The sequence below is a fragment of the Mobula hypostoma genome, chromosome 8, assembly GCF_963921235.1.
Source record: "Mobula hypostoma chromosome 8, sMobHyp1.1, whole genome shotgun sequence".
In the NCBI taxonomy this organism is placed as follows: domain Eukaryota; kingdom Metazoa; phylum Chordata; class Chondrichthyes; order Myliobatiformes; family Myliobatidae; genus Mobula; species Mobula hypostoma.
In genome coordinates this window covers 119,231,435-119,375,613 of record NC_086104.1, presented here as the reverse complement: position 1 = coordinate 119,375,613, position 144,179 = coordinate 119,231,435, and the positions used below count along the sequence as shown (strand labels likewise).

At 44.0% G+C, this 144,179-nt stretch overlaps 2 protein-coding genes across 6 annotated transcripts; both read right to left on the bottom strand.

The window, feature by feature from the left end:
- Positions 1–40,710: 40,710 nt before the first annotated feature.
- On the bottom strand, positions 40,711–103,903 carry LOC134350224 (nectin-1-like). 3 transcript variants are annotated; one of them, XM_063055231.1, is made up of 8 exons: positions 103,803–103,903; positions 71,058–71,405; positions 60,386–60,679; positions 58,702–58,819; positions 57,555–57,724; positions 53,599–53,712; positions 47,206–47,240; positions 40,711–41,157 (listed from the first exon to the last, which is right to left on the bottom strand). In XM_063055231.1, exons 1-8 carry the CDS (start codon positions 103,804–103,806, stop codon positions 41,038–41,040), a joined length of 1,203 nt encoding a protein of 400 aa, XP_062911301.1. In that variant the 5' UTR covers positions 103,807–103,903; the 3' UTR covers positions 40,711–41,037. The 3 variants fall into 3 exon arrangements, with proteins under 3 accessions (XP_062911301.1, XP_062911300.1, XP_062911302.1); XM_063055230.1 differs by lacking the exon at positions 103,803–103,903 and adding an exon at positions 72,832–73,051; XM_063055232.1 differs by lacking the exon at positions 103,803–103,903 and adding an exon at positions 72,686–72,812.
- Positions 103,904–104,301: 398 nt separating this feature from the next.
- Positions 104,302–117,388, bottom strand: LOC134350223 (uncharacterized). Of its 3 annotated transcripts, none has more exons than XM_063055226.1 (8): positions 116,766–117,388; positions 111,478–111,822; positions 109,686–109,793; positions 109,119–109,138; positions 108,851–108,922; positions 105,526–105,567; positions 105,365–105,421; positions 104,302–104,694 (listed from the first exon to the last, which is right to left on the bottom strand). In XM_063055226.1, the coding sequence occupies exons 1-7, from the start codon at positions 116,848–116,850 to the stop codon at positions 105,374–105,376; spliced, it is 720 nt and encodes a 239-aa protein (XP_062911296.1). In that variant the 5' UTR covers positions 116,851–117,388; the 3' UTR covers positions 104,302–104,694; positions 105,365–105,373. The 3 variants fall into 3 exon arrangements, with proteins under 3 accessions (XP_062911296.1, XP_062911298.1, XP_062911299.1); XM_063055228.1 differs by having other exon boundaries at positions 109,686–109,790; XM_063055229.1 differs by lacking the exon at positions 108,851–108,922.
- Positions 117,389–144,179: the final 26,791 nt, after the last annotated feature.

Sequence of the window (144,179 nt, the reverse complement as noted above, 5' to 3'; positions counted from 1 at the left end):
GAGTTCCATAGAAGTAAAAGTAATTGTCTTAACATCAACGATGTAACGTAATATTTTTTTAAAAAACTGGCTAAATTGTAATCAAAAGAACTCAAGAAGTTTTGCATCTGTCTGACAGCCAGAGCAACACACAAAGCATGACGGAAGAAAGCAACAGGTTTGGCAACATCTACGGAAAGGGTCCGTGGAACGACATCGACGCTTTAGGCCGAGACGCTCTTTCAGGACAGGATAGGTAGAATGAAAAGTAAAACAGAGAGGAGACTGAATACGATGTGGCAGGTTTAAGGTGAATCCAAGTGAAAGGGACGGGGAGAGGTTGGAGGATGGGGAATAAATTGAGGAGCTGTGAAGTGATAGATAGAGGAGTTAACTGTCTCAAGAAGATGAAATCTATTTAGAGAGAACAATGGACAATGGAACTAAGAGAAAGATAAGGGCAACTAGAGGAAGATGATGGGTGGGTGAGGAGAAGAAAAGAAATGACAGAGTAGGCAAAAGGGAAAATGGAAAAAAAATGAAGAGTGTGGCTTAGAGATTATCCGAAGCTACATAAACCGATGTTCATCATAAAAAAGTAGGACTTTAAGCTACACACATCAAAGTTGCTGGTGAACGCAGCAGGCCAGGCAGCATCTCTAGGAAGAGGTACAGTCGCCGTTTCAGGCCGAGACCCTTCTTCAAGACTAACTGAAGGAAGAGTTAGTAAGAGATTTGAAAGTGGGAGGGGGAGGGGGAGATCCAAAATGATAGGAGAAGACAGGAGGGGGAGGGATGGAGCCAAGAACTGGACAGGTGATAAGCAAAGGGGATGTGAGAGGATCATGGGACAGGAGGCCCAGGGACAAAGACAAAGGCGTTGGGGGGGGGGGAACCCAGAGGATAGGCAAGGGGTATAGTCAGAGGGACAGAGGGAGAAAAAGGAGATGGAGAGAAAGAATGCGTGTATAAAAATAAATAACGGATGGGGTACAAGGGGGTGGTAGGGCATTAGCGGAAGTTAGAGAAGTCGATGTTCATGCCATCAGGTTGGAGGCTACCCAGACGGAATATAAGGTGTTGTTCCTCCAACCTGAGTGTGGCCACTGGGAGATCCTGCTTTCTCTGGCGGACAGAGGGTAGGTGTTCAGCAAAGCGGTCTCCCAGTCTGCTCGGGTCTCGCCAATATATAGAAGACAACATCGGGAGCACCGGACGCAGTATATCACCCCAGCCGACTCACAGGTGAAGTGTTGCCTCACCTGGAAGGACTGTCTGGGGCCCTGAATGGTGGTAAGGGAGGAAGGGTAAGGGCATGTGTAGCACTTGCTCCGCTTACAATGATAAGTGCCAGGAGGGAGATCAGTGGGGAGGGATGGGAGGGGGGGTGGGAACGAATGGACAAGGGAGTCGCGTAGGGAGCGATCCCTGCGGAAAGCAGAGGTGGGGGGAGGGAAAGATGTGTTTAGTGGTGGTGAAGCCACACTCAGGTTGGAGGAACAACACCTTATATTCCGTCTGGGTAGCCTCCAACCTGATTGCATGAACATCGACTTCTCTAACTTCCGCTAATGCCCCACTTCCCCCTCGTACCCCATCCGTTATTTATTTTTATACACGCATTCTTTCTCTCCATCTCCTTTTTCTCCCTCTATCCCTCTGACTATACCATTTGCCCATCCTCTGGGTCCCAACCCCCTTTGTCTTTCTCCCTGGGCCTCCTGTCCCATGATCCTCTCATATCCCTTTTGCCTATCACCTGTCCAGCGCTTGACTCCATCCCTCCCCCTCCTGTCTTCCCCTATCATTGTGGATCTCCCCCTCCCCCTCCCACTTTCAAATCTCTTACTAACTCTTCTTTCAGTTAGTCCTGACGAAGGGTCTCGGCCTGAAACGTCGACTGTACCTCTTCCTAGAGATGCTGCCTGGCCTGCTGCGTTCACCAACAACTTTGATGTGTGTAGCTTGAATTTCCAGCATCTGCAGAATTCCTGTTGTTTAGGACATTAAGCTTCTGGCTCGTGGACATGTTCCAAGCCTACATTTGTCATACTCCCCGAATTGCCCTTCAACTGCATTATCAACTACATTGGTGCTGCTTTCCGCTTCCAATGAACTCCACAATCCACCCTCCCAGGAAATGTAATTGGTTCATTCCTGACACCAATTCTACTTACACTCAAAGCTATCTTGATTATGATTGTTCAAACCCAACATTTGTAGAAATGCTAAACACTGTTTTCATTTCCTCCGTCTCCACTGCATCTGTTCTCAAGAAGAAGCTTTCCATTATAGACCTTCTAAACTGTCTGTTTTGTTTTCAATGACGACTATTCAGATGTCCTCAAGCGCATCTTCTCCACTTCCCGATATATTCCCCCAATCTATCCTTCCGTCGTCATAACAGGTATAGCATTCCCCTTGTCCGCACCTATCACCTGACTAGCCTCCGCATCAACCATAACATTCTACGTATCTTAGGCTACATTCACCGAATTCTACCACTATGCATTTATTTTCCCCCCAGCTTCTCCTTTTCCCAACTCAGTCTACTTTCCGTAAGGATCTGTCAGGGTGTTGGAGCAGGGATCCAATCGCAGACCCCGTACTGTGCACACAGTGATATTAATTGAATAAAAAACCCCGAGGTACAAAGCAAGTCGGCGTCCAGACAGAGATTGAAACATCCAGAGAAATCCAAAAACCAGAATCGGGAAACAGGCAGAGTCGATATTGAGATGGACAGGGTGCAGATATGAATGCTGGAAAGGCTCAGGAAAATTCACTAGCACAACCTGGCAACAAATAGGTGAAAACACAGGACTGATATACACTGAGCAATACACAGAGAGGCAGATGATAGGTGGAGCACAGTCAGGCACAGGTGGCAGCAATACAGGTAATAATGAGAAGCAGATGAGAGATGGAGTACTCCAGTAATATAGGGGCCGGAGTAGAGCAAGAGCACGTGGCAATACAAAATCACAGGCTGACAGCTAGGGGGAAACACACAAAAAGACAAAGTTCAGCTGGAGGTACTGACAGGATCACTCTGTACATCATCCCTGGTCAACTAGTCCCTCACCTTAGATTCCCTCCCTTCAAGCGAGACGGGTGCTACTAATGTCCTTGCACCTCCGACCTCACCACCATTTACGACCACAATCAGTGCTTGAAGTTGATGCGAAACTTCGCCTGTGTGCCTCACGAAGCCATGTATCTTATCCAGTGCTCAGAGTGCGGCTTGCTCTGATTCAACGAAACATGACGCAAAATAGCGATGGCTTAGTCAACTGCAAAATCAGCATCTCCCAACGGCTACCCATTTCCATTAGAATTAAGAATCGTGTACAACCTGTTCACCAATAGTCCAGTCTATTTTATGATGCGGACCAACTTAGGAGTAACACCTCATATTCCATTTGAATAGCCTTCAACCTGACGGCGCATTTTCTCTAATTTCCGATCATGTATACTCCTCCCTTGTCCCTTCTTTTATGATTCTCCATTCCCTTTTCGCTCTCCTCACATGATTAGCGCCTCCGTCTGATTCCCAATCACTTCATTTTCTTTCATGGTCCACTGTCCTCTCAGATCAGAGTCCTTTCTCTTCAGCCATGAACTTCTTACATCCATCATTCCTGTGCTTCTTATTACATCCCGCTATTCCTGTCACGTTGTTACATCCATCACGTACCAGATTGTCTTCATTCCAATTCCTATACTCTGGATTCTGCGACCTTTCTTTCCTTTGCCGATGAAGGATCTCGGCCCGAAAGATTGACTGTTTTCACTGCTTAAGGTGTTGCCTGTTCCTCCAGCATTTCCTGTGTGTGGAATCAAAGAACAAGGGGTGAAGCGCTCTCTCCAGCTGTTGTATTCATGCATAGCACGGAGGGAGATTATTATAATAGCTGTCGGGCAGAACTCTGAGCCACAGAAGATCTCTGAAGGATTTCTTCAGCTAAGGCCATATGGGATAAGACGATAATAGGTCCTAATGGAGGTGCAGAAATTATGCACGGATCGATTGATGTTCGACTCTGCTCGCTACCCTGACTCGTCCACTGTGTGTCCTTCTGTTTGTACTATAATTCTAATTATATATATGTCTAATTGCAGAGTTTCCTTTCAAGGACGAAGTACCTTCGACCAGAAATGTTAACAGAGGCTGGATGACCCGCTGATGTTCGTGTTCTTGTTTTACTTCTTTGTAATCGGTGTTCTTCTTCATCTCTAATATCAGTCGAGGAGAGCAGCTATGTGGAAACACTGATAACGCTAGAATGCCCTCTGATATAATCAAATATCTGTCCATTTGCGCATATCCACCGTTCTACGTCTTCCATATCGTATTAAATATCAAAGTCCTGGAATTTCATTGTCATTCAGTACATCTTCTGGGTTCCGACTTAAAAGAGATGCAGTCTGTCCTAAGATACTGAGAAAACTGGCTGACAATCACTTTCTAAAGACGAGTGTGCGTGTGTGTGTGGTGTATGCGTCTGTTTGTTTCTTTGTGTGTGTATGCACGTGTTTATGTATCACTGGGAAGGAGTGACGTAGATTAGTGGTGGTCGGGATAATATAAATTTAACCTTACTGCAATATGAGTGACTGAACTCAATTAATGTTTTATGTGTTAGAAAGAAAGTATGTGTTTTAACTGGCAATTTGTAAGAGCTGTTGCAAACATGTTTACCTGTGATTTTCAGTGCAGTACGTACTTGGTGAATTCGGTAACCTTGATATATGAATTGGCAGGAGTCAAAAATATTCAATTGAAATAAATGCAAGTGAGAAACGACGCAAAGCTGTAACGTTTTAGCATGAGAATTATCCCTAAGAGAGCACTTCGTGTTCTGCAGTAACTTGTTTGTTCATCTAACCGTAAATGACTTAAGAGGTCAGATATGTTGCTGTCTCATGCCTTATATAAATTGAAAGCATTTGTGCTGAATCGTCTCAAGTTTCCTGCTGATAGCATGGACTGGAGACCGCGAGCAGTTCGTGGTCAATCACACAAATGGGGCATATCCCAATCACTTCTTCAGAGAGCATTTTCTTCTTATTCATTGCGGCAACAGGAGTTACGGGTAATGTGCATTAACATTTAAAAAAACTGTATTTTTGATTCATTTCTTCATTAGTTGCTTTTAGTGCACATCCGGTTATTTTCAGCAGTCTAAGAATGCAGTTTCGAGAACCTTCTACTTCTGAGCTCCTTTGCATGTTATGCAATAGTCAACCTTTATCTAACCAAAGAATTAATACTGCATTATTTTCTGTGTTGTATGATTGTGCGGATCACAGTGAATGTATGTTTCACATCATTGCAGTTTCCATTTTGTAAAATTTATAGGTCCCGTTTTATGCATCGTGTTTCTGATAAATATCCAGCTTTCGCAGCGCCAGTTTAGTTTTCAATACTTTTACAATGGTATACTGTACTTCATCTGCTTTCCTGTATGTAGTTATTGCTTACTTTTTTAACCTTCACTAACATAGTATGTGGCTTCTGAAACAATAACAAATGTCCAAGATTGCCTGCAGACACTGACTTACATGTTTTTTATAATACTTCGGCATGTCACTGGAAATTAATTTAACAAATGGCCACACATTTTAATATTCAAAACTGGACTTGACGTACAACAATTTTTAATACTTTCTTGTTTGGTAAATAAAGATTACCGTAGTGGCGTTGCTGTTAACTCCTTGACACCAACTTGAACTAGGCAATGTGCATGACATCTGATGGGAACAGCATTTCGGTTCTGTTCACTCCGTTCATTACCTTTCAAGGGAAATCGGTGAGACTTGGAAGAGTGTGAAAAAAAACAGTAACCTATTCATAGATGTTTCATCACTAAACAAATGTTATCACGACAACATGCGCTTGTGAATACTGTGCAGATATTAAATGTATCAATTGAACCGCATGAGGGAACGATAGGGAATTTTAGCAAGAGCAGATCCGAATAGAGGAAGGGGCTGTAACATAAAAAAAGATAGAAAAAATATTCGTCAAAGAGAGAAATATTCACTGGAACTGAGCGGTCTTGTCATACTCGCTATGAGTGCACCTCCTCTTATAATTCAATCTACTTTCAGGGCCGACACTGTTGAGTGAACAGAAACTTGTATTATTTACACGACCTAAGTTCCCTGTAGCACTGAACCATTTTCCTGTGTAGTATTCTGAGTGCTATGTTGGCAAAGTCTATTAGATAGCATGATTGTCTTGATGGATTGACCCTATCGGCCATGACTTCGGTCCGTGATTCCGACCGTCAGAAACAGCATGCATACCAGAGAAAGTAAAACAATTGTTAATACGCGGATCACCTGTCCTGATGCCAGATGTGGAGTCGGGTACTGATTGTTAATAACAAGATGAAGAATATGGAAGTTTAACGATTTCGAAACTATGACCGGTGTCAGAACATTTTAACTCACTTATGTGCATGTATGCAAATCTGTGACACAATTTGACTAACCCCACCCCACTTCTACGGACAAACTAAAGCACGTACAAAACCAGAAGGTGATTTAGAAAATCAGAGAATCAGACAACATCTGTGCAGCGAAATGAACAGTTGACGTTTCTGGGTCGAGACCCAACAGCTGCCCCGCCGAGTCGCTTCAGCATCCTGTGTGTCTAGACCGATTCTAGTGTCTGCTGTTCCGTGAATATACCACGGGCAAAGTCCGTTAAATGTTCCTAAATACTTGCTCCTTCAGCTTCCTCGTTGTCTTCCGACTACTTCAACATACAGCAGCCTCGATACGAATCAACAAATAGTAAAACTCATGTCAGCGAGGAAAAGAATATCTGCAACGAGGAAGGTTTGTGAAAAAAAAACATGACGATTCAGCAGGCAGTGTAAAAAATGTAAATATTCCGACTTCTGAACAGTAGAAACTGAGTGCTGAGTGTCTAAGGAGTGAATCACAAATGCTAGCGTTCTGTTATGAAAATAATTCGATAAGCCGATAACCATAGGAAATGTGAATATTGAAAAAAAGATGTTACCATTCAGTTACTTAGGACATCGGCGAGACCATCCCCCCTCCGTGCAACCATTCTTTCAGCCTCTGTGTGTCGCCATTGGTGCAGCGAGCCATCTGGAATATACTCTTCGAGCACCTCTCCTCAAACCTCCTTCAGAAATACTGCAAGTTCCCTGTGCCTTTCCTAAATGTCCTTCGCATTTTATGCACCAGTTCCCCCACTCTCTCTCCCTTTCTCTCGCTCACTCGCTCTCTCTCCCTCTCGTTCTCTCGTTTTTGATAACCAATACAAGCTTTACATATTTGTTCCAAATCACTGCCCTTTCGGGCAAAAAATATGCGTTTTTTGTCTTTCAAACAGCAGCATGCCCGTGAAGTTTCCTCAGAATCAGTGAATCCTGTTTTGTTCCGGGCTCACACCAATTATTTCTCCATGTCTTTTTCAATCCTTTAACAGTCAATTTGGTAGCGATCATGACCTTTCCCGAGGAAAGTGCGGTCTCTCCAAATGCATCACTCACTACCTGGTCGGAATGCCTGCAGCTGATCTCATGGTTGTAATCACTGACTTCATATTAAAGTGGATTCCTGGGGTGTATTTCCAAGGTTCATTTTTGTTCATTACTCCAGTGTGCCGAATCATTTACTACCATGATTTTCGCATCCACTGCGGTCTCTATGTGGTTGACAGTCGCATTCATCTTTGACCGATTTGTAACTCTCTGTTGGGACAAGCTGAAAACAAAATATTGCACCGAGAGAACGGCGACATTGGTTATAGGGACAATGAGTGTCCTGGGCTGCTTAGAGAGTGTTCCCTGGTACTTTACCAATGCTCCTGGAAAAATAATTAACAATTTTCCCTGGCGCTGTGTCAGGAAACCAAGCTTCTACAAATCAGCTGTCTGAGCTGCATTTGAACTATTCCACCGCATTTTCATCCCCTGTGTCCCGTTCGTTCTGGTTTTGATGCTCATTGTTCTGACGGACTAACGGATTGCAGCATCCATTAGAGTCCGCAGGAGTCTACGGAGCTACAACAGCGTTGCGACTGACAAGGATACGGAGATGGAGAACCGAAAGAAATCCATCGTTTTACTCTTCAGTATAACCGGTAGTTTCATATTGCTGTGGGCAACACAGTTTGTCTTTTATATTCATCAGAGAATTACAGCGAATTATTATTATTCTTCCACTGACCTATCTTTCATCATAGAAAGCACAGCAGGGAAGCTTCAGCTTCTCAGCACCTTCACCAGTACGTGTATTTATGTCTTGACGCAGAGCAAATTCAGAGATGAACTGAAAAGCACTGTCAAATACCTATTCAACTTAATTACTAGATTCATTCAAATAATAAAAACGTAATCTTGTTGATTACAAGTCTAATTTCCTTTTCAGCTCGTTCACCTCACCATTGTCTGTTTCTCTCTTTTCCTGTCTTACTTGCAGAGTGGCATATAATCGCTGAAAACATAATGCGTGGAAAATGAGGCATAAGATGAACACACTCTGCTTTCAAATGCATCAGAGAAGCATCTGAGCCAAGTATTTAATATTGATCTATTTCCTGCATGCTGACTTAACCATCAGTTCAGTTTCTTCCTGAAGACTAATAGTAGATTCACCCTGTAGAAAGCTTTCCTGTGTCGTCATCGTAAAAAAACTTAATTCTCAGACGAGAGCTCCTGGTATAAATTAGAAAGTGCTACTGTGTATAGATTAGACATAACTGATGTATTTATTATTAAAGACCTACAGTAACTACACGATATGTCAATGAGGATGTTGGTGCGGCACTGGTAAAAAGGAAAAGAAACAATCACCTGCTGAAATAATGTGTTGCTGGGACAGAATGAAGAAAACAGCCTCAAAGACCTGCCAGACAAATGCTTAAACACGAGGAATTCTGCAGATGCTGGAAATTCCAGCAACACACATCAAAGTTGCTGGTGAACGCAGCAGGCCAGGCAGCATCTCCAGGAAGAGGTACAGTCGACGTTTCGGGCCGAGTCCCTTCGTCAGGACTAACTGAAGGAAGTGCTAGTAAGAGATTTGAAAGTGGGAGGGGGGGGGAAGATCCAAAATGATAAGAGAAGACAGGAGGGGGTGGGATGGAGCCAAGAGCTGGCCGGGTGATTGGCAAAAGGGATATGAGAAGATCATGGGACAGGAGGCCCAGGGAGAAGGAAAAGGGGAAGTGGGGAAAGCCCAGAGGATGGGCAAGGGGTATAGTCAGAGGGACAGAGGGAGAAAAAGAGGAGAGAGAGAGAAAGAAAGAATGTGTGTATATAAATAAATAACGGATGGGGTGCAAGGGGGAGGTGGGACGTTAGCGGAAGTTAGAGAAGTCAATGGTCAAGACAAATGTTGTTGCGCATAGAATATGAAAGAGTGTTGCAGAGGTACAGTCGCTTTTGCCCACAATGCTGTATCGAACAAATTAAATTAGTAAGCAAATGGTCAATAAACTAATTCCTTCTGCCTGCACATTGAATTCCCTTACATCCACGTACCAATCCAAACGTCTCCTATAAGTCCTTAATGCTACTGTCTCTTCCACCATCCGAGCAGCACATTCCAGGCACCCACCACTCTTTGTGTAAAAAAAAACTCCCACTTATGTCTTCTTTGAAATTACTCCCTCTGACTTTAAATGTATGCGCTCTGATATTTCAACATTTCAACACTGAGAACAAGATAACGATTCTTCCCTATCTATGCCTCTTATAATCCTATAAATCTTTATCAGATCTAAAGACATTGAAACGCTAAATATATTTGAGATTTAAATGCATATTAAACATCGAAAGCAATCTGTAATCAATAAGGGACAATAGTATATTTGCATAAAGTGAATGTGGGATCTGTACAGAAATGACGGTTTCCACTTGACGTGTACTTAAAGCGGGAAGGCTTCCTAGTGCTAAACGGTGAGGTTCAAGATAAAGGAAGATGGGAAGCTCAGTGCCAGTACACTTAGCGGAGAGGTTGTGGAGACGCATATTGTTACGACCATAAACAAAGCCAAGAATCAAAAGGCTGAGTTGTGTATATTTCAATGCAAGAAGTATCGTAGGAAGGGCGGGTGAGCTGAGTGAGGCCCTGAACCAGAATGGCTTTCAAAAGCAGTTTAACATTAAAGACAGTATCCGGAATCTTGAATCTTCCACGAACCAGATGTAACAAATGGATGGGCTAATAATAATAAAAACAAAGTTGGAGGAATTCAAATTTGCGTTCGAAAAACTTGAGAAGTAAAAGTGAGTGGGAGGTTCCCAATGTGAAGAAAATAAAATAATAGAGCTGATCGAAATCAGCTGGGCTTCATAGCTGCAAAGTGCATTACATCACAGAACAGGCATTTAGGCCATGCTGTTGTTCTGCACGGTCCGAACACACCAACACCACCATCCAATTGCTTTTAGAGTCATAGAGTCATAGAAAAGTACAGCACGGAAACGGGCCCATCGGCCCATCTACTCCATTCCGAACCTTTTAAACGGTCTACTCCCATCTGCTTACAATAGGACCATGAACTTCCATACACCTGCCATCTATGTACCTATACAGACTTCAGTTAAGTGTTGGAATCGAGCTCGCATTCACCTCTCACAACCCTGTATGTGAAGCCGTTTCTGCTCATGTTCCCCTAAAGCTTTCACCTTTCACCTTTAACTGTCACGGGGACCGTGACATCTGCAATCTGGTTCACGGTCCGGTCCGTGAATTCCGTATTCCGGCTATTCCTTTTTTCCATTGTTCCTTTGGGTTCCTTAATTGAAGCAACTGATTCTTGTTTCGGGCTGGCAACGTAAATAGCTCCGGGGTCCAGTGATTCCATGCTGAACCGTACTCGTCAGCAACCTCACCAGCATCCTCGCCGGAACTGGTGAGTCAAGTTAACCTGCTGGAGTGAGTCAAGAACCGGTCTCTGGGGCCTAATGGAGAGCTCGCCGCTACTTGGAGCCAATTTATGCCAAGATAAAAGAACTGTCTACTATTGTGTGGTTTTATCTCTTCGTGTCCTCATCTCCACTGGGTAGGTTCGGCCGTTTGCCACTACCCTGGGGGGGGGGAACGGTCTCAGTGTTTTGTGCCCTCTGTCTAAGAAAAGTCCCGGCTCTATGTCCTGTGTGCAAGGAGGAGCCCCGGCTCAGTGTGCTGTGTCCTGTGTCTAAGACAAGTCTGAGCCTAGTCCAAGTCAAGAGTCAAGTTCCAAGTCAAAATCGAGAGCCAAGTTCAATGTCAAGTCCGAGCCAATTCTGAGCCAACTCCGAGTCTAGTCCAAGCCAAGTCCGAGTCCGAGCCAAGACCCAAGTCTATACCCAGGGACCGAGTCCCTGCCGAGACCCGAGTCCCGAATCATGACCCGAGTTCCCTGGCAAGTTCAAGTCCCAAGTCCAAGTCTAGGTTTTCCGGGTTGTTGCTCTTCGTCTACCTTCGTGTTATCATTTTGTCCTTGCTTCTTGGCTTCCCTAGCATTCTTAATAAACATAGTGTTACATACCTCAAGGAGATCTTGTGACTTTCTTGTGAAAATGATGTAATGGTCTTCTGGAGGCCACCTGATTAATTTTCCCGCCGATGTGAGGTCACGTGATGTCATGTTCACCACGAGTATAAAAGGGTAGACCTCTGGTGACGCAGATAGTTTTTTTAGCTAAAACGTTAGTCAGGGTCTCTGTTCCGTTGCGTGTTTGTTTTGTGACGCAGTTTCATTTTTACAACGGAGTTTTACGTCCTATTGTAAGGTTCAATATTGCTGGACTGGCAGTTTACTCAATTTCTGCCAGGTTTGTTGATGCACCTTTTCAGTAGTATTGGAGAGTGAAGAATTTATCAAAGTGCAGGATAAGAACGTTTAAGAGAAGTCGGTAATGTTCAGCAGTTTACAAAGGATCGACCTTATTGGGTCTTCCTTGAAGAAGTAGCGACCTGCATCGTAGATAACTCCTGCCAAAAGAGAAAGGAAATTCATGCAAGGTTTGCTGTCTAGAAATAAAGGTCAGTTGTTTTAAGCCGTTTATTTCCTTCATCGTGGATCCTTTGGACGAAACCAGCAGGAAAGTAGCGTCTATGAAGAAATCCTTCTCCAGAGAAGTCTCTCCCAATTGAATATATAAATCTGTTGGACTTTCGAATTTACTTCTTTAAGAACTGTATTTGACTTTACCGCTTTAAGAAATGTTTTCGCATTTATCGCTTTAAGAACCAGTACCGAGAGACGGTTTGTTGAACGGCCGCATAGCGTTTAATTTCCGGTTAAGGTTTTCGTTTGTTTTTTTTTATTGTTTATCAGTGTGTAATAAATGTCTGCCCTCAATCTTCTATTTTCCAAGGACCAAGTTCCAAATTTATTTTTCTTTCTTTGTACTCTTTCAAATTTATTTACATCTTTACCGTAGGTAGTTGACCTACACTGCACACAATACTCCAAATTAGGCATCACCGGCGTCTTATACAACTTCAACATAACATCCCATCTCCTATACTCAATATGTTGATTTGTGAAGGCCAATGGACCAAAAGCTTTCTTTGCATTACCTACCTGTGACGCCACTTTCAAAGAATCTTGTGGCTGTGGTTTTAGATCCCTTTGTTCTATAGCACTCCCCAGTACCCCACTGTTCACTGTGTAGTCCTGCCTGTTTGCTGCTACGGAAGTTGAACACCTTGCATTAAATTAGGTTGCCATTTTCAGCCCATTTATTCAGCTTGTCCAGAACCCGCAGGGAACACTGATAGTGTTCTTTGCCGTCAATTTAGCGCCCAATCATGGTGTCATCTGCAAATTTGTTGATACAGTTAACCACATTATCATTCAGATCGTTGATATGAATGACAAACTTTAAGGGACCCAGCACCAATCGCTGTTGCATTATAATAGACACAGGCCTCCAGTCAGAGAGGCTACCATCTGCATCCACACTATGGCTTCTTCCACAAAGCCAATGCCTTATCCAGCTTAATACCTCATCTTGAATACCGAGCGACTGAACGTTCTTGACAAATTCCCCGTGCGGGACCTTGTCAAATGCCTTGCTTAAGTCCATGTAGACAACATATAATGCATTCATTTCATCGAATTTACAGGTAGTTTCCTCGAAGGAACACTGTAGGATTGGTTAACATGAACTACCACGCACGACGCCATGCTGACTATATCTAATCAGTCCATGTCTATCCAAATGCTTATGTATCTGGTCCCCTAGTATATGTTCCAATAACTTTCCCACTGCTTATGTCAGGCTCATCGGCTGATAACCTGTTGCTAAGGATGATTTAAATATCTCTTCTAGGTAGCCTAAAATTTCTGCACTTGCCTCCCACAATCATTTTGCTCATAACATACCTGTAGAATCCTTGGAATTCTCTGTCACCTTGTCTGCTAAGGCAACCTCATGTGTTCTGTTAGCCCTGCTGGTATCTTTCTTAAACGTTCTCTTGTATTTCTTATACTCTGTAGGTGCTTCATTTGTTCCTGGCTGCCTATACCTGCTGTGCACCTCCTATTTTATTCATAACCAGGGCCTAAATATCTCTAAAACTAAAGTCGCTAAACGTGTTATTTTTACTTTTTATTCTGACATTTAAGCTTTATACAATCAAATTTTCACTTTTCGAGGCCTCCCACTTAACAATTACCCCTTTGCCAGGAAACAGCCTGTTCCAGTCCTCACTTGCCAGATTATTTGATGCCATCAAAATCGACCTACCTCGAATTTAGAATCTCATCCCATGGACCAGACTTGTCTTTGTCCATATTTACTTTGAAACTAATAGTATGATGAGCAGTAGATGCAAAGATTTCCCATACACAAACCTGTGACCTGCCATGTCTCATTCCCTCATCGCAGTTTGGATGTTGCACAGTGTCTTGCTGAGACTTCCAGGTACTGATTAAGGAAACTTTCCTGAACATGTTTGACAAACAGATTCATCTAGTCCTTTTCGAAGCATGAGAATGTTTGTATATGCTGGAAATCCAAAGCAACACATCACAAAATGCTGGAGTAACTCAGCAGGTTAGGTAGCATCTATGGAAATTGATATACAGTCAGCATTTCAGGACAAAACCCTTCTTCAGGACTGACAAGGATCTTGACTCGAAAGGTTGACTGTTTACTCAATTCTATGCATACCTCCTGACGTTCTGAGATACTCCAGCATTAACTGTATGGATTATTTAGCCCTTTTAGAGTATGGGACTCTCGGAAAATAGGTGGTAGGTTCAAATCATCTCCTGTAACAACCTTATGTTTCTTGCAACAGTTAGGGATGTGTATACAAATGTGTTCCTCCAAATCCCATAGACTTTTGGGTGGTCAGTAATATATCTCCGTTAATGTGACCACCTCTTTTTTCCTTCTCACTTCTACCCATAACATCTCACTAGACTGATTATCCAATCTAATTGACTGAGCACTGTCGTGAAATTTACCATGATTGGTAACGCCACCCCTCCTGATTTAATCTCTCCCGCTCTGTGGCATCTGAAACAACGGTACCCTGGAATACTGAGCTGTATGTCCTGTCCACTCCAGGACATTAACTTTGTTGTTTTAAGCCATTCCTGTTCAGCTTGGGGCTCTTTACCTGCTGGGAAACCAATCATCTTCCAGTTTTCGTTCAGACTGCTTCAGGTTTTCCTCCAGAATTTCCTTCCATTTTGCTGCATTCATTTTACCCTCTACCTCCACAAGCCTTGCCAAGCCTGCTGCAGTGAAGCATCCGCAGAGCATGATGCAACCAACACCATGATTCCTGGGACGGTTGGTATGTTTTTAATGATGTGCTGTGTTTAGCTCAAATTTGGTTTCGTCAGAACATTCTTCCAGATGACTTCAAATTTTCCTACATATCTGCTGAGTTTTTTTTCCACCAGTGACTTCTCTTTGCCAATCCCCCACAGAGATTGGACTGGAGAAGCACCCAGGCAACGGCTGATGTAAGCATAGTCTCTCCAACAACAGCTACTAAAGTTCGTAACTCCTTTAATGTTGTCATAGGTCTCTTGCTGGCCTCCTCACTCGCGCCCTTCTTGCACAGTCACTCATTTTTAAGGATGGGCCGCTATATGCAGATGGACAGCAGAGCCATATTTAATCCATTTCTTGATGCTAGATTGATCTGTACCCCAGGTGATATTCAGTGACTTGGAAATTTTCTTAAATCGATCTCCTGACTTGTGCTTTTCAGTAACCTTTTTGCTGAGTCGCTTGGAGTGTTCTTTTGTCTTCGTGATGTAGCTTTTACCAGGATACTGACTCTCTCGCAGCTGCACCTTCCAAATACATGTGTATTCAAATGAAACACTTTGACTACACACAGATATCCATTTAACTAATTATGTGACTTCTAAAACCAATTGGCTGCCCCAGTGATGATTTGATGTGTTATGTTAAAGTGGTGAATACTTAGTAATCAGTTATTTTGTGTTTAAATATTTGTAATTAATTTGGATCATTTTGTAGAGATCTGCTTCACTTTGATACGAAAAGCAAATCTTTTTCTGGTGATCAGTGTCAGAAAAAGCAAATCAAATCCACTGTGCTTCAATTTTGTTGAACAATAAAACATGAAGACTTTCGGGTGGGGTGGGGATGAATGCTTTCTGAAAGGCACTATAAAAGCTAAAAGATGGGCATATAATAGAGCAAAGGAATAGTGGAAAGTTAGAGGCTTTGGAAGCTTTTAAAACCAAAAGAAGGCAACTAAAACGTCATCAGGAAGGAAAAGATGGAATACCAAAGTAAGCTATCTAATCATATTAAATATGATGTCAAAAGTTTCCTCTGATATATAAAAATAAAAGACAGGTGAGAGTAGATATTGGGCTCAAGTGGTTGCGAAGATTTTGAGTCGGTTGTTAAGGATGTGGTTCCAGCGTACTTGGAGGCTCGGGATAAAAGAGGCCAAAGTTAGAATGGTTTCCTTAAGGAACTGTTGGAATTATTTGAAGAAATAACAAACTGTATTGACAGATGAGAATCGGTGGTTGTTTGATTTTCAGAAGGCCTTTGATAACGTACCGTATTTGAGTCTACTTAATAAGTGAAAGCACATGATACTACGATATGACAGTAGCATACATAGACCATTGGCTGATTGGCAGTAGGCAAAAAAATGGGAAGAAAAAAAGTATTTTCCGTGTGACGGCCAGTGCTAGTGTATCTATGTTAAGGCCGCTTTCTTCTACATAAGATATTAATGATTTGGATGCCAACATTGATGTCTTTGTAGCTACGTTTCCTTACGATACAAATGCTGGTGGAGGCGCAGATAGTGTTCAGGAAGCTGGAAAGCTGCAGAAAGATCTGGAGAAATTGGGACAATGGGTAAAGATGTGGTAGATGCAACACACCGTCGGGATGTGTACGGTCATGTAGTTTGATTGAAGGAATTAAAGCGTAGACTATTTTCTAAATAGAAAGAACGTTGACACCTCCGAGATGCAAAGGGATTCTGGAATCCTACTGCAAGTTTCACCATAGTTTAATTTGGAGATTGAGTCGCTCGTAAGGAAGGCAAATGCAATGTTGGCATTCATTTAGAGAGGACTATAATATAAGAACACAAATTTAATGTTGAGGCTTTATAAAGCACTCTAGGGGTATGGAGGGTAATGGTCCGGGCGCAGACCGATGGAACAAGGCAGCTTAAATGGTTCGACAGGGGGCCTATGATTTTTTAACTCTACAACTTGAAGTCTTACTTTTCAAATTGATGTGCTGGCATTGACGAGCGTTCAGAGGAGGTTCACGAGATTGATTCCAGGAACGGAAATATTACCAGATGATCGGCTCTGGGCGGCATGTAATTATTGAAATTTAGAAGAACGAAGGGAGATCGAATTAAAACCTATGAAATGGTGAAAAGCCTCGATGGAGAGGATATGAAGAGGATGTGTCCCATGGCGCGGACGACTAGGAACAGATGGCACAGCCTCATAATAGAGGGACGTCCACTTAGAAACGAGATGAGGAGGAATTTATTCAGCCAGAGAGTGTTAAATCAATGGAGTGCATTTATACACGCGGCTGTGGAGGCCAGGTCATTGGGCGTATTTAAGTCAGAGGATGATATTTTCTTGATTATTCAGCGTATGAAAGGTTACAAGAGAAGGCAGAAGACTGGAGATGAGACAGAAATGGATCAACCATGATGAAATTGATAAGCAGACTCTATAGGCAAAATGGCCGAATTGTTCTGCGATGTCTTATGGTCTTAAGATTCTCTTAAAAGTTGCATTAGAACCCATAGAAATCACTTCCAGATGCAGCACGTTCCATAATTACACTAAATCCGAGTAATGAACTATCAATCCAGGTTCCCTTTGATTTTTTTTTACTTTCCACCCTTAAACTATGACCTGAAGTTCTATTTCCACCCAACCTTAATGAAAAAAAAACAACCTGTCTCAATTTGCCTTATCTATACCTTTCATAAATTTATATACCTCTAACAAATTTTCACTCATACTCTTTATGGGGATGTCCAAGCAGATTTAACCTTTCCTTATAAGTCAGGTCATCCAGTCCCAGAAACATCCTTGTAAAAGTCCTTTGTGTTCTTTCAAGCTTATTGACATTGTCCTCCGTCGCTCCGCCGCTGGTGAAGCATAATTGGTGCATTGTATACAGTTTAGGTCATCTACCAAGAGGAACGTTATAAATAAATTTAAAGTGTACAGAGAAAATTCGCAAGGATGGAAGACCTGAGTTACAGTATAACGAAAGATTGAATAAGTTGGGACTTTAATCTTTGGAAGGTAGAAAATTGTGAGGAGATTTGAGAGAGCTGTACAAAATTACGAGAGGTATATATACGGAAAATGCAAGCAGGCTTTTTCCACGTAGGTTAGGTAGGAATACAATTAGAGGCTATGGGATTAGGCGGAAAGGTGAAAACGTAAGTTGAAACGTCTTCTCTCGGAAGGCCATGAGAGTGTGGCACGCGCTGCCTGCGGTGCATGTGAGCACGATATCAATGTTTAAGAGAACTTTGGATAGGTACATAGATGGCAGGGGTATGGAGGGTGATGGTCCGGGTGCAGACCGATGGAACAAGGCAGGTTAAATGATTCGACAAGAGCCTGTTTATATGACCCTATGATTTTCTAACTCTAGAACTTGAGGTCCTACTTTTCAAATTCCTCCCCAGCTTCCTATATTCACTAGAGTACTTTATTCCTTTCTACGTATTTCATTGCCACCAAGCTGTACCGCGAATTCTTATCGATCAGTTTCGTGTTTTTAAATGTGTGGATCCGTTCTGAGAGTTCCCTACCGATAGCACCCGGGAAACAGCATATCATTTGGCAGTCACTTTCCCGTCACAGAATCCCTTGCCTGTTTCCTGAACTACTATTACATCTCCTTTCCTCATCGTTCTCCTCTTTTCGCTAATTTCCTTCTGAACCGCATTTTCAGGCTCTGCACCAGACACCTGGTCACTAATGGCCATGAAGCACATTCTGATCTTTGTTTATTGAAGCCGGAATATTTCCGATGACCTCTCCTTAAGCTCTCTCATATTCAGTCATTGCATGCACATGCATTAACAAATCGATAACGGCTTTGTTGTACAACTTTGAACTATAATCAGCTGTTCAAGCGTTACAGCCCCAAACCAAGACAACCGCCCTTATATTTAAACCAATCATCCGCTGTCGATACCCAGAAAGATGCACGGATTACTCCAAATGCAGTGCAGCTGCACCGGACAAAATAACGCTGTGACATTGGACAGTTAATGCTAGTGAACAGGTGACTATGCAATGACAATATCTAATATTGAACTTAAACAAGGATTTCAAACTGTGACTGCAGCTACCCGAATCCCAACAGCTGAAAGAACAGCATAGAAAGTATCTTCTATCAGCCAAGAATCTTCTCTTGAGTTATAGTAACTTCACACGCTTCATGACCCCTAACATATGGAACTTCCAGCATACTGCTAGTGTCGCCCCGTGCAGAATGATTCAAAACTCTGATTCAGATCATCTGCCATTTCCTTATCCTCCATTACTACCTCTCCTGCAATGTTTGCCAGTGGTCCGATATCCACTCTTTCCTCTCTTTTACACTTTATGTATCTGAAGAAACGTTGAATATCATGTTTAATTTTATTGTCTAACTTAGTTTTCGTTCTTCATAACTTATTTATTTGCCTTCTGTTGGTTTATTTTTAATGCCTCCCAATCCTCTAACTTCCCAGCAGCTTTTGCCCTGTTATCTGCCCGTGTTTTGGCTTTTATGATGGCTTTGACTTCTCTTGTTAGCCACGATTGTGTCATCTTGCCTTCAGAATTGTTCTTACCCTTTGGGATGTATCATCCTGTACCTGCCGAATTGCATTCATAAATTTTAGCCTTTGCCGCTCTTCCGTCATCCCTAGAAGAGTTCTCTTCCAAACAAATCTCGCCAACCCCTCTCTCATACCTCTGTAATTCCCTTTACTCCACTGTAATACTGATACATCTGACTTTAACTTCTATTTCTCAAATTTCAGGGTGAATTTGATCATATTACGATTATGTTCTCCTCAGGGTCCTTTTACCTTAAGCTCTGCAGTGAATTCTGGTTCATGCACAAAAACCAGTGCAGAATAGTTGATCTCCTAGTGTACTCAACCTCTCCTGGTATCCATTACCAAACATTTTTTCCAACTCTACCTCTATATTGAAGTACCCCATGACAATTGTGACATTGCCATTTTGGCACGCATGTTTTACCTCCCGGTGTAATTTTGTAGGCCACATCCTTACTACTGTTTGCAGAGGTGAGTCTGTACATAACTCCATCAGAATCATTTTACCCTTGCAGTTCTTAGCCTCTATTGATTGATTGAACACATTCCGACCCAATTTCACCATTTTCATTTTTTTTTACCAACAGAACACTCGCCCCCTGTGTCTTCCACGTGTCCTTTCGAATCAACGCATATCCTTAAACATTAAGTTCCGAGCTGTAATTGTCCTTCAGCCATGATTCAGTAATCTCCAATCCATGGTGGTATCCTTCCTGTAACACCGTGGATTCTTAACTTGTTTAGCAGCCTCGTGTGTGGCACCTCGACAAATGCCTTCTGAAAGTCCAAATGAACGGCATCCACTTGCTCATTTTATCTATTCTGCCCGTCATTTCTTCAAAGAATTCCAACAGATTTGTCAGGTAAGATTTCATGTTTGTTTCCGTCTATTTTATCAAATCCCTCCAAGTACCCCAAAACGTTATGCTTAACATTAGACTCTCTTAACAAACATTTAATTCACGCGAACTGGCCTATAATATCCTGTTTTTAGCTGTAAAGACTACAGTGACTTTTGTGTTTTTCCAATTCTCAAGAACAATTGTACAATCAAGTGATTGTGTGAAGATCAGGAGGGCTATAAGGGGCTCTAGCATATGAGATGAAGAAATCCAAAAGCATCTACAGACATAGTAAGAACAAAAAGATAGTAAGGGACATAACTGGTCAACTTGAAGAGTAGTCATTTATGCATGGCGCAGAAAGAGACGGGGGGGGGACCTTATTTACTTGATCGCATACAGAGTCAATAACAGTGCAGGCAATAGCGGTGAGGTTATGAATAATATATGGATTAGGGGAAGAGATGCTTGCTGTCTTGACGCAATCAAGCCCCCGGGATGGGCAAGTGTCGTCTCCGCCCTTGTGGGAGGTTATTAAAGAAATTTCTGGGACCCGAGGTCTTTCAGGAAGTTTTCTGGAAGGCTGATGCAAAAAGATTAGAGGGTGCTGCCTGTATGAATTTTCAGGGCCTTTGACATTCAGGATGATGCTCTAAATTGGATTAAACATTGGCTTCGCGGGGCAAGCAAGAGTTTGGTAGTAGTTCGATGCCTCACTCACTGAAATCCTGTGTGTCACAAGTATTGCTGCTGGGTCTAGTGCTGTTTGCCATCTGCAGTATATTAACTGTATGGACGATGATATGGGAAACTGGGTCATAGATTTGTGGATGTCACAGAGATTGGGGATATAGTGGAAAGTGATGAGGGCTACCAAAACTTGCATCGGGATCTGAGCCCACAGGAAAAATGGACTGAAACTGGCAGATGGAATTTAAGGAAACGAAATTTTATGGATGAAGGTTCGTTTCAACATTTAAGAGAAGTTTGGATAATCATATAGATATGTATAGGGGTATGACGGGTTATGGCCCTGGCGGTGTTCGATGGGACGATGCAAAATAATATTTAGGCACCGATAAGAACAGGCTTAAAGGTCTTTATCTATGCTGTAGTGCTCTATGATCCACGATGATAATTTTATAGAAAAATGTGCCAACTGTACAGAAAATACGGCAATATTTGGAGGGTCAAGCATTGTGCAGGAAAATGGATAAAGAAGTCTCAGATGTAATATGGTCAGTTCTGATGAAGGGTCACTGTTTTACTCTTTTCCAGAGATGCAGCCTGGCCAACTGATGTCCTCCGCCAATTTCTGAGTGTTGTTTAGATTTCCCAGTATCTGCAAATTTTCTCTTGCATGCAATGTAATATGGTGTCGGGAAATCGTGGTCGTTAAAAGGAATATAGGTACAAACTATTTTCTAAAATGAGAGAATATTCAACAACCAGAGGTACAAAGAGAATTGGGAGTCCTGGTGCAGGATTCACCAAGTATTATATTGCAGGTTGAGTCGGTGGTAAGGAGGTAAAATGCAATGTTAGCCATCATTTCTAGAAAGTAAAAGCAGCAATGTAATTTGAAGCTTTATAAAGCATTCAGCAGACAGTACTCAGAGCATTGTGTGAGGTTTAGCGCCCATTATATGAGTAGGATTGTGCTGGCATTAGAGAGGGTATTAAGGATGTTCATGAGAATGATTCCAGGAACGAAAGGTTTAGCCTTGAGGAGCGTTCGATAGCTTTGGGTCTGTACTCGACGAAGTTTAGAAGAATGAAGAGCAATCTTATTGAAACCTATCGAATATTGAAAGACCTGGATAGAGTGGATTTGGAGAAGATGTGTCCAGTAGTGGGTAAGCATAGGACCATTAGACACAGACTCAGAAAAGAGCGACGTCCATTTAGAGCAGAGATTAGGAGGAACATCTGTAGTTAGAGTTTGATGAATTTGTGGAATTCATGGTCACAGACGACTTTGGAGATCACATCTTGGGTATATTTAAAGAGAAGGTTGATGGATTCTTGATTGGTAAAGGAGTCAACGGTTACGGGGAGAAGACAGGAGAATGGGGTGCAGAGGCAAATAAATGTGTCATTATGGGATGGAGGAGCAGAATCCATACACTGAATAGCCTGATTCTGCTCCCGAGTCTTCTGGTCTTATGGTGTTTTGGTCTAATCACAACTAACGCCTCGACAGTCTCTTAGCGTACCTCGTTCAGAAAAAAACATAATTCATGTTTTCGGATTAACTATTTGGAAATTATCCTATGAAGAATTTTCTAAGTTCATCACAATTTAAATTACATTAAAAAAGATGGATTATCGTTGTTTACCTTTCTTTCAACAGTTTTTGACGATGAACAGAGTGACTTAAAGCTCACACACAGGGTAAACGCAGTCCGTCTTGTTTACGTCTTATGTAAGACCAAAAGCCACAGTAGCAGAATGCGGTAAATCATCTTATTTGCATCTTAAAGGAGCGTCCCTTTATTCTGAGGCTAGGCCCTCTGATTTTATACTCTCGCACAGTACGAAACATCATTTCCACGTCCACTCTAACAAGGCCTCATCATTTCCACATCCACTCTAACAAGGCCTTCTATATTCGGTGGATTTCAATAAAATCCTTCTGCGTTCTTTTAAACCCCATTCTTTTAAAGCCATCGAATGCTGATCATACATGATAGAGACGAATATAATTCCAACTTTAAAAAAATGATTAGCTACATGGGTAGAAAAGTTGCAGAGATACATAGGCAAAACGCTGCCACGGGGCAGTCACTCGGATAGACATTTTGGTAATCCCGTGCGATTGGAGCCGAATGGCCTCTTTTCGTGCAGTAAAATTGCATTACACTGTCTGTGTATTGAGGAATACGAGTTTTCCTGCTGAAGGAAAGTTATCAGAGTCATTCCGTGCAAAATAAGTAATGTGGCATGATATCGCAATGAGCAAGGTTATAGCGAATAGCACGCCCTCTCTACTTTCTCACTGAAATTGCTTATTCAGGAGATTGTTTCTTACCTACAAAGTAATAGAGCTTTGACCAGAGACCAATCCAAACATCATAACTTTGAGAGGAGGAGGGGTGAATTCAGAAAGCGAAATTTTAAGAGTATAAACCTTGTATGCTCGTGTCAGAATAAAAGATAAACATAACAAGTGCAGGGTACCTTGGTTTTCAAGATGTATTGAGGCCGTGGGTGAGATAAAAGCGAGGTGCATGGTAAGTATAAACATGTGGAAACAAATGAGGTGCTTCAGGAGTACAAGAAATGGAAAAGAATATTTAAGAACGAAATCAGGAAAGCCAAAAGAAGGCATGATATTGCTCTAGCAGACAAGGTGAAGGGAAATCCTAAGGGAATGTTAAGATAGAAGGACTGAAAGGGAAAAGGTTGGTCCTCCAGCAGACCAGAATGTTAATCCATTACTGGAGCGTAAACTGACGGGAGAGATCTCAAATGTATTCTATACTCGGGAACTGATACAGAGTTTATCGAAGTGAGCTGTTAAGATCTGGCTGGAGGGTGCTGACTCTGCTCTTCAGCACCAATTCCAGCACACAGACTGGAGCCCGTTTGCTGCCCATGCCACCACAGACTCTCAGATTAACATTAACTTATATACCAACTCTGTCTTTGAGCACATCAACAAGTGTGCAGATAGAGTGACATCACAAAAACAAATAAAATCTTTCCCCAATCAGAAATTGTGGATGAACAGAGAGGTTCGTCTCCTGCTCAAAGCGAGAGATTTGGCCTTCAGTTCTGGAGACCGGGAGGCTAACAGCTCAGCCAGAGTCAACCTGAGGAAGGGAAACTCAGGCTAAACACATATACAAACAGAGAATCGAGGAGTATTTCAACTCCTCAGACCCTGGCGCATGTGGCATGGCACACAGGTCATTACAGACTTCAAATCACCAAGTACTGTGCTCCCTTCCAGCTCTGCTTCCCTCCCTGATGAGCTCAATTACTGCTACACTCGCTTTGACCGAGAGAACAAGGAGGTCACCCTCAAAGCGGATCTCCCACCTGGTGAACTGCCTCTCTCACTTTCCACCTCTGATGTTTGCGCCACCCTGAGCAGGATGAATGTACGGAAGGCAGCTGGTCTGGATGGAATACCTGGCTGTGTGCTCAGTCTGTGCAGGGCAGTTGGCCGGGGTCTTCACTGATATTTTCAATCTGTCCCTGGCCCAGGCAGTTGTCCCCACAAGCTTCAAGATCGCCACCATCGTGCCACTGCCGAGGCATTCCACTGCCACGGGCCTGAATGACTTCCGTCCAGTTGCACTCACCCCCATCATTGCAAAGTGCTTTGAGAGACTGGTTCTATCACATCTGAAATCCTATCTTCCCACTGCCCTGCACCCCCATCAATTTGCCTATCGCACCAACAGGTCAACAGAGGATGCCATCTCCACGGCACTTCACTCTGCCCTGACCCACCTGGACAGTCCCAACTCTTACGTCAGAATGCTGTTCATTGACTTTAGTTCGGCATTCAATACTGTAATCCCCTGCAAGCTGATCGCGAAACTTCGCCAGCGTGGTATCAGCTCATCCCTCTGCAATAGGACCTTGGACTTTCTGACTAACGGACCCCAATCGGTTAAGTTAGACAACCTGTCCTCCTCCACTCTCACCCTGAACACCACCGTGCCTCAAGGCTGTGTGCTGAGCCCTCTTCTGTACTCCCTTTTCACCTATGACTGCGTTCCTGTACATGGGTCTAACTCCATAATCAAGTTCACAGATGACACCACGGTCGTTGGCCTGATCAGAGGGGAAGTGCGACGGCTTACAGGGATGAGGTCCAGCAGCTGGCCGCGTGGTGTGCCAACAACAACCTGGCCCTTAATTCCCAGAAAACCAAGGAGATAACTGTGGACTTCAGGCATGCTAGAAGCCACACTCACGTCCCCATCTACATCAACAGAGCTGTGGTGGAGCGTGTATCAAGATTCGAATTCCTTGGTGTCCACATTTCCGAGGATCTCACCTAATCCCTGAACTCCTCCATCCTGATCAAAAAGGCGCAATAGCGCCTTTATTTCCTGCGGAGCGTCAAGGACGCTCACCTCTGTCCCAGGATACTGACGGACTTTTACTGCTGTACCATTGAGAGCATACTCACCAACTGCATCTCAGTGTGGTATGGCAATTGTCCCGCATCGGACCTCAAAGCTCTCCAGCGTGTGGTGAAAACTGCCCAGCCGATTATCCACATCTAATTGCCCACCGTTGAGAACATCTACCATAAACGCTGTCTGGGAAGGGAGAAAAGCATTATCAAGGATGCATCTCACCCTAACCATGGACTTCTCACTCTCCTCCCATCCGGTAGGCGCTACAGGAGCCTCAGCTCCTGCACCAGCAGGCACAGGAAGAGCTTCTTCCCTGAGGCTGTGACCCTGCTGAACCTCACATCACAGCGCTAAGCAGTATTGCACCCATATTGTACTGTCTCAGTACTTTTGTATTTGTGTGCTGTAGCACTTACTTTTTATTCGCAGTTATTTTGTACATAACACTATACTTTGCATTTCTGGTTAGATGTTAACTGCATTTCATTGGTTTTGTATCTGTACTAAGCACAATGACAATAAAGTTGAATCTAATCTAATCTAATCTAAAGCAGCATCAACTTCATGGACCTCTTCACAGATTTTGAAGGAGGGCATGTCTGTTACTCTGAGGCAAATCAAAGCGGATAAATCCCCAGGGCCTGACAAGATGTTCCATCGGACCCAACGGAAAGCATGTGCAGAAATTACCGGGGTCCTAGCAGAGATATTTTAAAAATCCATAGTGACAGGTGAAGCAACAGAGGATTGGCAGATAGCCAATGTTGTTCGACTGATTAAGAAGGCTCTTCACAGAAACCAGGAAATTATAGGTGTTAGTTGTGGGAAAGTTAATGAATAGTATTTTAAGGGACAGAATGATTAAGTATGTAGATAGACATGGAGTGATTACGGATAGTCAGCATGGCTTCGTGCGTGATAGGTCATGTCTGAACAACCTTATAGATTTTTTACTGCAAGTTACCAATGAAGTGGATGAAAGCAAGGCAGTGGATGTTGCCTACATGAATTTGGTATTGCATTTGGTAAGGCCAGTCAAGAAGGTTCAGCTACCCAGAATTCAGGATGCGTTAGTAAATTGGATTAGGCTTTGGCTTTGGAGAGGAGCCAGAGAATGGTGCTAGAGGCCTGGAACTAGTGTACCCTAGCAGAATCGGTGCTGGATCGTTTATTGTTTGTTATCTCTATCAATGAATTGGATGATAATGTGAATAACTGGATCTGCAAATTTTGGGATATCACCAAATTTAGGAGTATGGTGGACAGTAAGGTTAAGGCTATGAAGGCTTGCAGCGGGATGTGGAGCAGCCGGTAAAAAAAAGGCTGAAAATGGCAAACGGAAGTTAATGCAGACAAGTGCTAGGATTTGCACTTCGGTAAGACCAACCACAGTAAGTCTTATACAGTGAACTGTCGGGCATTGAGGAGTGCGGTAGAACAGAGACCTGGATTACATGTGCATAAGTCGTTAAAAGTGGCTCAACAGGTAGATAGGACTGTAAAGAAAGCTTTTGACCTTCCTAAATTAATGTACTGAGTGCAAAAAATGGATGTTATGCTGAAGTTGAATCAGAAGTTTATGAGGCCTAATTTGGATTATTGTGTGCAGTTTTGGTCACCTAAAAATAGAAAAGATGCAATCAAGATTGAAAGAGTGCAGAAAAAAATTACGAATATGTTGCCGCTTCTGGAGTTCCTGAGTTGTAAGAAAGATTGAAAAGATTCGGACTGTATCCCTTAGAATGTAAAAGATTTAGAGGAGGTTTGACAGAGGAACACCAAATTATGAGGGGTATGCTTAGGGTAAATGCAAGCAGGTTTTTTCAACTGAGGTTGTGTGCGACAAGAACCAGGGGTCATGGCTTAAGAGTAAAAGGTGTAAAGTTTAAAGGGAACCTGAGGGGAAAAATCTTCACTGTCATGAGGGTCGTGAGAATGTGGAATGAGGGCATGGAAGCTCGATTTCAACGTTTAAGAGAAGTTTGGATAGGCACATGGACAGTAGAAATATCGAGGTTTATGTTTCCGATGCAGGTCTACTGGAATAGACAGTTTAAGTTGCTTCGCCGTGCACTAGATGCGCCGAAGCGCCTGATTTTGTCCTGTACCTCTCTATGACTCTCTGACTCTATCCAACCTGATAACCTCCAGCGAGAAAGATGATGGGACTGAAGCACCTTCGTCGCTGAGTGGTCCAACTCGTTTCGAGTGTCCCATGCTCACCGGAAAAGATATCACTGGCTCTTCATACTCATTGGGCCTGAATTTTGAGATTACTTCATCACAGGGCTGCAGTGATTCATAATGTTTCTCTTCAGTAGCAATTTAAAGTTGGAAATGAATGTTGACTTCATCAATAATATCTTCCTCCGGGAAAAAGAAACATTTTGTTAGACATCTAATAACGTGAAATGAGTTCAATGAATATCTCCTCCGCTGCCGACAAGAGATGATTCCAGCAGGATTTTATACTCAGTTGCAAACATGACAAAATACTGCAATCACTCTCTGGTTTACTGCCTCTGATGATTCATTGCTTGAAACTAAGGGGTTCAATGAATGTTTCAATTATAGGGCAGAGGCCTTATGTTTGCAACCTCTGTATCCAGGATCTATTTTTTTTATCTGCACTTTAAATGCTGACAGGGAATACAACAACGAATATTCAACCACGCTCATCAAACAAATGGTAAGTGTTGCACCATCTTTCTGAGTTGCCACTAATAAACAACGTCGTGTCATTGCAGGGTCTTGCTGTAGTGTGACTTCACTGATGTCGAAAGGTTGCAACTGAAGGGGATAGAGGTGAGGAAGCCAAATGGGATGTTGGCCTTCTTCAGACGGGGCAACAAGTGTAAGAACATGTCATGACTTTAAACTACACATTGGTTGGATCACACTTGGAATACTATGTGTAACTCTGGTCATCGATCTGTGGGATTGAGTTGGAGAGAGTACTGGATTCTAAGGTTACATTTCTTGGGGAACTACTGGGTAGTCTGGAGTGGGTGGAGCTGTCCTGGGTGTGTACTGATGGAGGTGTTTAATATTGTAGGAAAGCCAGATAGCATAGACTATCGCATTGTTTTACCCATAGTGTGCTTCCCTACAACAAGAGAGCACAAATTACAGTTGAGAGTTAAAGAGGCTTGGGAGTATCACAGTTGTCTCACTCAGTGTAATTGATACCTAGAACATAATCACAGAGTGGCGTGGAGGCAGATACTATCCCAGTTTCAGAGGCACGTTGTAGAATCATGCAGACCTAACGAGGGTTCGTCTGAATAGGCGCAGCTCTCGTCGTAAACGTGGTCGGCCAAAGTGCCCATTTCTGTGTTGCACTACTGTAGACTCTAACAGTAAATTAAAAATAAATACAGAATCTGCAAAAGCCGTACATTGTCTGGAAAACAGAACAGTGGAAGTGAAACCATTAGCTGCTCACAGAGTCAAAGTCAGCCTGCAAACTTCTGCTACTTCATTCCTGAGGAAATAACAGCTTCTCCTATCACATGAATCCAACTATGGTGCATTTCCCTTTCTGAAGTTTCACAAGTTTCGTTGCAAAATTACTTGAACATTAACTTTACTGTTGCAGAATCTTTAACTAAGATTTTGAGAGCATTTTTTTTAATCAATTTAAGATCCACAGAAATCAAGAAGTTGGGATATCTGAAGCTATGGCTTCAGGCAGACATTCCTATCCAGATTCGAAATCACAGATCTGACTAAAGCTTTAAACATGGAATTGAAGAAGTCCTGCACTGTTAGACATGTGACTATTCACATCAAACCACAATCATAGCACCGGCAGTTTTTAAACACCTCCCCCCCCCCAAAAAAAAACAGCAACTACTCTAAACCTACGATTAGGCAACACCTAAGCAGAAAAAAAAACAGATTTAAGGATTCTGGTCAAACACCTATTAAAACAGATGCCGTTAGAATACAAGGGCTGTTCGATTTTGCAGAGAGGATGACGTGTGGAGATTAACAAAAGAAATTCTGCAAATGCTGGAAATCTAGAGCAACGGAAATAAAATGCCGAAGGAAAACTATCCTAATGAATGGTCTTGGCCTGAAACGTCGACTGCTTATTCACTTCACAGGATGCTGCCACACCTGTTGCGTTGCTCCAGTATTTTGGGGCGTGGAACTAGCAATAGGGATCTATGCGTGGGTTGAGAATGCTAAAGTTGTCTACCAACTTCTGCCGCTGCTCAATTGATAAACAATACAAGATAGCGCTTAAAAGAAAAAGAAAACAATAAACACAAAGAGCGATGGGCAGAGAACGGAAACGAATTCTGAACTGAAAAGGAATGCTGAAATTAGCCAAGCAGCTTCTGCCCGCAGAGGAGAACGGAGTCAGTCTGCATGGATTTATTAAAATTAACATAAACAGAAGCCATATCAGTGCAGCACAGGAAGAGGCCAGGTCCACCTCGACCCACGATGCTGAACATGAGATCAGTCTTAACTAATCCCATCTGCCTGCACATGTCCTGAGCCCCTACAATCCCGTACTGTCGTTCGCGTGCCTGACTGAAGAACTCGTTAATGTTATTAAATCCCGAGAAGTGCATTCTAGGTACTTGCTAAGCTATGCAATCATCTGAAAAGTCATCCTATTCATACCCTCACTGGCGCATGACACAAGCAGCAATCTAGCGATTGATGCCTCTGTGGAGGTCCTGCTATCCAGCTTTCTACTGAGTTCCCTAAAATTTCTCATCAGGACCTCCACCGTTTTTCTGCCCATGTCATTAGTGCCAATACTTACCAGGATTTCTGGCTTCACACACTCCCCATTTACAATGTTTTGGAGCCAATGCGAGATGTCGCTGATAGAAACATAGAAAACATAGAAAAACATAGAAAACCTACAGCACAATACAAGCCCTTCGGCCCACAAAGTTGTACCGAACATGTCCCTACCTTAGAAATAACAAGGCTTACCCATAGCCCTCCATTTTTCTAAGCTCCGTGTATTTATCCAAAAGTCTCTTAAAAGACCCTATCGTATCCGCCTCCACCACCATTGCCGGCAGCCTATTCCACGAACTCACCACTCTGCGTAAAAAACTTACCCCTGACATCTCCTCTGTACCTACTCTCCAGCATATTAAACTTGCGTGCTCTGACTATCCACACGATCAATGTCTCTCATCATCTTATATACCTCTATCAGGTCTCCTCTCATCCTCAGTCGCTCCAAGGAGAGAAGGCTGAGTTTGCTCAGTCTGTTTTCATAAGGCATGTTCCCAAATCCAGGCAACATCCTTGTAAGTCTCCTCTGCACTGGTTCTATGGCTTCCACATCCTTCCTGTAATGAGGCGACCAGGACTGAGCACAGTACTCCAAGTGGGGTCTGACTAGGGTCCTACATAGCTGCAACATTATCCGTCGGCTCCTAAATTCAATTCCACGATTAATGAAGGCCAATGCACCGTACACCTTCTTAACCACAGTGTCAACCTGCGCACCTGTGTTCAGCGTCCTATGGACTCAGACCCCAAGATCCATCTGATTCTCCACACTGTCAAGGGTCTTACCATTAATCTTATATTCTGCCATCATATTTGACCTACCAAAATGAACCACCTCACACTTATCTGGCTTGAACTCCATCTGCCACTTCTCAAGCAGTTTTTGCGCCCTATCAATATCCCATTGCAAGCTCGGACAGTCCTCCACACTATCTTCAACACCCCCAACCTTTGTGTCATCATCAAATTTACTAACCCGTCCCTTCCACTTCCTCATCCAGGTTGTTTATTAAAATCTCAAAGAGTAGGTGTCCCAGAACAGACCCCTGAGGCACACCACTGGTCACTGGCCTCCATGCAGAATATGACCCGTCTACAACCACTCTTTGCCTTCTGTGGGCAAGCCAGTTCTGGATCCACAAAGCAATGTCCCTTTGGATACCAGGCCTCCTTTCTTTTTCAATAAGCCTTGCATGGGGTACCTTATCAAATGCCTTGCTAAAATCCATGTATACTACATCTACGGCTCTACCTTCATCAATGTGTTTAGTCGCATCCTCAAAGAATTCAATCAGGCTCGTAAGGCATGACCTGCCCTTGACAAAGCCATTCTGGCTATTCCTAATCATACTGTAAATCTCCACATGTTCATTCTGTCTCTCAGGATCTTCTCCATCAACTTACCAACCAGAGAAGTAAGACTCACTGGTCTATAATTTCCTGGGATATCCCTATTTCTTGAATAAAGGAACAACATCCGCAACCCTCCAATCCTCCGGAACCTCTCCTGTCCCCATTGATGATTCAAAGATCATCGCCAGAGGCTCAGCAATCTCCTCCCTCACCTTCCACAGCAGCCTGAGGTACATCTCATCCAGTTCCGGCGACTTATCCAACTTGATGCTTTCCAAAAGCTCCAGCACATCCTCTTTCTTAACATCTACATGCTCCAGCTTTTCAGTCCACTGCAAGTCATCACTATAATCACCAAGATACTTTGCCATAGTGAACACTGAAGTGAAGTATTCATTAAGTACCTCTGCTATCTCCCATTCTTTCACGTCTTGCTCCTCACATACTTGTACAATGCCTTGGAGTTTTCCTTATTCCTGCCCGCCAAGGCCTTCTCATGGCCCCTTCTGGCTCTCCTAATTTCCTTTTTAAGCTCCTTCCTGTTAGCCTTATAATCTTCTAGATCTCTAACGTTACCTAGCTCTCTGAACCTTTTGTAAGCCTTTCATTTCTTCTTGACTAGATTTATTACAGCCTTTGTACACCAAGGTTCCTGTACCCTACCATAACTTCCCTGTCTCATTGGAACATACCTATGCAGAACTCCACACAAATATCCCCTGAACATTTGCCACATGTCTTCCATACTTTTCCCTGAGAACATCTGTCCCAATTTAAGCTTCCAACTTCCTGCCTGATAGCCTCATAATTCCCCTTACTCCAATTAAACGCTTTTCTAACTTGTCTGTTCCTCTCTGCCTCCAATACTATTGTAAAGGGGATAGAATTATGATCACTGTCTCCAAAATGCTCTCCCACTGAGAGATCTGACACCTGTCCAGGTTCACTTCCCAATACCAAATCAAGTACAGTCTCCCCTCTTGTAGGCTTATCTACATATTTTGTCAAGAAACTTTCCTGAACACACTGAACAAACTCCACCCCATCTAAACCCCTTGCTCTGGGGAGATGCCAATTGATATTTGGGAAATTAAAATCTCCCATCACGAAAACACTTATTGTTACAACCTTCCAGGATCTGTTTCCCTATCTGCTCCTCGATATCCCTGTTACTATTGGGCGGCCTGTAAAAAACACCCGGTAAAGTTATTGACCCCTTCCTTTTGCTAACCTCCACCCACAGAAACTCTGTAGACAATCTCTCCATGACGTCCACCATTTTGCCTCCCTCTCTGTACTTGCTGAAACATCTAATTCTGGCACTTGAAGTAACCATTCCTGTCCCTGAGCCATCCAAGTCTCTATAATGGCCACCACATCATAGCTCTAAGTACTGATCCATGCTCTAAGCTCATCCGCTTTGTTCACCATACTCCTTGCGTTAAAATAGACACATCTCAAACCGTCCGTCTCTATCACCTACCTTTTGTCCCTCACACACTGTCTCTAAGCTTTCTCTATTTGTGAGCCAACCGCCTCTTCCCCAGTCTCTTCAGTTCGGTTCCCACCCTCTAACAATTCTAGTTTAAACTCTTCTCAGTAGCATTCGCAAACCTCTCCGCCAGGATATTGGTACCCCGGGATTCAAGTGCAACCCGTCCTTTTTGTATAGATCACACCTGTGCCAAAAGCGGACCCAATGATCCAGAAATCTGAATTCTCTCCCTGCATCAATCCCTCAGCCACACTTTTATAATCCACCTCATTCTATTCCTATACTCACTGTCGTCTGGCACAGGCAGTAATCCCGAGATTACTACCTTTGCGGTCCTGCTTCTCAACTTCTCCTAACTCCTTGTAGTCTTTTTTCAGGACCTCTTCCTTTTTCCTACTTATGTCATTCGTTCCAATATGTACCACGACCTCTGGTTGTTCTCCTTCCCACTGCAGGATATCTTGGACGCGATCTGAATCATTCCGGACCCTGGCACGTGGGAAGCAAACTATTATCCGAGTTTCTTTCCTGCGTCCACAGAATCGACTGTCTGACCCCCTAACACTACGGCCTCCCTCTTCCTTTCCCTATCCTTCTGAGCCACAGGGCCGGACTCTGTGCCAGAGGGATGGCTACTGTTGATTCCTCTGGGTAGGCTGTTCCCCCCCCCCCCAACAGTATTCAGACAGGAGTACTTATTTTTCAGGGGGACAGCCACAGGGGTACTCTGTAGTACCTGACTCTTCCCCTTCCCTCCCCTGACTGCTACCTCCTTGTCTATCTCCCGTGGCCCCGGTGTGACCACCTGCCTATAACTCCTTTCTATCACCTCCTCGCTCTCCCTGTCATCGAGTTGCATCTCCAGTTCCCTAACACAGTCCCTTAGGAGCTGCAGCTCGACACACCGGATGCAGATATGGCAGTCCATGAGGCTGGGAGACTGTAGGACTTCTCACATCTGACACCGAGCACAGAATACCGGCCTCACACACATACTACTTCTTTTCCGCGATTAACACAGGTAAATCTATCTCGCCTTGTTACCGCCTAAGCCCGTTGAGCCAAAGCCCTATCACTCTGTTACCTCTCAGTCCGCAGCCCGCTCCGAACGCTGCCCGCTAGATATGGCGGTCTTCTTTTTAAACTTTCCCCGCTATACTGGCTGATGTCATGCACCTGCGCAGTCTTGCCTCTCTTTACCCCGAGTAGTAAAAATGCCTTCACTTCGGAAATCCTTAGCCGTTCACTCGCAGCCTTCTTGCTCCAAATCAAATCTTGCCACCCTCAGGCAACATACCATCTGCGTGTCTATGTCGCATCCACAGAATCTCCATAAGACTGTAAGATATAGGAGCAAAAATAGGCCACTCGTCCCATCGTCCACTCCGCCATTCAATCATGGATTGATCCAATTCTTCCAGTCATCCCCACTCCCCTGTTTTCACCCCATAGCCTTTGATGCCCTGGCTAATCGAGAACGTATTTATTTCATCCTTAAATACACTCAATGACTTGGCCTCCACAGCCGCTCGTGGCAAAAAATTCCATTGATTTACTACCTGCTGACTAAAAAATTTCTCCGCATCTCAGTTCTAAAAGAGCGTCTTTCAATCCTGAAATCATGCCCTCTTCTCTTAGAATCCCCTACCATGAGAAATAACTTTGCCATATCTAATCTGTTCAGGACTTTTAACATTCGAAATGTTTCTATTTGATCGCCCCTCAATCTTCTGAACTCCAGGAAATACAGCCTATGAGCTGTCAGACTCCCAAGTGCATCTCTGCATTTTGAATTCTCTCCCCATCTAAATAATAGTCTGCCCATTTATTTCTTCCACCAAAGTGCATGACCATACACTTTGCAACATTGTATTTCATTTGCCACTTCTTTGCCCACTCCCGTAAACCCTCTAAGTCTCTCTGCAGGCTCTCTGTTTCTGTAACACTACCCGCTCCTCCACCTATCTTTGTATCATCGGCAAATTTAGCCAGAAATCCATTAATCACATAGTCTAAATCATTGACATACATCATAAAATGCGGCGGTCCCAGCACCGGCCCCAACTCCACTGGTAACCGGCAGCCAGGCAGAATAGGATCCTTTTATTCCCACTCTCTGTTTTCTGCCGACCAGCCAATACTCTACCCACGCAAGTAACTACCATGTAAATCTATGGGGTCTTATCTTGCGAAGCAGCCTCATGTACAGCACCTTGTCAAATGCCTTTTGAAAATCCAAGTACACCACGTCTACAGCGTCTCCTTTGTCTACCCTGCTTTGTAATTTCCTCAAATAATTGCAGTAGGTTAGTCACGCAGTATTTTCCTTTCGGAAACCATGCTGGCTTTGGCCTATCTTGTCATGTGCCTCCAACTACTCCGTAATCTCATCCCAAACAATCGATTTCAACAACTTCCCAACCACTGATGTCTGGCTAACAGGTCTATAGTTTCCTTTCTGCTGCCTCCCACTCTTCTTAAATAGCGGAGTAACATTTCCAATTTTTCAGTCATCCGGTACAATGCCAGAATCTATCGATTCTTGAAAAATCATCGTTAATGCCTCCGCAATCTCTCCAGCTGCTTCCTTCAGAACCCGAGGATGCATTCCATCAGGTCCAGGAGATTCATCCACCCTCAGACCATTAGGCTTCCTGAGCGTCTTCTCAGTCGTAATTTTCACTGTACAAACTTCACTTCCCTGACACTCTTGAATGTCTGGTATACTGCAGAGCTCTCCCAATGTGAAGACTGATGCAAAATATGCATTAAGTTCCTCTGCCATCTCTGCATCTCTCATTACAATACCTCCAGCGTCATTTTGTATTGGTTCTATATCTACCCTCGGTTCTCTTTCACCCTTTATATACTTGAAAAAGCTTCTAGTATTTTTTTTTATATTAGTCGCCAGCTGCCTCTCATAATTAATCTTATCCTTCCGAATGACCTTCTTAATTTCCTTCTGCAAGTTTTTAAAAGCTCCCCAATCCTATACCTTCCCACTCGCTCTGGCTTCCGTGTATGCCCTCTCTTTTACTTTGGCTCTGACTTCACTTGTCAGCCACGGTAGTGTTCCTCTTCCATTTGAAATTGTTTCTTATTTGGAATATATCTGTCTTGTATTTCCCTCATTTTTCACAGAAACTCCAGCCATTGCTGCTCTGCTGTCCTTCCTGAAAACGTCCCTATCCAGTCAACTTCGGCCAGTTGCCCTCTCATGCCATTGTAATTTCCTTTATACCACTGAAATACCGACATATTGTGATCACTGTTCTCTAAAGGTTCCTTAACCTTAAGCTCTTTTATCACCTCCAGATCATTGTACAACACCCAATCCAGCACACCCAATTCTCTCATTGGCTCAACAAAAGCTGTTCTAAAAATCCATCTCTTAGACATTCTGCAAATTCTCTCTCTTGAGATACAATACTGACCTGGTTTTCCCAATCCAATTTCATATTAAAATCCACAACGATTATCATGACATTGCCTTTCTGACACGTCTTTTCTATCTCCTGCTGTAATTTATAATCCACATGCCGGATGCTGTTTGGGAGGCCTGCATACAACTGCCATTAGGGTCATTTTTCCTTTACCATTTCTTAATTCAACCCCGAGACTCTACACCTTCCAATCCTATGTCATTTCTTTCCAGTGATTTAATATTATTTCTTATACACCGGACCACACCACCCCCTCTGCCTATTAACCTATCTTTCTGATATACCGTATACCCTTGGACGTTGAGCTCCAACGGCAGCCATTCTTTAGTCAAGTTTAAGAGATGACCACAACGTCATATTTGCCAATCTATAGGCTGAATTTCAATATCGTCCATTGTATTCCTTACGTTGCGTGCATTCAAATACAACACTCCTAGTCCAATCAACACACATCAAAGTTGCTGGTGAACGCAGCAGGCCAGGAAGCATCTCTAGGAAGAGGTACAGTCGACGTTTCGGGCCGAGATCCTTCGTCAGGACTAACTGAAGGAAGAGCAAATAAGAGATTTGAAAGTAGGAGGGGGAGGGGGAGATCCAAAATGATAGGAGAAGACAGGAGGGGGAGAGATGGAGCCAAGAGCTGGACAGGTGATTGGCAAAAAGGATATGAGAGGATCATGGGATAGGAGGCCCAGGGAGAAGGAAAAGGGGGAGGGGGAGGAACCCAGAGGATGGGCAAGGGGTATAGTCAGAGGGACAGAGGGAGAAAAATGAGTGAGAGAGAGAAAGAATGTGTGTATATAAATAAATAACGGATGGGGTACGAGGGGGAGGTGGGGTATTAGCGGAAGTTAGAGAAGTCAATGTTCATGCCATCAGGTTGGAGGCTACCCAGACGGAATATAAGGTGTTGTACCTTCAACCTGAGTGTGGCTTCATCTTTACAGTAGAGGAGGCCATGGATAGACATATCAGAATGGGAATGGGATGTGGAATTAAAATGTGTAGCCACTGGGAGATCCTGCTTTCTCTGGCGGACAGAACGGAGGTGTTCAGCAAAACGATCTCCCAGTCTGCATCGGGTCTCGCCAATATATAGAAGGCTACATCAGGAGCACCGGACGCAGTATATTACCCCAGCCGACTCACAGGTGAAGTGTCGCATCACCTGGAAAGACTGTCTGGGGCCCTGAATGGTGGTAAGGGAGGATGTGTAAGGGCATGTGTAGCACTTGTTCTGTTTACAAGGTTAAGTGCCAGGAGGGAGATCAGTGGGGAGGGATGGGGGGTACGAATGGACAAGGGAGTCACGTAGGGAGCGATCCCTCTGGAAAGCGGGGGCGGGGGGGCGCGGAGGGAAAGAGCTTAGTGGTGTGATCCCTTTGGAGGTGGCGGAAGTTACGGAGAATAATATGTTGGACCCAGAGGCTGGTGGGGTGGTAGGTGAGGACCAGGGGAACCCTATTCCTAGTGAGGTGACGAGAGGATGGAGTGAGAGCAGATGTGCGTGAAATGGGAGAGGTGCGTTTGAGAGCAGAGAAAATGGTGGAGGAAGGGAAGCCCCTTTCTTTAAAAAAGGAGGACATCTCCCTCGTCCTGGAATGAAAAGCCTCATCCTGAGAGCGGATGCAGTAAAGATGAAGCCACACTCAGGTTTGAGGAACAAAACCTTATATTCCGTCTGGGTAGCCTCCAACCTGATGGCATGAACCTTGACTTCTCTAACTTCCACTAATGCCCCACCTCCCCCTCGTACCCCATCCATTATTTATTTATATACACACATTCTTTCTCCCTCTCTCTCCTTTTTCTCCCTCTGTCCCTCTGACTATACCTCTTGCCCATCCTCAGGGTTTCCTCCCCACTTGTCTTTCGCCCTGGGCCTCCTGTCCCATGATCCTCTCATATCCCTTATGCCAATCACCTGTCCAGCTCTTGGCTCCATCCCTCCCCCTCCTGTCTTCTCCTATCATTTTGGATCTCCACCCCTCCCCCCGCCACACTTTCAAATCTCTTACTAACTCTTCCTTCAGTTAGTCCTGACGAAGGGACTCGGCCCGAAACGTTGACTGTACCTCTTCTTAGAGATGCTGCCTGGCCTGCTGCGTTCACCAGCAACTTTGATGTGTGTTGTTTGAATTTCCAGCATCTGCAGAATTCCTCATGTTTATACTTACAGTCCAATATTTGTTTCGTTCTGTTTTAAGTGCACCACGCCTCTATTGCCCTGTAACTCATGCCACTGGCTTTGATTCGGTCTCATCTCCTGCCTGTACTTTCTATATTCTCTGTTGCACGCTATCTTTGATTTATTTCTGTTTTCTCCCTCCTCAACCCTATCACTCCGATTCCCATCCTCCTGCCAAATTAGTTTAAACTCTTCCTAACAGCTCTATTATATGTGGCTGCTAGGATACTGGACCCCTTTGGGTTCAGTTTTAACCCGTCCTTTTTGTACAGGTCGTACCTCCCCCAGAAGAGGCCCCCGTGATCCAGGAAACTGAATTCCTGCCCCTACACCAGTCTGACAGCCACACATTAATACGCCTGATCATGCTATTCTTGCACTCGCCAGAACGTGGCACAGGCAGCAATCCTGAGATCACTACCCTAGAGGTCCTGCCTTTCAGCTTCCTAGCTAACTCCCTGAATTCTCTTTTCAGGACCTCCACCCTTTTTCCACCTGTATCATTGGTACCAACATGTACGAAGACTTCTGGCTGGTCACCCTCTCCTTTCAGAATACTCTGCACCCGGTGCGAAACATCCCGTACCCTGGGAAGAGAACATGCGAGTATCTTTGTCAGGCTGACAGAACCTCCTGTCTGTTCCCCTCACTATGAAATCCCCTGTGACTATCGCATTCCTCATCTTCCTCTTTCCCTTCTGCATCACGGAACCAGGCTCAGTGCCAGAGACCCGATCGCCGTGGATGTCCTGACAGGTCATCCCCCTCAACCGCATCGAAAACAAGATCACTCTTACTGAGGGGGATGGCCACAGGGGTGCCTTCTACTATCTGAGCTCTTTCCCTCTCTTCCCTGACCGTCACCCACTTATCTAACCCCCGCAGCCTCGGGGTGACTAATTCCCTGTAGTTCCTATCTATCTCCTGTTCACTCTCCATAATAAGCTGTAGGTCATCGAGCCGCAGCTCCAGATCCCTAAAACGGTCTCTCAGGAGCTGCACCTCGGTGTACCTGGCGCAGATGTGGCCATCTGGGAGACTGGAAGATTCCTAGGATTCCCACATCCGACACCCAGAGCAAAATACTAACCCTGACTACATGGTTGCTATTCCTCAAAAAAAAAAGCAAAGAAAAACCAAAAAGGAAATCCACTTACCGTGCCGAAGCCCCCTTTCGCCGAAGCCTGAATGAGCAAGAGCCTGCCGCTTCTGCTCTCGCCCCTGGCCTACTCCCGACAATGGCCGCTCCGCTTTTCCCTTCTGTACCTTTATTTAGTTTTCAGCTCACTTGCCGCCGCTGATAGGCTCTGCACAATGGACTAACTCCCGCGAAACTCTCGTTTTAAGTCACCGACTCTGATCTGCGAGAAACACTTCTCCACTCTCCTATCTCCTATCTCTACTGCAGTCCTCTTGTCCCGCCTTCCATTCTGAGACACAATGCCCAGATACCTGGTCGTTCCGGTTCCCACTGATCGGTCGTCCTTCCCCCACCTCTTACCACCCACCACCTTCACCGCCCGCCCCCCTCCCCCCCACGTTTCACAACTGCATCCAAATTGTTAATGTTATTCAGTGAAAAAGCCACAGGGGTGCCCTGTACTGGCTACCCATTCCCCCTTCCTCTCCTGACAACCACCCAGGTACCTGCCTTCTGTAACTTAGGGATGACTGCCTCACTGCAACTTTTATCTATCACCTTAGTTTCTCGTATCAGCAGAAGGTAATCGAATTGCAGTTCCACTTCCTTAAAACTTTCTCTGAGGAGTTGCAGCTCGGTGAAGCTGGTCTAGATGTGGATATCCGAGAGACTGGGTTTCCCAGAATTTCCACATCTCACACAAAGAACACAGCACAGCACCTGCAGCCACAGTCACTACACCAACTATGCACTACCAAACGAATAATGAAGAAGGGGAAAGCTTACTAGATACTTACCTCGCCCAAGCCTTGTGGCAAACACTCCCGATTCTAACACTGGTCCGCTCACATAATATTGTCTTATCTTGTTCCTGCTTCATTTCATTTGTCCTTGCCAATGAATTGCACCCTGATTGGACCGTTGAACAACGCCGAATGCCCGCGAATGCTCAATTTAAAACCTCTTTCATTTACTTTTATCTCTAACGGTTAACTTGCATGTTGAGGTGTTAGTAAGGAAGGCAAGTGCAATTGTTAATGGATACAACATAAATAAACCCAATTTCTGGTGGTGTCACAAAGGACAATGAGATTTATTGCTCTTAATAGAGGTAGTGCATTTCTCTCCTGTCTGCAGCTCTAAGCCCTTGAAATAAGTGATTTGTTGACAAATAAATAATAAAAACAACAATGCTAGGTTATTTCTGGGATTATGAATCTGCATAAAGACAACACAGCCCCGCTTCCAATTTGAGATAATCTGGAAAGTAATTCTGGATTTATTTCGCAGTGTCAGTCCATTTATATATTAACGAATCGCAGCAGCATAGGCGTGAGTTGCGGATGTCCGATAGTGTCCTTAGCTTTAAGCGATTGCCTCATAATAAGCAGGCCGAATCTAATCAATGCTTAAATCAGCAACAACTGTTGCTTCTTGGTTACGAGCTTCTTTGCTTGAAGAACTGGCATTGTCTACAACCTTAACGTTTAGAGTCGCTAAAACAGCAAATTCACGGTCCTGTTTAGAAAAGAAAATACATTGTGAATGCAGAGTACTGACAGTTAATGAATGAATAAATTGTTGATTAGTGTCTCGAGCATTAAATCGGCCACAATTCATGAACGATTATGAGTAACGCAGATATTTCACATTAGCCAATTTCGGTTTGTCTTTTCTACTATTAGATTAGACGGAAACAAATTTCTGAATCAAAGAAAACGTTTTATTCAATGCTCTCTAAATGAGCTGTGTTGTATTCCTTCACTGTGTCCTTTCCACTTAGCTGTGTAGAATATTTGGGCAGATTGGCAGCATTTAGGGGAAATGCTAAGTTCTTATTTTGATGGAGATATTGGAGACGCTTGAATGAATCATTCAAAATGGACATTTTCTACAAGCACAATGAGCGAACTCATCGGAATGTCATCTATTTTCAGTGAAAATATAACACATGCTCATGGCAGACGTTAACCTAGAACGAGGCTACACTCGCCTCCATGACAGGTATGCTCACCAGAGGGTTTCCGGCTAGTTGCTAACTATTCAACAGCCGCTCCGTCCTCCAACCTGGGGAAGAATTAATTCTACTCCATGTTGAAAACCATTTAAAAGAACGGCTGATGCAGATTATACAGTATTTTGGGTGGGAGATTCGAATGATCGTCGCAAAGAGTGCGTCGGTAACACCGTAATGAACGAGATAGCGCACTGCTGCAACATTGCCTCTCTGAAAGGTGGAGAGGAAGCCATGACAGATATGTCGTGACCAAACTTAGAGTTGTTTAAATGGGAAGGTCTATGATCAGGTGACGCAGGCGCAGAATAGAGGGGTGTAATTCTGGAACAGTGATGAGGAGGAATCTACGGAATTCATTGTCACAGGTAACATAGAAAATAGGTGCAGGAGTAGGCCATTCGGCCCTTCGAGCCTGCACCGCCATTTATAATGATCATGGCTGATCATCCAACTCAGAACCCCGCCCCAGCGTAGTTGTGGATTCATTGGTCAGGGCATGAAGGAATTCAGGGAGATGAGGCTGAGAGGAAAATCGGATTAGCCATGATAAAATTGCGGAGCATGCTCGCTGAGCCAAACGGCCTAATTCTGCTTATATATTATGGTTTTATGGTCTTATCTGAACAGATTGCAAATTGATACGGCATCTCAGTCCGGGTATCCATGAGGCAAAATAGGTCAATGGTTACAGCGGAATTGCAACATCATGGCCCGATATATCTCCCTTCCTACCATGACATTCAAATTAGCACTACCTACGCAGCGCCGTGGGTCACTTCCTGTACATAGAGTCAGTCTTTACATGTTATTGTTACTTTAACATTGCGTTTTAAACGATTGTGTATATATTTATAATCACTGTGTTTTGGTTAGCCATTTGTGTTAGTGTTACTTATGCTTATTCGGTTTCTACTTGCTGCATTTCAATAGATACGCGTTAACAATCATTTTTGTTGTCCTTTCGCTCGTGTACTGAAGAATGAAAATCAACCATGTTGAATCTTGATGTGTGAAAATATTAATAATTTTCACGAGTATAGCCAAGACAACCCACAACCAACGGAGCGGATATAAGCACTGCTGCCCCGTCAAGTCCAGTCGGAATAATCGACAATTGAACATTTCTATGAAAGACTAGGCTGATAGTCTTCAGGAAGGCTACACAACGATGGAGGGCCCGAACCCGTCCGTGCTCAAGAGAAAGCCGAGATACCTGCAATAGCCTTCATCCTGAAATAATGGGTACATGATCCGCCTCAGTCTCCTACAGCTGTTCCAGCATGATAGATACCTGTCTTCGGCCACTTCTATTAACACCACCCGATATCAAGAATTTTCTAAAGATAGCGGATACAGAAAGGCCTTTTGGCCCTGACAACATTCCGGCAGTGGTACTGAAGTCTTCTTCTCCGCAGCATAGTCAAGCTGTTTCAAGCGAGTCACAGTCATGACATCTACCCAACAATGGAGCATTTTTCAGGCACCCAGTGTGCACAAGAATCAGGGAACATCTATCCCAGGCAATTTCCGCCTCCTCAATCAATAGTCTATTATCGACCATTGGCAAAGTAACAGAAAGAATGATCTCAGAGCTCAGCATAGGTTTATCCATTTAGCACTTCATCTCATTGCTACATCACAGACAAGATGATGGACACCAGAGTTGAAGTGAGACTAACTGCCCTTGACATCATGGCAGATTTTGGTCGATTATGGCATCAAGTGTCTTAGTTAAACTGGTGTTAATTGGAATTAGTGTGAATTTGGTTGGAATGACACCATGCCGGAAAAAAAAGTCTTTGTGGTATTCCACATCAATTTCAGCTAAAGGACAAAGCTGCAGGAGTTTATCAGGACTGTAAACTAGGACCAGTTTTAGTCGTGAGGTCAGAAGTAGGGATGTTTACTAATATTTGATCAACGAAACATTAGTATATCCAAGTGCAGCATGACTTGCATAGTGTCCAGACTGCGCTGATGGTTGACAATAACATTCGCACCACACGTGACATCAGTGATGATGTCTAACAGAAGAAAATCCACATATTACCCCCTGATGTTCAATAGATTTACCATCACTTAATCTCCTGCTGTCAGTATCGTTTGGCTTGCCATGGACTGCAGTAGTCATATGCAAATTATCGCTACTAGAGCATGTCAGAGGCTAGGAATCCCGTGATAAGTAATTCACCTTGTAACTCCCCAAAGCATGGCTACTATCTATAAGGCTAAGGTGAAGAGTTTTATTGAATATTTTCCATTTGCCTCGAAGAGTGCAGAGACAAACGACGGGGCGGACACCAGACACCGCTACAGCGGCCCTACAAGGGGCCGCTTAAGGTGATCAGGAACAACGGGTCCACGTTCGTGCTGGACTTTGAGGGGAGAGAGGAGGTTTTCACGGTGGACCGACTCAAACCGGCCCATGTGGACTTGGTGCAGCCGGTCCAGGCTCAGGCATCGCGGCGCAGGGGCAGACCTCCCAAACAGAGGCCGATCCAGACTGTGGAGATTGGGGGATATATCGCCTGTTCTGGGGGGTGGGAAGTTATGTGGCCACCCACTTTCTAGCACATACGAACCGGCTCACGAAACAGCGCGCGCCGGCAGAGAGGCCGGCCCCAAAAAGGGCACCAGGCCATCTTCCCCAGCAGGGGGAAAATCCCGCGCGCGGAAAGGGTCTGCGATTATGCATTCCCCACAGCAGTCCCACCCAGGGAGGGCGGGAACGGGAAGGCTTTAAAAGCAGGCCGCGAAGTTTGAATAAATCTCTTTTATCGCAACTCCAACTCACCGACACCGTGTCATTATTCTAGCGCTGTGTGTAGCACATCGCTACAATTGGCATTCTATGCGACATTGCAGCATTTTTAATCGGCACCCCATCTACGTATGCAATCACTCCAGCACCGATACACAGCATCATCTAAAGGAATCATTGCATCGACGCAGTAAGAATCCAGAGCCAATACTTTCGAAACTGGCAATTGCTACCAACTAGATTGTCAAAGACATTAACAAAATGGGTGCACCAACTGGATGTTCCTTTTTAAGTCACACACCATTCTGAATTGGAAATATGAAGGACCAATGATCAAATTTGTTCATCATATACTTTTACGTGTAGTAGGAATTTACTGTAATCTGTTGGTCCGAAACTTCATGCAATAAAAACAACAACGTTCAACAATTATAAAGTATTATTAATGTCACAAATGGGTGCTGGGAACGGACCCAAATGTAAGACACAGTCACTGAAGTAAAAGTAACAGGACTTGACTAGAGTAAGGACGTGACAGGATTCAGGCAAGGAGCAGAGACAAGAGGGCAGACTTGGGCTAGGGAAAACGGAACCAGGACTAGGAACCATGGACTAGGAAACAAGGCTTGGACTCCGAGCTCGAGACTGAACAAGGACCAGGGTCTTGCCTCAGGCTCGGACTCCGGAACCAGACAAGGACATGACATGGCTTCAGGACAGCACGTGGCTGGAGACTAGAGCACTGAGCTTGGAGACAAGACAAGGCTCGGACTCTGAGCCCAAGACTGGACAAGGACCCAGAACCTGGGTCTTGCCTCGGGCTCGGCCCCAGAACCAGGCAAGGTCATGTCATGGCTTGAGGCTGGGGCTTTAGGTCTTGAGCTTGGCTTGGGATCCTTGAGGCTTGTGGTCTTGGGTCTTGAGCTTGGCTTGGGATCTTCGAGGCTTGGGTTCTTGGGTCTTGAGCTTGGCTTGGGATCCTCGAGGCATGGGGTCTTTGGTCTTGAGCTTGGCTTGGGATCCTCGAGGCTTGGGGTCTTGGGTCTTGAGCTTGGCTTGGGATCCTCGAGGCTTGGGGTCTTGGGCCTTGAGCTTGGCTTGGGATCCTCGAGGCTTGGGGTCTTGGGCCTTGAGCTTGGCTTGGGATCCTCGAGGCTTGGGGTCTTGGGCCTTGAGCTTGGCTTGGGATTCACGAGGCTTGGGTTCTTGGGTCTTGAGCTTGGCTGCAGGCTGGGGTCTTGGGACTTGAGCTTGGCTAGGGATCCTCAAAGCTTGGGTTCTTGGAGCTTGGCTTGGGATCCTCGAGGCTTGGGTTCTTTGAGCTTGGCTTGGAATCCTCGAGGCTTGGGTTCTTGGAGCTTGGCTTGGGACCCTTGAGGCTTGGGGTCTTCATCTTGAAATGTGGAGGCTGATCACTTGGAGACTGGAGCTGAGAGTCAGACTGGGAACTGAACATCAACATCGAGCCGGGACTTAATCTTCGACAATCCAGGACTCATCTTTAACACAACACAAACATGAGACAGGACAGAACATAGATATAGAGCCAGGACTTATCCTACAAAAAGCCGGGACTCAACTTCATCCCCACACCAAGGTGGGACAGGTCTCTCAGTCAGGTAATGGCAGAATGGCCGGACTTACCCAACAGAGGCAAGGACAAGACAAAACATGTCTCCCCCGCAGGGCAATGGCAAAACGTCCTGGCTTACCCCACGGAGGCGAGAACAAGAAGAGACAAACACCAAAGAACAACATACAGTTCCATCTCTGCTCGAGGGAAGCTCCGAGTCTCAGTTTGGCCAGCAACCTCAGCTGGCTACGGAAACAGCTGGATCCCTACCTAGCTTGGAGTGGCTGGCAGCCACTCAGCTGGCCCAGAAAACAGCTGAATCCAGACCGCAAAGACCACTCCAACGAGTGGCAACAAGGCTCCATGAAGCAGTGGTCCTACAACCAGGCCTAGAGATCACAAATGGTTTCACTAGCCTTCCATCAGCAGGTTGCTCCAAGGGGGACTGACGAGACAAACCAGCAGCCCACACTCAACCCTAAGGCTACTGATATTGCAAGCCCAAAGATGGGAATCAGGTGCATACAATTAACTCAAACAAGGGTCAGCTGGAAGACCCAGAGTCCCAAGTCCATGGACCAGACTGTGCACTAGAATGCGGACTTCACGGACCGGATCATGAGAATTAAGAAATAAGTTAAAAGTTAAAGTATGGATATGGAATAAAGTATACATGTATACCTAAATACCAGAATATGCTTACAATGACATCAAAAATCTAGAAAGTGTTTTAAAGTGTTTACAGTGCAATGTAGTGAAGAGGATAGTAGATAGCAGGAGTGGGGCATGTGTTGGTGAGTCCATTAACTGTATGGAGAAAGATACGTTTAAGATGGTGTTAAGATGTTGTTTACATTACCCAATAGTGTTTTTCAGAAGGAAACATCTGGAAAGGGCAGTTTGCAGGCTGAGTAGTGTCACAGTTACATATTCCTGTCCCTGCAGAGTCCCCAAGCCAAAATTGTTGAACTCCCTCCCTAACAGTATTATGGGTGCTCTCACACGTCAGGCTCTGCAGCAGTGGAAGTCATCAGTTCACGAACACCTTCTCAAAGGCAAAGAGGGATGAACAATTAATTATGGACTTATATGACAGGGCTCACACAGCGTGGCTAAGTATGAGGGCAGTGGCAAAATCAGATACCTAATTTGAAATCAGATGAAATGATTGCTCAGTTTCCGAGACCATGGTCTCAATTGTTAATGTCAACTTACGTTTGCTGGATGAACTTTTACTTCTTTTCTGGTGGCTGTGTGAAAAGAAAAGATTACAATAAGCTTTCAATCGGAGACATTCACTTTTAAACCACATCACCTCAATATCCTTAAAAGTATTGTTTCGGTTGATTTTATTTTCTCAAAAACCAATAAAATTAATCTCCAGGGGAAGTAACAATATATTGAATTGACTTTATTTCTTACGTCTTTCATATACATGGGAGTAAAAATCTTTACTTTACGCCTCCATCTAAATGTGCAATGTGCAATCATAGTAATTTATTATAAATAGAACAGTCAATGTAATATAGGTACACTCAAATCAGCGTGAATTCATCAGTCTGATGGCCTGGTGAAAGAAGCTGTACTGGAGCCTGTTGGTCCTGGCTTTTATGCTGTGGTACCGTTTCCCAGATGATAGCAGCTGGAATAGATTGTGGTTGGGGTGACACGGGTCCCCAATGATGCTACGTGCCCTTTTCACACACCTGTCCTACAAATGGCCTGAATCATGGGAAATTCGCAACTACAGATGGGCTGGGCTGTCCGCTCTACACTGCAGAGTCCTGCGATTAAGGGAGGTACAGTTCCCACACCAGGCAGTGATGCAGCCAGTCAGGATGCTCTCAATTGTGCCCTTGTAGAAAGTTCTTAGGATTTGGGTCCTATACCAAACTTCCTCAACTGTCTGAGGTGAAAGGGGTGCTGCTGTGCCTTTTTCACCACAGAGCTGGTGTGTACACATCACGTGAGGTCCTCAGTGATGTGGATACTGAGAAACTTAAAGTTGTTTACCATCTCAGCCCCAGATCCATTGATGTCAATAGGGGTTAACCTGTCTCCATTCCTCCTGTAGTCCACAACCAGCTCCTTTGTTTTTGTGACATTGAGGGAGAGGTTCTTTTCTTGATACCACTGTGTCAGAGAGATGACATCTTCCCTGTAGGCCATCTCGTTATCGTTTGAGATAAAGCCAATCAATGTAGTGTCGTCGGCAAATTTAACTAGCAGATTAGAGATGTAGGTGGCAACACAGTCATGGGTATACAGGGAGCAGACGATTACAACGAATGGAGCTGCTATCCCAGTTCGAGAATCTGCCTTGCTATCATGCCTCAAACGCCGGGTGTGTGCATGTGGAGTTTGCACGTACTTACTGCAAGCTTCTACGCTGGGCCTGGAGCTCCGGCTTTTCCCCACATACTAAAGATGCCTAGATCAGTCAGGTTTAATTGACCTTTGTAAATCCGTCCTTGAAGTAGAGTGTCAAGGTTAGAGTCTTTCATGAGAGAAGAAGAAAATGGAGAAAAACGGGCCATAAAAGAGAGGAGCAGAATTAGGCTACTCGGCCTAACGAGTCTGCTCTGCCATTCAATCATGGCTGATCCAATTCTTCCAGTCATCCCAACTCCCCTACCTTCTCCCCATACCCTTTGATGCCCTGGTTAATCAAGAACCTATCCATCTCTGCCTTAAATGCACCCAATGACTTGGCCTCCACAGCCGCTGTTAGCAACAAATTCCACAGATTTACCACCTTTTGACTAAAGTAATTTCTCAGCATCTCTGTTCTAAATGGACGTCCTTCAATCCTGAAGACGTGCACTCTTGTCCTAGGATCCCCTGCCATGAGAAATAACTTTGCCATATCTAATCTTCTCAAGCCTTTCAACATTCAGAATGTTTCTATAAGCTCCTCCACCCTCTCTCCCTCATTCTCCTGAGCTTCAGGGAATACAGCCCAAGAGCTGCCAGATGTTCCTCATACGGTAACCCTTTCGTTCCTTCTCTGAAACCTCTCTCATGTCAGTACATATTTTCTAAAATAAGGAGCCCAAAACTGCACACAACACTCCAAGTGTGGTCTCACAAGTGCCTTACTGAGTCTCAACATCACATCCTTGCTCTTAAATTCTGTACCTCTGGAAATGAATGCCAATATTGCCTTCGCTTTTTTCATCGCTGACTCAACCTGGAGGGTATCCTGCACAACAACTCCCACATCCCTTTCTATCTCTGCATTCTGAATTCTCTCTCCATCTACAAATGTAAATAATAGTCTGCTTGTTTATTTCTTCCACCAAGGTGCATGACTATACACTTTCCAACACTGTATTTCATTTGCCACTTCTTTTCCCATTCCCCTAAGCTATCTAAGTCTGCTGCAGGCTGTCTGTTTCCTCAACACTACCCGCTCTTCCACCTATCTTTGTATCATTGGCAAATTTAGCCACATATCCATTAATCAGATAGTCCAATTCATTGACATACATCGTAAAAAGCAGTGGTTCCTACATCGACCCCTGTGGAACCCCACTGGTAACCAGCAGCCAGCCAGGATAGGATCCCTTCATTCCCACTCTCTGCTTTCTGTCAATTAACCAATGTTCCACCCACGCTAACAACAGGAATTCTGCAGATGCTGAAAATTCAAGCAACACACAGCAAAGTTGCTGGTGAATGCAGCAGGCCAGGCAGCATCTCTAGGAAGAGGTACAGTCGACGTTTCAGGTCGAGACCCTTCGGCAGTACGAACTGAAGGAAGAGTTAGTAAGAGACTTGAAAGTGGGAGGGGGAGGGGGAGATCCAAAATGATAGGAGAAGGCAGGAGGGGGATGGATGGAGCCAAGAGCTGGACAGGTGATTGGCAAAGGGGATATGAGAGGATCATGGGACAGGAGGCCCAGGGAGAAAGACAAGTGGGGGGGAAACCCTGAGGATGGGCAAGGGGTATAGTCAGAGGGACAGAGGGAGAAAAAGGAGAGAAAGAGAAAGGATGTGTGTATATAAATAAATAACGGATGGGGTACGAGGGGGAGGTGGGGCATTAGCGGAAGTTAGAGAAGTCAATGTTCATGCCATCAGGTTGGAGGCTACCCAGACGGAATATAAGGTGTTGTTCCTCCAACCTGAGTGTGGCTTCAGCTTTACAGCAGAGGAGGCCGTGGATAGACATATCAGAATGGGAATGGGATGTGGAATTAAAATGTGTGGCCACTGGGAGATCCTGCTTTCTTTGGCGGACAGAGCGTAGGCGTTCAGCAAAGCAGTCTCCCAGTCTGCGTCGGGTCTCACCAATATATAGAAGGCCACATCGGGAGCACCTGTCTCTTGCAAAAATGCCATCCCCTTCTCGCAATTCCTCCGTCTTCGCCGCATCTGCTCTCAGGATGAGGCTTTTCATTCTAGGACAAGGGAGATGTCTTCCTTTTTTAAAGAAAGGTGCTTCCCTTCTTCCACCATCAGCTCTGCTCTGAAACGCATCTCCCCCATTTCACGCACATCTGCTCTCACTCCATCCTCCCGACACCCCACTAGGAATAGGGTTCCCCTGGTTCTCACCTACCACCCCACCAGCCTCCGGGTCCAACATATTATTCTCCATAACTTCCGCTACCTCCAAAGGGATCCCACCACAAAGCACATCTTTTTGTTCCCCCCAACCTCTGCTTTCCGCAGGGATCGCTCCCTACGCGACTCCCTTGTCCATTTGTTCCCCCCCCCCATCCCTCCCCACTGATCTCCCTCCTGGCACTTATCCTTGTAAGCGGAACGAGTGCTACACATGCCCTTACACTTCCTCCCTTACCACCATTTAGGGCCCCAGACAGTCCTTCCAGGTGAGGCGACAATTCACCTGTGAGTCGGCTGGGGTGATATACTGCGTCCGGTGCTCCCGATGTGGCCTTCTATATATTGGCGAGACCCAATGCAGACTGGGAGACCGCTTTGCTGAACACCTACGCTCTGTCCACCAGAGGAAGCAGGATCTCCCAGTGGCCACACATTTTAATTCCACATCCCATTCCCATTCTGACATGTCTATCCATGGCCTCCTCTACTGTAAAGATGAAGCCACACTCAGGTTGGGGGAACAACACCTGATATTTCGTCTGGGTAGCCTCCAACCTGATGGGACTTCTCTAACTTACGCTAATGCCCCACCTCCCCCTCGTACCCCATCCGTTATTTATTTATATACACACATTCTTTCTCTCACTCTCCTTTTTCTCCCTCTGTCCCTCTGACTATAGCCCTTGTCCATCCTCTGGGTTCCCCCCCCCCCACTTGTCTTTCTCCCTGGACCTCCTGTCCCATAATCCTCTCATATCCCCTTTGCCAATCACCTGTCCAGCTCTTGGCTCCATCCCTCCCCCTCCTGTCTTCTCCTATCATTTTGGATCTCTCCCTCTCCCTCCCACTTTCAAATCTCTTACGAACTCTTCCTTCAGTTAGTCCTGACGAAGGGTCTCGACCTGAAACGTCGACTGTACCTCTTCCTAGAGATGCTGCCTGGCCTGCTGCATTCACCAGCAACTTTGATGTGTGTTGTTCCACCCATGCTAGTAACTCCCCTGTAATTCCATTGGCTCTTATCCTTTGTGGCACCTTGTCTAAGACCTTCTAAAAATCCAATTACACCACATCCACTGCATCTCCTTTGTCTACCCTACTTGTAATTTTCTCAAAAAAATTGCAGTAAGTTAGTCAGGCAGTGTTTTCCTTTCAGGAAACCATGCTGGGCTTGGCCTGTCTTGTCATGTGACTCCAGGTACCCCATAATCTCATCCCTAACTACCGATTTCAACAACTTTCCAACCATTGATGTCAGGCTAACAGACCTATAATTTTCTTTCTGCTGCCTCCCACTCTTCTTAAGTAGCGGAGTAACATTTGCAATTTTCCAGGCATTCGGTACAGTGCCAGGATTTATCAATTCTTGTAAAATCATTGCTAATCCTTCCACAATCTCTCCAGCTACTTCCTTCAGAACCCGAGGATGCATTCCATCAGGTCGAGGAGAGTTATCCACCTTCAGACCATTAAACTTCCTGAGCACCTTCTCAGTTGTAATTTTCACTGCACATACTTTACTTTCCTGACACTCTTGAATGTCCAGTACACTGTAGATGTCTTCCACTGTGAATAATGTAAACAACTGGATTAGCTTTCGAGGGAACCTAGATATGATAGACCTAAATAGCTTTCCAAATAAAAAAAGACCCATTGAAAATTGAAAACAACGATGTGATTCTTTCGAGGAGTTCATTAAATTGGTCACTAGATTCGACTGTTTCATTATCGCCATTGAATGATCATTTCGCATGCTGTCTGAGGATTTCCATATCAACTGGTCAAGTAGCCAATCCCCATGTGAATTCGACTTGAGCAAACAATGATCAATGTCTTCTGCTCTAAACAGCTCAAGTGATTGGATTTTGGGATGATGCAGAATTTTGATTGACATATAATAGATATTTCCATCAAATTACATGTCCTCAGTTTTTAATATCAGAAATCCTATCGCAGCTATAACATTGGTTGGGGTTACTTTAAACCACGAGAGTGTAAGAAAGTGCAAATAGTTTCTTACACTGATGGGAGAGTGAAAACAATGACTTGAGATCTTACAGAATCTGCAAAACATTACTAATATATTTTGTAAGTCTCGGTTCGATCACATTTATAACAAACTCCAGAGGTTCTGTGATACTGGAAATGCTGAGTAATGCACACAAAATGCTGGAGGAACTCAGCAGGTCAGGCAACATCTATGGAAAGGAATAAACAGTCGAGGTTTCAGACCAAATTCCTTCAGTGGTCCTAAAGGGACTATAACCAGGAACAGCTAATTGAAATTACAAAGCTCCTTTGCCACTGTTATTTTATTTTTCAAAGTATTGCAAATGGGGGGTGGGCTAGATGTTTCCAGGTGAAGCATTGAACAAATTGGCCGAATTGTCCTCCAGTATTTTATGATGTTATAGTCTTATATTGGGACATGCGAGCAAATGCCGGAAGAAGATTTAAGAAGAACATGTTTGGTTATAAGAAATCTCAGGATGAAGGCCGTAGAGCACACTTCAGCCCCTGGCATTGAAATCTAAAACTCAATCATTTCCGCCATCAGCTGGTGTGGGGAAGAATGGAAAGAAGGACAAGGGCTAGGCCAGGGGTCCAGAGTCACATGGGAGTAGGGCTGGTGAGGTGGGAGAAGACGGACAAACCGAGAACCGAGAAAGAGAGGGCGAGAGACAGGTGTCAATGCAAAGGTGAGGTGTGGGGAGCAGAGATGTGGAGATCAGAGACGTGTAACAGAGTCAGGGGTGGGCACAGACAGGGAACAATTTAGAGAGGGATAGGGGAAAGGGATTAGTATAATTTAGCGTCATGGGTACTAATATGTTGAACTGCTAAGCTATACTGCCCTGTGTTCTAAGAAAGGGGAATGAATGGGAATATGCAGAAAGAAAGGGAAGCAGTGGGCGGGGTACATATGTGTTAAGGCTTAGTGCCTTCATGGACAGTTATCAGCGGAAAACAAAACCGAATCCCACGGGTATTCCTCCAATATTTAAAATGGTTCCCAGAACAGTTCCTGCCACTTACCACTAGTCTTCCGTCTTGTTTTCATTACCATTATGGTTATTAAGGCAACTATGAGCAGCACTGTGACCAGCGTCCCTACGACAATATAGACCAGGGTGGAAGCAAAAAGCTGACCTATAAAATGAACCGCATCAGTTTGTAAATTACCGTTATAGACAGGACAGTTTCCATTAACATCAGCATCATATATTTATACACATAGATACTTATCGATGCCTACGTCCAATAACGAGATAGAGACATACATGAGCACGCACGCGGACCCACATGCTTTTCACAAAGGTCAGTGTTCTATAACTATACACAACTGCCACACAGACGCCAGCTTCTTATAAAATCACACAAGCAATTTTCATCAGTCCCAGCATCCCAGTCAAATACCAACTTACACAGGTAGCTGTTTATATATTATCTCGAACTTCCTATCACCACGGACGATCACACAAAAAGTTTTCATCACTGATAGACATAATTTAGATCACCCCCAGCTTCCTTCTCACATTGACATATTCACACATGTAGTACAAGGTCCTCAGCAGTGCATATTTCCTCGATTAGACTATAAGATTTCAGAGCAGGAATAGATCATTTGTCTCATTGCGTCAGCTCTGGCATTTCATCATGGCTGATCTGTCCTTATCTTCCACCTTCTCCCCGGAACTGTTCATGCCCTGACTAATTAAGAATCTATCAACTCTGCCTTAAAAATACTTAATGACTTGACATCCACAATGGTCTGTGGCAATGAATTCCAGTTTCACCACTCTCCGGCTGATTTCCTTCTCTCCTCCGTTCTAAATGTATATCTCTCAATACTGAGGCTGTGTCCTCTTGGCTTAGATTACCCCATCATAAGAAACATCATCTTCATATCCATTCTATGGGGGACTTGCAACCTTCCATAGATTTCAATGCGATCCCCACTCATTCTTCTGAATTCCAGTGAGTACAGGCCCAGAGCCATACACCAGTCATTGAAAGTGGGCATGCAGGTACAGCAGGCGGTGAAAAAGGCGAACGGTATGCTGGCATTTATAGCGAGAGGATTCGAGTACAGGAGCAGGGAGGTACTACTGCAGTTGTACAAGGCCTTGGTGAGACCACACCTGGAGTATTGTGTGCAGTTTTGGTCCCCTAATCTGAGGAAAGACATCTTTGCCAGAGAGGGAGTACAAAGAAGGTTCACCAGATTGATTCCTGGGATGGCAGGTCTTTCATATGAAGAAAGACTGGATGAACTGGGCTTGTACTCGTTGGAATTTAGAAGATTGAGGGGGGATCTGATTGAAACGTATAAGATCCGAAAGGGATTGGACAGGCTAGATGCGGGAAGATTGTTCCCGATGTTGGGGAGGTCCAGAACGAGGGGTCACAGTTTGAGGATAGAGGGGAAGCCTTTTAGGACCGAGATTAGGAAAAACTTCTTCACACAGAGAGTGGTGAATCTGTGGAATTCTCTGCCACAGCAAACTGTTGAGGCCAGTTCATTAGCTATGTTTAAAAGGAAGTTAGATATGGCCCTTGTGGCTACAGGGGTCAGGGGGTATGGAGGGAAGGCTGGGTTCTGAGTTGGATGATCAGCCATGATCATAATAAATGGCGGTGCAGGCTCGAAGGGCCGAATGGTCTACTCCTGCACCTATTTTCTATGTTTCTATGTTTCTATGATAAGCTTTTCAATCCCGGAAGCATTTTCGTGAACCTCCTTTGAAATCTCTGCAATGTTAGCATATCTTTTCTTAAAGAAGGGACTCAAAACTGCTCACAATACTTTAAGTGAGGCCTCACCAGCGCTAACAGCCTTAACGTTACATCCTTGCTTTTATATTCTAATCCTCTCAAAATTATTGCTAACATTATATTTGCCTTCCTCACCACTGACTCAATCTGCAATTTAACCTTTAGAGAATCTTGCACAAGGACTCCAAAGTCCATTTGCACCCCTAATTTTTCTTTTAATTTTCTCTTGATGTAGAAAATAGTCTACGCTTCTATTTCTTCTACCGAAGAACATGATAACAGACTTCTAGACAACATATTCCATCTGCCACTTCTTTGCTCATTCTCCTAATTGGTCCAAATCCTTTTGCATCCTCTCTGCTTCCTCAACACTGCATGGTGGTCCACCAATCTTCGTATTGGCCGCAAGCTTGGCCACAAAACCATCAATGCCCTCATAATCCTTGACATATAACGTAAAGAGATGCGGTCTCAACACTGACCCCTGTCAAGCACCACTACTCACCGGCAGCCAAGCACAAAATGTTCCCTTCACTCCCATCTGTTGCCTCCTGCCAATTAGTCAGTGTTCTTTCCTGTAATACCACGGGATCTTAACTTCTCAAGTAGCCTCATCTGTGGCACCTTGTCAAGGGCCTTTTGAAAATCCAACTACACAATATCAACCAATTCTCCTTTGTACTTCCTGCTTATTAGTAATTTAATAACTTTCAATGGATTTTAGCAAGTTTTCCCTCAACGAAAGCATGCTAACTTTGGCCTATTTTATCATATGCCTCCAAGTTCCCAGGAGCCACATTCTTAACAATTGACTGCAACAAATGCCGGATGACTGAGGTCAGACTAACTGGCCTATAATTTCCTTTCATCTGCCTCTCTCCCTTCTTCAAGAGTGGAGTGAATATATATACCTAATACTCTCTCTCAGAGAGAGAGAGAGAGAGAGAGAGAGAGAGAGAGAGCTATGGTGGCTCTGACATTTGCACAGTATTATAGTTGTTAACGTGGAGCAGAAAAAAAGATTATATAAATCTGGCGGGAGCAAAGGATGTTGGAAATGGCAGGGAGTGGCACCACGAGAGGGGTGTGGTACAGGTGACAGAGAAGAATTAGCACGGGTGTTGGGGAGCTCATGCAGAAACACCGGCCAAGTTGACTTGATTCCAAACAATTGGTTTATGGTCATTACCGAATGACCCTGTGTTGCTTCCTATGCTCTCTCCTCTCTTGACCCGTTTTCCCAACCATGACTCCCCTGTCCCTGTTCCTTTCCACTTTCAGTCTATAAGAGATCCATCTCAGTATCAGTTTTATCATCACGCACATGTCATGTTTTTTTTTTTGCAGCACCAGTACAGTATAATCCATAAAGATCGTGAGGTATAGGAGCAGTATTAGACCTTTAGACCCGTCGATCCTGTTCGTTTATTTTATCAAGGCTGATCCATTTTACCTCTCAGCCCCAACCTTCTACATTACTCCCATATCCAGTCATGCCCTAACCAATCAAGAATCTACATAAAGACTTGACCTCCACAGCTGACTGCGGCAATGAATTCCATAGATTTACTAATCCCTGGTTGGAGAAATTGCTTCTCATCTCCATCCTAAAAGGGCGCCGGTCTATTCTGAGGCTGTGTCCTCTGGTCTTAGACTCTCCCACCATAGGAAATGTCCTCTCCGTGTTGACTCTATCAGGGTATTTCACCATTCGATAGGTTTCAATTAGGTAACCTCTCATCTGAATTCCAGTGAATACAGGTCGAGTACCATCAAACCGCTTTTCCTATTGCGAGCTGTTTAATCCCTGAAATATTCTCGTGAATCTCCTTTGAGCCCTCTCTAGTTTAAGCGCATCCTTTCTAAGAATAAGGGCCCAAACCTGCTCACAATACTCCAGGTGAGGCCTCACCAGTGCTTAATAAATTTTCAAAATTACACACCTTATTTTTATATTCTAGTTCTCTCGAAATGAAAGCAAACATTGCATTCGGCTTTCTCACCACTGACTCAACCTAGAAATTAACTTTTGGGACTCCATACTCCCTTAGCTCCTCATTACCTCTGTACAGTGTAACTGTCTAAAGTATCCAAGCTAAAGTATATGTCAATATGCCGTATTTTTGTGCAGTACCGTACATATCCCCTCATCTCCCATTAATATCAATGTTGTAATTAATCACAGTGAATGGTTAAGGGTAACTGCTGAGGTGTACCTGCAACTCTTGAGTCCATCTCTTTTACCACAACTGAAATTTCACTCCTTCCTTTTCCAATCACATTTGTTGCTTCACAGATCCATGTGCCATTAACAGAGTAATCGATCTGTGTTATAAACAGGTGATTATCTTTGACATGAACGGTAGGAGGCAAGAACCCGGTCGACCTGCATTAAAAGAGATAATCGTCTATTAACAACACTTCACCTCTAACAGAATATGATAGACCGAGAGAATCGCTGGTCTGTGCAGTATACAAGCTGCCCTTTGGCCAACCCATGACTTATTGTTGGACCATTGATATGAAGCGCGCGTTCGCATTGTGCCCGTATCCTTCCATGAGTGGTCAATTTTTGTTCCTGTTTAAGTTGTCTTAGGCATAAGAACCGTATCTGATTCCCCCATCGTTTCTGGCACCATGTTCTGGATATCAATCAATATGTGGAAAAGCTTCCCTGGCAAATTCCCTTTAATAATTCCTCTGTATCATCTTAAGCCTGAGCTTTCTCTTTCATGTGCCTAACAAGGAAAATCAATTGCATCTCTTTACCATTTCTGTCCATCCCATATACACTCAGTCGCTTTCGCTCTGGAGAAAACGTGACCAACCAATCAAATCCGTCCCCATAACCAATGTCCCCAATGCAGGCAACACCATAGTGAGTCCCTTCTGCAATCTCCCCAAAGCAGCCAATTGTTTTCTGTAGTCTGGCGACCTGCGCTGCAAGCATTACTTTAAGAGCTTGCTAAACAGTTACAGCAAAACCCAGCTGTTGTATGGTACATCGCAGTCTATGACGGAAACTATGTCATATGTATTCTTCAACATGTCACACACTTATGCCATTGGTAGGAAAATACAAACTTGAACCTGAAGTCATATTCATCAAATCTCTATCATTTACTGATGTAATGTCTCATTTGATCTCCAACTTTGCTCCTGTCTGCGTTAATACTAATTTCTCAACACTCTGCCAAAGTGCCATAGTTTCCTATTATGTTAAAACCTGCTAAAATTAAAATGGTTTGTTTTATGTAAAGCTTTCGCTGTGATCCAATTAATTTTAAAGCTTTTCCCCATTGATCGTAAGCATATATAATGATCATGAATTACATTAGTATGATTTAGAACAAGTCAACTTACATTGTCCAGTGGTAGCTCGTAACTGGAGGATTTGCCTTGGCAAGGCATTCCAGGCTACGGTTAGAACTCTTTACATACCAGTTGCCATTGTACCCTCTAATTGTTACTTCTGGTCGGTCTGAAGGTAAAAAAAAAAGAAGCAAAAATGATTCCCTATCAGAATTTCATGCCGCCAATTGAAACAAATAATATGCAAAATAATGCCCTATCTAGAAATTTGAATAAGATCAACTTGATCTAGAGAAAATTCCTGCTGTGGCGAATTACTCAACTTTTAACTGGAGGCAGGGATCAAGCGGAAGATATTGGAATTTATTATCAGAAAATATCGAGAGTGTTTTCAGAAAATAACATTTCCGTTGTGTTGTCGTTTCCAGGCACACAATGTAACTTCTTTGATGACTGGATTTCCTGTACATTTAGCTGAAATATGTCTTCCTTTTCCCTTAACTGAGGATCCCTCAAAGACTGTGACCACGTCTCAGAAACGTGCTGCAAGGTTTGTTCTCACACTACCAGGGGCCATTAGTCCAAACTATGATAGCCTCCGCAATCAATGGAAATTCTCCTGCAATACAATCTGATAGTGATTTAACTACTGTCATAAAAGCGACAACGCAAGTGTCTTATCCTCTGTAAATATACCTGCACACTAGGAAGTATATATTTTCTTCAGGTGCATTGCAAGGAGCTAATTATACTCAGTGGCCACTTGACTTGGTACACTTCTACACCTGCTCGTTAATGCAAATAGTTAATCAGCCAATTCTGTGGCAGCAGCTTGATGCCTAAATGCATGCAAATATTACGAACAAACACTTCTTGGGCTATTAGCCCAATACAGGTATTGATTTGAACTGACGTTTCGATGACAAGGTCTTCCATCGTCATCAAGGATGATGCCTAGGCGTGTCTAGTCCGATAGGATATATACCCCAGTCATGATATATAGCACCGGATTAGACATGTCTTGCTATCATCCCTGATGAAGAACACAAAGTTTGTCATCGACAGGTGGGTTAAAAGCGATACCTGTCCTCCAAGAAGAGTTTATTCATCATATACACCGGGAAGGCCCTGTACCTTTTTTCATGCAGATATTGTCAGGAGGTTCAATTGTTGTTCAGACCAAACAACAGAATGTGGAGGAACTGTGCCCTAAGTGACCAAGACCGTGGAATGATTGTTGGTATCTCGGAAACTGCTAATTTCCAGGGATTTTCACGCATGACTGCCTCTCGACTTTACAGAACATAGTGCGAAGGAGAAAAAAAAACACAGCATCCTGCGGGTCGCAGTTCTGTTGGGGAAAACGCCTTGTTAATGAGTGAGGTCAGAGGAGAATGGCCAGACAGGTTCGAGCTGACAGGTAAGGAACATTTACTCTAATAATCACGCGTTTCAACAGTGAAGTGCTGAAGCATATCTCTGAACCGAAAATGTGTCGTATCTTTAAGTGGACGAACATACAGAAATGCACCCAGTGGTCACTTTATAGGTACCTCATGAACGTAATAAAGTAGCCACTGAGTCTATAATGTCATTGTGGGCAATACAAGAGAAAGAACAATGTCACAGAAATACACCACCATTATACTCTTTTCACGTCTTTGATAAGTGGATATGCTTAATACTGCAGATGAAATTTTAATTATTTATTATTTTGTCAATTGGCAAGACTTACACCTAATTGACAACGCCACAGTCAAATCCATTACGTTGGTGAATGCGTTGTGCGACACAAGGCAGGTCACATTCTTCCCATCGTCCATCCTGGTTGGCATGATTCTGTACTGGCTGAGAATGGTCACCGTTCCATTTGCGTTTTCCATCCTTATAAACGTGGCGTTCCCTGGAATTCTGTCACTCCAACTTATAACTGCGGCTGGTTTCCCATTGGCTGCCGTACAGTGGGCGACTGGTGCTTCGGAGAATGAAGCAACTGCTGGGACCACTAACAACTCAGTCAAAGGTTTCACTGAGGATAGAAGAATAAAGTGATAAATCAGATTATTGTACTTACATCCACAGAGGTACAGAGAAAATAAATATTTGGTCCGCCACTAAACTGAAGATTCTTGGGAAACAGAAAAGTCTGAATGTAGATAACTCACTTGGATAAGGTAGATTACAAAAGGTAGCTGGAGAGATTGTAGGAGGATTGGTAATGATCTTTCAAGAATCACTGGATTCTGGAATGATTCCGGAAGACTAGGAAATTGCAAATGGCACTCCACTCTTCAAGAAGGGAGAGATGCAGAGGAAAGGAAATTGTAGGCCAGTTAGTCTGAACTCAGTGATTAGGAAGATGTTGGAGTCGATTGTTAAAGATGTGATTTCGGGGTACTTGGAGGCACATGATAAAAGAGGCCATAGTAAGCATGGTTTTCTCAGGGGAAAAATCTTGCTTGACAAATCTGCTGGAATTCTTTGAAAATATAACAAGCAATATAGACAAAGGAGAATCGGTTTAAATTGTATAATTGGAATTTCAGAAGGCCATTTTCAAGGTGCCACACATGAGGTGCTTAACAAGCTGAGAGATTATGGTATTACATGAATGATTCTAGCATGGATAAAGCAGTAGCTGATTGACAGGAGGCAAAGTGTGGGAATAAGCGGAGTTTTTTTCTGGTTGACTGCTGGTGACTAGAGGAGTTGTGTTTAACTATGTTGGAAGCAATTATTTTTACTGTACCTTTTATGTCACTGATTTCAATGATGGGACTAATGGCTTTGTTGCAAACCTTGCAAAGGATGTGAAACTAGGTGGAGGGGCAGGTAATTTTGAGGAAATATGGGTGGGATCTTTTGAAAGATAGACAGATTTGGAGAATGAGCAAAGAAGTGGCGTATGGAATAGAGTGCCAGGAAGTGTATGGTTATGTACTTTGGTAGAAGAAATGAAAAACAGAGAGAAAATACAAAAATCTGAAGTGCAAACGGATTTGGGAGTCCTTGTGCAAAATTCTCTAAAGGTTGATTTGTAGGTTGAGTCTGTGGTGAGGAAGGCAAATGCAATGCTAGCATTCATTTCAAGAGGGCTAGAAAATAAAAGCAAGGGTGTAATGTTGACACTGGTGTGATCTCATTTTGAGTATTATGTGCGGTTTGGGGCACTTTATCTTAGAAAGAATGTGCTGGAATTGGAAAGAGTTCCAAAGAATTTCGGGAAAATAATCCCAGGATTAAATGGCTTGCAATCGGAAGAGCGTACGATGGCTCTGGGCCGGTGTTCACTATAATTTAGAAGAATAAGGTGACCTAATTGAAGCCAATCAAATTCCGAAAGGCCTTGATAGACTGGATGTGCAAATGATATTTCCCATAGTGGGAGAGTCTACAATCAGATTGCACTGCCTCAAAATAGAGTGGCGATTTGTTAGAACAGAGATGAGGAGTAATTTCTTTAACCAGGGACTGATGAATCTGAGGAATTCATTGCCACAGGCAGCTCTGGAGACCATGTCTTTATGTGTATTGAAGGCAGAGGTTGGTAGGTTCTTTGTTGTTCAGGGCATGAAGCGATATGGGACAGGGCGGGGGGGGGGAGGAGGCAAGAGATTGAGGCCGAAAGGAAAAATCGATCATCTAGAATGAAATGGTGGAGCAGCCTCGATGGGTCGAATGACCTAATTTTACTCCTGTATCTTATAGAACATGGAGCATAGAAAACCGACAGCACAATATCGGCACTTCGGGCCACAATGCTGTGCCAAACATATGCTTACTTTAGAAATTACCTAGGTTTACCCATAGCCCTCTATTTTCCTAAGCTCTTTTTATCTATCCAGCTGTTTCTTAAAAGACCCTATCATATTCGCCTCCACCACCGTCGCCAGCAGGCCATTCCATGCACTCACCACTCTCTGCGTAAAAACTCTACCCCTGATATCTCCTCTGAACCTACTTCCAAGCACCTTAAAACTGTGCCCTCTTGTGATAGCCATTTCAGCCCTGGGAAAAACCTTCTGACTATCTACACAGTCAATGCCTCTCATCATCTTGTACACCTTTATCAAGTCACTTATAATCCTCCGTCGCTCCAAGGAGAAAAGACTGAGTTCACTCAACTTATTTTCATAAGGCATGCTCCCCAATCCAGGCAGCATCCTTGTAGATCTGCTCTGTACCCTTTCTATGGTTTCCACATCCTTCCTGTAGTGACCTGACCGGAACTGAGCACAGTACTCCAAGTAGGGTCTGACCAGGATCCTATGTAGCTGCAACATTACCTCTCGGCTCCTAAACGTATTCCCACAGTTGATGAAGGCCAATGCACCGTATGCCTTCTTAACAATAGAGTCAACCTGCACAGCAGCATTGAGTGTCTTATGGACTCGGACCTCAAGATCCCTCTGATCCTCCACACTGCCAAGAGTCTTACCATTAATACTATTTTCTGCCACCATATTTGACCTACCAAAATGAACCACCTCACACTTATCTGGGTTTAACTCCATCTGCCACTTCTCAGCCCAGTTTTGTGTCCTATTGATGTCACGCTGTAACTTCTGGCAGCCCTTCACACTAACCACAATGCCCCCAACCTTTGTATCATCAGAAAATTTACTAACCCATCTTCATTCAGGTCATTTATAAAAATCACGAAGAGAACGGGTCCCAGAACAGATCCCTGAGGCACACTACTGGTCACCAACTTCCATGCAGTATATGACCCGTCTACAATCACTCTTTGCCTTCTGTGGTGAAGCCAATTCTGGATCCACAAAGCAATGTTCTCTTGGATCCCATGCTTGCTTACTTTCTCAATAAGCCTTACATGGGTACCTCATCAAATGCCTTGCTGAAATCCATATGCACTACATCTACTGCTCTACCTTCATCACTGTGTTTAGTCACATCCTCAAAAAATTCAATCAGGCTCAATCAGGCATTTGTCAAAGCCATGCTGACTACTCCTAATTATATTATGCCTCTCCAAATATTCATAAATCCTGCCTCTTTCTCTTTTCCATCAACTTACCAACCATTGAAGTAAGATTCACTGGTCTATAATTACCTGGGCTATCTCTACTCCCTTTCTTGTATAATGGAACAACATCCACAACCCTCCACTCCTCCGGAACCTTTCCTGTCCCCATTGATGATGCAAGGATAATTGCCAGAGGCTCAGCAATCTCCTATCTCGCATCCCACAGTAGTCTGGGGTACATCTCATCCGGTCCCGGACTTGATGCTTTCCAAAAGCTCCAGTACAACCTATTTCTTAATATCTATATGCGCAAGCTTTTCAGCCCCTTGGACGTCATCCCTACAGTGGCCATGATCCTTTTCTGTAGTGAATACTGAAGCAAAATATTTATTAAGTATCTCTGCTATCTGCTCCAGTTCCATACACACTTTTCCACTGTCATACTTGATTGGTCCTATTCTTTCATGTCTTATCCTCTTGCTCTTCACATACCTTGTAGAATGCCTTGGGGTTTTCCATAATCCTGCCTGCCAAGTCCTTCTCTTGGTCCCTTCTGGCTCTCTTAATTTCATTGTTAAACTCCTTCCTGCTAGCCTTATATTCTTCTAGATCTCTATCATTACCTAGTTTTTTTTAAACCTTTCATAAGCTTTTCTTTTCTTCTTGACTAGATTTTCAGCAAGCTTTGTACACCAATGTTCCTGTACCCTACCATCCCTTCCCTGTCTCATTGAAATGTTCTATGCAGAACTCCATGCAAATATTCCTTGAACAATTGCCATATTTCTGCTATACCTTTCCCTGAGAACATCTGTTCCCAATGTATGCTTCCAAGTTCCTGCCTGATAGCCTCAAATTTCCCCTTACTCCAATTAAACACTTTCCGAACTTGTATATTTCTATCCCACTCCAATGTCAATGGTAAAGGAGGTAGAATTGTGATCACTATCTCAAAAATGTTCTCCCACTGAGAGATTTGACACCTGACCAGATTCATTTCCCAATATCAGATCATGTACAGCCTCGCCTCTTGTTGGCTTATCTCCATATTGAGTCAGGAAACATTCCTGAACACACCTAACAAACTCCATCCCATCTTAATCCATTGCTCTATGGAGATGCCAATCAGTATTTGAGAAATTAAAATCTCCCACCTCGACAACCCTGCTATTATTACACTCTTCAAGAATCTGTCTCCCTCGCTGCTCCTCCATGTCCCCGTTACTATTGGGTGGTCTATAAAAAAACACCCAATAGAGTTATTGACCCCTTCCTGATCCCAGCATCCACCCACAGAGACTCCGTATACAATCCCTCCATGACTTCCCCCTTTTCTGCAGCCGTGACTCTATCTCTGATCAGCAGCACCACGCCTTCACCTCTTTTGCCTCACTCCCTCCCTGTCCTATCTAAAACATCTAAGGCCTGACACTAACCATTTCTGCCCCTGAGCTATCCAAGTCTCTGCAAAGGCCACAACATCATAGCTCCAAATACCACGCCCTAAACTCATCCGCTTTGTTCATGATTCTCCTTGAATTAAAATGGACGCATCTCATAGAATTGGTCTGAGCGCGTCCCTTCTCTGTCACCTGCCTGTCCTCCCTCTCTCACTGTCTGCAAGCTTTTTCTATTTGTGAGCCAACCACCCCTTCCTCCATCTCTTCTGTTCGGTTCCCACCCCCTAGCAATTCCCTAGTAGCCTTAGCAAACCTCCCCGCCAGGATATAGGTCCTCCTCGGATTCGTGTAACCTGTCCTTTTTGTACATGCCCCAAAGGAGGTCCCAATGATCCAGAAATCTGAATCCCTGTCCCCTGCTCCAATCCCTCTGCCACGTATTTATCCTCCACCTCACTCTATTCCTGTACTCACTGTCACGTGGCACAGGCAGTAATCCCGATATTACTACCTTTGTGGTCCTGCTTCTCAGCTTCCTTCCTAACTCCCTGTAGTCTGTTTTCAGGACCTCCTCTCTTTTCCTACCTGTGGTCCTATCATTTTATTAATCTCACTTCCATTTTCTTGAGCCTTTTGTCAAACCAGGCAATCAAGAATGGAATTTTCTCTGTATTCTTCTCTGTAGAAACTAATAAAAAATATTGGAAAGGGAATGGAATTGCTATTTTTCATTAATGTACTTAATAAACCGATAAATACGAGTACAGTCTCTACATGAATGAATGCACCACGATTGTTAGGAACCGTATAAAACAATTCATTCAGAACAACTCTGTATTCAGAGTTCCCCAGCCACAAGATCTCAATGATCTACGAGATTCGCAAAGGCTGAGGGCCAGATCCCTGACCTGGATGACTGACACTCAGAATAAAAACCGACGCGGCAGACTCTAATAACGTAACAACGGCTGTCATTCTCCCATTTCGCTGTAAAAATGGGTAAGATATCTCTGTCTCTTGATGGTGAGAGAGCGAGAGAGAGATCCAGGGGTGTGTTGAACTGTCAGGTAAAGATTAGTTTTTGTTGGCTACAAATCATGGTCTCTCTTTGGGGGGCTTTGCTGTTGCTTAGTGGGTGGTGGCGCTGACGCCTTTTGCTGAAACGGACGTGGGGGGGGGAGGTGGAAGTTGCGTTGCGTTGATGCTTGTTGTTGCTTGCGCAGGGGAGAGGGGAGAGGAGGCTTTGGAGTTCTATCTTATTTCTGTCGTTTATTCTTTTGGAGTTCTGTTTTTCATGGATATCTGCAAAGACAAGTATTTCAGGTTGTATACTGTATACATTGAACTCTCACAGTCCTGAACACCCTGTGATTTCAGTCTTTGAGACAGAACTGAGGTACGGTGAACCCACGGAAAGCATCCGGCCAAGATGGGGTGCCTGGCCGAATACCAAAGATCTGTACCGATCAACTAGATGGAGTGTGCATGGATGTCTTTGACGTCTTGCTTCGGCAGTCTGAGATATCCGCCTGCTTTAAGCAGGCTTCGGTTATACTGCTGCCCAAAAAGAACATGGTACCCTGCCTCAATAACTATCGTCCAGTATCATTTACATCTAGTACGATGAAATGCATTGAGAGGTTGTAATGAAGCATATCTACAGCTGACTTGGATCCGCTCTAATTTTTCGACATAGCAGGCCTACAGTAGATGCCATTTCATTGGCTCTTCTCTCGACGCTGGAACAGCTGAACACCAAAGGGTATACTTCAGGAGTAACAACAACTCGGCATTCAATACCATCATCCACTCAAAACTAACCAATACGCTTCAAGACCTCGACCGCAATATCTACTTGTACAATTAAATTCTCGATCACGCATATGCAGACCCAAATCAGATTGGCAACAGCATCTCCTCACAATCTCCATTAACAGAAGTGCACCGCAGGGCTGTGTGCTTAGCCCCCTGCTCTACTCGCTTTATACTTCATGAGTGTGAAGCTAAGCACAGCTCCCATGTCATATTTAAATTTTCTGAAGACACGACTGTCGGTGAATGAATCAAACGTGGCGACGAATCAGCACATTGGAGGAAGATTGAAAATCTGGCTGAATATTGCCACAGCAGCAACCTTTCACTCGATGTCAGAAAGACCGAGAAGCTGATTATTGACTTTAGGAGGAGGAGTCCGGAGATCCATGAACGTCCTCATCTTGGGGTCAGAGATGGAGAGGGTCAGCAATTTTAAATTCCTCTGCGTTACCACTTTAGAAGATCAGCGCGAAAGTGCAATAACGCAGAAAGTATAGCAGTGCCTCTACTTCCTCAGGAGCTTGCGAAGATTCAGCACGGCATCTGAAAGTTTAACAAATTTCTATAGATGTTTGGTGGAGAGCATATTGCCTGGCTGCATCACAGCCTGATATAGAGACAACAATGCCCTTGCAATGGAAAGCCCTAAAAACGTAGTCGATACGGCCCAGTCCATCAACGCTAAAGTCCTCCCCGCCACTAAGCTCATCTACACCGAGCGCTCTTACAGGAATATACATCATCGGGGACCGCAACCACCCAGACCTCGCTCTGTTCTCGCTTCTACCATCAGGAAGAATGTATATGGGCCTCAGGGCTAACACCACCAGTTTCAGGAACAGCTGTTACCCTCAACCATAAAGCTCTTGAAGCAGAAGTGATAACTTTATTTAACTTCACTCGCCCCATCACTGAACTATTCCCAGAATCTATAGGCTCAGTTTCAACGACTCTTCATCTCATATTCTCGATGTTTATAGCTTGTTTGTTATTACTCTTTTATATATTTTCGCAGCTCAAGTTGGTAAAACCTGAGGTATGGGCATAGCCAAGCACAGTCAGCTCTCAATTACTAAGACATTTTCGGACTATTCTAATTGTTTTTAGTATTGTGGTTTTCTAAAAAATTACATAAATGGTGCTGTGTAGTCCTAACTGTTTAATGCTATTGCGTGGTGTCTTTGGGATGATATCAGTTGTAGATATCACTTTCGGAACAATATATACCCTGTTCATGGTCCAAAATTTTTCAGTTTTCTCTTTCAATTATTATTATTGCAACTGTTTTTTTTTCTCCGTTCTAGCTGGTAAAACGGGAGGTAAGGGCATAGCCAAGCCCACTCATTTCTCAAATGCTAGGAACTATCGGACTATTCCAGAGGTTTTTAGTATTGTGGCTTTCTGACGATTTGCATAGACATCGCTGTGTAGTCTTAATTATTTAATCCTATTGGGCAGTGACTTTGGGATGACACCATATGTAGATATTACAAGTGGGACAATGTATACGTTGTTCATGTTCCATAGTCTTTCAATTTCCTCTTTTAATTCAGCATATTTCAGGTGTTTTCCACTTATTGACTGACGTATTTGATGTGTGTTTGGAATTGCTGTACATAATAAGTTGTTCTTGTTTATTTTGTATTATTATATCCTGACGGTCATTATGTATTATTTCTCGTTCGTAGTTCTACAGCTTGTTTTGCTTTGTGCATGGTTTCTCCACCCTGTTGGTTGTAGTCCTTCATTGATTCTATCGAGTTTCTTGGATTTACTATGTATTCCCGCAAGAAAACTAATCTCAAGGTTGCATATGGAAATACGTACTTCGATGATAATTTTATTTTGAACTTTGAACTTTGAACATGTTCACAATTCCATTATAAACTGTGTTCATTGACTGCAGTAGGAAAATAGCCCAGCCGATTCACCAAATCTGCCATAAGTATTGGGCATCCATCTGCTCTTCTCCCAGATTCCTCGCACACCATCATCTCATCATCTGCCCACTCACTTGTCCCACGGCTGCCCTTCCACCGATTTAACACCGTGGTCAAGTACCTTTACACCATGAAGGCAACCGGAGCGCCAGCAGAAACACAAATTTCCACAGAGACAAAATGAATATATTTTTCTCTTACTTATATCCTTTACACGAGAACATCAATGCAGCGGCAAGAAGAACAATTTTAACTCATTAATTCAAAGAATGGGAAGAGAAACACTGCATTTTCTTCATCAAATACTCATAAATGCATTTAAAACAATATATATCAAACGTGGAACTATTTTACCAACATTTATGGGATATTGACATCACTAGAACGACGAGAATTTACTGCGCATCTTAATTGCTTTTGAGTAAACGACAGTCAGCTAATGACTTGAACCGGTGCAGTTGGCTGTCGAAGATTCCCCAGCAAAGACACATGTGCTTTTATATGGTCAGACCTAGTGACGTTGAGGAAGAAACAAAAAAATTACCAAGTAGGGTATATGTTAATTAGACGAGGAACGACAAAATGGACGCCATTCAGCTGATAGAAGGCGCAGGGGAACACTGGGCGTTGCTGCCTGGGGAGTAAGGGCTGTGCATTTTGTCCATCGTGAGAATGGGCATTGCACTGCTAGCAGAGGGAATAAATATTTAGGCTGTTTGATAAATTGGTGAAAGAAACGTGCTCTGTTTGAATGATGTTAGAACTGAACTCGCACAGCAGGAGATCACTCGTAACCTCTGCCTCGTGGATGGTAGAAATAGTCTAGGTTGTCAGTTGATTATTGTAACTTACCCTGCATCTAATCCGCCTATATATCCATAGTGTTTATATGGCAGGCCAAACTGAATTGCTGGTTAATGTTTACCCTCCAGAGTTTGATGGCATGGAACTCAGCTGCAGCAATTTGTATTGATTTTCCAGCGGAGTCGATTAGACTCTTTGTTGAATCTGGCAACGCAATGGGGTGAATGGTGCAAGCCTATATGTTACTGAATTGTGCCTGCATAGGGAAATTGGCTGTTGTATTGACCCGTAACAGATATTTTGCGAATGAAATGTAATACTATGCAGTTATCAGCTTACATCTCTACTTCAGATGAATCAGTAGAAGATGATCGTGTCAAGGCCATTGATCCATAGAACTCCTACAGTGATGTCTTAGTCTGACATTATAGACCAGAGCTACACCCCTGCTATTCTATATGAGGTGTAAATCCAAGTACTGGGGTATTTTCTCTCAGATTATCAGAAATCACAGAATTGGTGCAAGTGCCGCCCCACCGAGATATAAGTACAGAAAGGAATTGTCTTATCCGACTCCCAAAATGGTCTGACAGTAACAACTTCTGGCCATAACCTCCCTCATTCCCTTGGTTTTCCAATGGTCACAGTCTCTCCTTCCCCTTCCCCTTCCCCTTCCCTCAAAGAAATAACGTTACGTCTTATACCCGTTGATCCGTTATAACCTACAGCTCAGTTATAGATTCTCACTCCGGGGAAACATTCTCTTCAAGTCCAAGATCATATGTTTGTCCCAGTCACGTGACATTTTATAACAGGAGTAGTACTATAGACTATTCTAAATAGTAATAAATATGATATAATATTCCATAATTATAAACGGCAACACTTTGTTAGTTGCTCCTAATTACCGGTTGTTATGTGCTGTAATATTTTGCAAATGATGCTCCAGGACCCGTCAAAGCCTTGCAGGTTCAGAACATTGTAATCTTTCGGGAGTTACATATCGTATTCTTTTGATTTTGAAAGTTACCAACACATAGGATATTTCCCACAAGGTACTCAATTTATTCGATATTCATCCATTGAAGTCAGCTGTCAATATTCTTTTGAATCGTCCAAATGTGCTTGGTACAGTTTGGTAGCTGCGCTACCGGAAAAAGTAATGACCCTAAGTTCTCTGCCTTTCTCCAATAAACTGTAAACTGTATAGTGAGCACCCCTGTGGCATTCAGCTGAATAGTGTACAGCTACTTAGAACTATTATTCTCTCCTCGTCGATCGGCATTTGACTAAATTAATTACGTTTGCAATAGTGCATTATACTGAAAGTTTTCTCGAATGTGGGCAATGGTTGAAACTTAAAAGGAGGGAGTTAACTATTTCATTTCCCTTGACTACTTTTATTAGAACCGGAAAGAGAGAATTATAGTTCTCAGTTGTCATCTATAATTTGATTCCTACCTAGAACAGTCAGATTTGTTTTGGATTCATGCTTGCCGTTGGGAAATGTATTAACTTCGCAGTAGTAGAGGCCTTCGTCACCCAGCTGCAAGGGGTCGATGGTCAGCGTGCAGTCTGCAGGAGTGGTATTGGTCAAACTAAATCTATTCGAGCCAACGGGATAACTAGTCCCAAACTGTGGGTTGTACACAGCCAAGTTCACGTTCCCGGTCTCAGCTTTCTTCAACCACGTGATCTGCACCAAATTCAGGTTCCTGGTGTCAGAGGTAAAACAACAAGGCAGTCGGACTTCATTCCCAGCGATTCCTGTTATAAAATCCTCCACCTTAACCATCTGAATTCCGAGAACTGTGGAAAAGAGAAATTAAGGAAAGTGATTCTCAGGACAACTCAGCAACTTTTTTTTCCAAACGAACGCGAGATGACATCTGTTTATCAAGCAATTAGCCATTTGATTATCATTGGAGTTACCTAAATCGACATCACTTTTTCAGACGTACAGCACAGAAAGGAGGCCTTCAGCCCGATGCGTCCATGCCGACGAAGTTGCCCTTTTCCGACTTCATTTATTTGGCCTGAACCCCAGCAGCTGTTCGAATGCCTTAATATTATAAACTGCACTGGCCTTTGTAGCTTCCTCTGTCAACTTGCTTCATTACACCCACCACACTCTGTATGAAACAGATGTCCGTCGGGGACCCTTTATATTCTACCTCCTCACGTTAAATCTACGCTTTCCAATGTTGGACTCCACCACCAACTCCCACCCCCCACCCCCCACTCTCGGGAAAAACAAGGTGACCATCCAGCTTATCTCTGCCCCTCGTGATTTCATAAACAAATATAAGGTCTCCACCTTAGCACCTACGCTCCAGAGGGAATAGTCCCAGCCTATTCAGTCTCTCCTTATAATTGAAATCTTGGCAATATCCTGCTGAATACTTCTGCACTCTTTACAAATTAATGACATTAATGCTATACCTAGTTACCGGAACTGCACACAATATTCTCAGCAACGCCCAACATAACTACTATATCACATTCCCGAAAGATAGTTGTTCTGGCTTCTTGGATGGGGAACCTCAATGCGGGAAGTTGAAATTATTCTTCCTTTGGATTACCGTATGTGGGCCCTTTTAGGAATTTTCAGTCAATTCTTCCATAGTTAAAAGATTAGTAAGCGCGTCGCGCGTTTATAAATGCCATTGAAACATAGACGCAGGCAGCTGACGGAATCGCTCGTCGAAGTCAGGCCGACTGACTGTCGACGGCCCTGCTGAAATCATGAATAATTACAGTAAATAGTAAGAAAGTTCAGTAAGTCAGCCAACATCTGTGCGAGGAAGTGACCGATTCCACCCCCCCCCCATCCCACCACCGCCCCCCCCACACACACAACCCCGGGAACCTAGGTCTAAACGAATGCAGATCACGTCTCATTAAACCGACTTCTCTTTCAACAGATGCTCCCCGACTTCCCAAATTTTTCCATAATTTTTTGTTTATGTTCAGATTTCTTGTAGTTTTTAAAACTTCAATTTATTGACAAAATCAATGTTTTTGGAAGTGCTCGAGAATGAACCTCGGAGTCTTTGATCTGTGACACAAAAATATGAATTAGCTCATACCTAAACAGGTAGCAACCTTTAAAGCATTCAGCTCAGATCAAACGACTAAAGCAGCCGTTGTAAACAACCCTGCAGTATCCATGACAAGTAAATCCGCTCAGACGTTAAAATTAACGTGAACCGTTGTCCTGGTTTTCTAAACGTACCTCCGAGAAAAGTGAACTGAAACAATATCCAACATAACTGAAGCATTCCCGATACGATTTCAGCATTGGCAAAGAACGTTTCCTTTGAGTTGTTGAAATTAAGCTTTGAACTTCGGGCTCTAGCTGACGTTCAGTTTCTGCATCGCTCTTATTTGTGGTTACTGCTCACTTTACACAAGAAAAGTGGAATTGAACATGGTTCTTGGCGCACGACCTAACAGCCAATCATGGTGGATCTCTTAGATCCAAACAGCACTTGCAGCATTTTTATAAGTAACTGGAGTAAAGCACGGATTCCTCCTAGCCAATCGTCTGCCTACCGATTTCATTTCTTTCAACTTGCAAACATAGCTGGATTATTTTTGTTTGTTTGAATTTCAGGAAGGCAGAACGTAGAGAAACAATTTGTTTGACACATATTTACGAATGATTTTGTTCCTCCGGTGTTTTGGGAGAAAAATTCGGAAAACATTAGTTCCTTTTTCATAGGGTAATAGAGAAGTACAGCACAGAAACCGGCTCTTGGGCCCATCTAGTCCATGCTGAAACCATTTAAACTGCCTATCGACCTGCACCGGGACCCCTGCACCTGCACCTCAATACCCCTCCTATCCATGCACCTATCTAAGCTTCTCTTAAACGTTGAAATCAAGCTCTCATGCACAACTTGTGCTGGCAGCTCACTCCATGCTCTCATGGCCCTTTGAGTGAAAAAGTTTCTCCTCATCTTCCGCATAAAGTTCTCACCTTTCTCTCTTAAACCACGACCTCTGGTCCAGTCCCAGCCAACCTCGGTGGGAAAAGCCTGCTTCCTTTTCCCCATCTATACCACTCATAATTTTGTCAAATCACCTCCCAGTTTTCTATGTTTAAAGAATACATTCCTAACTTATTCAATCTTTCCTTATAACTCAGGTCCTCCAGACGTGGCAATTTTCTCTGTACTCTTTCAACCTTGTTTACATTTCCCCTGTAGGTAGTTAACCAAAACTGCACACAATACTCCAGATCAGGCCTCACCAACGCCTTATACAACTTCAATTTCTTGTATTCAATACATTGATTTCTGAAGGTCAATGTGCCAAAAGCTTTTTTTTAAACGATCCTAACTACCTGTGCTGCCATATTCAAAGAATTGTGTGCCTGTATTCCCAGATCACTTTTTTCTACCTGTTATGTACCCCATAACTGGGTTGCCAAACCAGCAGGAATGGATCACTCAGTTGGAGTCTGGATTACTAGAACTAAGAAAGTTTTATTAAAGAAGCAAACAACACAGTACTCTAATCAAAAGGATAATAAATACAACAGTTCAGCAATGATAAACACACATGTACATAGAATTAAGATAACAGGATCAATCAAGCTCTATCGTTGTCTAGGGGTAAATGATCAGTTTCAAAGTGACGCAAAGTTCAGTTCAATTTAGTTCAGTTCAGCTCGCAGTAATCGCTGCCGTGGGAGATGGACAGTGTGGGGGGAAGGAGAGAGAAAGCAAAACGAATGAATATTCAAACGGCTTGCACACACAGACATTCGCAGTCAGCTTTCGGGTGAGTCCTTTGTGATGTCATCTGAGGTCACCGACCGTGACCCCTCCGTTTCCAGATACGATCGTTTCTCTGCGGTGAACCCGGCACCCAGGCAAGGGTGGACACACACCAGGTTCCCGCCGATCGTGCCTTTCCACCCTGTGCGTCTATGGCTTGTCCTGCGACCAGCCATCCAAAAACTTCCCACCGACTTGTGAGAGGCGCACCGCTTCCAGGGTCTCGTTACTTCGGGGTGTCGTGTGTGTCCTGCCTTAGCGAACCTGTCCCTTTTTATCCTCCTGCTGGGGTATCGCCTGTCCATCACTTCAAACAGTTCAGGGTTCAAAGGGGGAGCCGATCTTGACAGCTCTCCTTCCGTTACTCTCTCCCATCCCTTCATTAACATCTCCAAATGCTGCACCATTGTTTTCCTTATCTCTCTTTCTCCTGAAGACAGGTGGCAGACCAACTGCTGATCCCACTGGTGCCAGCACAGGACAACTAACATCTTAATCTATGTGTATTCTCGTCACACTTTAAGGATTTTTACCGGGGTAAAAATTACAAACATGAATACATTATTTGATACACACAAATACACATCTTTATCAGCTATTTGGCTAATACAGCGAATTTGAAGTTGTCAACACCTGACAGACAGTCAGCCATCACATTTTCTGTTCCTTTTATATGTGTTATTAATAATCCCTTAGACCAGGCTCCAATTTAGCAAACTTCATAGTGGCCAAAAACACTGATGAATTGCGATCAATGTAACCTCTCATTGGGTTTCGTCCCGGACCACAATAACAAGGGTCGTCCCATTCCGACTTAGTTTTCTCTCGCAAGGGCTTAGTAGGAGGGGGAGGGGTAGTAACTGCAGAGTTATTGCAAAACTTCCTACAGTACCCCACCATCTCCAAGAGCCTTCTGAGGACCCTCTTGTCTGTCGGGGTTGGGATGTCAGAGATAGCCCGCACTTTAGCTTGCATCGCTGCCAGCTGCCCCTGTGTCATCGCAATTCCCAGGTAAGTGACCTTCGTGTGGCCGAAATCATTTTTTTCAAGGTTCACTATCAAGCTGGCTTCAGACAGCCATATTACATCGCCAATACACACCTCTGTGTTCGTCAGCCCTTTCGTCACCGAATTACTCATTCTATAGGGCTGTTGTTCGCTAGGCTGGCCTAGTGTAAACAACACCACCCAACGTCCCAGTTCTTTGCATCGCCTCGGGACAATCAAACACACGTGTGTGAGTCGTTTAATTACTTCTCCTAAAGAGTCGCTTTGTTCGGGGATTAAGGGAGAGACCTTATCAGCAGAGCTGGCCAAAACAATAGCCTTCTCCCATCTGGTCGATACCATACTCATCTTTTCAAAATGATTTTTTTCTCTTATCAGGGAGACCCTAGCTTCATTGATTTCCGCGCTAACACCGACTAGATTTGTTAGCATATCAAAAGCCTGTGACCGTCTCAGTTTGCGTCTGCCATGATCAATAACATCCTTCCTCCGGTGCGGCTGGTAAACCTCTTTCATGATTCCACCAACTGTTTCCTCCAGCACAGCAAAATGTCCACCGGGGGGTTCCTTGTGGGCCAGGTTAAAAATCTCATCCCCATAACTCTTTTGCACCACCCCCCATTCCTCATCTGCGGGTACGGTACTTGGTTTCCCTTTCTTCCTTAGTACTTCCTCCTCCACACAATAGCCTACTGGCTCCCTTGTTAACTCTGTGCCAGAGAGAGCTGTCTCTGCCAAAACTATCAGCCTCTCGTCTCGCTCCTGCGCCTGCACAAATTCTTTCCTGGCTAATGCTAAGTCTGTCTCAGCTCCCTCACTACCTCTTGTTTCACTACACTCCTTCTTTTCACTTTCTACCCCCTTCTCATACAAGGCTGGCAGAAACGTCCTAGCTAAATTTACTACCGCAGTCCCCTGATGAACCTGTGAGTTCATGGGCGGGGCCTCAATGCTGGCAGGCTGACCTGTTAATCTCACTGTTGGGAACACGATTCCCCCGGCGAGGTCATTACCGAGCAAGACTTCCACGCCTTTCATCGGTAATTCGGACCTCACCCCAATCGTGACTAGTCCAGAGACCAGGTTGCTTTGTAAGTGTATCTGGTGCAAAGGGATGGCCTCTGTCCCTTCCCCAATACCTCTGACCTTGACCTCCCCAGTCTGGGTCTCTGAGCTAAACTCTAACACACTCTTCGGTATTAGTGACTGACACGTTCCCGTGTCTCTCCAGATCCGCACTGGAACTGGTTTTAACCCCTCCTTCACTGACACCAATCCGGCCGAGATAAACCTCTCGCGCCCTTCCTGAACTTTGGCAGATCTGTCCTGTCCTAGCGGTTCGTTTACCAGCTCAATACAGCCAGTCAAAATCGCCGTTTTTCCTTTTCCCGTCTCCTTCTTTGGGGCAAAGCACCTGGACGCAAAGTGTCCGACTTTCCCGCAATTATAACAGACGACCCCAGGAGACTTCCTACCAGACTGCTCCCGGTCTACCTTATCCCTCTCACTAGTCCCCGGCTTATTTTCTGACTTTTCTGGCGGACTCTCCCCGCCGTCCTGACTACCCTTCTGGTAGCCTTTACTCGGGGAAAACTTCATTTTACGCGTCAACGCTTACTCATCCGCTAACTTAGCAGTTGCGGCTAACGTGGCTGCCTCTTTCTCATCTAGGTAGGGTCTCATACCTTCAGGGACACAACCTTTAAACTGCTCAATCAGGATCAGCTGTAGCAGTCTGTCATAATCCCCCCTACCCCCTTTGAGGCGCACCAACGCTCACAATATGTCTGCATCTCACGGGCAAACTCTAAATACGTGCGGTCCCACTGCTTCCTCGCATTCCGGAACCTCTGCCGGTTTGCCTCCGGGACCAACTCATAAATCCTGAGGATGGCCTCTTTCACCACCTCATACCTCTGGGCATCTTCCGCGGACAAAGCTGAGTAAGCTTGTTGGGCTTTCCCTTTCAGTACACTCTGAAGCAAAACAGCCCACATCCCTCGGCCAGTCCTGACTTGTAGCAACTTTTTCGAAATGGAGAAAGTACCGATCCACGTCGGTATCGTCAAATGGGGGAACCAGCCTAACCTCCTGGGTCGCCCGGAACCCTCCACCTTGGTTCGGCACGGGCCCCTGCTCTGCCCTTATCCTTAACTTCTCCAGCTCGAATTCCCTTTCCGTCTGTTACTCCTCTCGCTCCAACTGTCTCTCTCTCTCTCTCTCTCCTGCTTTTCTAACTCTTTCTCTTTCTCGCGCCTTTCTAATTCTCTCTCCTGCCTTTCTAACTCTCTCTCCTTCTCTTCTTGCTCCAACTGTCTGTCCCTCTCTTTCTCTTCTCGCTCCAACTGCCATACCCGGAACTCGTGCTCGAGTCTCAGTTTTTCAAGCTGCACCTGTACCGCGTCTCCAGCAGGTTTTTCAATAGACACCACCTCCAGCTCGGCTTGGGGAAACACACCTTTAGATACATAGTGCTCTATGATAGCTCTGTGTATCTCCTCTCTCCTCATTGTCGACTTCCCCTTAGCAAGATTCAACCGTTTGGCCACAGCTACCAATTCCGATTTCCTGGCATCCTCTAATGCCTCCAAGGTCGGAGCCTTTATAAATTCCTCAGCCTCCATTTCTGCTGTTTGTCTTTTCTTTCTGTCAGGAATTTTGACCCAATCAATTTACTCCGTCCCAAATTTAGCATTCAAAATCGCGGACGAGAACCCCACTTATGTTACGTACCCCGTAACTGGGTTGCCAAACCAGCAGAAATGGATCACTCAGTTGGAGTCTGGATTACTAGAACTAAGAAAGTTTTATTAAAGAAGCAAGCAACACAGTACTCTAATCAAAAGGATAATAAATGCAACAGTTCAGCAATGATAAACACACATGTACACAGAATTAAGAAAACAGGATCAATCAAGCTCAATCGTTGTCTAGGGGTAAATGACCAGTTTCAAAGTGACGCAAAGTTCAGTTCAATTTAGTTCAGTTCAGTTCGCAGTAATCGCTGCCGTGGGAGATGGACAGTGTGGGGGGAAGGAAAGAGAGAACAAAACAAATGAATATTCAAACGGCTTGCACACACAGACATTCGCAGTCAGTTTTCGGGTGAGTCCTTTGTGATGTCATCTGAGGTCACCGACCGTGACCCCTCCGTTTCCAGATACGATCGTTTCTCTGCGGTGAACCCGGCACCCAGGCAAGGGTGGACACACACCAGGTTCCCGCCGATCGTGCCTTTCCACCCTGTGCGTCTATGGCTTGTCCTGCGACCAGCCATCCAAAAACTTCCCACCGACTTGTGAGAGGCGCACCGCTTCCAGGGTCTCGTTACTTCGGGGTGTCGTGTGTGTCCTGCCTTAGTGAACCTGTCCCTTTTTATCCTCCTGCTGGGGTATCGCCTGTCCATCACTTCAAACAGTTCAGGGTTCAAAGGGGGAGCCGATCTTGACAGCTCTCCTTCCGTTACTCTCTCCCGTCCCTTCATTAACATCTCCAAATGCTGCACCATTGTTTTCCTTATCTCTCTTTCTCCTGAAGACAGGTGGCAGACCAACTGCTGATCCCACTGGTGCCAGCACAGGACAGCTAACATCTTAATCTATGTGTATTCTTGTCACATACCACACTTCTCAGAACCCGACCGTTCACCGTGTAAGACCTACCCCCGTAGGTCCTACCGAAGTGCATTACCTCGCATGTTTCTGCATTATATTCCATCTGCCATTTTTAGTCCACTTTTCCAGCTGATACAGATATCCCTGCAAGCTATGATAGTCTTCCTCAGTGTTCAGTACACCCCTAATCTTGGTGTCATCGGCAAATTTGTTGACCCAGTTAAACACCTTATCGTCCAGATCATTGATATAGATGGCAAACGAAAAGGACCCAGAACCGATCCCTGCGGCCCACCACTGGTTACAGACCTTCTGTGAAAGAGGCACCCCTCTACTACCACCCTCTCGCTTCTTCCACAAAGCCCATGACTAATCGGATTTACTTCCTCAGGTTATTTTAAGTTGATCTGACAAATATTGAAGTTGTAATAAGACAAGTAGACTAAATTCATTCGACAATTTTAAGTACATGAAATGGAGGCAGCACAGTGCCGTGGCTGGTAGAGCCTGGAACTCATCGCGGTAGAGACCGGGCCGCGAACAGTGCGTTGAGTTTCCACGTAGTTCTTCTGACTGCGCGGATTTCTCTCCGGGTGTATCAGGTTTGCCTAATGTCCGAAAGCTCTCTGTAAATTGCCCCGTGCGGGTAAGCGGAAGAGTATGACGTGGGTAGTGGGGTTGATTTTAATAAAGAAATAATATGGATTAGAGTAGGAATGATGCAGAAATGGATGGTTCGGGCGATTTGAAAGACAAAATAAGTCACAATGTTACTATTTTCCCTGCTAATATTAACACTGTTGATATACGGGCAGCGAAGAAGTTTATCTAAGTTTGTAACAGGATCTTGATCAACTGGGCTAGTCGGCAGAGGAATGGCAGGTGGAAATTTATTCAGCTGAATTATGGTGAAACAAACAGGGCTGGGCCTACACAGTAAATAGTAGGGTGCTGGAGAGCGTTGCAAAACACAGTTACCTAACAGTGGGTGTACATGGTTCCCTGAAAGCGGCGGCACATGCAATCTTTTGGCACGCTTGTGCTTTCATCAGTTATATCCGAAAATCCGGAGATGGGAGGTTGTCTTACAGTTCTTGAGGAAGTCAGAAATGCCAGGTTTGAAGTGTTGCATGTAGTGATGGTCGGCCTAAGGGAAAGATGCCATTAAACTGGGTCAATGGGCAAATTTATTTCCAGCTTATCAATTTTTTTTAAACTTTCCCCCCTTCATTTTCAACAGACGTCCTCTGGAATTTGACAGTCGTACCCAGGTTAAAGAATTCAAGTTCAAAGTGCATTTATTATCAAACTATGTATACTCTGAAATTCTGACTCGCCATAATCAATACGCTCGCACACACAGCTATGGGCAGACAATACCTTCACCTTTTTAACTGTTTAAATTCTTAACAACGTAACCGAATTACTGGTTCTTAGCAGCAGTCAAATCGGGCAATGTAAGACATTGGGGTCAACTGGGAGTGAAAACTAGTGGTCATCTATGTCGCCTGTTTCACTTTGTAAGAAGTAATAGCATTCAGGCCCTGCCTCAGCTGTCGAGCATCCTTCATTGAATCACGTTTGATTCGGAATTTCCACTTCGCACATGAGATAGCTGACCAGAGATTGTACCTGGACGTCTTGTACCTTGTATCAGACGTGAATACCACTGATTTGACCCCCAGATCAATGCGGATCTTAAAGTTCTTCATGGGCTTCTGGTTGGGGAGCCTCTAAATGTTTTTTCAAAACGTCAATGACAACTGTGGTGGTTTTATTCATGTTGGTAATGTATTCACTCATGTAGCTTCTATTTTTATCGGTTGATTAAGTACAACAATCAAAGTTAGCAATTTCCTTGTTGAAATGCATAAGAAGATGGAAATGGGGTTAATGCAAACTAGCAAATATTACTTCAGTCTTTCGCTTTCTAAGGAACGTTGCATTAGCATAGTCATTATCCGTAACCCTAAACATTGACTAACCTCAAACACTCTGACATTGCTGTGCCAATCACATGTTCAGTAAGTATATTGCATTGAAGTGGAGAATTACCAGTCTAATTTCAGTGTGGGGTTTCATTTATTCGTCCTAGTGTTCACTTCACAATATAACTGTCATGGTCCAGTACGTGAAGCCGGCATTCCGGTTCACGGTCTGGTCCGTGGACTCGGGACTCCGGGTCTTCCAGCTGTCCCTTGTTTGTGTTAATCATAGGCACCTCATTCCCATCTTTGGGCTTGCAATATAAGTAGCCTTGGGGTTGAATGTGGGCTGCTGGTTTGTCTCATCAGTCCCCCTTGGAGCAACTTGCTGATGGAAGGCTAGTGAAATCATCCGTGATCTCTAGACCTGGTGGTAGGACCACCACTTCATGGAGCCTTGTTGACACTTACTGGAGTAGTCTTTGCAGTATGGATACGACTGTATCCCGGGCCAGTTGAGTGGCCGTCTTGGAGCAACCCTGAAGTAGAGATGGATCTGTCTGTCGTTCTTTGGTGTTTGTGTTTTCTTGTCCTTAACTCCGTGGGGTAAGTCAGGCTGTCTTGCCGTTGACCTGCGGCGGGACATGTCTTGCCTTGTCTTTGCATCTGTTGGGTAAGTCTGGTCGTCCCGCCGTTACCCAACAGGTAGACCTGTCCCACCTTGGTGTGGAGAAGTAGAGTCCCGGCTTGTCGAAGGATAAGTCCCGGCTTTATGTTCATGTTTGGTTCCCAGTCTGTCTCTGAGCTCCAACAATCCCGCAGTCAAGCTCCAAGAACCCTAGCCTCGACGATCCCGCAGCCAAGCTCCAAGAACCCTAGCCTCGACGATCCCGCAGTCAAGCCCCAAGAACCCTAGCCTCGACGATCCCGCAGTCAAGCTCCAAGAACCCTAGCCTCGACGATCCCGCAGTCAAGCCCCAAGAACCCTAGCCTCGACGATCCCGCAGCCAAGCTCCAAGAACCCTAGCCTCGACGATCCCGCAGTCAAGCTCCAAGAACCCTAGCCTCGACGATCCCGCAGCCAAGCTCCAAGAACCCTAGCCTCGACGATCCCGCAGTCAAGCTCCAAGAACCCTAGCCTCGACGATCCCGCAGCCAAGCTCCAAGAACCCTAGCCTCGACGATCCCGCAGCCAACCTCAAGACCGAAGAACCCAAGCCTCAAGCCTCAAGCCCCAAGAGCTAAGACCCCAGCCTGTCTCCAAGCTCAGGCCTCTGGACACCAGCCACGTCCTGTCCTGAAGCCATGTCACGTCCTTGCCTGGTTCCGGGGTCCAAGCCCGAGGCAGGATCCAGGTTCTGGGTCCTTGTCCATTCTCGGGCTCGGAGTCCAAGCCTTGTTTCCTAGTACTGTACATGGTTCCAGGTCCTGGTCCCGCTTTCCCTAGCCCAAGTCTGCGTTTTTGTCGCTGCTCCTTGCCTGAATCCTGTCACGTCACTACTCTAGTCAAGTCCTGTCTATGTTTCGCATTTGGGTCTGTTTCCAGCACCCCCTTGTGACAATACCTCATTAAGAACTTGCACTTTATTTTCTACCTGCATCTCCTTGTAAATGTAATATTTTATTCAGTGTTCTTTTATTGTTTCCCCTTGAAATTATTAGATGCACGGTTGTAATGAAGTGATTGGTATGGGTGGCGTGCAAAATATTTTTGTACCTTTGTACATGTAAGAATAATAATCTGATTTACTATTTTACTCTTAATCCTCAGTGAAGTGTTTGACTGAATTGTTAATGGTCCCAGCTACTACTTCATTGTCCGAAGTACCAGTCACCCACTGTACGACAGCCAATGGGAAACCGGCGGCAGTCATAATTTAAAATGATAGAATTCCACGGAACACAAGGATAAACAATGTGGACGTAATAGTGATAGTTCTCAGCCAATGCAGCATGATGCCCACCAGTATCGACGATGGGAAGAGAAAAACCTGCCTTGCCTCGTACAATGAGTTCATCAACGTAGTGAATTTGACTATGGCATTGTCAATTAGGTGTAAGTCTTGCCTTTGATGAAATAAGAAATAATGCAAACTGTATTTGACAATATTATTTCCCTTATATTGTCCACAACGACGGTATACAATCAGTGGCCACTTTTTTAGGTAGCGGAAATACCTACTAAGTGACCACTAGGTTCCTTTCTGTATGCTGTAACCATCCACTTAAAGACTCGACGTGTTGTCCGTCCAGAGATGCTCTTAAGTATACTATTGTTGTAACACGTGATTATTTGAGATATTGTCGCCCACCTGTCAGATTGAACCAGTCTGTCCATTCTCCTCTGACTTAATTATGAAAGCGTTTCGCCCACAGAACCGACGTTCATTAGATTTTTTTTTTCACACTATTCCCGGAGACTGTCCTGTGGGAAAATCCTAGGAAATCAGCAGCATCGGAAATACTCAACCCACTCCTTCTGGCCCCAACAATCATCTCATGGTCAAAGTCACTTGTATCACATTTCTTTCCCATTCTGATGTTTGGTCTGAACAACTACTGAACCTCTTGACAATGCCATCGAGTTGCTGCGACGTGATTGGCTAATTAGCTATGAGCATATGTACAGGTGTGCTGAATAAAGTGTCTACTGAGCAGAATTGCAACGTACCCGAAAAAAATATAAACTTCCCAAACTGTAAAAATATTTACAGAGGGCAAGAACGCTTGCGATGCCAATTGTAGGACCGCAGCTCAATAAAAGATATACTGCCGCCGACTATTAGATTGTATTTCAGGTGAATGTCCACTGACTACGGAGGCTATCATGGGTCTGACCAATAGCAATTAAGAACAATTTGTTACATATTGCAACGGGACCAACATACCAAGGTAAATTCTTAATACATGTAAAGGTATATGAGTAGAAATTTGATCCTTGATATTTGCCATTTAGTATGGTGTGTGGTTTGGATGGCAACGTCCAGACGGTGGTGCCCCATGGTTTTAATATCTATGTCAAACTAGTTGGTAGAAATTGTCAGTTTGGGAAGTGCTGCCTCTGGAGGTTTGGTAAGTTGATGCAATAATTCCTGTAGATGATACTGTGCGTCAGTGCTGAAGTGATTGTATGTGCGGACAGAGTGCCTATCAAGACTGATGCTATGTCCTGTAGATTGTGAGTCTAAGTCTGCTTATAGACAATAGACAAAAGGTGCAGGATAGGCCATTCGGCCCTTAGAACCAGCACTGCCATTCACTGTGATCATGGCTGATCATCCACAATCAGTATCCAGTTCCTGCCTTATCCCCATAACCTTTGATTCCACTATCTTTAAGGGTTCTACCCATCACTTCCTTGAAAATGTCCAGAGACTTGGCCTCCACTGCCTTTTGGGGCAGAGCATTCCACATATCTACCACTCTCTGGGTGAAAAAGTTTTTCCTCAACTCCATTCTAAATGGCCTACCCCTTATTCTTAAACTGTGGCCTCTGGTTCTAGACTCACCCATCAGCGGGAACATGCTTCCTGCCTCCAGCGTGTCCAATCCCTTAATAATCTGATATGTTATCAGATCCCTTCTCGTCCTTCTAAATTCCAGTGTATACAAGCCCAGTTGCTCCAATCTTTCAACATATGACAGTCTCGCCATCCCAGGAATTAACCTTGTGAACCTACGCTGCACTATCTCAATAGCAAGAATATCCTTCCTCAAATTTGGAGACCAAAACTGCACACAATACACCAGGTGTGGTCTCACCAGGACCCTGTACAGCTGCAGAAGGACCTCCTTGCTCCCATATTCAATTCCCCTTGTTATGAAGGCCAGCATGCCATTAGCTTTCTTATAGCTGTACTCATCCAGGGAAATGGAAAGTATTCAATCATACTCTTCACTTCTGCCTTATAGATAGTGGTAATGCTTTGGGGAGTTAGGAGGTGAGTTGCTCATCACAGATTTCCTAGCCTCAGACATGCTCTGGTAGCCATGCTTTGTATACGACTACGTCAGTTCCGATTCTGGTCAGTGGTAAGCACAAGGATATTGAGAGCATGACATTCAGCAATGGTAAATCTTCTGAACATCAGTGGGTGGTAGATGGGTTTTCTACTGTTAGATTACATCACTGACTGGCACATGTGATACCACTGATGCTTGTCACCAACCCTGGTACTTCATTATCTGAGGGTTTGCAAATTGAGCTGAACATTGTGTAAACGTCAGTGAATATCTCTACTTCTGATCTCATGGCTTGAGGAAGATCCTTGGTGAAGCATCTAAAGATGTTTGGTTCTAGGTTATAGCACTGATAAACTCTTGCAGCTTGGTCCTGTGCTTCAGACTAATTTCCAAGTATCACAACCATCCTGCTTTTGCCGAGATGAGATTCCAACAAACAGACGGCATTCAACCTGATTCCAATTAACACCAGTTTAACCAAGACTCCTTGATGCCATACTCCATCAAAAGCTGTCATGATGTCAAGGGCAGTAAGCCTCACTTCAGCTTTGGAGTCCATCGTTTTATCCATGATACAGCAATGGATGATAAACCAATACACAGAACTGTGATTTTTTTTGTATGCAAGTGAGGGTTGATAACAGAATTGATTATTCTTTCCATCACTTTGCCAGTGATCAAGGAGAGACTAATGGGTCAGTAATTGTCTGGGATAGATCCTCCCTGCTTCTTGTACATAGGAAGTGCCTGGGAAATTTGAAAAATTGTTGGGTAGATGTCATTCCTGTAGCTTGATTGAAGCACCTTTACCATGCAGTGTGCACTAGAGCACAAGCCATCAATACTTGTGATTCAATACGAGGGCCAAAACCTTTCTGTATCCAGTATCTGTAGACATTTCTTCATATCAGTTGGTGTGAATTGAATTGGCCAAAGACAGGCATCTATTATGCTGGAACAGCTGAAGAAGCTCAGGGTGGATCATCACTTTTCATTTCAGGCTGAAAGTAATTGCAAGTACCTGGGCTTTCTCCTGAGCACTGACATGTTGAGCTCCTCCATCGTTGTGAATGGAGATTTCAGTGTAGCCTACTCTTCCACTGAAATATTCGATTGTTGACTATTCTGACTGGATGTGACAGGGCTGCAGAGCTTAGCTCTCTTCCTTTGGTCATGGGATGACTTGGTTCTACTCATGCAAACTGTTCATTTTTTTCCAGCATCAAGGTTCAGGATTGTTTATTGTCAGTTTTTAGTAAACGTAAAGGAAAAGGAATGAGTGCTAATATGGATCTGATGTGATAAAGCATGAAGAATCAAAATAAGCATACATAACACAAATCACAAAAAAATCTATAAAACAAACTTGTAAACCGCAATGTAGAGTACAAGTAACAGTTATATGTATAATCTGACTCTATATACAGAAAGGGGCTCGATAATGAATGTGGTTCACAGAAGAGGGTGTGATTGTGATCATGGAAGCAAGTAGAACTATACTGTAGCTTTACTTGGTTAAGTCCTTATTCTCGGGTGTGCCATGTTTTTCTCCTAGTGTTGCACCCTGAAATTTGCATTGAGCCAAAACATATCCCCTGATTTGATGGTCACAGTAGAATGGAAGATGCACTGGGCATGAGGTCGCAGATTGTCATTGAGTACAATTCCACTGAACTCACTGGCCCACGGAGCCTCTTGGATATTCAGATCTGAGTTACCATATTTTTCTGCAGTTTGTTCATTTAACGTGGTGGTCGTGCCACACAAGAAAATGGAGTGAATTTTCACTGAAGACGGGACTTTGACTCAACAGAACTTTGCAATTTTGGCTCCTACTGATACAGTCTCCTACTGCAGTAGGTACAGTAGATTAGAACATAGAACATAGAACACTACAGCACAATAAATGGACATCGCTCACCATGTTGTGCTGACCGTTTAATCTATTTTAAGGTTGGTGATGACTTTTCTCTCTTGGTTTCCTCGCCCCCTGCCAGAAAGCCAATACTGCAACAATGTGCTAGCTTGAGCAGTATGGTATTAGCGACTTGCTCTTGCTGATGGACATTAGAGTCTCTCATCCAGAGTACTGTACAATCTGCGTCAGCCCTTTTTCTAAGTGGCTTTCAACATGGAGTAGGGTTGATTCATCCACAGGTTGTTGGAGGGGGCGGGGGGTGCGGTTGATGGTGGCTGATCACTAGTTAGCAACCAGCCATAAACACAGCAACATTATTTCTTTTCCTGTTGAACGTACTTATAATGGATGTGATTGTGCAGTCTACCATAAGTGTGTGTCACGTCTTCACTGTAGAAAAATGACACTTCAAGGAGTTTGCTCACTGTATATTTAGAAAATTGTAGGGCTCATATAAGCAGGCACATACAAGCTGTATGTGTGATAAATTATGAATGCATTCATTAAACAGTGCCCAATGTCTTAGTAATAGAGTATTTTTGAAATAACCAAAAGGGTAAATGGGTGTATGTCATTTGATACTGTCCATTTTGGTTTGTTCAAGGCCTTCAACAAGGACTCTCATAAGACCATGAGATATAACAGCAAATTGGGACATTCAGACCATCAGATTTGCTCCATCTTTACACCAAGACAAATTTATTTTCTCTTTCAATGCCATTCTTGCCTTTTACCTGTAAAGGTTGATGTCCTTCCTAATCAAGAAGATATCGGCCTTTGCTTTAAATATACTCAATGATAATACTCCAATGCAGTCTGACTAATGCCTTATAAAACCTTATTATTTCACCCTTTCTTTTGGACTCTAGTCCTCTTGACATGAACAGTAACATTGCATTTATGTCCGTTACTACCACCTCAACCTGCAAGATAACCTTCAGGGAGTCCTGCAAATCTCATTACACCTTTGACTTCTGCATTTTCTTCCAGTTATAAAATAGTTTGTGCCTTTAAATACTTTTATACCTTCTAACAAAGTGCATGACCATACAGTCCCCTGCAATGTATTCTATCTGCCCATTCTCCTAATCTGTTGAATTAATTCTACAGACTTCCTGCATCCTCCAAGCTACTTGCCTTTCCACCTGCCTTTATATCTTCTGCACACTTGGCTACAAAGCCATTAATTCCATCATCCAGATCATTGCCATATAAGGTGAAAAAGAACTGGTCCCAATATGGACCCTGAGGTATACCACTAGTCACTGGCAGCCAACCAGTAAAGAACCTTTATTTCCTTTCTTTGCTTCCTGCCAGTTAGCCAATATTCTATAGAAGCTAGTATCTCACCTGTAATTCCAAGACTCTTATCTTGTTAAGCATCCATAATTGCAGCACTTTGTCAAACGCCTTCTGAAAATCCAAGTAAGCAACATACACTGACTCCTTTGTTTATCGTGCCTATTATCTCTTCAAATTATTCCAACAGATTTGTCAGACATGATTTCCTCTTAAGGAAACCATGTTGAGTTCAGCTTATTTTATAGTGTGACTCCAAGTACCTCGAAACTTCTTTCTTAATAATGGACTCTAACATCTTACACAACACTGTAGTCTGGCCAACTGGCCTACGATTTCCTGTCTTTTGCTTCCCTCCCTTTTTAAACACTGGAGTGATGTTCGCAATCTTCCAGCCCTCTGGAAACGTTCTAGAATCTAGTGATGTTTGAAAAATCATTACTAATGTTTCCACATTCTCTATAGAATCCCTTTCAGAATCGTTGGTTGTAGTCCATCTAGTCCAGTTGACATCCACCTTCAGAACTCTCAGCTACCCAAGCACTTTCTCCTACGTAAGACCAACTACACTCCACTGTGATACATCTGATTATGTTATGACCTATACGATGAATAGTGGGGCACAAGGGGTGTAATACGGTAAAGGGACTTTGGAGAACAAGTGCTAAGCTTGCAGAAAGTTATTCACTTCTAGACTGAAGTAGACAGACACAGGTAAGTACAGACACCCGTGGTTTTACACATTGATTTTCATCAGACTGGCTTACACCCCTTGTCTGCAGAGACAAAGGGTGTAAAGAAGGGTGTAAAGGGTGCAGGGACAAAGGGTGCTTTATATGCCTGGCTTTATATGTCATCCATCTTCACCATACAGCTCTCCAAACACACCTTCCAGATTCATTGTTGCTTCTTTCCAGTCCAGTGTAATGCAATTTGTGCTCAGGATTTCATTGAAGATGCCACCACTGTTCGACTTGGGTGTCATTTGACATTCCTGTCTCTCTGCTTTTTCATTTTTCCACTGACCCCGCAATGTGCCCAACAGAGGAGCCCATCTCATTGGTCTCCCCCCTAAGTCAATGAAGCACATTTTGAGCATGAAAAAGCCTTGGGCAGAATGTTCACAAAAAGCCTTTGGCAGTATGTTGACATAGCCCAGACACAGAAGATCACACTTAATTCTGTGAAACTGCACATCAGGTCACTTGCTGCTATTTCCTGTTTCAGTGTTGTGGTAAACTGGAGGAAGTTTCCATTTCTGCCAGGAATGATTTGAAATGCAAAAGACTTATTGTTTTCTATTTAGACATGAACAAGGTGATAACCTGTGCCTGTAACCCAGAGAATATTTATGACGAATAGTCGAGGTATTTTCTCTGAGAGAGGCAAATTTTAAAGGAGGCTATTTTTGGACAAAGACTGGTAGTTTCCAAGACCACACTCTTGGTGAAGGGGTACATGCAGCTATAGTACACTAGTAACATTTAAGTGGCATTTACACAGGCACGCAAACAGTTAGTGAGTGTAGGGATCTGACCATCTACAGACAGATAAGATTTGTTGAGACTGATCTCATGCTCAGCATCATGGGCCGAGTTGGCCTGAGCCTATTCCTGTGCCATACTGATCTGCCTTCTGTATATTTTGGTTTTAATAAGGCCATGGAACCTGGAAACTGCTTGGCTAATTTCAGCGTTCCCTTTCAATTCAGATTCCGTTTCTGTGCTGCTCCTATTGCTCCTTGTGTTTATTTTTCTCTCATGCGCTATCTGGTTTTATTCATCAAATGAGCAGCTACAAAAGTAGGTAGGCAAGCTTAGAATTCCTGACTCAAGCAGAAATTCCTCCTCCTAGGCCCACAACTCAAATTGCTGGATGAATTCAGCAAGTGCGACAGAACCAAGGAAATGAATAAGCAGTCGATGCTTTGGGCCAAGACTCTTCATTAGGACTGAATTTCTCCAGCATTTTGTGTATGTTGCTTGGATTTCCAGCATCTCCAATTTTTGTCTTGTTTGTTTTGGCATTGTGTATGTTGTTCTGGATTTCTCTCATCTGCAGAATCTCTTTTATTTACCTCCACATGTCACCCTGTCTGCAAATTTGAACAGCTATTGTATTCTAATTCCATAGATTTTAAACAGGTGTTTGGTTTGAAAACTTAAATCTGTTTCTATCTGCTTAGGTACTGCCTAAGCGTAGGTTTAAAGCACTTGTTTTTTTCTCATTAACTCTCATGATTGTGATCGAAATCCAAGGGTCTTTGCATCTTAAAAATAGTCCCTGCTATAGATATGGTTTGATGTGAGTGCTTGCAAGTCTAATAGTGCAGAACTTCTTCATTTCTGTGGCTGAAGTTTTAGCCTGGTCTATGTTTTTGAGATCTGCGTTGGAATATCTGTCTGGAGCCATAGCTCAGACTTCCCGTTTTATTGAAATCTATATACTGTATATTTCATTGTTAGATGACTTGTTTTGTTGCAATTAAACTTGTGAAACTACAGAAAGGAAATTACACCACAGTTGGAATCGCATGATTGGTGAGACGGTTCCCTCATCGAAAATTAATTAGCAGAAGTTTCAAGGCTCATTTTGACTCTGTGAGCAACTGGAGGTTTCACTTCCAAGATTCCATTTTTTCAGACAATGTTCTGCTTTTGCAGATCCTGTTATTTTTTAACTTGGTTTTAGAGTCTAGAGTTGTACAACACAGAAATGGACACTTTGGCCTACCATGTTAATGACGACAGCTGTGCCTATCCAGGCAAACCCTCGTTAGGTCCATATCCATCTTTAACATACCTCATATTCTGTGATAGTATCTGCCTCCCCACCAACTCTAGGATTATGCTCTGAGTATTTATGACACTGAGCTATAAAACTGTGAATATCCCCAAATGTCTTTTCTCTCCTGAAAGCTGTGTGCTGTTTTCTTTTAGAGATGCACCCTATAGGGAAACAGTGCAATGGTCTACCTTATCTCACTCTCCTGTAATATTGAGTACCTCTATCAAGACATCCCTCGGACTCCGCCACCAACTCCAAACAATGGAGTAGTTTAACAAAGGAAATGTACTGTTCCAGTCGAGAGCTCTCACCAGATCACTCCCACAGAATGGCGACGAGAGCTGTACAAAATATTCCAAGTGCGATCTAACCAATGTCTAGTTTGAAGTTACGACATACTCTTCTTCCTGTCCGAAGAAGGCCGGGCATCCCACATAACACAAAACATTCCATATTCTGTCTTCATATTTCCATCTGCTTCAGTTTCCACCTTTAGGGATCTATGAAATGACACTGCAACAAGACACCCCCTCACCCGATGCCACAATGCTGTTACTTAGCAACACCACAGGAAGATGGTGGAACAGCTTCCATTTGTTTTGACCAACGTGGCTGAAGATTCTTTGTTGTATTCCCTGTCAGCATTTAAAGTGCAGGGAGAAAAAAAAAACTGTATCTGCCCTTTAATTGAAACATTCATTGAGCCCCTTAGTTTCAGGGTAATGAATCGACTGAATTTTGAATGTGTACAGTACAGTACAATTGATTGTGACTGAAGTATTTTACCTGGTTTACATCTAAGCATGAATTCCTGCAGGAGTCAACTCTCCTGGGAGAACAGAGGAGATATTTATTCAACTCATCAGTGGATGTTGTCTATATGGACTTCAGTAAGGCCTTTGACAAGGTTCCACACGGAAGGTTAGTTAGGAAGGTTCAATCGTTAGGCATTAATATGGAAGTAGTAAAATGGATTCAACAGTGGAAAGATGGGAGATGCCAGAGAGTAGTGGTGGATAACTGTGTGTCAGATTGGAGGACGGTGTGTAGCGGTCTGCCTCAAGGATCTGTACTGGGTCCAATGTTGTTTGTCATATATATTAATGATCTGGATGATGGGGTGGTAAATTGGATTACTAAGTATGCAGCTGATACTAAGATAGGTGGTGTTGTAGATGATGAGGTAGGTTTTCAAAGCTTGCAGAGAGATTTAGGACAGTTAGAAGAGTGGGCTGAAAGATGGCAGGTGGAGTTTAATGCTGAAAAATGTGAGGTGCTGCATTTTGGTAGGACTAATCAAAATAGGACATACATGGTAAATAGTAGGGCATTGAAGAATGCTGTAGAACAGAGGGATCTAGGAATAATGATGCATAGTTCCCTGAAGGTGGAATCTCATGTGGATAGGGTGGTGATGAAAGCTTTTGGTATACTGGCCTTTATTAATCAGAGCATTGAGTATAGGAGTTGGGATGTAATGTTGAATTTGTATAAGGCATTGATAAGGCCAAATTTGGAGTATTGTGTACAGTTCTGGTCACCGAATTATAGGAAAGATGTCAATAAAATTGAGAGAGTACAGAGGAGGTTTACCGAAATGTTACCTGGGTTTCATCTCCTAAGTTACAGAGAAAGGTTGAACAAGTTAGGTCTTTATTCTTTGGAGTGTAGAAGATTGAGGGGGAACTTGATAGAGGTGTTTAAAATTATGAGGGGGATTGATAGAGTTGACGTGGATAGGCTTTTTCCATTTAGAGTGGGGAAGATTAAAACAAGAGGACATGAGTTGAGAGTTAAAGGACAAAAGTTTAGGGGTAACATGAGGGGGAACTTCAGAGAGTGGTAGCTGTGTGGAATGAGCTTCCAGAAGAAGTGGTTGAGGCAGGTTCGATGTTGTCATTTAATGTTAGATTGGATAGATATATGGACAGGAAAGGAATGGAGGGTTATGGGCTGAGTGCAGGTCGGTGGGACTAGGAGACAGTAAGAGTTCAGCATGGACTAGAAGGGCCAAGATGGCCTGTTTCCGTGCTGTAATTGTTATATGGTTTGTTATATGGTTATATTTCAATTTTAGATGTTTTTCTGGAGGAAGATACAATTGATGAAGCCAACATTCATTTCCAACTTTAAATTGATGCTGAGAAGGAACTTCATGAATCACTGCAGACCTGCCAACGTTTATCCCATATATCTCTACATTGTTCTTTCCATTTACCCGACCATTTGTCTCTTAAACATTGTAATTCTGCTGACCTCTACTATGAATGATGAGTGTTTGATAGATTTCTGTCTGCTTTCGCTGGTGTTAAGAATGATGAGGCTCTCACTAGAATCTACCAAGTATTAAAAGGCATATATAAAGTGGACAAGGAGAGGTTGATTTTGATGGTCAGGAAGCCTAGGATCAGAGGTACAGCCTTAATGGAAGGGCATAACCTTAGAAAGCAGATGGGAAGAATGGCCTAATTCTGCTCCTAAGTAGCACTCCCACCTATGGCAATGAAGTGTTTAGGAAGATTGGTTCTGACAAGAATTAACTTCTTTCTCGGAAAGGACGTGGACCCACTGCAATTTGCCTATCGCCATAATAAGTCTACGGTGGATGCAATCTCATTGGCTGTTCACGCGGATTTAGATCACTTGGACACTACAAATGCCTATGTCAGGATGCTGTTTATTGACCACAATGTGGCGGTAAAAACACAACTATTCCTACAGTTCTCATCCAAGGGCTCCTAAACCAGGGCCTCTGTACCTCGCTCAACAACTGCATCCTCGACTTCCTAAACGGAAGACCATAATCTATGTGGATCGGAAGTAACATCTCCACCTCGCCTGCAATCATCACTGATGCACATCGGGGATGTGTGCTTAGCCCACCTCTCTACACTCTCTACACCCATGAGTGCGTGGTGGGCACAGCTTTAATGCCATCTATAAGTTTGCTGACAACACAACTATTGCTGGCAGAATTTCAGACGGTGAGAAGGGAGCGTACTGGAAGTGAGATACATCAATGAGTGGAGTGGTGTCACAGTAACAAACTTGCACCTCAGAAAGGGTAAGATGGTGGAACACACACCAGTCCTCATGGAGGGATTAGAAGTGGAAAGAGTGAGTTCCTGGGTGCCAATATTTCTGTGGATCTATCCTGGGCACAACATACCGATGCAGCTACAAAGAAGGCACGACTGCGGCTATATTTCATTAGGGCTTTGAGTAGGTTTAGTATGTAACCAAAGATACTGATTTCTTTACAGATCTACTGCGGAGTACATTCTCACTGGCTGCATCACCGTCTGGTATGGGGCAGGTGGCGTGGAGAATGTTACTGCACAGGGCCGAAATAAACCGTAGAGAATTCTAAACCTAGTCGGCTCCATTAAATGCACTGGACTCCATAGTCCCCAGGACATCTTCAAGGAGAGATGCTTCAAAAAGGTAGCATCCATCACTAAGGACCCCCATCAGCCAAGATATCAGTTGTTCTCATTGTTACCATCAGGAAGGAGACACCGAGAATGAAAGACACCAACCAATGATTCAGGAACATTTTCATCCTCACTACCATTCGACTTCTAAATTGAGATTGAACCCATGAGCACTAATGCACTATGTTTTATTTTTGCACTACTTATTTAACTATTTAATATATACATATATACTTACTGCAATTCACATTTTTCTATTATTATGCATTGCATTCTATTGCTGCCGTAATGACAACAAATTTCACGACATATGTTGGTAATATGGAACTTGAATACGATTCTGATACGTCTTATGGTCTTATGGTCTATGGTCTCCTCCAGTAGCTCCATCCTTACGGGGACTATTCTCTGTGTGAAGAGCATTCTCATCAAGTCTCATTTAATTTATTGTCTCTCATATACTATGTCCACTAGTTTTAGAATTCTCTACCTTACCTGCCTTCTTCATGATTTTATAAACATCTCAGGTCTTTCTCATTCTCCTTCACTCCAGGGAAAACAGTCCCAGGCTGACCAGCTTGGCAGAAACTTCTGAGTGAGTCATTCATGGAAAGAAAGCTTCATCACATCCTCGGGTGGTGGGGTGAAAATGTATCTCTACCATAGAGGTGTAAGGCGTTCCTTCCCTCTGCTAGCCTGCAGGTCACCCACCCCTGGGCAAAGTGTAGCACCTGCTTAGCATTTCCCCACTACCAACCCCATCCTCAAATCAGGGTCAGGTGTAGCCATGGGAGTAGGTGGTGAATGGTCGTATGAACAGAGACTGCATAACACAAGTCCTGGTAACACAACTAGGAAGAGTATTGTCACCCGTCATGAAAAGACATTGCCCAGAAAGGAAACTATAGGCCAGTAAGTCTGACCTCAGTGGTTGGGACGATGTTGGAGTGGATTACTAAGGATGAGGTCTTAGAGAGGCACTTGATAAAATAGGCTGTATAGACAGCGCAGTTTCCTTAAGGGAAAATCTTGCCTAACAAATCAGTTAGAAATCTTTGAAGAAATAACAAGCAGGATAGACAAAGGAGAATTGTTTAATGCTGTGTACTAGAATTTTCAGAAGGCCTTTGACAATATATCACACATGAGGCTGCTTAACAAGCTATGAGTTCATGGTATTACAGGGAAAATAATTTGCATGGATAAGCCAGTGGCTGATTGGCAGGAGGCAAAGAGTGGGAATAAAGGGAGCCTTTACATGTCCGCTGCTGGCACTAATAGTGTTTCACATGGGTCTGTTTTGGGACCAATTCTTCTTGTGTTATATGTCAATGATTTGGATGATGGAATTGAAAACAATATGAAGATAAGTGGAGAGGCAAGTTATTTTTTTAGGAAGTAGTGAGGCTATAGAAGGAATCAGACAGATTAAGAGAATGTACAAAAGACTAGCAGATGGAATGCAGTGTTGGAAAGTGTATGGCCATGCACAAAATTACAAAATTAGACAAAATTAAAAAAGATTGGTAAAAAGGATTTACAGACTTCATTATCTGATGAGACCTGGAGGGCTATTTTCAAAATGGTTAATTCGTCATCATTATGTGCTCGTCATTCCCTCCTGCAATTTAAAGTGGTACATAGGACTCATATGTCTAAAGATATATCTCCTTATCGTGACAGACATAATAATGGAGAGGCTTCATTATTTCATATGTTTTGGTCATGTTCGAGCCTTGAAAAATATTGGAAAGATGTATTCCAAACTTTTTCTGTACTTTTTAAAGTTAATTTTAAGCCCAATCCTTTGACTGCCTTGTTTGGTATTGTTGAGGAAAGAGCTATAATTTTGGAGCCTTCTCATTTGCGGGTGCTGGCTTTTATTTCTCTTATGGCTAGGAGGGCGATCTTGCTTAAATGGAAGGAGGTTGCCCCCCCCACCCCCACACACACATGCTGAATGGTCATGCAAAGTTATGTCATGTTTAAATTCAGAGAAGATTTGTTGTTTGATTTCTGACTCTAATCAAGATTTTCAAATGTTATGGGGACACTTTCTGAACTATTTTGAAACTCTTTGAATTGTTATTGTTATTAAAATATAGATCTGGGCTATTATTATAAAACACTATATGGTAAAGTACTCTTCTTTTTTTTGTTTTTTTTTTACCAACCAGCTTTGTGTTGGTAGTGGGTGTAGATTTTTTTATTAATATAATTAACCATATTATTGTATTTCATAATTCAATTTATTTTATTTGATTGATCATGAATATGGGATACCGTGATTGTATCAATGTGATTTATATATAGTGCATGATGTGCTACCTTATTTTGATTTATAATACGTATCCTTATGAATTCTGTATTTGTGTATATGTAATTTAATTAAAATATTGGAAAAAGAAAGAAAAGAAAGTATGAGTGGAAACTGGAGACGGTTCAAAGGAGGTTCACGAAAATGATTCCAGGAACGAACGTTTTGTCCTATGAAGAGCATTTGACGGCTCTGGGCCTGTATTCACTAGAATTTAGAATAAAGAGGAGGGAATGGTCTTCATAGAGTGGATGTGGAGAGGATGTCTCCTGTGGTGAGTGAGTTTAAGACCAGAGGACACAGACCCAGAATAGAGTGGTGTCCTTTTAGATCGGAGATGAGGAGGAATTTCTTTATCCAGAGAGTAGTCAATCTGTGGAATTCTTTGTCACAACCAGCTATAGAGGCAAGGTCTTTATGTATATTTAAGACAGAGGTTGATAAATTCCTGATTAGTCAGGGCATGAGGGGATAGAAACATAGAAACATAGAAAATAGGTGCAGGAGTAGGCCATTCAGCCCTTTGAGCCACCACCGCCATTCAGTGTGATCATGGCTGTTCATCCAACTCAGAACCCTGCACCTGCCATCTCTCCATACCCCCCGATTCCTTTAGCCACAAGGGCCATATCTAACTGTCTCTTAAATATCGCCAATGAACTGGCCTCAACTGTTTCCTGTGGCAGAGAATTCCACAGATTCACCACTCTCTGTGTGAAGAAGTTTTTCCTCATCTCGGTCCTAAAAGGCTTCCCCTTTATCCTTAAATTGTGACCCTTCATTCTGGACTTCCCCAACTTCGGAAGAAATCTTCCTGCATCTAGCCTGTCCAATCCCTTTAGAATTTTATACGTTTCAATAAGATTCCCCCTCAATCTTCTAAATTCCAGTGAGTATAAACCTAGTCGATCCAGTCTTTCATCATATGAAAATCCTGCCATCCCAGGAATCAATCTGGTGAACCTTCTTTGTACTCCCTCTATGGCAAGAATGTCTTTCCTCAGATTAGGGGACCAAAACTGCACACAATATTCCAGGTGTGGTCTCACCAAGGCCTTGTACAACTGCAGTAGAACCTCCCTGTTCCTGTACTCGAATCTTCTTGCTATAAATGCCAGCATACCATTCGCCTTTTTCACAGCCTGCTGTACCTGCATGCCCACTTTCAATGACTGGTATACAATGACAGCCAGGTCTCGTTGCACCTCCCCTTTTCCTAATCAGCCACCATTCAGATAATAATCTGTTTTCTTGTTCTTGCCCTCACATTTATCCACATTAAATTGCATCTGCCATGAATTTGCCCACTCACCTAACCTATCCAAGTCACCCTGCATCCTCTTAGCATCCTCCTCACAGCTTACACTGCCGCCCAGCTTCATGTCATCCGCAAACTTGGAGATGTTGCATTTAATTCCCTCATCTAAGTCATTAATATATATTGTAAACAACTGGGGTCCCAGCACTGAGCCTTGTGGTACCCCACTAGTCACTGCCTGCCATTCTAAAAAGGTCCCGTTTATTCCCACTCCTTGCTTCCTGTCTGCCAACCAATTCTCTATCCACATCAATACCATACCCCCAATGCCGTGTGCTTTAAGTTTGCACGCTAATCTCCTGTGTGGGACCTGGTCAAAAGCCTTTTGAAAATCCAAATATACTACATCCACTGGTTCTCCCCTATCCACTCTACTAGTTGCATGCTCAAAAAATTCTATGGGATTCATCAGACATGATTTTCCTTTCACAAATCCATGCTGACTTTGTCCGATGATTTCATTGCTTTCCAAATGTGCTGTTATCACATCTTTGATAACTGACTCTAGCAGTTTCCCCACCACCGATGTTAGGCTAACCGGTGTATAATTCCCTGGTTTCTCTCTCCCTCCTTTTTTAAAAAGTGGCATTACATTAGCCACCCTCCAATCCTCAGGAACTAATCCAGAATCTAAAGAGTTTTGAAAAATTATCACTAATGCATCCATTATTTCTTGGGCTACTTCCTTAAGCATTCTGGGATGTAGACCATCTGGCCCTGGGGATTTGTCTGCCTTTAATTCCTTCAATTTACCTAACACCACTTCCCTACTAACATGTATTTCCCTCAGTTCCTCCATCTCACTAGACCCTTGGTCCCCTACTATTTCCGGAAGATTATTTATGTCCTCCTTAGTGAAGACAGAACCAAAGTAGTTATTCAGTTGGTCCTTGTTCCCCATGATCAATTCACCTGTTTCTGACTGTAAGCGACTTACATTTGTCTTAACCAATCTTTTTCTTTTCACATATCTATAAAAGCTTTTACAGTCAGTTTTTATGTTCCCTGCCAGCTTTCTCTCATAATCTTTTTTTCCCTTTCCTAATTAAGCCCTTTGTCCTCCTCTGCTGGACTCTGAATTTCTCCCAGTCCTCAGGTGAGCCACTTTTTCTGGCTAATTTGTACGTTTCTTCTTTGGAATTGATATTATCCCTAATTTCCCTTGTCAGCCATGGGTGCACTACCTTCCCTGGTTTATTCTTTTGCCAAACTGGGATGAACAATTGCTGTTGTTCATCCATGCGATCTTTAAATGCTTGCCATTGCATATCCACCGTCAACCCTTTAAGTATCATTTGCCAGTCTATCTTAGCTAATTCACGTCTCATACCTTCAAAGTTACCCTTCTTTAATTTCAGAACCTATTTTACTGAGTTAGCTATGTCACTCTCCATCTTAATGAAGAATTCCACCATATTATAGTTACTCTTACCCAAGGGGCCTCGCACGACAAGATTGCTAACTAACCCTTCCTCATTGCTCAAAAACCAGTCTAGAATGGCCTGATCTCTAGTTGGTTCCTCGACATGTTGGTTCAGAAAACCATCCCGCATACATTCCAAGAAATCCTCTTCCTCAACACCCTTACCAATTTGATTCACCCAATCTATACGTAGATTGAAGTCACCCATTATACCTGCTGTTCCCTTATTGCACGCATTTCTAATTTCCTGTTTAATGCCATCCCCAACCTCACTACTACTGTTAGGTGGCCTGTACACAACTCCCACCAGCGTTTTCTGCCCCTTAGTGTTATGCAGCTCTATCCATATTGATTCCACATCCTCCAGGCTACTGCCCTTCCTTTCTATTGCGTTAATCTCCTCTCTAACCAGCAACACTACCCCACCTCCTTTTCTTTCATGTCTATCCCTCCTGAATATTGAATATCCCTGAATGTTGAACTCCTATCCTTGGTCACCCTGGAGCCATGTCTCTGTGATCCTAACTATATCATATTCGTTAATAACTATCTGCGCATTCAATTCATCCACGTTGTTACGAATGCTCCTTGCATTGACACACAAAGCCTCCAGGCTTGTTTTTACAACACTCTTAGCCCTTATACAATTATGTTGAAAAGTGGCCCTTTTTGATTTTTGCCCTGGATTTGCCTGCCTGCCACTTTTACTTTTCACCTTACTACTTTTTGCTTCTACCCTCATTTTACACCCCTTTGTCTCTCTGCACTTGTTCCCATCCCCCTGCCACATTAGTTTAAATCCTTCTGAACAACAGTAGCAAACGCTCCCCCTAACACATTGGTTCCAGTCCAGCCCAGGTGCAGACCATCCTGTTTTTACCCGTCTCACCTCCTCCAGAACTGGTTCCAATGCCCCAGAAATTTGAATCCCTCCCCTTTGCACTATTTTTCAAGCCACGTATTCATTTGATATATCCTCCTATTTCTACTCTGACTAGCATGTGGCACTGGTAGTAATCCAGAGATTATTACCTTTGTGGTCCTACTTTTTAGTTTATCTGCGAACTCCCTAAATTCACCTTGTAGGACCTCATCCCATTTTTTACCTATATTGTTGGTACCTATGTGCACCACAACCACTGGCTGTTCACCCTCCCACTCCAGAATGTCCTGCAGCCGCTCAGAGACATCCTTGACCCTTGCACCAGGGAGGCAACATACCCTCCTGGTGTCTCGTTTGCGGCCACAGCAACACCTATCTATTCCCCTTACAATCCAATCCCATATCACTATAACTCTCCCACTCCTTTTCCTTCCCTCCTGTGCCACAGAGCCATCCATGGTGCCATGAATTTGGCTGCTGCTGCCTTCCCCTGATGAGACATCTCCCCCAACAGTATCCAAAACAGTATATCTGATTAGGAGGGAGATGACTTCCGGGGACTCCTGCACTACCTGCCCACTGCTATACTGACTAGTGGCCACCCATTTCTTTTCTGGCTGTGTAGCCTTTACCTGCGGTGTGGCCAACTCACTGAACGTGCTATTCACGACTTTCTCAGCATCGCGGATGCTCCAGTATGAATCCATTCGCAGCTCCAGCTGTTCAATGTGATCTGCCAGAAGCTGCAGCTGGACACATTTCCTGCACATACAGTCGTCAGGGACACTGGAAGTATCCCTGATTTCCCACGTGCTGCAGGAGGAACAAACCACAGGGCCGATTTCAGCTGTCATGACCTACCCAATATGCTACAGCCTCGCCGCCTTCCTTGCTTCAAATAAAATACCGCTGCAGACCATTCTCCTTTTAAAGGAACTTTCCCGGCCTTACCTCAGTTGGAGTGAAGCTCATCCTCAGCCTCTGCTCGCCAAAGCCTCTCGAGACAAAGCCTTCCTACCTCGTCTCCCACTACTCCGTCGCCCACTCCGTCAAACTGCTCTCTTTTAAGTACTCCTGCTGCCTCACGGGCTGACTTACATGCGCTTGCGCAGTCCTGCCCTGTTCAATCGCTGAAGAAAATGACCGTCTGCCACAAACTGCTTTCTTTTAAAGGGATATAGAGATAAGGCAGGAGGTAGGGGCTGAGAAAAAAAATGGATCACCCATGATGAAATGGCAAAGCAGACTCGATTGGCCAAATGGCCTAATTCTGCTCCTATCTCTTGTAGTATTATGGTCTTATGAGACAATGACAAACTACTTCTGTAAAAATATGGCTCAAGAACAATCACGGTCGTGGAAAGACCTTGAATCATGAAGAAAGGTCTCAGCCGGAAACATTGACTGTTTACTCTTTTCCATAGATGCTGCATTTCTCCAGCAATTTGTGTGTGTTGCATGGATTTCCAGCATATTTATAATTTCTCTTGTTTATGGAAAGACCATGATTACCCATGTCATATGACACAGCACTTAATGAAGGAGCAGAAGTCACATCTGCTTGGTCTGATCAGTAGTGGGGAGGAAAGGTGAGTGCTGACTGATCTGAACTCTCTACAGTTAGGAGTTTGAGATGACAATGTAGAGAACAAATACATTACATTGACAGTACCTCACCACGAGTGTGAGGTGTAAGACAAGCAGAGTAGAAAGTGCTGCGTTCGTTCAGCAGAGCAGATGTAACTATTGAAACATTGATGTTTTAGTTTGCATACTACTCATCACATAAAACTCTTCATAGGGTAATTTTAAATAATTAGTTTGAAAACATTAATTATGTTCATCAGAGGAAAAACACTCAAGATACTGAAAAGGGTACCTGAAGAGATTGTGAAGGCATTAGTTGTGACTATTGGACCATAAGGCCATAAGAAATAGGAGCAGAATTAGGCCATTCTGCACATTGAGTCTGGTCCTCCATCCCATTGTGACTAATCCGTTTTCCTCTTAAACGCATTCTCCTGCCTTCTCCCCATAACTCTTGTTGTCCAGTCAAATCAGGAACCTATCAATTTCTGCCTTAAATATACCCAATGATTTAACTTCCAGAGCCATCTGTGGAAATCAGTTCTGCAGATTCACCACTCTAGGACTAAAGAAATTCCATCTGCTCTTTTCTTCTTGAGACATCCCTCTATTCCAGGGGTTCCCAACCAGGGGGTCTACAGACTCCTCTCCGTTATGCTCTGCGGCATAATAAAAAATTGGAAACCCCTGTTCAATTCAGAGGTTGTGCCCTCTGGTCCTAGGCTTATCCACTACACGAAACACCCTCTCCACATACGCTTTACTTAGGACTTTCAGTATTCAATGGCTTCAGTGAGATATCCCCATCGTTCTTCTAAGCTCCATCGAGTACAGGGCCAGAGCCACCTAATGCTCCTCATAATGTTAATACTTTCATTTCCGTTCAACCGCACTTGATGATTGCGGTTCAAGTACATTAAGGTGAATAAAAGCAATGTGATATCCATAATTATGAAAAATAGCTTTGTTAATGCAAGGAGAGGGTAAGTATATCTGGCAAATCTCCAACATGAGACTTCCTTCGTTTAATGCAATACCTATTGCTATAATGTTACACAAACAGAATAGTTATTCACGGACATGTTTTAAATCCTCGTGTTGCTGGACAAACTGAGCAAGTCAGATAGCCCCAGTGGAAGGTAAAAACTTTGGACATTTCCAGCCGAGACCCTTCATCTGGATGGAGAGAGGGCGCCAGGAGGTGCGCATTAGAGCTGAGATGAGATGCGTGGGGTGGTAACATAGTTGGATCAGTACAGAAAATTTGCCAACAATTTCCTCCCTGCCTTCAAATGGAGCTGGACCATGTCAGACCTCAACACCACAGGAGAATGGGCTGGGAACCTCATTATTCCCCAGCCAACACTGTCTCATTCCACCTTCTGTAGAATGTACACAAACTGGACTGCCCCGGTCGACCCATTGTCCATCTGTTCCTGCTCCAGTGAACCCATCTTTTTATGTCTGGATTCTGTTTTGTTCTCCCATCTTCCAGCCCACTTACATCCGGGCATCTCAAACGCTTCAAAAATTTCCAATTCCCTGTCCCACTGCCTCACCTTTACCACCTACATCCAGTTCTTGTACTCCTCTTTTCAACTGGGAAGGCCTCAAAAACCTGCACTTCCTCATGAACATACGATCCAACCAAACCTGCTCCAGCCTGTGCTCTCCTGTTCGTACCAACCACACCTTCTCCTTTAAATCCTCCCATTGTCCCCAGAAAAAACATTAACTGTGAGTGCCGGCGTGAGTCCGGGCTACGCCTATCTCTTTATCAGCTGCATGGAACAGTCCCTATTGCAGTTCCACATCATCATCGTATCACACCTCTTTCTCTGATACAGAGGCTGGATAACTGCTGCCTCTTGCAACCATGCAGAAATCATTAAATTTAATAACTTTGCCATGAGCTGCTACCTCGCTATCAAATATTTCAAACTCACCCATTTGCTCTTCTGGAGCTGAGAATTCCCCTCAACACCCCCACCTCAATCCAGATGAAGGGTTTCTGCCTGAAACGTTGATAATCCATTTTCTTTCCTTGCTCCTGGTGAGCCCGCTTTGTTACTCCGGCATCTTATGGCTTGCTTGAGAAACCAGTATCTGCAGTTTTTTTTTCACCTCTGTGAGTTCTTTCCTGATTTATAGCAGGAAGACCTGCGCACTGGTTGAAGCCGTCAGCAAGTTGAACCAATGTTTGATTACAACTTTCAAGCGAATTAAGTACATGTGTGGGAGGGTTATGGAGATCTGTGGTCCATGTGTGGGTCGATAAGACTCATCAAAACAACAGTTAGGCTTGCACTGGATGGGCAGAAATGTCTAATTCTGTGTGGTGCCACTCTATGACTCTAATATCGTGTATAAACATAATACTTTGACAAATTTATAATCAACGCCATATATTTACCAACAGACAGGTTAAATCCTTTTATTTGGACTATAAGACATATTACACATTTCTGAAGTGAAAAAACATGTTAAAAATTATCCAGTAGAAATTAATGATTAACTTGCAACAACAGCGCATGCAAGTAAGTTTCAAATTCCACTCCACAAACCACGGCGGCAAAGATCATCAAATATTGCTGAGTGTCATCAATGGAAGTTAGGTTCAGAGATTCATGGCTTATGTGTCCTTGATGGCTCATGCTGTTTAAGTGATCGATATAGTAATTTCAATAAGAAATGTTTTATTTGTTTCTTGAGGTACCTATCACAAAGTGTGAGGAGCTGCAGTAGAAAATAGGTGTCTGTTGTCGTTCTACATCTTACAGAAATATCCTTCCAATGTCAGTCCTTCTCACTAACCAATAGGGTGCGCACATCATTGATCTGGAAAGCAATAGAGTTTGTCACTAGCTCGGAACTTCCTAAAGTGACCTGTGGACAGAAAATGCAGCCACCACGTCAGTGTGCTGGAGACCCTGTACTCTGGCATGGTGACTAATAACAACGAAGCAACAAACGGCTGGAGAAACTCAGTCAGCCAAGCAACAGGTGTGGTGGGAGAGGGATGGTCAACGTTTGGGTTGGTGACTCTTACATTCTCCACCACAGATGCTGCTTGAATCGCTGAGATCCTCCACCAGTATTTTGCATCCAATTCCACAGTCTGCAGTCTCTTGTGTCCCAAGACATATGGCCCAGACTGTCTGTTTGTTTTCCTATGTCAATTAAGAGGTAGATAATGGCTAGGACACCAAGGGAAACACCAGACCTAATATCGTGTTCTTAGGGATGTTGTTTAAGGTTCTGGAAGACACCCTGGGTGAATAGGCAGACCCTCAGTCTAATGCCTATGCAGACATCAGCAATGTTTCCCCCCACAGTTCTGCACTGATATATACTTCCAGTGTTCTATACTTAAGTGCATCAGGCCAACAATAACACTCCTCCTATAAATTAAAATACATGTTTCTAGAAAAATAAGAATACGCCTCATTTGCCGGATTCTAAGGGGAACATTATACGGGAACATTATAATGAACTTTGACAAACTCACCTTTGGACCTTACAACTTCAGATTGCAATAGAGGTCACGTTCAGCTTGGTTGAGGTTCTTGGAAGAATGGATAAACTTAAGTAAATATTTCTTTCATCCATTTTATTATTTCTTGGTGAATAAAAGGCTGATCAATAGAATGAATTTCTTTCCATACTTACAGTATACAAGGGTTCTCGGTTCTCCCTACTTTGTTGATGCATCTGCAATGAATGGCGATAACGTTAATGTTTATTATAAATATGAATCACTAATTGTAGCTGAACACTGATCTCCAGCTATCGATACTGTATTTCGATGGTACACAGGACAGTACAGAACATGAACAGGACCTTCGGCCCTACATGACTGTGCCAACAGTAATAAAAAATTAAACTAAACTTATCTGCTGGAACACAAATTATATCCCCCCAATGTCTGCCTGTTTGTGTGCCTGTCTATCTGCCTCTGAAATATTGCATCATATCTACTTCCACCACTGCACTTTGGACCCTCACTCTAACTTAGCACCCAAAATCTTGCCTCACGCATTTCCTTTTAAAAAATTCTCCTTTCATCTTAACCCTATGCTCTTGAAAATTTGACATTTTCACCACGGGATAAAAGACTCAGATCATCTTCCCTATCTGTGCCGCTCATAATTTTATAACCCTCTATCAGATCTCCGCTCATCTTCCAATATTCCAAAGAAAACAACCCAAGTTTGCCCAACCTCTCTTCGTTAATACTCCTTAATTTAGGCAGCACTCTGGTGAATGCCTTCCATACTTTCTCCAATGCCCACACGTGTTTCCTGTAACAGAGAGATTGGAACTGCAAGCAGAGTTCGAAGTGTGGCCTAACCAAAGTTCTGCATGACTGCAAAGTGACTTCCTTGCTCTTATGACCCGCTCTCAGGCCAGTGAAGACAAGAATGTCATTAGCCTTCATTAACAACATTTCTACATGTATTGTCAGGTTTGGGGAGCTATTTATATGGTCTCGAAGACCCTTATGTACACCAGTGGTCCGAAGTTTGTAACTGGCAGCATTCCCACCACCGAAATCAGTAGAAAACTTAAAACAGGCTGTGCGTGACTGTAGCCATGTCAACGCCACCACACAATGAAATATGGCTCACGGACCACATTTTCTGCGGAACTCACAAAAACATACAACGATCTGTCAGCCTGACAAGAATAACTACCCTTTCATTAAAGCTAAATGCAGTGCATTGATAAAATCTGCAAATGAGAAAAAAGATCTAGAATTCTCAATGGTCACTCAGTATCGGTGAAGTGGTAGGAACCTCAAATATGAGTTAATCATCACAGCCCCTGATACCTGCACCCTCCTGGCACCCAATCATTGTGTTATCACTAAAAACTTAAAAGGGAGCAAAAAGTGTAACAAGAATGTTCGGGGCTAGAGCTTGAGTTACAAGGAGAGGGTAGATTTTCACTGAAGCTAAGGATTAGGGGTGATCATAAAAGTTTCTAAAGACATTAAGGGTGATACTTTGGGGTACTTGGAGGCACGTAATACAATAGGCCAAAGTCAGCATGGTTTCTTTAAGGTGAAATCCTGCTTTAAAAATCTGTTGGAATCCTTTGAGGAAGTAAGAAGCAGTATGGACAAAGATGAATCGGTGGATGTTGTGTCTTTGGCAAGGTTCGCACATGAGGCATCTTGAAAAGATGCTAACATGGATAGAAGATTGGCTGATTAGCACGGGGCAAAGTGTCAGAATAAAGGGGGCCTTTTCTGGTTGATTTCTTGTGATTAGTGGTGGTCCTCAGGAGTTGGTGGTGCTATCATTTCTTTTCAGATTGCATGTCAATGATTTGGATAATGGAACTGATGGCTAAGTGGCCAGGTTTTGCGAACAATTTGAAGATATGTGGAGGAGCAAATAGTGTTGAGGAATCACAGGGTCTACAAAAGGACTTGGACAGATTAGGAGAATGGACAAAGGAGTGGCAGATAGAATATTTTGCAGGGAAGTGTATTGTCATGCACTTTGGTAGAAGGAATAAAGGGGAAGACTATGTTCTAAATGAGAAGAAAAATCAAAAAAATCACAAATCACATGTGTAAAAGAACTTTGAAGTCGACGTGCAAAAGTTCCTAAAGGTTAATTTGCAGGCTGAGTCGATGGTAAGGATGACAAATGCAATGTTAGTCCCCGGGCCCATTTTAAGCTTTCCTCTCTCAAGACAACCAAAGATGCAATACTAAGGCTTTATAAAGCCAAGGATGTAATACTGAGGCTTTATAAAGCATTGGTCAGGCCACATTTGGACTATTACAGTAGTATTGCCCCTTATCTAAGAAATAATTGCTGACATTAGAAAGGGTACAGATGAGGTTCATGAGAATGATTCCAGAAATGAAAAGTTTAACTTATGAGGAGTGTTTGATGGCACTGGACCCGTACACACAGGATTTTAGATGTGGGGAAATCTCAATGAAACCAATTGAATATTGAAAGGCCCAGATAAGGTGGATGTGGACAGAATGTTTCCTATAGTGAGTGAGTCTAGAATCAGAGGGCACAACATTAGAATAGAGAAACATACATTTAGAACAGAGAAGTAATATACGAGAGTAGTAAATATGTGGTATTCATTGCCACAGATGGCTGTGGAGGCCAAGTCATTGGGTAAATTTAAAGTGGATGATTAGTCAGGATATTTAAGATTACAGGGGACGCAGAAGAATTAGGTTGAGTGTGATAACATATCAGCTATAATGAAATGTAGACCCGATATGCTGAATGGCTTAATTATTTTCCTATTTCTTATGAACTTTGGTATTATAAGTTTACAGTGGGTGAGGAAAGTTTAAAATGGGCCCGGGGGCAACTTGTTTACACTGTGTGGTGGTTACATGGAACGAGCAACCAGAGGAAGTGGCTGTGGTAGGTAAAATGACAACATTTAAAAGACGTGGTTCATGACTGACCAATGAATTCTACTTTCAGTGGCACGTTAGAATACAGCAGCAGTTGGTATGTCTCCAGGTGCCTCTTTGTTGAAGCAATAGAAACATTTTAAATGAGCAATAGAAATGTTTCAAAAGAGCACGAACATTATGTCCCACACAAAGAAGAATTAAACAATGTAAATTTCAAAAACTAAATAGCTAGCTAGAAATATAGTAATTCTTTTAATAAACCAAATGAGTCAGAAAGTCATATTTGGCATAAATGATAAGAAGTTGCAGGGCTTGGAGAGGCAGAGCGATCCGTCTGCCCTGGTGCACAGTTCCTAGGAAATCAGTATGCAGGTGATAAGGGGAGCAAACAGGATGTTTCCTTTCATTACAAAGGGACACAATGTTAGTGAGGCTTAACTGAATTTATACAAGGAATTATCGACAAAATATCGACAAATGCACTGTAGCTCTCACTTTCTTTAAGAAATGTATTAGATCAATTCAGAATAGGCTTGTTGGACTGACTCGTTGGACAAGTGAGTTGTATGGGCAAAGGTTGGTCAGACTAACCTTGCATCCGCTCACAGAACTGAAAGTTATTGAATCACGTAAGATCCTGAAGGAAGCTTGTGGATTAAAAATCTAGAACGGAAGTTCATTGTCAAAAAATAACCAGAATGTGAATTTGTGGTTATAATTAGATTAACAATTATTGTATTAACAGATTTTAAGGATGCATTAGTTACTAAGTACATCGAATGTTTCAATATTTTAAATACATTTGCCATATGCATTACATTTCTATAAAATAATGCGATTTGTATTTGATTTCACGTACCTGAAGGTCAAAAGAACGAGCTGTGGTGATACAAGGAAAATAGATGACATATCATTAACCATCGCCTCCAATTTATCGCCCCACTCCTACCTCCCCCACCCCCGCGCATACACACACACACACACACACACACACACACACAAAGAGACACAGAGGTTTCCTGCTGCCCTGTAATGTGCTTTAAAACGTCCCCTACTGGCGTTTGATCCCTGGATGGAGCTTCCCTGAAATCTTTAGACATGATTCAATATTGTCTCCCCTCACCGTCATTGATTGACGGTAAAACTGCTGCCTGTCCAGGTGCTCCGCACAACTCCATACTTCCAGCCCCTGGTCGCAGACGTCTTCAGTGCCGCACCTGCTTTACCCAGGGGCAGGTGTGGAGAGTGCCGGTGTTTGAGAGGTTGCGGCTATTCCTGAAGGCGGTTCAGCCTTCTCAACCGGCACCTGCAGATGGGCAATAACGCTGCAAGAGCCCTCCAGCCCCCGGTAATGAATCGGTTTTAATAATGGAATGATACCACTTTACAGCCGATTGATCAGTCTCCACGCTGGCCGTATACTTGCCCGGATTCCTCGCTCTCCTTCTGAGATAGAGCAACAGGATGACAACTGCAATCATCAACACTCCACCACAGGCTCCTGCCACGATGTAGGCTGTTTTGAAATCACCTGCTGAAACCCAAACGATTTAGTGTCGGACTGGATATAATTCATCAGGCATTTCAGACAACTCTGTGAGCAGCAGCGGGATCTGCTATCACGGAAAATCGTTATCGGTCATGGGAGGAAATTGATTAAAGCTCAGACACCCATGGGACCACTCCACCTGGATGTTCTCACAGCTGCTGGGAAATGCGGGATAAACAGGACATTCATTTGGGGAGTACGTGGAGGGAGCAATGTGTTCTCCTGCAAACCGCTGCGTTACAGGGCGGCTCTTCTGCTTTGCAACGTGGAAGGGAAACGAGCGGAAAATTATCAACGGCTGCAATTCCTTTCTAGATCAGTAAAGATCTTGGGCGGGTGTTATATTGTCTTTATAGGAGACTACCGGCCTGCAGAGGTTGCTAGTCATTACTCGAATAATCCAGGATTCATTTACGTAATTGATGAACAGAAATATATATTATAATCAAAAACTTTATCAGGCGGGTGAGCCTAACTTCAGTGGTGCAAAAGTTACTGCAGGTAATTCTGAGACAGGATCAGAGGAAGACAAGGACTCATTAGGGGTGGTCAGCATGGTTTTGTCTGTCGAAAATTATGTCTCATGAATTTATGGGATATTATTGAATTATCGATAGATGTTCTCTACATGGACTTTCGCAAGGTAGGTTGGTCTGGAAGACTGGGGTCGCATAGGATTTGAGATGAGGTAATAAATTGGAGACAATATTGATTTTGGTAATAGGAGTGAGATGGCAGCAATGAAGGGTGCTTTTCAGATTGGACCCGTGTGAGTCGTCAAAGGGATTCCTGGTCTATTCTCTGTTGTTGAGGTATAATGAGTTCGAAGAGACTGTGGGTGGCATGAGTACAAGGGACACCAAAATTTATGATGTGATGGCCAGTGAAGGAATTCGATTAAACTTATATGAAGATATAGTTCAACTGGAAAAATGGGCACGGAACTGGCAGATAGGATTTAACACTGACACCTGCAAACTGCTGCATTGTGGTAAATTAAAGTGTCGGACATAAACATAGAACAGAAATACCTTGCGCACAACAACGCAGTTTCCTGAAACAGCTCTAGGAGCACTGGTATACTAGGTGGCGAGGAAGATGCATGGCATGATTACAGTTTTATCACCTGAATCACTAGGGCATGAATTGGGGTGTCAGGCTTCAACTGCACAAAACCTTAGTTAGTGTGCACGCAGAGTAGTGTTTAGTTTTGTCACCACACTATCGGAAAGATGTAATTAAATGGGAGACAGTTCAGGGGGCGGGGGGCGGTAGTTACCTGAATTGGAGTAGCAGAGTTTTCAGGATCGGCTAGGTCTGTTTGAGAGTAAAAAAACAGGCAGACTTGCTGTGTCTATTTCGCATGGCAAGCGAGTCTGAAACTAGAGTTTATGTGTTTAAGTTGAAGAGATTTAGAATGCATCTGCTGAGTAAATTTTTCAGAGATGATATTGGAAACAAGCGGCCAGGGAAGATAGGAACAGTAAAGTCACTTGCATCTGGCATCGTACATGGATGAGCGGGACATCAAGTGATGCGGGATTAATGCAGGTAAAAGGGATTAGTACAGGGAGGCACGGTAGTCTATTTAGAAAAGATGGGCCGAAGAAACGTTTCTGTGCTGCATAAGTCTATAACTTTATGGGGGTTTATTGAATGAACGGCTGACCTTTATATATCAAGCGGATCTTTGTTTCTGTGATACGAACATTGGTCCAAACCACACAATGATAGAATCCGGTATCTTCCTTCCGAGGTTTCAGGGTAAGAGTGCAGTCTCCGCTATTAACACAGGACTGTGTGGAGAAAGACAGCCCCGGCCTCCCCGCGTACTTTGTGAAGTTGCCATTCAGGAGTTGTACCAACAGAACCTCCTTCGTCGGGCCCGAGAGTTTGGACCAGCGCCACTGGACAAGGACAGGTTGCGCATAGGATGGATCTGAGCAATTGAGCGCCACGTCATGGGCATCGTCACCGAAACTCTCTTCTCTGCAGACACGTTGCCCCTCTGTCACTGTCATGAAGAACAAATGTCGGTTATTTCGAAACGTCAGAATAAAGAATTAAAAAATAGTAACAAAGCAATCATTATGGTAGAGATTTGTCGTCAGTCTAACTGTGGGATACATAATCGATTACAGTTCATTGGCCTGGGCTATAACACCGGGCCTTTTACTGACGACCTCTGCAACCAGGAACAAGGGCTGCAGGCGCGGGGAACACAACCATTTGGTGGTTCTCTCCAAGTTGCACATCACCAACACTTAGCAATTATTATCACTTTCCCCTCTATCACTGGACTTAAACCCTGGAATTCCGTCCTCGACAGCACCGTGGGACTACATCCCTCATACAGTCAGACAGCTCACCCCAACCATGCGTGCACACGTGGCGTGGATGAGTTGGGCTGAAGTTTCCACGATGTATAAATCTCTAACTCTGTTTCCTTCTCCGAGAAAGTAGGCAGCGAGGGGTTAGCAACAGAGCTCTGCTGTCCAGTGATGATCGGGGGCAAGATGCGAAAAGAACACAAACAAGCTAAAATGATGGTCTGCTTTGTTGATAGCGTGTGCGAGGTACCCTGAAAAGATAACTAAATTTCTGGACAACATTATCAAGAAATGAGGCCTTATTATTCGTCATGTTTGAGACCGTTCAGCCCATCGAGTCAATGTCTGTTCCAAATTATTACTTTCTATTGGTGGGGTTAAATATCGCAAATATCGATCGGCATGTTCCTAGAGCAATCGGGTTTAGATGGAGTGGAGTTTGTTAGGTGTGTTCAAGAAGGTTTCTTGACACAATATGTAAATAAGCCTACAAGAGAAGAGGCTGTACTTGATCTGGTATTAGGAAATGAACTTGGTCAGGTGTCAGATCTCTCAGTGGGAGAGCATTTTGGAGATAGTGATCAGAACTCTATCTCCTTTCCCATAGCATTGGAGACGGATAGGAACAAACAAGTTAGGAAAGCATTCAATTGGAGTAAGGGGAAATATGAGGCTATAAGGCAAGAACTTGGAAACATAAATTGGAAGTAGATGTTCTCAGGGAAATGTACAAAAGAAATGTGGCAAATGTCCAGGGGATATTTGCATGGAGTTATGCATATGTACGTTCCAATGAGACAGGTAGGGTACAGGAACCATGGTGACCAAAGGCTGTTGTAAATCTAGTCAAGAAGAAAAGAAGAGCTTACGAAAGGTTCAAAAGGCTAGGTAATGATAGGGTGCTAGAAGATTATAAGACTATTAGGAAGGAGCTCAAGAAAGAAATTAAGAGAGCCAGAAGGGGCTATGAGAAGGCCTTAGCGGGTAGGATTAAGGAAAACCCCAAGGGCATTCTACAAGTATGTTAAGAATAAGAGGATAAGACGTGAGAGGATCAGACAGATCAAGTGTGACAGTGGAAAAGTGTGTATGGAACCGGAGGAGATGGCAGAGGTACTTAATGAGTACTTTGCTTCAGTATTCACTACGGAAAAGGATCTTGGCTCATTGTAGGGATGACTTGCAGCGGACTGAAAAGCTTGCACATATAGATATTAAGAAAAAGGTTGTGCTGGAGCTTTTGGAAAGCATCAAGTCCGGGACCAGACGAGATGTACCCCAGGCTACTGTGGGATGCGAGGTAGGAGATTGCTGAGCCTCTGGAGATTATCTTTGCATCATCAATGGGAATGGGAAAGGTTCCGGAGGATTGGAGGTTTGTGGATGTTGTTCCCTTATACAAGAAAGGGAGTAGAGATAGCCCAGGAAATTATAGACCAGTGAGTCATACTGAAAAGATCCTGAGAGGGAGGATTCATGAACATCTGGAGAGGCATAATTTGATTAGGAATAGTCAGCATGACTTTGCGAAAGGCAGGTCATGCTTTACGAGCCTGATTGAATTTTTTGAGAATGTGACTAAACACATTGGTGATTGTAGTGTATGTGGATTTCAGCAAGACATTTGATAAGGTACCCCATGTGAGGCTTATTGAGAAAGTAAGGAGGCATGGGATCCAAGGGGGCATTGCTTTGTGGATCCAGAACTGGCTTGCCCACAGAAGGCAAAGAGTGGTTGTAGACAGGTCATATTCTGAAGGGAGGTCGGTCACCAGTGGTGTGCCTCAGGGATCTGTTCTCGGACCCCTATTCTTCGTGCTTTTTATAACTGACCTGGATGAAGAAGTGGAGGGATGGGTTAGTAAATTTGCTGATGACACAAAGGTTGGCGGTGTTGTGAAGAGTGTGGAGGGCTGTCAGAAGTTAAAAGTTACAGCTGGACATTGATAGGATGCAAATATAGGCTGAGAAATGGCAGGTGGAGTTCAACCCAGCTAAGTGTTCATTTTGGTAGGTCAAATTTGATGGCAGGATATAGGATTAATGGTAAGACTCCTGGCAGAGTAGAGGATCAGAGGGATCTTTGAGTCCGAGTCCAGAGGACACTCGAAGCTCCTGCGCAGGTTGACTCTGTGATGAGAAAGCATACGGTACATTGAGCTTCATCAATCGTGGGATTGTGTTTAGGAGCCGAGAGGTAATGTTGCAGCTATATAGGACACTGGTCAGACCCCACTTGGAGTACTGTGCTCAGTTCTGGTCGCCTCACTATAGGAAGGATGTGGAAACCATAGAAAGGGTGTAGAGAAGATTTACAAGGATGTTGCCTGGATTGGGGAGCATGCCTTATGAGAATAGGTTGAGTGAGCTCGGCCTTTTTCCCTTGGAGCGACGGAGGATGAGATAGATAGAGGTGTATAAGATAATGAGAGGCATTGATTGTGTGGATAGTCAGAGGGGTTTTCTCAGGGCAGAAATAGCTAGCACAAGAAGGCACAGTTTTAAGGTACTTGGAAGTAGGTACAGCGGAGAGTGGTGAGGGCATAGAATAGGCTGCTGGTGACGGCGGTGGAGGGGTTACAATAGGGTCTTTTAAGAGACTCCTGGACAGGTATATGGAGCTCAGAAAAATAGAGGGCTATGGGTAACCGTAGGTAGTTTCTTAGGTATGGACATGTTCAGCACAGCTTTGTGGGCCGAAGGACCTGTATTGTAGAAACATAGAAACATAGAAAATAGGTGCAGGAGTAGGCCATTCGGCCCTTCGAGCCTGCACCGCCATTTATTATGATCATGGCTGATCATCCAACTCAGAACCCAGCCTTCCCTCCATACCCCCTGACCCCTGTAGCCACAAGGGCCATATCTAACTTCCTTTTAAACATAGCTAATGAACTGGCCTCAACAGTTTGCTGTGGCAGAGAATTCCACAGATTCACCACTCTCTGTGTGAAGAAGTTTTTCCTAACCTCGGTCCTAAAAGGCTTCCCCTCTATCCTCAAACTGTGACCCCTCGTTCTAGACCTCCCCAACATCGGGAACAATCTTCCCGCATCTAGCCTGTCCAATCCCTTTAGGATCTTATACGTTTCAATCAGATCCCCCCTCAATCTTCTAAATTCCAACGAGTACAAGCCCAGTTCATCCAGTCTTTCTTCATATGAAAGACCTGCCATCCCAGGAATCAATCTGGTGAACCTTCTTTGTACTCCCTCTATGGCAAAGATGTCTTTCCTCAGATTAGGGGACCAAAACTGCACACAATACTCCAGGTGTGGTCTCACCAAGGCCTTGTACAACTGCAGTAGTACCTCCCTGCTCCTGTACTCGAATCCTCTCGCTATAAATGCCAGCATACCGTTCGCCTTTTTCACCGCCTGCTGTACCTGCATGCCCACTTTCAATGACTGGTGTATAATGACACCCAGGTCTCGTTGCACCTCCCCTTTTCCTAATCGGCCACCATTCAGATAATAATCTGTTTTCCTATTTTTGCCACCAAAGTGGATAACTTCACATTTATCCACATTAAATTGCATCTGCCATGAGTTTGCCCACTCACCCAACCTATCCAAGTCACCCTGCATCCTCTTAGCATCCTCCTCACTGCTAACACTGCCACCCAGCTTCGTGTCATCCGCAAACTTGGAGATGCTGCATTTAATTCCCTCATCCAAGTCATTAATATATATTGTAAACAACTGGGGTCCCAGCACTGAGCCTTGCGGTACCCCACTAGTCACCGCCTGCCATTCTGAAAAGGTCCCGTTTATTCCCACTCTTTGCTTCCTGTCTGCTAACCAATTCTCCACCCACACCAATACCTTACCCCCAATACCGTGTGCTTTAAGTTTGCACACTAATCTCCTGTGTGGGACCTTGTCAAAAGCCTTTTGAAAATCCAAATATACCACATCCACTGGTTCTCCCCTATCCACTCTACTAGTTACATCCTCAAAAAATTCTATGAGATTCGTCAGACATGATTTTCCTTTCACAAATCCATGCTGACTTTGTCCGATCATTTCACCGCTTTCCAAATGTGCTGTTATCACATCCTTGATAACTGACTCCAGCAGTTTCCCCACCACCGACGTTAGGCTAACCGGCCTATAATTCCCCGGTTTCTCTCTCCCTCCTTTTTTAAAAAGTGGGGTTACATTAGCCACCCTCCAATCCTCAGGAACTAGTCCAGAATCTAACGAGTTTTGAAAAATTATCACTAATGCATCCACTATTTCTTGGGCCACTTCCTTAAGCACTCTGGGATGCAGACCATCTGGCTGTAGGTTTTCTATGTTTCGATGTTTCTGTCGACGTGGACGGACGAGACGGGCTGAATGGCCGCTTCCATGCTGCATAATTCCTGAATTCTGACGAAGAATCTCCCAATGAAATGGTACCAGATTTTTTTCCCACTTGTTTGCGCCATTTTATATTTCTTTTTTGTGTAACGGATATAACGGACAACTTGTACCCTGTGTCGTTCTTCGAATGTCTATTCAGTGTATTAAGTAATCTCACCGTAACTAACAATGTCAAAGCTCAACTGCCTTCCTTTGTGGTAATGAAAGCAGACTAACGGTTTTAAGACAAGAAAGACATTCACGGTAAATATTTTACATACCCCGAGAAAGAACCGCGGCTAGAAGCAGAGGGTGAAGGAGCGATGGAACGGGCTGCATTCCCACTCTGCTGCTCTTGAACTTCATTCCAGTGTTTTCTTTCTTCAGTGACCTCAGCACCGCGGCCGGTGAATGCGCACGGAAGGTCGATTTCAGAAAGGCAAGACGCTACTTCTGGACAAGATTCCGCAGTTTGCAGCTAGTGTTGCTGAGCTCGGACTGTAGAGTCCTCGGTGGGAAATCACATTAACGGAGAAGAGCGATGGTGGTTATAGATCTGTCCCTATGACTTCCGATGCCGTCCCTGCTCGGTGCCTTTCACAACAATGTTCAGAATACCTGTCTTCAGACTTAGTTAGTTCTCGGAATCTGAAGAGAAGTCTTAGAACACGACGAATGTTCCAGACCCCCTCCGAGTCCAGCGCGTTACATCAATGCTTTTCCATTGTGACTACACAGAAGGTTCATCTCTTAAAGATGTGTCTCAAGTGGGTAATACGGTGGCTGCAGAGCGCTATGTATTGAACCCACACATATATATACATACAGCTTATGGTCCCTCTGAAAAGACAAGCCAACCTCCTCCACGCTACCCACCCTCTTCTCTGAAATTAGACACTCTTCGCCTGACAGTCACACAACGTTGCGACACTGCCCATGAACTAATATAGCAAACAATTTACAAAGCCAAATGCGGAGATTTAATGCAAGATGATTAACGTCGTGGATCTGCAGCTCGTGAGCTTTGGACCAAATGAATGAACTGCTGCAATAACTCAGCGGGCCAGACAACATCTGCGGAACGACATGGACAGTTAAATATTCAAGATTATTTATTGTCATTCTTCAGTACACGAGTGTAACGGAAAATTAAATGATTGCTACTCCAGATCTGTTGCAGAATTACAAAAAAAAACACAGTAAGCATAAAGAATAAAATTTAAAAAAAATAAAAAGAATCAGAATAAATATAAATATAAAAGCAATCGTATAAAACACAAGGTAAATGTAACTGTCATCATTAGCAGCAGTAATCACTGGTAGTCGAGTATAATTCTTCTCCTTGTGTTTAATCTGGTCACTTGTGGGTCTTGAGATGACTGAAGAGGACAATCCATGATTCACAAGTCCTATTGCAATGATGGCAGGTGTAGATCATTGAAGTGGTGGTGGATGTAGCTGGTTGGGCCTTTTCCCGTCTCTCCTTACGTTGAAGTCATTGAAGTCATTTATTCTCAGCAGTACGATGCAGATATTCTTAAAGCTATGCAGTTCCATGAATAGACAGTCCTTCTTCAGCTTTTCCTATCCTGTGCTAATTTCTCCCTTCCATTCAGGTTAATGTGGCACTTCCTCAGAGAGGTAGGAGTCTGATGCATGCATGATGTGGCCAACCCATTGCAACTGGTCTTGAGTCACAACTGTGGCTCTGGAGTTAATGTTAACTTCCTACAGGATGCTGGAGTTACTGTGCCTGTTCTTTCAGCTAACTCTCAGAGGTATCATTGATCTTTGAGGGGTTTTAAATCTCTGCTGTATGTTGTCCATGACTGTCCTCGAGGAGAGGAGGACCATAGCTTTTTAGACCAGAAGCTTAGCGCTGGCCTTTTTCTCAGCCTGGCAAAAGCTCCATTTGCACAGCCTATTCTGCGATTTATTTCAAGATCGCTGTTGGCTCTTGAAGAAAGAACAAGATACTGTATAGGAAATGATCAGTGTTCTCAAGAGGGATATTGTCAGTTTGGATGGTTTGACATTTAAGAGCTTGATCTGGAGCAGGTTGGTGCAGGACATGGGCTTTCTTGATGTTTAGATCAAGTCCAAAGTGCTAGTATGCACTGGCAAAAGCATTGATTAGGCACTGCAAATCCTGCTCAGAGTGATCTATGATGGCTTGTCACCTGCATATTGAAGCTCCATGATGGAAGTAGTTGACACTTTGCTCTTTGCCTTGAACTTATTCAAGTTAAAGAGCCTCCCGTCTGTCCTGTATAGAATCTTGACTCCTTGTGGGAGGTCCTGGCCTGTGAGGTGAAGAATGGTTGCAATGAAAACTGCAAAGAGAGTTGGGGCAATGATGCACCCCTGTTTGACCTGGGTCTCAACCTTAAAATGTGCTGTTTCAGAGCCGCTGTTAATGACTAATGCACTCATATCATTGTGTATGAGCCGCAGAACCTTGAGGTTTTTCTCCGATCATCTGATTCTGGACAGGACCTGCCAAAGGGCAGGACGATTTACAGAGACAAATGGTTTTGTAAAGTCTATGAAGGCCATATAACGTGGGAGACTTTGTTCCCAGGCTTTCTTTTGCAATTAACGTGCTGTAAAAATTCTGTCAGATCATCCTCTGGCTGGACGAAAAGGCACACTGAAATTCAGGCAGGAAATCTTCCACCGGGGGAAAGACCATAAGACATAGGAGCAGAATTAGGCCATCTGGCCCATCGAGCCTACTCTGCCATTCAATCAAGGCTGATCCTTTTTTCTATCTCCTCCTGAACCCCCGTTCTCAGCCTTCTCCCCGGAACCTTTGATGCCATGTCCAATCAAGAACCTATCAAGCTCTGCCTTAAATACACCCAATGACCTGGTGTCCATAGCTGCATGTGGCAAAAAATTCCACAAATTCACCACCCTTTGGCTAAAGACATTTCTCTGCATCTCTGTTTTGAAAAGGTGCCCTTCTATCCTGAGGCTGTGCCCTCTTGTCCTAGACTCTCCCACCATGGGAAACATCCTTTCTCCAGCGAGTATAGACTCAGAGTCATCAAACATTCTTCATATCATTACCCTTTCATTCCTGGAATCATCCTTGTGAACATCCTCTGGACACTCTCCAATGCCAGGACATCTTTTCCAAGATGAAGGGCCCAAAACTGTTCACAATACTCAAGGTACTCAAGGCCTCACCAGTGCCTTATAAAGCCTCAGCAACACATCCTTGCTATTGTATTCTAGACCTCTTCAAATGAATGCTAACATGGAATTTGCCTTCCACACCACCAACTCAAACTACAAGTTAACCTTCAGGGTGCTCTGCACAAGGACTCCCAAGTTCCTTTGCATCTCAGACTCCTGGATTTTCTCCCTGTTTGGGAAATATTCTGCACATTTATTTCTACGACCAAAGTGCATGATCATCCATTTTCCAACATTGTGTTTCATTTGACACTTTCTTGCCCATTCTCCTAATCTGTTTAAGTCCTTCTGCATCCTAACTGTTTCCTCAACACTACCTTCCCCTCCACCAAGCTTCATATCATCTGCAAACCTGGAAAGAAAGCCATCTATTCCATCATCTAAATCATTTATATACAGCATAAAAAGAAGTGGTCTCAACACTGACCCCTGCAGAACACCACTTGTCACCGGCAGCCAACCAGAAAAAGATCCTTTTATTCCCACTCACTGTTTCCTACCAATTAGCCAATGCTCTAACCATGTTAGTAACTATCCTGTAATACCATCAGCTCTTAACTTTGTAAGCAGCCTCATGTGCTGCACCTTGTCAAAAGCCTTTGAAAGTCCAAATATACAACATCTACTGCATCCCCTTTATCTGTCCTACTTGTAACCTCCTCAAAGAATTCCAACAGTTCGTCAGGCAGGATTTTCCCTGAAGGAAACCATGCTGACTTTGTACTATCTTGTCCTGTGTCACCAAATGCTGCATCGTCTCAGCCTTCACAATTGACTCTAACATCTTCCCAACCACTGAGGTCAGGCTAACTGGTCTATAATTTCCTTTCTGCTGCCTTCCTCCTTTCTTAAAGAGTGGAGTAACGTTTGCAGCGTGCCAGAGTGCAATGATTTTTGAAAGATCATTTCTAATGCCAACACAATCTCCAATGCTACCTCTTTCAGAACCCTAGGGTGCAGTTCATCTGGTCTGGGTGACTTAAGTACCTTTAGGTCTTTCATCTTTTTGAGCACCTTCTCCCTTGTAACAGTAGCTGTACCCACTTCTCTTCCTCCACACACTACAACATCAGGCATACTGCTAGTGTTGTCCACAGTGAAGACTGACACAAAATACTCATTTAGTTCAGCAGCCATCTCCTTGTTCCTCATTATTATTTCTCCTGCCTCATTTTCCAGCAGTACTATATCCACTTTCATTTCTCTTTTATTCTTAACATACTTGAAAAAACTTTTCCTATCGCTTTGACATTATTTACTAGCTTGCTTTCATATTTCATCTTTTCCCTTCTAATTATTGTTTAGCTGCTCTCCATAGGTTTTTAAAAACTTCCCAATCCTCTATCTTCCCACTAATTTTTGCTCTGTTGTATGGCCTTTTTTTTTGCTTTTACAATAGCTTTTACTCCCTTGTCAGCCACGGTTGTACTGTTTTACCATTTCAGTATTTCTTCATTTTTAGAATACACATGTCCTGCACCTTTCTCATTTTTCCCAGAAATGTACACCATTGCTGCCCTGCTGACATCCCTGCCAGCATCTCCTTCCAATTTACTTTGGCCAACTCCTTGCTCATACAACTGTAATGTCCTTACTCAACCGAAACACTGTTACATCAGACTTTACTTTCTCCCTGTCAAATTTCAAGTTGAAAACAATCATATTGTGATCACTTGTTGCTAAGTTTCTATTACCTGAAGCTCCCCATTCACTTCTGGTTCATTACATAACACCCAATCCAGTATAGCTGATCCCCTTGCAGGCTCAATGACAAACTGCTCTAAAAAGCCATCTCTTAGGCATTCAACAAACTCACAGTCTTGGGATCCATTATTAACCTGATTTTCCCAATCGACCTGCATACTAAAATCTCCCATAACTACCATAACATTGCCTTTTTGACTCGCCTTTTCTGTTTTCTGTTGTAACCTGTGGTCCACCTCCCAGCTGCTGTTGGGAGGTCTGTATATAACTGCCATCAACGTCCTTTTACCCTTGCAGTTTCTTAACTCAACCCAAAGGATTCAACATCTTCCGATCCTATGTCAAATCTTTCTACTGATTTGATGCCGTTCTTTACCAGTAGAGCCACACCACCCCCTCTACCTACCTTCCTGTCTCTCCAATGTGTAACACTCAGCTCCCAACTACAACCATCCTTTAGTGATGGCCACAACATCATACCTGGCAACCTGTAATATTGCAAAAAGATTATCCACCTTATTTCCTATACTACGCGCATTTAGATACAACACCTTGAGTGCCATTTTTGCTATCCTTTCTGACTCTGCAAACCTAATGATTTGATGTTCAGCCAATTGGCTGCAACTAAGTCCCATCACCTGCCTGCCCTTCCTGACAGTCTGACTGCACGCTATCTTTACTTTTTTACCATCCTTCCTATCGTGAGTTCCTTCACATCGGTTCCCACCCCCCTGCCAAGTTAGTTTAAACCCTCCCGACAGCTCTTACAAACTGCCCATGAGCACATTGGTCTCCCTTGTGTTCAGGTGCAACCCATCACTTTTGAGCAGATTGTACCTCTCCCAGAAGAGATCCCAATTATCCAAGAACCTGAAGCCCTACCCCCTGCACCAGCTTCTCAGCCACACATTTATCTGCCAGATCATTCTGTTTCTACCTTACTGGAGCATGGTACAGGCAGCACTTGAGAAATTACTACCCGGGAGGTCCTGCTTCTCAGCTTTCTACCTAGCTCTCTAAATTCTCTTTTCAGGACCTCATTGCTTTTCCTTCCTATGTCATTGGTACCAATATATACCAAGACATCTGGCTACTCCTCCTTCTCCAGAATGTCGTGGATGCGATCTGAGACATCCCTGACCCTAGCACTTGGGCGGCAACATAACATCCGGGTGTCCCGTTCACAGCTACGGAATCTCCTGTCTGTTCCCCTCAGTATCGAGACCCCTATCACACCGCACCCTTCTTTTCTCTCTTTTCCTCCTGCACCACAGACCCATGCTCAGTGCCTGTAACCCAGTTGTTGTGGTATTCTCCCAGGAGGTCATCCCTCACAAAAGTATCCAAAGCGATATACTTGTTTTTGAGGAGAATGGCCACAGGGGTGCTCTGCTCTAACTGCCTATTATCATTTCTCCTGACCAGCTACTCGCCTTCTGCAACTTCTGGGAGACTACTTCCCTGTAACCTTGATTAATTATATCCTTGCTCTCCCCTACAAGCCAAAGGTCATGCAGCTGCTGCTACAGATCCCTAACACGGTCTTCAAGGAGCTGCAACCAGATGAACTTCACGCAGATGTAGTTTCCCAGAAGACTCTGGGTCTCCCATTTCTCCAACATCCGGCACAAGGAGCACACTACAGCCATTTAAATGGTACAACAAGAGAGGGGAAAAAAAACAAAAAGGAAACCTTAACATATGCTTTACACAACGTCGACACCTCCTCCGAGCCAAAGCCTGGTTTGAGCCAAAGCCTGTCGTTCCTACTTTTGCTGCTGGCTTATTCCCGACAATGGCCGTTCCACTTATCCCTTCTGTACTTCTATTTAGTTCATAGAGCTGTGTTGATGCTCGGTGTTGATAGGCCATCAAGAAAGCCAGTCACATAAAATTTGGGGAGATACCTTTCCTGTTGTAGAGAGGAGGGAGCTGCCTCTACAATTTCCACAGTCAGCTTTGTCATCCATTTTGAAGAGTGTGTCAATCAGGCATCCCTGAGTTCAGCCTGAATATTCTCCTGAACAGATCTTGACAAGCACATCATGAATACCATTTAAAATTTCTGTGCCGTCATCAAGATGAGTGACCTTGTTGTTGCTCAATTCCTTGCAAGCCATCTGCACCTCTTTAATACTAGAAGGCTTATCTGTGTTCTCCTTTATGAGTCATTGAGGGAGCTGTTTGATGACTTCAATGTCAACAGTGGTGTTACAATTAAGTAGCTCCTGTAAGTGTACCTTCCATTGAGAATTGATGGCATTTTTGTCCTTTAGCAGCCTTTGTCCATCTTTGGAGTGAATGGGGTTTAGGCCACAATGTTTCAGGCCATACACTGCCTTGGTGACAATAAAGAATCCCCTGATATCACCAGAGTGAGAAAGCTACTGCATTTGTAGGGCCATCTCAGTCCACCACTGATTTTTTATTTTCCTCACTCTGGACGACAACCTTTGCTTTGGAGTGGGCTTCTCTTTGCCTTGCAATTGACATCCTTCTGCTCTTCTATTTCAATTACTATTTAGTAACTGTTGTATACATAGCCTAACTGTATGTACATATATTGATGATAAGTGATGTGTATGTAATAGTGGTTGTGTGATTAATGCAAACAACAGGAATTCTGCAGATGCTGGAAATTCAAGCAACATACATCAAAGTTGCTGGTGAACGCAGCAGGCCAGGCAGCCTCTATAGGAGGAAGCGCAGTCGACGTTTCAGGCCGAGACCCTTCGTCAGGACTAACTGAAGGAAGAGTGAGTAAGGGATTTGAAAGCTGGAGGGGGAGGGGGAGATGCAAAATGATAGGAGAAGACAGGAGGGGGAGGGATGGAGCCGAGAGCTGGACAGGTGATAGGCAGAAGGGGATACGAGAGGATCATGGGACAGGAGGTCCGGGAAGAAAGACGGGGGGGGGGGTGACCCAGAGGATGGGCAAGAGGTATATTCAGAGGGACAGAGGGAGAAAAAGGAGAGTGAGAGAAAGAATGTGTGCATTAAAAAGAGTAACAGATGGGGTACGAGGGGGAGGTGGGGCCTAGCGGAAGTTAGAGAAGTCAATGTTCATGCCATCAGGTTGGAGGCTACCCAGACGGAATATAAGGTGTTGTTCCTCCAACCTGAGTGTGGCTTCATCTTTACAGTAGAGGAGGCCGTGGATAGACATGTCAGAATGGGAATGGGATGTGGAATTAAAATGTGTGGCCACTGGGAGATCCTGCTTTCTCTGGCGGACAGAGCGTAGATGTTCAGCAAAGCGGTCTCCCAGTCTGCGTCGGGTCTCACCAATATATAAAAGGCCACATCGGGAGCACCGGAGACCAACACCTTATATTCCGTCTGGGTAGCCTCCAACCTGATGGCATGAACATTGACTTCTCTAACTTCCGCTAGGCCCCACCTCCCCCTCGTACCCCATCTGTTACTCTTTTTAATGCACACATTCTTTCTCTCACTCTCCTTTTTCTCCCTCTGTCCCTCTGAATATACCTCTTGCCCATCCTCTGGGTCACCCCCCCCCCGTCTTTCTTCCCGGACCTCCTGTCCCATGATCCTCTCGTATCCCCTTCTGCCTATCACCTGTCCAGCTCTCGGCTCCATCCCTCCCCCTCCTGTCTTCTCCTATCATTTTGCATCTCCCCCTCCCCCTCCAGCTTTCAAATCCCTTACTCACTCTTCCTTCAGTTAGTCCTGACGAAGGGTCTCGGCCTGAAACGTCGACTGCGCTTCTTCCTATAGATGCTGCCTGGCCTGCTGCGTTCACCAGCAACTTTGATGTATGTTGTGTGATTAATGGCTGGGGTTTAAGGAAAATAACTTTTCTTATTTCTGGTGGCCCTGGCTTGGTTCATGCATGGCTTCTTCCCTGATGGGAGTGGGACAAAAAGTCCATAGCAGGGCAGGCGGGATTTTTCATGATATTGATGACATTTATTCATGAGTTGATGTTTTGAATTGAAACAATTCATCTGGACTGAATGATAGAGAAGCGGTAGCGAGTGCAAAGTGACTAGGCGAAGGGGTTGAGCAAGAACAGATGATTGGTGGATCCAGGTGAGGAGGGGTGATGAATTGATGGAGGAGCAGACAGTGGGAACAGTGACAGAGTATGGGAGGTGATAGGTGGATTCCGTCACAGAAGGGTGATAGGCAGATGGAGGTTGGAAGATAGGAACAGGGACAGGGGCTGGGGAGGAGGGGGATAGAAGGTGAACTCAGGTGAGGAATGATGGACTGACAGAGAAGGGCAGGGCGGGATCAGTGACAGGGGCTGGGAAATGATTAGGGGATCCAGATGATTAAGGGTGATGGACACATGGAGGAGGAGAGGGAGGGAATGGTGGCAGAGGCTGGGAGATAAAGGTTGGAGGCATAGGATGAATTGGACATAAGAAGAGAGAGAAATGAGCCAGATGGAGCAGAATTACATGCCTGACTTCAGAAAGCCACATGGACAGAACACAGGAGTTATGTGCATGTGTTAACCGAATCTGTGCTTAGTCTCATCACGGTAACCGGAAGACCACAATCTGTGTGGATTGGTGATAACATATCCTCCTCACTGATGATCAACACTGGCGCACTTCAGGGGTGTGTGCTTTGCCCACTGCTCTATTCTCCATATACACATGACTGTGTAGCTAGACATAGCTCAAATGCCATCTATAAATTTGCTGACAAGACAACCATTGTTGATAGAATCTCAGGTGGTGAAGAGAAGGTGTACAGGAGTGAGATATGCCAACTAGTGGAGTGGTGCTGCAGCAACAACCTGGCACTCAACGTCAGTAAGACGAAAGAGCTGATTGTGGACTTCAGGAAAGGTAAGACGAAGGAAAACATACCAATCCTCATAGAGGGATCAGAAGTGTAGAGAGTGAGTAGTTTCAAGTTCCTGGGTGTCAAGATCCCTGAGAATCTAACCTGGTCCCAATATATCGATGTAGTTTTAAAGAGGCAAGACGGTGGCTATACCTTGTTAGGAGCTTGAAGAGATTCCGCATACGCTCAAAAACTTCTATAGTTGTACCGTGGAGAGCATTCTGACAGGCTGCATCACTGATTGGTATGGAGGGGCTACTGCACAGGACCGAAAGAAGCTGCAGAAGGTTGTAAATCTAGTCAGCTCCATCTTGGGTATTAGTCTACAAAGTACCCAGGACATCTTTAGGGAGCAGTGTCTCAGAAAGGCAGCGTCCATTATTAAGGACCTCCAGCACCCAGGGCATGCCCTTTTCTCATTGTTACTATTAGGTAGGAGGTACAGAAGCCTGAAGGCACTCACTCCGCGATTCAAGAACAACTTCTTCACCTCTACCATCCGATTCCTAATGAATATTGAATCTTTGGACACTACCTCACTTTTTTTCTAATATATAGTATTCCCATTTTTGCATGTTTTTTAAATCTATTCAAGAGACACAATTCATTTATTTGTTTGTTTATTATTATCATTATTTTTTCCCTGCTAAATTATGTATTGCTGCTGCTATATTAACAAATTTCACGTCACATGCCTGTGATAATAAACCTGATTTTGATTCTGGTATAAGGACAACATCAAAAGCACTGAATTCAATAGACAATGTTGAAGGAGGCACACATGAATCCCTGCCTGGCCTTACCTCAGCTCTATATGTGCCTACTTCAAATTAATGCTGACCCATTCCACACAATTCTTTACATTAAAACATAGAATGATAATTAGTGATAAACACTTTGGCCCATTAGTTAACTATATTGACTACTTGGATTTTGTTATTTCTAGTAGGACGTAGCACTTAGAATTGTACAGCATAACAACAGGCTATTAGGCCCATTACATCTCTGCTGATCGTGATGCCATTCCAACCTAATTCCATTCGCCTATATGTGGTCTCGGTATCTTTATTCCATGCTGATTCATGGGCCTGTCAAGATCTGCCTTTTGAAGTGTCGGTTAGAATCAAGAACACTTCAGCTTGGGTTCCAATTCATAATTTTTGTGGCCTCTGCCAATGTAATTTAAGCAGTGTTATACAAACAGGAGACACTGGAAACCCTTCACCTGCACTGGGAAAGAGGTAAACAAATTAGCAGTTCAGACAGGATGAGCAAGAAAATGGAAAGGTCAAAGGTAAAATGTCTGGTGAGGTGAGCCTAGGCATGCTGTAGGATGAGCTGCAAAAGAGGGTATCTAGTTGATGGTCAATGGGGAGGCAATAGAGATTAGAGAAAAGCCAGAAGCACTAAGGAATGAGTTGTGATAAAGGGCTTTTGGCTGCCAGTCATTGGGGAGGGATAGACAGTGGGGATTGAGTAGGTTGCGAGAGGTATCATTTGTCCTGCAGATTCTAGAGCTCCCAGGCTGAACAGTCCGGCTAAGATGGCAGCAACATATAATTTATTCAGATGCGGTCATGCACAGAGCTACTTTTGAAAGTGGTAGTTATTATTCCATTCAAGCTCTTCTGCAGTTGCAGAAGAAACAGATGGCAGCCCTCTTATGAAATAAAGAACTGACATGTCAGGCCACTGCCTGTTACCCAGGCCCTTGCTGTGAAGATTATCATCTCTGCAACTTGGTCATGGAGCCAAAACTTCAGATGTGATCATCACCATTCCTTTCCCAGCCATCCTGGTACCTGTTCCTACCTCATCAATCTGATCAACTTACTTATATCTTTATCTGTCTAATTATCTGCATATCAGTATTACTGTGGAGTAAAGTAAACCATAGAGGCATGAGAGAGAAGCTGGACAAAGTTGATTGGAAGGAAACACTAGGAAGGATGATGGTAGAAAAGCAATGGCTGCAGTTTCTGAGAACAATTCAGAAGGCACATGATAGATACATACAAAAAGATGAAGTTTTCTTAAGGCAGGATGACACAATCATGGCTGACAACATAATAGTAAAAGAGAGGGCAAAAATTAGTGGGAAGTTGGAGGATTGGGAAACTTTTCAAAACCATCAGAAGACAACTAAGCAAGCCATAAGGAGGGAAGAGATAAAATATGAAGGTAAGTGAGCCAATAATATCAAAGAGTTTATATAAAGAGTAAAAGAAAGGTGGGGGTAGATATTGGACTGCCGGAGAATAATGCTGGAGATGTAGTAATGGGGACGAGGAAATGGCAAATGAACTGAATAAGCATTTGGCATCTTTCTTGACTGTCACAGACAATGGCAATATGCTGGAAGCTTGAGAGTGTCAGGAGGCAGAAGTGAGTGCAGTTGCTATTACTAGGGAGAAGGTGCTTGGAAAGCTAAAACGTCTGAAGTTAGAAAAATCACCTGTGCGAGTTGAATTCTGTCTTTTTGTGTGTTTTTCCCTAGCCGTCATTCTCTGTTTTTGTATTGCCATGGGCTTTTGTTTGTTTTCATGCCTCATGTGCTTCAGTCCCCACTCCTCTACTCCGGCCCCTGTATTACTAAATACTCCGCATCTCACCTGTTTCTCATTATTACTTCTTTTGCTGCTACTCGCGTCTCATTGTGCTCCACCTATCATCTGCCTCTCTGTTTATTGCTCAGTGTATTTTAGTCCTATGCCAGTGAATTTTCCTCAGCCTTTCCAGCATTCATATCTCTACTGTCCGTCTGAATATCGGCTCTGCATGTTTCCCAATTCTGGTTTTTGGATTTTTCTGGATGTTTTGATTTCTGCCAACTATGTTTGCACCTCAGGGTTTGTTACTCAATTAATATCACTGTGTGCAGAGTACTGGATCTGCAATTGGATCCCTGCTCCAGCACCCTGACACACCTGGACCAGATGGACTACATCAGGGTTCTGAAAGATAGCTGAAGAGATTGTGGAATCATTAGTAATTATCTTTCAAGAATCAATAAGATCCCGGCATGGTTCCAGAAGACATGAAAATTGCAAATGTCAATCCACTCTTCAAAAAAGAAGGGAGGCAAAAGAAAGGATATCGTAAATCAGTTAGCCTGACCTCCATTGCTGGGAAGATATTAGAGTCAATTGTTAAGGATGAGGTCTCGGGGTACTTGGAGACACATGACAAAATAAACCAAATTCAGGAAGGTTTCCTTTAGTAAAAATCTTGCCTGAAAAATTTGTTGGAATTCTTTGAGAAAATAACAAGCAAGATAGATAAAGGAGAGTTGATAGTTGTTGTGTACTTGGATTTTCAGAAGGCCTTTGACAAGGTGCTGCACATGATACTGTTCAACAATATAAGATCCCATGGTATTACAGGAAAGATACTAGATGAGTGGCTGATTGGCAGCAGGCAATGTGTGGGAATTGGTTAGCTCGCTCACTGGTGGTGTACTAGCATCAGCACCGAACCTCATGGGGAGTGGCTCCATATTCAACTCTGGCCGTCTCCTTAAATGCTTTCCATCAGTGCTGGGTTGAGTTTCATTTAGCAACTCAGCCTCAGAAACAAAAACAGACAAAATACTAAAGTAACGGCAAGTTTTCCACCAGTTGGCTGCCAGTGACCAGTGGTGATCCACAGTGGTTTTTGTTGGGACCACTGGTTTTTATGTGATAAGTTAATTATTTGGATGACAGAATTCATGGCTTTGTGACCAGATTTGTGCATAATACAAAGATAGGTGGAGGAGCAGGTAGTGTTGGGCGAACAGGTAGGCTGAAGAAAGACATAGACCAAGGCTTCTCAATCTGGGGTCTATGGACCCCTTAGTTAGTGATAGGGGTCCATGGCATAAAAAGATTTAGGAACCGCTTTTAAAAGAATGGGCAGAGAAGTGGCTGATGGAATAATGTTGGGAATTGTACGCTCATGCACTTTGGTAGAAGGAAGAAGAGTGTAGTCTGTTGTCTAAACAAGCAGAAAATTTAAAACCTGAAAGCGTGGAAGTACTTTGGTGTCCTCGTGCAGAATTCCCTCAAGGTTAACTTGCTGACTGAGTCGGTGGTAAAGAAGACAAATGCAATGTTAGTGTTCATTTCGAGAGGACGAGAATATAAAAACAAGGATGCCATGTTAAGGCTTTATAAGGAAATGGTAAGGCCTCACTTGAAGTATTGTGGGCAATTTTGGGCCTCATATCTAAGAAAAGATGTACTGACATTGGAGAGAGTTTACAGCAGGCTCACAAAAATGATTCTTGGTATGAAGAAGTTATTGATGGCTCAGGGCCTGTACTCACTAGAATTTAGAAGAATAAGGGGAGATCTCATGGAAAACTATCAAATGTTGAAAGGTGTAGATGGAGTGGATGTGGAGAGGATGTTTCTTCTAGTGGAGGTGTCTTGGACCACAAGGCTTAGCCTCCTAATAGAGGGATACCAATTTAGAATGTGGATGGGAATGTATTGCTTTAGCCAGATGGTAGCAAATCTGTGGAATTCGTTGCCACAGATGCATGTGGAGGCCAGGTCATCCAATGTATTTAAGGCTGACACTGATAGGTTGTTGAGTAGACTTGATGGGCCTAATTCTGCTATCACTTATGGTCTTATGGTCTCATCCCTGCAACCATAATAAGGGCTCCACTGGCCTCTACACCACCACCCTCACCACCATACTGAGCCGCATACAGTCCTTCCAAATGAGGCAGCACTTTATGCAGAAATCCATTTGTTGAACCCTATTTTCATGTGGTTTCCTTTCCTGCCACATTGCGGCCAGATGCAACTGAAGGAGCAATGCATATTTTGTCTTGGTGGTTTCTAATCTGATAATGTCAAAATCAATTTCTATAACTTCTTGTAACACTCTACACTGCTTTGTCTCTCCCACTACAACCCCGATTTTCCCTTCTCCTTGTTGCATCATTACGCTTTCTCTTACCCCTCTCCCATACTCATCCTCAACCTGAGCATCGCATTCAGCTTCTTTCCTCCTCGATCCACTAACCTGCAAGATCCTTCTTTGGCTCTTTGACTCTAGAAGACACTCTTTCCTTGCATGTTGACTCAGAAGGTTGCTGTTTTCTTGCAATTTGACCCCGGAGGACGCTGATTCCTCTAGCTGAATACACATGTGTGGTTCAATGACGAACTTGAAATTGAACTTAATTTTCTTCTATTTACTATTACCTGCTAATTTGTGTATCTGTTTGCTTCATATTACATTGGCTATTGATTTAGCTTTGTCATTTAATTAATCATCCGTTTCTTTCATATTTGCTTGTCAATGCAACTGTGTTTGATAAAGCTAACTACTTAAATTCACAGCAGTGCCCGTAATGTGTCAATCTATTACCAAATGCTTCTGCAGGCTTTGAAATATGTTCTGAAGATTATGAGACAACTTCTCCAAATTGCCCAAACATATGTTGTCCAATACTAGTACTGAGTGTGGTCTGAGAATCTTTGCTGATTGAGCAAACAGCAGAAATGTTGTAAATGCTCAACTTCTCAGGGAGTGTCAGTGGGAAGGAAACAGAGTGGCAATTCACAATGAAGGAATTAAGTTCTGGTTTCCCTTCCATTGAGGCACAATGTGTATCAGGGTGTGAGAGTGGTATTTGAGGCATCCAAGACTGAATTACAATAGATATCTGTTGTGTATTTAATATTCGAGCAATATTGTAAATGTATTATTTAATTAGGCATTCTTTGATGCTTACATAATTCATTCAGTGGTGGATGCCCCAGGGCCAAAGGACGTGTTGCAGTCATTTTTAAGATTTGTCAATTAATATAACAGGTGCCAGCCAAACCAGGCTACTGTGCTCCACTCCTTGAACTCATTACTACCGATCAGGAAGAAATGGCAATGGACAGCGCAGTGTGAGGTGGCTTTCCAAAAGGTAAAGGAAATAGTGATATCAAACACTGTACTCACACATTATGATCCACATTGACCAGTAAAGCTTGCCTCTGACTGACACCTCAGTTTATGGTCTAAGTGCAGTCACGTCACATATTATGAATGATGGAAGCAATGCCCCAGAGCCTTTGAAGCACATTCATTACTGCTGCAGAGAATAAAAATGCACAGATTGTCAGAGATGCCTTGAGTTGGTTTCGGGTGTAAAGGATTTCAACTAGTACTTTTATGGTAAAGATTTTACCCTCATTACTGATCATCACCCACGAGTGTCCATTCTCATCCACCGAAGGCTGTTACACCAACAGCACCCTGTATGTATGCAGAGAAGGGCTCTGTTTCTCGGAGGGCATAATTACAACATCAAGTTCAAGAGGATGGCTGATTGTGGAAATGCTGATGGATTGTTCCATTTACCCTTGGAAAAGGAAATACCAGAAAAATTTACAGAAAATGAAACACCTCTCGATGTATTCTTCCTAATGCAAATCGGAAGTCTCCCTATTACCGCAGAAATAATCCAAACAGAAACCAGAAAAGACCCCACACTGTCTCAGGTCTACAGGATCTTGAAGACTCATACGGCCAGATTTGGGAACAGCTTCTTTCCAACTGTGATAAGACTGCTGAACGGATCCTGACTGGGATCTGGGCCGTACCCTCCAAACATCCGGGCCTGCCTCTTGGTTTTTTTGCATGAACTTACTTTCCTCTTTCTATTTTCTATTTATGATTTCTAATTTAAATTTTTAATATTTACTATTGACTTGTACTCCAGGGAATGCAAAGTGCAGAACCTAATATCGCTGTGATGATTGTACACTCTAGTATCAATTGTTTGGCGACAGTAAAGTATAAAGTAAAATGGCTAGAATATTCAGCAGATATTCCATTTCCCCCATTTTTACCAGCACCAGGATGAACATGCCCTTAATGGAGTTGCCTTATGTGGGCATTAAAAGGTGCTGTACTATTCAAACTGAGAACTTAAGTGTCGGAGAAGCTATATGCCAGTCATCTTCCATAGGTGTGGTAAAAATGAATGCATTGTCACAAAGCATTGTCTGGTGCCCGGGGATAGATCAGCATATCACACAGCTTGCCATGCACTGTTTGGGATGCCAACACATCTAGAAGATGCCAAAAGCAGTGTCTCTCCATTGCTTGGAATGACCGGCAATGCTCTGGCAGAGGATTCATGTGCATTTTGCTGGCCATTCATGGGCACAAATTTCTTGGTAACATTGGATGCAGCTGCAAAGTGACTCTTTCGTGTCAAAGTGAAAACAGGTCTCTACAAAGTGATCTAAATTAATTACAAATATCAACCACAAAATAAATGATTGCATAAATATTCACCTCCTTCAAGTCAGTATTTAGTAGATGCACTGTAGGCAGCAATTACAGCTTTGCTCACAACATGCTGGAGGAACTCAGCAGGCTCGGCAGCATCTGTGAAAATGATCAGTCAATGTTTCGGGCTGGACCCAGCCTTGAGTCTGTGTGGATAGGACTCTCTCAGTTTTGCACATCTGGACACTGCAATTTTTCCCCATTCTACTCAAGCTCTGTCAGATTGCATGGGGATCATGAGTGAACAGCCCTTTTCAAGTCCAGACACAACTTCTCAATTGGATTGAGGTCTGGACTCTGACCTGGCCACTCCAAGACATAAACTTTGTTGTTTTTAAGCCATTTATGTGTAGCTTTGGCATTATGCTTGACATCATTGTCTTGTTGGAAAACAGATCTTCTCCCAAGTCACAGTTGTCTTGTAGACTGCATCAGGTTTTCCCTCCTGGATTTTTCCGTATTTTGCTGCACTCATTTTACACTCTACCTTCACAAGCCTTCCAGGGCCTGCTGTAGTGAAGCATCTCCACAGCAAAACACAGCTACCATCTTGTTTCATGGTAGGGATGATGCGTTTTTGATGAGTGGTGTTTTGCTTATGCCAAATATAGTGTTTAGTCTGATGGCCAAACTTTCAATTTTGGTTTCATCAGACCATAGAACCTTCTTCCAGCTGACTTCAGTCTCCCACGTGCCTTATGGCAAACTCTGGCCAAGATTTCATGCAAGATTTTTTTCAACAGTTGCTTTCTCTTTGCCATTGCCCCATAAAACTGCAACTGGTGAAGCACCTGGGCAACTGTTGTTGTATGCACAGCCTCTCCCATCTCAGCCACTGAAGCTTGTAATTCCTCCAGAGTTGTCATAGATCTCTCAGTGGCCTCGCTCATTTATCTCCTTCTTGCGCTGTCATTCAGTTTTTGAGGACAGCCTAATTTAGGCAGGTTTACAGCTGAGCCATATTGTTTCCATTTCTTGATGATTAACTTAAGTGTACTCCAAAGAATAGTCAGTGACTTGGAAATGTTTTTGTATCCATCTCCTGACTTGTTTTTTTCAATAATCTTTTTATGGAGTTGCTTGGAGTGTTCTTTTGTCATCATGGTATAGTTTCTGCTAGGATGCTGACTCACCAGCAGTTGGGCCTTCCAGATACAGATGTATTTTTACTACAATCAATTGAAACACCTTGACTACGTATGGTGATCTCTATTTAACTAACTAGGTGACTTCTAAAACCAATTGGCTGCAGCAGTGATAATTCGATGGTGTCATATTAAAGGGGGTGAATACTTATGCAATCAATTATTTAGTGTTTTATATTTGTAATTACCTTAGATCACTTTAGAGATATCTGATTTCACTTTGATAATTTTTCTGTTGATCAGTGTTTAAAAAAGCCAAACTAATTCCACTGTGATTCAATGTTGTAAAACTAAAACATGTGAAGATTTCCAAGGGTGGGTGGGAATTTGTTATGGGCACTGTATGTAGCACAGAGCAACGTAGGCTGGGATTGAGCTGAGTTTTCTGAGGCCATGAGCATGCAGCTCTATTGTCTTTGCCAATGTGAAGCTCTGAAGTTTTATCCACATTTGTGCCCGCTAAGATTCTATAGATGCAATTTATGTTCCTTGAATATGCTAAAACAATGAGTTTACTTGGCAAATGCACCAAGACACAATGCAAATCATGCCTTGTGCAGTGTTTATAAAGATCAGCACATAACACACTGTATATACAGATCAATTAAATGCACACATTGTTCATGCAGTTCTGTATATCATGCTGCAATGGGCACAATGTTCATACAGATCAGTATATAACACTGCAATGAGCAAACTGTTCATCCAGATCAGTTTGTTGCTCACTGAAATGTGCATATAGTTCAATGACATTGGAACATTACACACCTGCAATGTGCTCACTGTTTAATACAGATTAGCATATTACACAATGAAGGTGCATACTGTAAATAGCCATCAGACATTACACTCTATATTGTGCACATAGTTCATACAGATCAGTAGATTGCACTGCATTGACCACACTGTTCATACATATCAGTACTTTACACACAGCAAGGTGCACACTGTCCATGCAGATCAGTACATTACACAGAGCATTGTGCCCACTCTACATAAAGATAAGTGCATTACAGTCTACAATGAGCACACTGTTCATATAGGTCAGTACAGTACACACTGTACATGCATATCAGTACATTTTTTTTATTTAGAACCATAGAACCATAGAAACTACAGCACAGAAACAGGCCTTTTGGCCCTTCTTGGCTGTGCCGAACCATTTTCTGCCTAGTCCCACTGACCTGCACACGGACCATATCCCTCCATACACCTCCCATTCACGTATCTGTCCAATATATTTTTAAATGTTAAAAAAGAACCCACATCTACCACCTCGCCTGGCAGCTCATTCCATACTCCCACCACTCTCTGTGTGAAGAAGCCCCCCCGAATGTTCCCTTTAAACTTTTCCTCCCTCACCCTTAACCCATGTCCTCTGGTTTTTTCCTCCCCTTGCCTCAGTGGAAAAAGCCTGCTTGCATTCACTTTATCTATACCCATCATAATTTTATATATCTTTATCAAATCTCCCCTCATTCTTCTACACTCCAGGGAATAAAGTCCTAACCTATTCAACCTTTCTCCGTAACTGAGTTTCTCAAGTCCCGGCAACATCCTTGTAAACCTTCTCTGCACTCTTTCAACCTTATTTATATCCTTCCTGTAATTTGGTGACCAAAATTGAACACAATACTCCAGATTCGGCCTCACCAATGCTTTATACAACCTCATCATAACATTCCAGCTCTTATACTCAATACTTTGATTAATAAAGGCCAATGTACCAAAAGCTCTCTTTACGACCCTATCTACCTGTGACGCCACTTTTAGGCAATTTTGTATCTGTATTCCCAGATCCCTCTGTTCCACTGCATTCCTCAATGCCTTACCATTAACCATGTATGTTCTACCTCGGTTTGTCCTTCCAACGTGCAATACCTCACACTTGTCAGTATTAAACTCCATCTGCCATTTTTCAGCCCATTTTTCCAGCTGGTCCAAGTCCCTCTGCAGGCTCTGGAAACCTTCCTCACTGTCTACTACACCTCCAATCTTTGTATCATCAGCAAATTTGCTGATCCAATTTACCACATTATCATCCAGATCATTGATATAGATGACAAATAACAATGGACCCAGCATTGATCCCTGTGGCACACCACTAGTCACAGGCTTCCACTCAGAGAAGCAACTCTCTACTACCGCTCTTTGGCTTCTTCCATTGAGCCAATGTCTAATCCAATTTACCACCTCTCCATGTATACCTAGCGACTGAATTTTCCTAACTAACCTCCCATGCGGGACCTTGTCAAAGGCCTTACTGAAGTCCATGTAGACAACATCCACTGCCTTCCCTTCATCCACTTTCCTGGTAAACTCCTCGAAAAACTCCAATAGATTGGTCAAACATGACCTACCACGCACAAAGCCATGTTGACTCTCCCTAATAGGTCCCTGTCTTTCCAAATGCTTGCAGATTCTGTCTTCTAGTACTCCCTTCATTAACTTACCTACTACCGACGTTAAATTTACCGGCCTATAATTTTCCGGATTACTTTTCAATCCTTTTTTAAACAACGGAACAACATGAGCCTCTCTCCAATCCTCCGGCACCTCACCTGTAGACAGCGACATTTTAAATATTTCTGCCAGGACCCCTGCAATTTCAACAGTAGTCTCCTTCAAGGTCCGAGGGAACACCCTGTCAGGTCCCAGGGATTTATCCACTTTAATTTTCCTCAAGATAGCAAGAACCTCCTCCTTTTCGATCTGTACAGTTTCCATGATCTCACTACTTGTTTCCCTTAATTCCATAGACTTCATACCAGTTTCCTTCGTAAATACAGACGCAAAAAGCCTATTTAAGATCTCCCCCATTTCCTTTGGTTCCGCACATAGCCGACCACTCTGATCTTCAAGAGGACCAATTTTATCCCTTACAATCCTTTTGCTCTTAATATACCTGTAAAAGCTCTTTGGATTATCCTTCACTTTGACTGCCAAGGCAACCTTATGTCTTCTTTTAGCACTCCTGATTTCTTTCTTAAGTATTTTCTTGCACTTCTTATACTCCTCAAGCACCTTATTTACTCCCTGCTTCCAATATATGTCATACAACTCCCACTTCTTTATCAGAGTTGCAATATCCCTTGAGAACCAAGGTTCCTTATTCCTATTCACTTTGCCTTTAATCCTGACAGGAACATACAAATTCTGCACTCTCAAGGTTTCTCCTTTGAAGGCTTCCCACCTACCGATCACATCCTTGCCTATTCAGTTACGGGATGTGGGTATCGCCAGCTAAACCATTTATTATTGCCATTCCCTAGTTTCCCTTGAGAAGGTGGTGATGAGCTGCCTTCTTGAATCGCTGCACCCACAGTGTTGTTAGGGAGGGAATTCTATGATTTTGACCCAGCAACAATAAAGGAACAGCGATATGTTTCCAAATCAAGATGATGAGTGACTTGGAGGGGGATTTCCAAGTGGCAGTGTTCCCAGGTATCCGCTGTTCTCGTCCTTCTAGATTGTTGTGGTCGTGGGTCTGGAAGGTGCTGTGTTAGGAACTTTGTTGTGTTGTTGCAGTGCATCTTGTGGATAGTACACACTGCTACAGCTGTTTGTCAATGGTGAAGGGCTTGAATGTATGTGGAAGAAGTACCAATCATGTGGGCTGCCTTGTACTGGATGGAATTAAATTCCAGCACTGTTCTGTCAGGAATTTGTACGTTCTCCCCAAGGAATGCATGGGTTTTCCCCTGGAGATCTGGTTTCCTCGTACAGTCCAAAGACCAGATGGTTAGAAGGTTAAATGTCCAATGATCTTGTTAGAGTTAATCAGGCTTCTCAGTTGATACAAGGGTGGAAAGGCCTACTCAGAGCTGTGTTACTAAATCAATAAATACTCAGTTCAATGTTGAGATTAAATTTATTATCAAAATACATATATATCATCAGATCCAACCCTGAGGTTCATTTTCTTGCAGGCATTCACAGTGTGTACAACAAAACATAGTATAATCAGTGAAAACACACAGCAATGAACAAACAACCAGCATGCAAAATACAACAAACCGAGCAAATACAAAAAGGAAAAAAAAACAAATAATAATAGTAATAATAATAGTAATAATAATAAATCAATTAATTAATTAATAAGCAGTAAATAACTAGAACACCATTTGTAGAATGCATCTAAGTGAGACCATATGTTATGCAGTTAGTTCAGATTTGGAGTGAGTGAAGTCGAGTAATATTATCCCCTCTGGTTATAAAGCCTGATGGTTGAAGGGTAATAACTGTTCCTGAACTTGGTGGTGTGAGTCCTGACGGTCTTGCGCCTTCTTCTTGACGCCAACTGTGAGAAGAGACCTTTGCCTGGATGATGATGCTTCTTGATGATGAATGCTGCTTTTCTGCAACTGCATTCCATGTAGATGCGTCCAATGGTGGGGAGGGCTTTGGCTATGACGGGCTGGGTCATACCTACTACTTCTTGTAGGATTTTTCATTCAAGGGCATTGATATTTCTACTACCAGTCAATATACTCTGCATGACGTATCTACAGTAGTTCGTCAAAATTTTAGATGACATGCCAAATCTTCCCAAACATCTAAGATAACACAGGACTGCTGTGCCCTCTTTGTTATGGCAGCTCTGTGCTGGACCCAGGACAGATCCTCTGAAATGATAATACCAAGATTCTCACCCTCTCCACCTCAGATCCCCTGATGAGGCTTAACTAATGGACCTCTGGTTCCCTCCTCCTGTAGCCAATGATCAGTTCCTCGGTATTACTGACATTGAGTGAGAGTGGTTAACTGTATAGTGTTGATATGGGTAGATACCTGTAAAAGGTAAATGACAGAGCTCAGTCATTCGGTGTTGATATGGGTACATACGTCTGCAACAGGTATAATGGTGTAAGGACTGGTCAGACGTATGGTGTGGATATGCAGAAATATGTCAGCAACAAGTATAATGGTGTAAGGATAATGGTCAATCGTACATATGGAGAGATATGTCAGTAACAGGTATAATAGTGTAAGGACTGGTGAATTGTTGAGATGGAGAGATACATTTGTAACAAGTAAAATAGTGTAAGGATATTGGTCAAGTTTATGGTTTTGCTATGAGTAGATACATCTGTAACAGGTATGACAGTGCCAGAAGTTCTCTTTTGATTCATTATATTTAAATTTCAGCAGCTTTGTCTTTGAAACTCAGCCAGAAAGGTTGAACTGCCAAACCACCCTTCGATATGGACACTAAAGTGGAGAACACAGAACACATTGCTTCCTTTCTTTATCAGAGAGCTTTTTCCATGCGCTGTTCAGCGTAGAGTATTACCGATTCATCAGCCAAGCGAGGGCGACAGCTGGTATTCTCTGCCATTAGTGAAAGTCTGCCTATGTTATGGTCCGGTCCGTGAAGTCCGTATTCCGGTTCACGGTCCGGTCCATCGACCCTTGAATCAGGTTTTCCTGCCTACCCTGTTTCTGTTCCTGTTAAGCACTAATTAAGGCAGCTGATGCCTGTTAGGGCTGGTTGCATAAATACCTCCAGAGACACAGGTGTGCTGCTGGATTGTTCTTGTCCTTTCTCCTTGTATCCCTTGCTCTGCCTTCTGTTTCCTCGCCTGAAGCCCTGCCTTGTCTTGCTGGTAACTCTCGCCTCGCCTGAAGTTCTTGTCTCGCCTTGCATTGCCTGGAGCCTTGCCTTGTCTTGCTGGTAACTCTCACCTCATCTCGACTGCAGTCTTGTCCTGGAGCCACCCTGTACCTAGCTCCCTTCCTGTCCCTTGCCTCAGCCCAGGTAAGCCAGGCCATCTTGCCGTTACCTGTGGTTGGTTCTGTCCCTTCCTGACCCTTGCCTCGGTCGGGTGGTGATCCGTGCTCTGCCCATGTGAACCGCGCCCTGCACAAGAGGAGCCTGCCAAGCCTCCAGCCTCATCTCAAGTCTCAAGTCTCAAGTCTCAAGTGTCCAGCCTCCAGCCTCACCTCACCTCACCTCAAATCTCAAGCCTCCCACCATGCCTTGCTTCAAGTCTCAAGCCTCCAGCCTCCAGCCTCGCCTCGTCTCAAGCCTCCAGCCTCCAGCCTCGCCTCAAGTCTCAAGCCTCCAGCCTCCAGCCTCCAGCCTCACCTCAAGTCTCAAGCCTCCAGCCTGGCCTCGCCTCAAGCCTCAAGCCTCGCCTCAAGTCTCAAGCCTCCAGCCTCACCACGCCTCAAGTCTCAAGCCTCTAGCCTCACCTCGCCTCAAGTCTCAAGCCTGGTCACCTCACTATAGGAAGGATGTGGAAGCATTGGAAAGAGTACATAGAAGATTTACCAGGATGCTGCCTGGTTTAGAAGGTATGCATTATGATCAGAGATTAAGGGAGCTAGGGCTTTAAGCTTTGGAGGGAAGGAGGATGAGAGGAGGCAGGATAGAGGTGTTCAAGATAATAAGAGGAATAAATAGAGTGGATAGCCAGCGCCTCTTCCCCAGGGCACCACTGCTCAATACAAGAGGACAAGGCTTTAAGGTAAGGGGTGGGAAGTTCAAGGGGGATATTAGAGGAAGGTTTTTTACTCAGAGAGTGGTTGGTGTGTAGAATGCACAGGCTGAGTTAGTGGTGGAGGCAGATACACGAGTGAAGTTTAAGAGACTACTAGACAGGAATATGGAAGAATTTAAGGTGAGGGCTTATATGGGACGCAGGGTTTGAGGATTGGCACAACATTGTGGGTCAAAGGGCCTGTACTGTGCTGCACTATTCTATGTTCTATGTTCTAAGTCTCCAGCCTACAGCCTCGCCTCAACTCTCCAGCCTCCAACCTCCAGCCTCACCTCAAATCTCCAGCTTCCAGCCTTGCCTCAAATCTCTAGCCTCCGGGCTCGCCTCAAGTCTCCAGCCTCCAGCCTTGCCTCAAGTCTCAATTCTCCAGTCTCTAGCCTCGAGCCTCGCCTCAAGTCTCCAGCCTCGAGACTCGCCCCAAGTCTCCAGCCTCAAGCCTCGCCTCGTCTCCAGCCTCGAGGCTCGCCTCAAATCTCCAGTCTCCAACCTTCCCCCAAGCTTCCAGTCTCCAGCCTCGCCTTGTCTCCAGCCTCCAGCCTCTAGCCTCGCCTCGTCTCCAGCTTCCAGCCTCTAGCCTCGCCTCGTCTCCAGCTTCCAGCCTCTAGCCTCGCCTCAAGTTTCCAGCCTCTAGCCCCACCTCAAGTCTCCAGCCTCCAGCCTCCAGCCTCACCTCAAGTCTCTAGCCTCCAGCCTCGCCTGAAGTCTCCAGCCTCTAGCCTCACCTCAAGTCTCCATCCTCCAGCCTCCAGCCTCGTCTCAAGTCTCAAGTCTCCAGCCTCCAGCCTCGCCTCAAGTCTCCAGACTCCAGCCTCTAGCCTCGGCTGAAGTTTCCAGATTCTAGCCTCGCCTCAAGTCTCCAGCCTCCAGCCTCGTCTCAAGTCTCCAGCCTCTAGCCTCTAGCCTCGCCTCAAGTCTCCAGCCTCTAGCCTCTAGCCTCGCCTCAAGTCTCCAGACTCCAGCCTCGCTTCAAGTTTCCAGCCTCCAGCCTCCAACCTCGCCTCAAGTTTCCAGCCTCCAGCCTCCAGCCTAGCCTCGTCTCCAGCCTCCAGCCTCCAGCCTCACCTCGAGTCCCCAGTCTCCAGCCTCGCCTCAAGTCTCCAGGCGCTAGCCTAGCCTCAAGTCCCCATCCTCCAGCCTCGTCTCAAGTCTCAAGTCTCCAGCCTCCAGCCTCTAGCCTCACCTCAAGTTTCCATCCTCTAGCATCGCCTCAAGTCTCCAGCCTCCAGCCTCGCCTCAAGTCTCCAGACTCCAGTCTCTAGCCTCGGCTGAAGTTTCCAGATTCTAGCCTCGCCTCGTCTCCAGCCTCCAGCCTCGTCTCAAGTCTCCAGCCTCTAGTCTCTAGCCTCGCCTCAAGTCTCCAGACTCCAGCCTCGCCACAAGTTTCCAGCCTCCAGCCTCCAGCCTAGCCTCGTCTCCAGCCTCCAGCCTCCAGCATCGCCTCAAGTCTCCAGCCTCCAGCCTCACCTCAAGTCCCCAGCCTCCAGCCTCGCCTCAAGTCTCCAGGCACTAGCCTAGCCTCAAGTCCCCATCCTCCAGCCTCGTCTCAAGTCTCAAGTCTCCATCCTCCAGCCTCTAGCCTCACCTCAAGATTCCAGCCTCTAGCATCGCCTCAAGTCTCCAGCCTCCAGCCTGCAGCCTCGCTTCCAGCCTCCAGCCTCGTCTCCAGCCTGCAGCCTCGCCTCTAATCTCAAGTCTCCAGCCTTGCCTCGAGTCTCCAGCCTCCAGCCTCTAGCCTCGCCTCAAGTCTCCAGCCTCCAGTCTCGCCTCAAGACTCCAGTCCCAGCCTCGCCTCAAGTCTCCATCCTCACCTCAAGTCTCCAGCCTCTAGACTCCAGCCTCGCCTCAAGTCTCCAACCTCCAGGCTTGCCTCAAGTCTCCAGCCTCGTGCCTCGCCTAAAGTCTCCAGCCTCCTGCCTCGCCTCAAATCTCCAGTCTCCAGCCTCGCCTCAACTCTCTAGCCTCCGGCCTCGCCTCAAGGCTCAAGTCTCCAGCCTCCAGCCTCGCCTCAAGTCTCCAGCCTCCAGGCTTGACTCAAGTCTCCAGCCTCGTGCCTCGCCTAAAGTCTCCATCCTCCTGCCTCGCCTCACGTCTCCAGGCTCTAGCCTCGCCTCAACTCTCTATCCTCCGGCCTCGCCTCAAGGCTCAAGTATCCAGCCTCCAGCCTCGCCTCAAGTCTCCAGCCTTGTGCCTCGCCTCGTCTCCAGCCTCGAGCCTCGCCTCAAGACTCCAACCTCGAGCCTCACCTCAAGTCTCCAGCCTCGAGCCTCGCCTCGTCTCCAGCCTCCAGCCTCTAGCCTCGCCTCAAGTCTCCAGCCTCCAGACTCGCCTCAAGACTCCATTCCCAGCCTCGCCTCAAGTCTCCATCCTCACCTCAAGTCTCCAGCCTCTAGACTCCAGCCTCGCCTCGTCTCCAGCCTCCAGGCTTGCCTCAAGTCTTCAGCCTCGTGCCTCGCCTAAAGTCTCCAGCCTCCTGCCTCGCCTCAAGTCTCCAGTCTCCAGCCTCGCCTCAACTCTCTAGCCTCCGGCCTCGCCTCAAGGCTCAAGTCTCCAGCCTCCAGCCTCACCTCAAGTCTCCATCCTCACCTCAAGTCTCCAGCCTCTAGACTCCAGCCTCGCCTCAAGTCTCCAGGCTCTAGCCTAGCCTCAAGTCCCCATCCTCCAGCCTCGTCTCAAGCCTCAAGTCTCCAGCCTTCAGCCTCTAGCCTCGCCTCAAGTTTCCAGCCTCTAGCATCGCCTCAAGTATCCAGCCTCCAGCCTGCAGCCTCGCCTCAAGTCTCAAGTCTCCAGCCTCGCCTCGAGTTTCCAGCCCCGCCTCAAGTCTCCAGCCTCCAGCATCCAGCCTCGCCTCAAGTCTCAAGTCTCAAGTCTCAAGTGTCCGGCCTCAAGTCTCCAGCCGCGAGCGTCGCCTCGAATCTCCAGCCGCGAGCCACGCCTCGAATCTTCAGTCTCCAGCCTCGCCTCGAATCTCCAGCCTCCAGCCTCTAGACTCGCCTCAAGTCTCCAGCCTCCAGCCTCTAGCCTCGCCTCGTCTCCA

Bases quoted from the DNA above. Each gene is read 5' to 3' on its own strand.
- LOC134350224 (XM_063055230.1), bottom strand. From the start codon at position 72,877: ATGCTTCAGTTATGTTGGATATTGTTTCAGTTCACTTTTCTCGGAG. The intron at 58,820-60,385 runs GTAAGTCTTGCC...TTTTACCTTCAG, and splicing joins TGTGGCGTTGTCAATTAGGT to ACCGACCAGAAGTAACAATT. The intron at 41,158-47,205 runs GTAAGTTGACAT...TTTTCTAAACAG, and splicing joins TAAAAGTTCATCCAGCAAAC to GACCGTGAATTTGCTGTTTT.
- LOC134350223 (XM_063055226.1), bottom strand. From the start codon at position 116,850: ATGAAGTTCAAGAGCAGCAGAGTGGGAATGCAGCCCGTTCCATCGCTC. The intron at 109,794-111,477 runs GTCAGCCGTTCA...TTTGGGTTTCAG, and splicing joins GATCCGCTTGATATATAAAG to CAGGTGATTTCAAAACAGCC. The intron at 108,923-109,118 runs GTACGTGAAATC...CTTCCGTTCTAG, and splicing joins CTCGTTCTTTTGACCTTCAG to ATTTTTAATCCACAAGCTTC.